At 46.8% G+C, this 112,133-nt stretch overlaps 2 protein-coding genes and 1 non-coding gene across 11 annotated transcripts; 2 read left to right on the forward strand and 1 right to left on the reverse strand.

Annotated features, from left to right (window-relative positions):
* Positions 1–6,666: 6,666 nt before the first annotated feature.
* Positions 6,667–87,493, forward strand: MPP3 (MAGUK p55 scaffold protein 3). Of its 8 annotated transcripts, none has more exons than XR_008327238.1 (20): positions 7,061–7,367; positions 16,836–16,950; positions 18,321–18,439; positions 20,595–20,672; positions 23,610–23,690; positions 30,383–30,520; positions 32,296–32,377; positions 33,701–33,786; positions 40,723–40,797; positions 41,983–42,179; positions 48,961–49,025; positions 53,984–54,004; positions 58,909–58,953; positions 59,865–60,029; positions 62,061–62,141; positions 77,727–77,820; positions 79,585–79,693; positions 81,170–81,292; positions 84,004–84,787; positions 86,624–87,493. XR_008327238.1 is itself a non-coding variant. In XM_053361153.1 (19 exons), the coding sequence occupies exons 2-19, from the start codon at positions 16,926–16,928 to the stop codon at positions 84,181–84,183; spliced, it is 1,764 nt and encodes a 587-aa protein (XP_053217128.1). In that variant the 5' UTR covers positions 6,667–6,724; positions 16,836–16,925; the 3' UTR covers positions 84,184–87,493. The 8 variants fall into 8 exon arrangements, 5 of the variants coding, with proteins under 5 accessions (XP_053217128.1, XP_053217130.1, XP_053217127.1 ...); XR_008327239.1 differs by having other exon boundaries at positions 84,004–84,768; positions 86,628–87,493; XR_008327240.1 differs by having other exon boundaries at positions 84,004–84,763.
* Positions 32,124–32,196, forward strand: TRNAQ-CUG (transfer RNA glutamine (anticodon CUG)). Its single transcript has one exon. It is a non-coding gene; the product is annotated as a tRNA-Gln (tRNA).
* Positions 87,494–88,215: 722 nt separating the features above from the next.
* Positions 88,216–109,431, reverse strand: CFAP97D1 (CFAP97 domain containing 1). 2 transcript variants are annotated; one of them, XM_053361117.1, is made up of 7 exons: positions 109,253–109,431; positions 104,427–104,497; positions 102,018–102,092; positions 96,603–96,721; positions 93,587–93,710; positions 89,344–89,396; positions 88,216–88,351 (listed from the first exon to the last, which is right to left on the reverse strand). In XM_053361117.1, the coding sequence occupies exons 1-7, from the start codon at positions 109,371–109,373 to the stop codon at positions 88,288–88,290; spliced, it is 627 nt and encodes a 208-aa protein (XP_053217092.1). In that variant the 5' UTR covers positions 109,374–109,431; the 3' UTR covers positions 88,216–88,287. The 2 variants fall into 2 exon arrangements, with proteins under 2 accessions (XP_053217092.1, XP_053217093.1); XM_053361118.1 differs by lacking the exon at positions 102,018–102,092 and having other exon boundaries at positions 109,253–109,425.
* Between the last annotated feature and the right edge of the window lie 2,702 nt (positions 109,432–112,133).

The following is a 112,133-nucleotide window of genomic DNA, read 5'->3' on the forward strand; positions in this document are numbered from 1 at the left end:
CCTCCTCCAATCAGGGAAGACATCATCTGTCAGGTTTCAGTGAATTCTGATCCTCCCTGATCTCACGGCAGACAGCCAAGGAAGCTCTTATGGAGTCTTTGTTCAATATTCACAGTGAGAGGCCTCTGTACGCTGCCTCTTAGGTTCATGGCGTTGCTCCAACTGAGCTCCTTCCCTCTCCCTTCCTAGCAACAGCACTTCCCATTACAGTGTCCACCAGGGGCTAATTGTCTCTGAGCCCTTCGCTCTTCCACTTTCAATGCACGCCAGGTTCTGGGAGAAGGGGGGTCAGAAATGCTCTCCAGTGATAACGTGTCTGCTGGCTGCTCTGTCTTTGTCTCCCCCTTCTCTTCTCCCAACACCTCCCAACTCTTCTGTTCACCTGTCTCTGAGCTATGACCTTCCTCAAATCACTGCTGTAATTCAATACTGCCTTCTTCTTCTCTGGAAGGGTCAGGAGAAGGGGGGGCGATCTCCACCATTCCTTCTCAGTCTCGTACCCCTCAGTCCAGTCCCTGACATCATCTCAAGTAAGAAACAACAATGCACAGTTAGGTTTCGACCACATTTCAGTTTCACATGTTAACGCAAATTGCTATGCTGTTTATGCAAAATAGAGCAAATAATAATTCAATACATATAAAAACATTCTACATACATATACTCCAGTTGCGGATGGGATCCATTCCGGAGCTCCGGTCGTAGCCAGAGGTGCCTGTTCTTCGCACGCACGTGTCACAATCGAGTGCTTTGGCACATGTGCGTGGTGCAATGGAGCTCTACTGCGCATGTGCACACGGTGAAACCTGGAGATATACTTCCGGATTTGCCATGTGCGTATCCTGAAGGATTCATAACAAGAGGGCCACGTAAGTAGAGGTACCACTGTAAAGCAAAATGCATATTTCCAATTATATGCTGAATGCCTGGTGAAATAAAAAAAAGGTTTCACTTGTTTCGGAATCTAAACCAAGGACAGAGATCCACCTCTCAGGAGAGTGTAATTCTGCAGCTGTGGAGCCACAACCAATCGGAGATAATTGCAGCAGTTCCCAGAACAACGGGGCCGGGAGCAGAGCATTGTTAGTCAGTGCAAGAGGGCTTATCTAGCAGAAGGCATTTCCTGAGTTAGGCAGGGCCCAGGACACGTTGGGGCCTTATACAGTGGTACCTCAGGTTACATACACTTCAGGTTACATACGCATCGGTTACAGACTCCACTAACCCAGAAATAGTACCTTGGGTTAAGAACTTTGCTTCAGGATGAGAACAGAATTCATGTGGCGGTGGTGCAGCAGCAGCGGGAGGCCCCATTAGCTAAAGTGGTGCTTCAGGTTAAGAACAGTTTCAGGTTAAGAACAGACCTCTGGAACGCATTAAGTTCTTAACCCGAGGTACCACTGTACTCCAAAACCAGCACTTTGGAAACCAACTGGTAACTGACACAGTCAGCACTGGCACAAAGCGTTCTTGCCAGCTTAGCCTTGTTCAGAAGGAGGCAATGGCATGCTGTGTCTATTTGAAGTTTCTGGATGGTTTCCAAGGTCGACCCTATGGAAGGCACTATTACTATACAGTGGTACCTCGAGTTAAGTACTTAATTCGTTCCGGAGGTCCATTCTTAACCTGAAACTGTTCTTAACCTGAAGCACCACTTTAGCTAATGGGGCCTCCCACTGCTGCCACACCGCCGGAGCACGATTTCTGTTCTTATCCTGAAGCAAAGTTCTTAACCCGAGGTACTATTTCTGGGTTAGCGCAGTCTGTAACCTGAAGCGTATGTAACCCGAGGTACCACTGTACAGTCATACCCCAGGTTACAGACGCTTCAGGTTGTGTTTTTTTGGGTTGCGGACTGCTGAAACCCGGAACAGGTTACTTCCGGGTTTCGACGGTCACGCATGAACAGAAGCACTATATCGTGCTTTGCGCATGCACAGAAGTGCCGAATCGCAACCCACATGTGCGCAGGCGCACCGTTGTGGGTTGCAAATGCTGTGGGTTGCGAACGTGCATCCCGCACGGATCACGTTCGCAACCCGAGCGTCCACTGTACATGAGAATAGCCAGGGCAGTAGTACAGTATTTACAAATGGGGCTTATAAAGAAACCTGTGGCTGAGTGAAGTGTTCCTGTCCAGGGTTCTGGTGAATCACTCCTTTCAGGCTGCTCTGTTCTCTTCCCACTCTGGGTGCTGCAGCACCACGGACAGCTCCTTGCAGAATCAACTCTAATCAGACTTTTGCTTCCACAAGTTTGCTGCTCTCGTTTTTGCTTTTTAAAAGCTGCTCCAGAGCCAGGCGACCCCTTCCCAGGGTTCTCTCCCTTTCTGAAAAGTGGGAAGTCTTAAAGGGGCCAGCCTCTCCTATGAAGCCTAGAACTGCACCTTCTCTCAGTCATCTCCTGCCTGGTACAATTAATTGTGACAAGCAAGGGAAGGGTTGAAGACCTCTCTTCCCATTCTCCTCTGCAAACTGCCCCCTCCCAGTACTCTTCTGCAGTGGAGGAGCTAAGATCAGGCTTTTGGAAGTGGCTGTAGAACAGTGCTACATTGGTTGCCCTGTGGTCTAAACCACTGAGCCTCTTGGGCTTGCCAATCAGAAGGCTGCCCGTTCGAATCCCCATGATGGGGTGAGCTCCTGTTGCTCTGTCCCAGCTCCTGCCAACCTAGCACTTCGAAAGCACACCAGTGCAAGTAGATAAATAGGTACCGCTGCGGCGGGAAGGTAAATGGCATTTCCATGCACTCTGGTTTCTGTCACGGTGTTCCGTTGTACCAGAAGCAGCTTCGTCATGCTGGTCACATGACCCGGAAAGCTGTCTGTGGACAAACGCCATCTCATCTCGGCCTGAAAGCGAGATGAGTGCCACAACCCCATAGTTGCCTTCGACTGGACTTTACCATCCAGGGATCCTTTACCTTTTACCTTACTCAAACTGGTAGCCTGTGCAGCAGTGCTGGACCGTGAGCCATCAGTTGCCACTCCTGGCTGACTCCACCATAGCCCAGGTTTTGTGGGATGCTTCAGGGACCAAGTACGATAGTGATTCCTAGCACACTGGAAGGGGTGGGAATCAATGGCCCACCGTATCAGACAGCTTGAGAAGCACTACTGAAAACGATGTGAAATTCAATCAAAAAGACAACAGGGGCATTTGCTTAAAAAAAGTCTTTCCAAATGGAAAGAGACACAAAAAGTATGCGTGCTGAGGGCAAGGGAAAAGAAATTTCTGAGCTATGGACTCAGCGAGAGCCAGGAAATTCATCTGAGTTTGCTCCTGTGCCTGAATAATAAGCCAGATTTTATTACCTGGTAGAGAGAGCTAAAAGCTCAGGCTGCATGTTTGTTCTCGAGAGAGCCGCTTACCTGTCGTTTACATGAATAGGGTACTTTGGCATTAACAACTGCAGCAGTTAGTGCAACCTGGCATAGGGTAGGAAGCTGTTGACTGATGAAAGCACAAGGCTATTATTTTCCCTTTCTAGAAATAGGGGGCAGGTAAGTGGCTGGATCCTGCTAGCTTTTGCGGAGAGGGCTTTGATTTGATCCTTGCTAGCCAAAACCGTTAGCTGCAGCTCCCTAGAACTGTATATTATAGCCTGTATAATGCATAGAAAGGAGGCAGGGAATCTCACCCCCGTCTTGCAACAGCAAGGGATCCCCCACATGCAAAGCATCCCTGAATCACAGGCATGATGCATTCTTTGCAAAAAAAAAAAAGTGAGAGCAAAGCATGCTGTTAATATTGTAATTTAATGTCTCCATTTCTTCATGGGTGCTCTGCGATCTCTGAGAAATTAACCATGCAGCCACAAATCAAGATTCTCCGAAGACAGCTAAACCACACTAAGATGTTATTCACTCATGCAATGTACACTGTCCAGTGTACCAGCAAGGTGCTCTGGCTAATTCCACATTTTTAAAATAATATTAAAAGCAACGGTAACACAAAAAGCTGCCAACTTGGAAGCAGAATGAAGTTGCACGTTATAGACAATGCACGTTATAATTTGGGTTGGTGTGTACCCTGTCGATCTACCCCCTTTGCAAAGAATAAACATAGTTATGGCAAAAAAAGAGAGAAAGAAACCTTTGTTCTCCCATCTAATCTGAAGGAGGAAGATCACATTGAAAACCCCACTTTCCTTAATGTGACTTCATTAGCATTGAAAGGGAGTTGGGGGGAGGGAGAGATGCAAGCGCTGGTTATGTAACCAGCAGGGAAAGTTTTATGCATGGAAGAAGCAGCATTGCACAAAGTATACAGGGCATTTGCTGCTGGGCAGGCTCAAGACGCGGCTATGGCCATTTTTAGCGCATTGGCCAGCTGATGAAGAGCTGCAGAGAGGGAGCAGGAGGACAGTGGTAATATACGTAAAGCATTCTTTATCCTGAAAACGCAGTCAGAAATTCAAAAACTATTAACAGCTATTATGGTTTAGTCGTGTCCGACTCTTTGTGTCCCCATGGACCAGAGCACGCCAGGCACTCCTGTCTTCCACTGCCTCCCACAGTTGGGTCAAACTCATGCTGGTAGCTTCGAGAACACTCTCCAACCATCTCGTCCTCTGCCGTCCCCTTCTCCTTGTGCCCTCCATCTTTCCCAACATCAGGGTCTTTTCTAGGGAGTCTTCTCTTCTCATGAGGTGCCCAAAGTATTGGAGCCTCAGCTTCACGATCTGTCCTTCCAGTGAGCACTCAGGGCTGATTTCCTTCAGAATGGAGAGGTTTGATCTTCTTGCAGTCCATGGGACTCTCAAGAATCTCCTCCAGCACCATAATTCAAAAGCATCAATTCTTTGGCGATCAGCCTTCTTTCTGGTCCAGCTCTCACTTCCATACATCACTACCTGGAAAACCATAGCTTTAACTATACAGATCTTAGATGACATTTAAAAAAACAAACCAACCTTTCTCCTGAGAGCTCTAATCGGCATACCCTTTTACCGTCACAACAACCCAGTGAGGTAGGATGGGCAGCAATGTCAGAGTCCTCATAGTTGGCTTGAATGTACCACCTGGTAGAAGTTGACATTTCCAGGAATTTTGGTGCATCGGGGCATTTTGGGAATGTCAAAATGCAGCTTTTAGGGCCTATTTCATACACTTGCGGGAGTCCTTGTGGGCCGAAAGGCAAGATTAAAAAGAACAAGTAGAATTCTGCATTCAAAGAACTAACGTACATCGCCAGTGTGCAAAATTTATTGCATGCCTCCCTGCTTTTTCACCAACATTGCCTTCCTTAGACTTTTCCAAGTGACAATGCTGCAGCAAGAACAGAAACTGCACCCGGCAGGACTTCCTCTTTGTGCAACTTTCATTAGGCTTCCACCCGAGTCAAGCTGACGTGCTTCCCTTTCCTCAAAGAATACGGATTGCAAACATTCTGACAGCTTGGTTGGGATCATTCTGTGGAATCGCAACAGCCGATTGGTGCCAGAGGCTTCACTGCCACAGGTGCAATACAATACAGGCAGAACAGAATGCAGAGGGGATGTAGCAATGATCCTGCTTCGACTGCACTCAGGTGCTGGTTTGTGTCTGCTTGGGAATTCTGAGAGCAGCTCCTCTCCCAGCAGCTACTCAGAGGGGCGTTTGATGCTGCTTTTTCTGATGTGGTTACCAACACAGCTTTTGAGTGCCTGCAGGCTCTCTGTGGATCTCGACTACTAATATTTGTCGAAGAAAGGAGGAAAAAAAGGGGGGAAGGGTCATTCCACAGTAAACAGCGGAAGAGAAAAGTGCCGGAGGGCAAAACAAATGAAGCAACAGAGACAAAAGGCTGTAGGGAAGCACAACTCCAACCAAACACCGAAATTAAAACCAACATAATAAAAACACAGGAACGGTAAAAGAAGAAACTCGGTAATTTAGGAATGTTGGAGGCTGCTGGGTAGCATATCTGGTTCTTGGTTCATTTAGGTCAGTATTGGTTTCCTGGAGGAGTGGGGAATGCTTTTCAGTCTGAGGGCCGCATTCTCTTGTGGGTAACCATCCGAGGGCCACAGGCAAGCAGAAGGCGGGGCCAGAAGCAAAAGTGGGCGGAGCATTGAATGTAAATATTACAGTCTGGCTAGTTTTGCACACAACCTTCTCTAGCCTCCATTCAGAAAAACAAGAGGGATTGTTAGATCTCAAGCACATACAGTGATACCTCGGGTTAAGTACTTAATTCGTTCCGGAGGTCCGTTCTTAACCTGAAACTGTTCTTAACCTGAAGCACCACTTTAGCTAATGGGGCCTCCTGCTGCCGCCGCGCCACCGATTTCTGTTCTCATCCTGAACCAAAGTTCTTAAGCCGAGGTAATATTTCTGGGTTAGCAGAGTCTGTAACCTGAAGCGTATGTAACCCGAGGTACCACCGTATTCCGGCTGGGCAAAAACACCCAGGATGTGAAGGAAGGCCTGGGATGAGTCTCAGGGACTAGGCGGAAAGGGCTACATTTGATGCACAAAAACCCCAGTCAACACTGCCAGCACCTTCTTAGGGTTTCACAGAAGGGACATTTTCAGCCCTACTTAGAGATGGCTGGACCTCGAACCTAAGACTTTCTGTATGCAAAGCCACTGAGCCACCTCCCTATGTATTTCCCTGGGCTTCCAGCCAAGGAGGGTGGAGCGATGGGTGGAACCGACCCCCCTCCCTGTTCCATCTCCGGCGCTCCAGGAACTGCGGCGAGGGAATCCCCCAACTGAGCAGAGGATTCCTCCCGGCCTTGATGGTAGTGAGAGGGCCTCTTCTTCTGGGGCGCACCAGGCACCCCTGATACGCCACCCCACCCCGATTCCCTGTCCCGGGCGAGACAGGGCACAAGGCGCCGCAGTGCAAAAGTTATTAACCCGCCACCAAACCGCGGCGAGGCCACGTTTACTCGGGAGCAAATCCCACCGTGTCCGGGGAGACTGACTCGCGAGTAAGCGTGCTCAGGAGAAAGCAGAGCAGTCCCCCTTTCCCCCTCCCCACGGCGGAATCAGGACCCTGGGCCGGCGAGAAGCAGGCGCGCCTGCGTCTGGGGAGGGGGTCTCCCTCTCTCCGCCGCTCGGAGGCGCAACTCCCGGGGCGCACGAGAGAGGAAGGAGGCCGGAGGAGAGCAGCGCCTGGCCGGCTTTCTGTTCCCGGCGCCGAACAAAAGCGGGAGGAGGGCATGTGCGAAGGCGAGGGGGGGCGTTGTTGTCTCTCCTCCCCTCCCTCCCTCCCTCCTTCCTTCCCCACGAGTCCCATCCTCGCCGCGAAGCGCATGAGCGAGGCGCGCCCTGCCGGGGAGCAGAGCAGAGCGCAGCGCGCGCGCGCAGCCGGTGGACGCCGCCGAAGGAAGGGACCAGCCAGGGCGGCCGGCGAAGCGCGGATCGCCGCTCCTCCTGCGGGTAACGTTCCAGCGGGGATCCGGGCGGGCAGGTAGGTAGGCAGGCGGGCGAGCCAGGCGGCAGCGGCGTTGGGAGGAGCGGGGGAGAAAAGGCCGGGCTGGGCCGAGCCTGGAGAGCTGCGCGCGCGCACACCTGGCCCTCCCTCTGGACTCTCCTCCTCTCTCTCTTTCCCCCTCTCCCCCCACACCCCCTATGGGTTCTTTCACCTATCCTGCCTCCTCCCCGTCCATCCAAAGGATAGTCTGTGTCTGTCTCTTCCCCGCCCCCAGGCAATGTTTAATTTGGAAAGGTGGTTGGTTACCTGGGTGTCCCCCATAGCATCTCTGCAGTTGGAAATCATTCGCTGTTGACCTGGGGAAATCCCCTGCCCTCTCTCTTGATCTGGAGGGGTTCCTTGTGGCGGGAGAGCCGTGACGCCCTGCTCAGAGATGCTTTCTCATGATGCCCTGGCATGACGCGGTACTGTCGAGGGTGAGCCTCGCTGCCACTTTAACTGCACGTCCGAGGGGCTGGACGTTGGCCAGCCTTCGTTCAGGGGAACGTCTCGTCTGGAGGCCTCACTCCGGGAGTTACTCCGGGGAGCAGAGGGCAATGATTTCCTAGAAGCGTAGAATTGTAGAGGGTCATCTAGTCGTACCCACTTCAATGCAATAATCTTTCGCCCGATGTTGGGCTCGAACCCGCAACCTTGAGATTAAGAGGTTCATGCTGTACCATCTGAGCAGGCAGGCAGCTCTCAGGCCTGACTGTGGGATGTGTTCTGTCTGTGTGGGGGATTGGTTGCGCTTACTCACCCACGAGGGAAAGGCCCTCTGCACGTGCTCAGGTGTTCTTGTGATTTCTCACATCCTAGGGGAGAGATTGGTGAGTCAGAGAGCAAAATGAGATGCGGTTTTCCTTGCTATTCCCTGCCCCTGTGCTCCTTTCACACACATATGTGCTGATGGGCTGGTGCAGGTTTTGGGGACCTGTGGCCCTCCAGATGTTGCTGAACTATAACTCCCATCTTCCCTGGCTATTGACTTTGCTTGCTGGGACTGTTGGGAGTTGTAGTTCAGCAGCATCAGAGGCGGGTAGAGATTCCCCATACTATTAATACAGTGGTACCTCGGGTCACAGACACTTCAGGTTACAGGCGCTTCAGGTTACAGACTCCACTAACCCAGAAATAGTACCTCAGGTTATGAACTTTGCTTCAGGATGAGAACAGAAATTGTGCGGCGGCAGCGGGAGGCCCATTAGCTAAAGTGGTACCTCAGGTTAAGAACAGTTTCAGGTTAAGAATGGACCTCCAGAACGAATTAAGTTCTTAATCCGAGGTACCACTGTATACCGCTTCAAACTGATGCACCCAAAGTGGTTTAACAATCAATGCCTCTTTCCAGGGAACTCTGGAAACTGTAGCTCTGTGAGGGTAATAGGAGTCTCCTAAGAACTCTCTGCACCTTCAACAAACTACAGCTCCCAGAATTTTTTGTGGGGAGCCATGGCTGTTTAAAGCGGTATCAAAATGCCTTAAATCTATGGTGTAAATGCAGTCCTAGACTAACATCCTGTTCCTCACTGTGGCCAACCAGTTGCCTCTGGGATGCTGACAAGTGGGACCTGAGCACCACCACAGCCCTCTTGCCAAGAGAGTGGCTGCTGCTGTGGATTGGCCGTGTGACCTGCCATTCTGATGCCCTGACCTATGAGATTCACCCAGGAGGCAGGAGAGGCTTTAGAATGTGCTGAGGGACAGAGACTGGCCCAAAGCAAAACCCACGATTCTGAGTCCATCAAAGAGAAGCTGCCTGTGGAAAGCACAGTGTGGGCCGAGGGCCAAGCCTTAAGCCATAGGACAAACGCTTAAGGCCAGCCAAATGCTTGTGATGGCAGAAGCTGGTTGTGCAGACTTCTAAGTAAACTTGGGAGCTGATAATGTTTGTTCGGTTTGATGGCATATTACCCCCACAAATGGATTTCTTGCTACATGCAGGGACTCTGGGTTGTCAGCACTGAGGACTGAAAACGGTGGTATATGTTTTGCTTTTTACAGTGGTACCTCGGGTTACATATGCTTCAGGTTACAGACTCCGCTAACCCAGAAATAGTACCTCGGGTTAAGAACTTTGCTTCAGGATGAGAACAGAAATTGTGCTCCAGCGGCGCGGCAGCAGCAAGAAACCCCATTAGCTAAAGTGGTGCTTCAGGTTAAGAACAGTTGCAGGTTAAGAACGGACCTCCGGACCGAATTAAGTACTTAACCTGAGGTACCACTGTAATTGGATCTTTTAAAAAATAAAATAAAATGACAGTTTTTTTTAATTAGTTTCCATAGTACTGTGTGTATTTAGCTGGCCTGTTTTAAATGTTTTGGAACTGCCCTGGGATATCTGTTGATGAAGGGCAATTTTTAAAGTGCAATACAATAAAATAACTGCATTAGAAACCACTTCTTGCTAGACTAAGGCTGCACAAACACTATACAGTGGTACCTTGGTTCTCGAACTTAATCCGTTCCGGAAGTCTGTTCGACTCCCAAACCATTCGACAACCAAGGCGTGGCTTCCGATTGGCTGCAGGAGCTTCCTGCACTCAAGCAGAAGCCGTGTCAGATGTTCGGCTTCCGAAAAACATTTGAAAACCGGAACACTTACTTCCAGGTTTTCGGCGTTGGGAGCTGATTTGTTCATTAGCTAAGCTGTTTGAGAACCAAGGTACCACTGTACCTTCAAAGTGTTGTTCAAGGGTGTGTGTGTGTGTGTGTGTGTGTGTGCAATGCTTTTTTCTAAAAAATGTTTAGGGGTACTCTCATTTTGACTGAAGAAAATCACCATTTTATAGTTCAAATTGGGAAAAATAAATACAGTCAACGGACAAAAGTACAAAGATTCACAAAATGTTTAGAGGTATGCGTACCCCTTTGTACCCCCAGAAAAAAAAGCGCTGTATATATGAATGAAAGGAGAATTCCTGGGTGCCAAGATCCAGGTTTGGGACAAGTACTCTTGGGTGAAAGAACCCCAGTAGATATTTAAAATCACAGAATATGCAGCAACATGTGGAAATATAGGCTGTTAAATTATTTATATATGTCCTTGTGAGTTCCACAATTTCCCTCTTCCCCCAGCTCAGGAAAAGACCACATGTTTGGTAGGCTAAAAAATTAAAAATACTTACAACCTCTTCAAAGGTCAGGTTCATGTGCTTTTCCATACATCAGCCAGAAAAGTTGCATAGGCAGTAAAACTTGGCTTAGTTGCAAAGTGGTCAACTTCCTAAACTGTTGGTAAAGAAACTCAAGAATGGCTTGTGAGAACCATCTGGTCTGAGCCTGGAGCAACCAACTTAGACCTCTTCACACATTGAACTTGATTACCTAGTCCCTGCTTAGGACTAGCCCTGCATGGTCTTAACCCTTTCATGCCTAGAATCATAGACTGCAATTCAGTCCCTCATCCAATTTGAAACCATACCACTCCCCCCCAAAGAATTCTGGGTATTGCAGTTTGCTACGAGTTGTTGGGAATTGTGATTGTGAGGGACAAACTACAGTGCCCAGAATTCATTGAGGGAAAGAAAGGTTGCAATGTGTACCCAGCCTGTGTGCCAGTGGCGGTCCAAGGTGGAGAAGCGTCTGTCTTCTGCACCTTTTCAGAGAAGAAAAGGTTCTGACTTTTGATTGTGTTGAGCCAGGAATTAAAAGAAGGTCCCCTAGGGTGGAAGGTGCCTGATGCAAGGATGGTCCCACAGTGGAGAATCCAAGCCCCAAATCTCAAAGGGCTGCCCTGTGTTGTGCTTTGCTTGTCAACATCCTTGCAAAGTTCAGCTAGAGACGTCTTGCACAGTGCGCCTGTTTGCCGCTGCAGTGTGGATGGCAGAACATTTCGTACTTGTATGTGGGAAGATATTAGGACCAGAGCAGATGGGCAAAAGGTCTAGGCAGTCTTTCCCAACTTGGTCCTGGAATCATAGAACTGTAGTGTTGGAAGGAAACCCAAGGGGCATCTAGTCCTGCCCCGTGCAATGCAGAAATCTCAGCTAAAGCACCCCTGCTGGTTGCCTCCAGCGTTTTTGGATTCCAACTTTCATCAGCCCTAGTCACCATGGCCAATGACAGGGGACTGTGAGGTTTGCGGTCCAAAACACTTAGAGGGTACCAGGTTAGGGAAGTCTGGGCTAGTGGTTAGTGGGCTTGGGGTATAGCCATACTGGCCTTAATGCGATGGATCACATCACTTCCTACCTACCTTCCTCTGCCTGAAGGTAGGAAGACAAAAAAGTGCTGAGCTGCCTGAGACGTGCGGCTCTATATACAATCTCTACTCAGAAGAAAGTCCCACTGAGTTGAATGGAGCTTCCTCTCAGGCAAGCAGGTTTAAGACTGAACGTGAAAACTCCCATTGAAAGATCAGCTGCTAGATAATAAGTGCTGCTGAATCCAGCTGGACTTGGCCAAACAATATTTAGGATTGTGGGGACCTATTTCTGAGCAAAGCTGCATAGTACAGCCATACATTGGAAGCTGAATGCAATGCCTTGGCTCCCGAATTAATCGGCTACTGAACGATCAAAACCTGGGTGTGTGTTTTCTGTTTTTCAATCGATTTTTGGCAGCTGAATGTCCGGCGTGGCTTTCATGGCTTCCGATTGGCTGCAGGATGATGCGCTTTGGTTTTTGAATGGTTCCGGGAGTTGGACGAACTCCTGGAATGCATTCTGTTCGAAAACCAAGATACCACTGTAGTAGTAGTAGTAGTAATAATTTATTTATACCCTGCCCATCCGGCTGGGTTTCCCCAGCCACTCTGGGCGGCTCCCAACCGAATATTAAAACACAATACAGCATCAAACATTAATATAAAATAATAATAATAATAATAATAATAATAATAATTTTGTACCCTGCCCATCCGGCTGGGTTTCCCCAGCCACTCTGGGAGGCTCCCAACTGAATATTAAAAACACAATACAGCATCAAACATTAATATAAAATAATAATAATAATAATAATAATAATAATAATAATAATAATATTATACCCTGCCCATCCGGCGGGGTTTCCCCAGCCACTCTGGGCGGCTCCCAACAGAATATTAAAAACATGATAAAACATCAAACATTAAAATTTTCCCTAAACAGGGCTGCCATCCGATGTCTTCTAAAAGTCAGATAGCTGGATAGTCAGAGCATAGAATTACTCTGATTAGGCTTGATCTGCTAAACAGGTCAGAAGAGGCCGAAAGATATGTGGACTGTCTCTGGATCAAGTGACTTTATGTTCTTTAAGTTCTCAAAGCTTTTAACCTAGCTCAAGGCTGTCACCGAATGTTCAACTGAGAATCAGCCAGCCAGCCCATCATTTGAAAAATAAGACTTTAGAGCTGTCTTGCCCCCAAATGGCAACTAGACCTTCCTTTACGGCAACTACAACCTTGGTTTAGGGAGCCATTTGGCGCCTAGCTTATACTGTGGTACCTTGGGTTAAGTACTTAATTTGTTCCGGAGGTCCGTTCTCAACCTGAAACTGTTCTTCACCTGAAGCACCACTTTAGCTAATGGGGCCTCCTGCTGCTGCCATGCTGCCGGAGCACGATTTCTGTTCTCATCCTGAAGCAAAGTTCTTAACCTGAAGCACTATTTCTGGGTTAGCGCAGTCTGTAACCTGAAGCGTATGTAACCCGAGATACCACTGCATACTGTACCTAAATTTCTAACATTGCAGTACCCTTCTGTAGTTTCCAGCAACTGGGAGTCAGAGACATATGCCTAGTATCCATTGCTTATTTATCAATCTGTCCCAGTACAGTTGTACTTTGGAAGTCAAACAGCTTAGTTCCCGAACGTTTTGGCTCCTGAACGCCTCAAACTTGGAACTGACTGTTCTGGTTTGCGGAATATTTTTGGAAGCTGAACGTCCGACGGGGCTTCCGTGGCTTCTGATTGGCTTCCTGCAGCCAATCAGAAGCCGCACTTTGGTTTCCGAATGTTTTGGAAGTCGAACGGACTTCTGGAATGGATTCCGTTCGACCACCATGTTTACAACTATATTGTCTGCTTTGACCAGCTGTGCCTCTCAGAGGCTTCAGGAAGAGAAGCCTCTTTGGCTGTCACCCTGCTATCTGCTCTCTTAAGAGGCAAGGCGCCCGCGCTGGAAGTGGCGATGCTCTTCATGCGCATCACGTGCGCAGCCGTTGAGCCGAGGTCTCTCCCCGGCAGTCCTTGCTGCTTGTGAACATATGTAAGCGTCATCTAACATGGGCCTGATGCCGCGGGGCTGCCTGACATCCGTAACAAAGCGAGGAAATGGAAGTGGACAGGATTATGTAACAGCGGCAGGCTCAAGGCCTTTTAAAATTAGGACTTTCCATCATGGCAGGGGAGGATGAGGCGAGGAAATTCCTGGGTGAATGGCTACGTTTGCCACAAGATTCAGAGCTTAGGGAGCTGGCTTATGCTGGCAGCTCCCACCACTAGCTCAGGTAAATGGTAGCGGTTCTCCCAAGGTTAGGGGAGTTTTGCGGTCTTATCTGGAGAATGAACCTGGGAGCTTCAGTTTGCTAAGCAGATAAAGGTAAAGGGACCCCTCACCATTAGGTCCAGTCACAGACGACTCTGGGGTTGCGGCTCTCATCTCGCTTTATTGGCCGAGGGAGCCGGCGTACAGCTTCCGGGTCATGTGGCCAGCATGACTAAGCCGCTTCTGGCGAACCTGAGCAGCGCAGGGAAACGCCGTTTACCTTCCCGTCGGAGCGGTACCTATTTATCTACTTGCACTTTGACGTGCTTTCGAACTGCTAGGTTGGCAGGAGCTGGGACCGAGCAACGGGAGCTCACCCCGTTGTGGGGATTCGAACCGCCGACCTTCTGATCGGCAAACCCTAGGCTCTGTGGTTTAACCCACAGTGCCACCCGCGTCCCTTGCTAAGCAGGTACTCTCCCTCAAAGCCGTGGTCTGTCATTACCTTGGTGCTTAACAATTTGCTCTTCCTGAGCACTGTGTGTTAGAAATCTTACATATTACGGCAGGCTTTGTTGATCTGTCATCTCTTGAGTTTTCCTTAGCGGTTGGTGAAGCTGCTCATGAGAACTCAGGCTTCTGATGTGGGGTGGCGATGCTGTTAGGAAGACATTCCCAGGTGACGAACCATTTCCTGGTTTGGTCAAAACAAAGTTTTGGCTGGTAGTGGGGGTGAAGACAGCTGGAAATAATGTGTATACCAAATTAAGCCTCCTAGAGCAAAATATACACCAGGAAGCTTAGTTTGGTCAAAATTGAGCATACAGTTCCAGAGTTAATGCTAAATACGTTACTTCTGGTAAATGAACCACTGTCACTGTGAAATTTTTTGTCTCGGGCCTCTTAGACTCGTCTATTCATGCACTATATGAGGGGCGCATTGGTCGCCTGATGTGAATTTTCTCCTGGCTCTCCTACTCTCTATGGCGTCCATCTGTCTTGAGAGACAATGAAAGAGTGCGCTTTCGGGGTGAAGTCAAATTGTTGGAGAGTTACAGTTACGGTGCCTGCTGTGGCTGTAGAGACCAATATGGGAGAGTCATGTTTTGTTGCAGCTGGGGCAGATGAAGGCGTCTGGTTGTACTGCTGCAGATGTCCCATGGCGTTTCTTCTCTCTGTGATCCTCCCAGCGGTCATTCCTCCTCTGGTCGCTGTTGTGGATATGTGACCTGACTGTCTGTCTACAAGCGCAAGGGATTCCCACAATGTTAATGTTGCCAATGTTAATGTTGTAGCACAGAATTGTTCTGCCAGTGGGCCTGGTGCCAGCTCCAGCCTTCTTCAGTTCTGCCTTCTTCCGTTCAGCCTTCTTCCGATCCTGCCTTCTTCCGTTCTGTGAACATGACAAAGCCAGCGTAGACGTCGCTGGGGCAGGAGTGCAAACATGCTGGGAACGATGGCTTGGGGAGAGCACATCTTTGCTTGAGACTCTGTCCTGCCATGTGATGCCTCAAAATTTCCTGACACATCATGTGAGTGAGGCATTGAGGCATTTCTCCTAGCAGGTGTAAATTGCCCACGACTCACTTCTGTAAAGCAGTGTGCTCAACATGCAAGCTTGGTAGACCTTGCCGATTGGAAGGTCGGGGGTTCAAATCCCTGTGGTGGACTGAGCTCCTGTTTCTCTTTCCCAGCTCCTGCCAACCTAGCAGTTCGAAAGTACACCAGTGTAAGTAGATAAATAGGTACCGCTTTGGTGGGAAGGTAAACGGCGTTTCCATGCGCTCTGATTTCTGTCGCGGTGTTCCATTGCGCCAGAAGCGGTTTAGTCCTGCTGGCCACATGACCCAGAAAGCTGTCTGTGGACAAACGCTGGCTTCCTCGGCCTTGAAAGCAAGATGAGCACCGCAACCCCATAGTCGCCTTTGACTGGACTTAACCGTCCAGGGGTCCTTTAGCTTTTTTTTTACCTTTTACTGAAGCTTTTTTTTTGCTGAAAGCTACTGCTCTAGAAAATGGTTCATGGATGAACCTTGCTGCAGGATGAATTTGTTGGGCTATACGTGGAATCTCCTGTCTGCAGCTATTTTACCTTTTTTAAAAAAAGAAGAAGAGGAAGAAGAAGACGAAGAGAAGAATTGTGTAACCCAAAGGGAGTGCACAGCCTAGAAACAATTTTTTTGAAATGAGAGAGAAAGGCTCAGTAAGCAGGAAGGTGGGGGGGCGGCGTTGAGCTTTGCTGGGATTTATTAGGTTTTCCCTCCAGTAAAAATGAAAAGACTGCAGAAAAGTTTTTGCTGGTGTGCTGCAGACTAGAGAGCTAAGGCACAAAGTCGAGTGGGAAATGACGTTAAGGGTGCAGTCCTGCGCATATTTACTTGGCACTCAGTAGGCACGCACAGGCTTGCGTTATAAGGCTGCAGCCCCAAGCATCAGTTCCTTCTCCTTTGTGGCTGTACCCTCCTTGAGTCCACGTCTTTAGGTTTCTGGTCTCTCGGAATGTGTTGGTTGGGCTGTGAGGCCAGCCTGACTGACTGTTCCCCGAGCAATTGTCTCTTTCCAAATACAGTCAGACCTCGGCTCCCGAACGCCGAAAACCCGGAAGTAAGTGTTCTGGTTTTTGAAGGTTTTTCGGAAGCCAAACGTCCGACATGGCTTCCGCTTGAGTGCAGGAAACTCCTCAGCCAATCGGAAGCTGTGGCTCAGTTGTTGAATGCAGTGGTACCTCTGGTTACATACACTTCAGGTTACAGACTCCGCTAACCCAGAAATAGTACCTCGGGTTAAGAACGTTGGTTCAGGATGAGAACAGAAATTGGGCTGCAGCGGCTCGGCGGCAGCAGGAGGCCCCTTTAGCTAAAGTGGTGCTTCAGGTTAAGTACAGTTTCAGGTTAAGAATGGATCTCCGGAACGAATTAAGTACTTAGCCCGAGGTACCACTGTACTAATAATAATAACGACCTTTCCAGCCTTTCCTGGTAAAATATACAAAAGCAATTCGTATCTGTTTGTTTCTGTGACTCTAGACATTCTGGGCCCATAACTCCTGAGGGTGAGTCCGTCATTCGGGCTGAAAATTCACCATCCACTCTAGGTAGCTGAGTGAGGAATAAGCCATGCCTGTCCTGTCAGAAGATTCAGGTAAGGAACCTTCTGCTGTTTTAGTACATTCTCAAACTGTTTTAATAGGGTGCTATATTAGAGCCATGTTTGATTGAAAACCTGGCTCAGAGCACTGTAAAGGCTTAACAGATTAACAGTAACATACCATTAATATATTTGTAATATTTTTATATATTTATTGCTTTTGTGCCTCTCCATTCCTCAAGGAGCTCAAGGTGGTGTACATAGTTCTTCCCCTGCATTTTATCCTCACAACAACCCTGTGAGGGAGGTTAGGCTGAGAGGCAAGAACTGGCCCAAGTTCACCCAGCTAGCTTTATGGTTGAGTGGGGATTTGAACCCTTAACCTCCCAGGTCCTAACCATCACACAACACTGGTTCTTTTTTGCTGTGCTCTAGTAGAAATCCCTACGGTGGTTTACAGGCAGCTATGAGTGAATCTGGCAATTTCTTTTCTTTTCTATTTTTTATCATACAATACAATCTCTACGGAGAAAAGAACATAGCATTGAGTTTATAGCATCATTTTACATGGTCTTAAAACATTGTTTTAACATATAGTTTCTCCACAGACAGGTTTGTGAGGCTGGTGGAAGAGCTGTCCATTTCAATTTCAATTTCAGTCTGTCAATTTCAGTTTTTCACAGTTTCTCATTTTTTCCAATCGGTTCCCCACATTTTTACCTCAGGTTTTACATCGGGGTGGTGGTGTCAGGTATATTGCCATTGTTGTTGTTGTTATTTTGACAATTCATATGCTGCTTAATTGCAGTCTTCTCAGAAACACAATAACGATGAAAATAAGACTGAGCTAAAACTATAAAGCCAGGATTCAGTGGCTGGTAGAATAGAAAACGACAACAACCAAAGGAGTTCTGTAAGGGCAACACTGAGATTCGCATCATAAATTTCTACCACATCCTGTGCACATTTAAAGCATATGTCTTCCCCCAAAGAATCCTGGGAACTGTAGTAAGTTAAGGGTGCTAGGAGTTGTAGCTCTATGAGGAGGGAACTACAGTTCCCAGGATTCTTTGGGAGTCTTGTGCTTTAGGTGTACGGCATTGATCTGCCCTTAGGAGTGCAGAGTGGCTGGGGAAACCCAGCCAAATGGGTGGGGTATAAATGAACAAATTATTATTATTATTGACAGATCCATCCTCTGGATCCATCAGCAAGTGAGGGCTGGCTGTGTTTTGTGGGGCAGAGCCCCATTTACTCTAATAGACCAGGGTCCCCTGCTCCCCACCCCAACCCTGGTTTCTCATTTTCTGCTTTCCCTGTGGCAGAAGCTGCCACGAGGACTTAGCCTACAGCTCTGGCTGTGCTTTTCAAAACCACTGGATAACCGGTACCCCCAGTGATATCCTTCTGCGTTTCTCTGACAGGTTTGCATGAGACCCTCGCCCTCCTGACGTCACAGCTGAGACCCGACTCCAACCACAAGGAGGAAATGGTGTTCCTGAGAGACATCTTCAGCGAAAGGAGTCTCAGCTATTTAATGAAGGTAAATACTCTGAGCTGCCCGGTTCCCAGTTGGCCTTTCATTCAGCCAAGGGAGCTGCTTTTCGAACCCCTGAACTCAAAAAGCTGGACATTGCAATATAACCAAGAGAGTGGTTATTGGTTGCCCTCCCAGCAGTGCCAAGGAAATAAATAACTATCTGACTTTTAGAAGACATCTGAAGGCAGCCCTGTATAGGGAAGTTTTTAATGTTTGATACTGTGTTGTGTTCTCATTTGTTGGATGCCGCCCAGTCTGATGCACAGATTACGCACGCAGTACATTTCCGAGCACAATTCAAAGTGCTGGTGTTGACCTTTAAAGCCCTAAACGGCCTCGGTCCAGTATACCTGAAGGAGCGCCTCCACCCCCATCGTTCTGCCCGGACACTGACGTCCAGCGCCGAGGGCCTTCTGGCGGTTCCCTCATTGCGAGAAGCAAAGCTACAGGGAACCAGGCAGAGGGCCTTCTCGGTAGTGGCGCCCACACTGTGGAACGCCCTCCCATTAGATGTCAAAGCGATAAATAACTACCTGACATTCAGAAGATATCTTAAGGCAGCCCTGTTCAGGGAAGTTTTTAATCTGTGATATTTTAGTGTATTTTTTGTTTCTATGGAAGCCGCCCAGAGTGGCTGGGGAAACCCAGCCAGATGGGCGGGGTACAAATAAATAATAATAATAATAATAATAATTATTATTATTATTATTATTATTATTATTATTATTATTATTATTATTATTTTCTGAGCATTTCCAAGAGCTTTCCATGCTCAGTCCCAGGCATTAGTGGACTTCCTAGCCTGGCCAGGCCTTCTTAGCTGCTGAGGCGAGACTACATCAGCCGCTACCCGGCCATTCTTGTGGCTCCTCTGCCCTGACATAGCTCTGGCTTATGCTTTCTCCACATATATGTCCCCACATAGGCCTGCCCTACATAGCAGGGAGACACTCCACTAAACATTCAGAGGAAAACTCTCTCAGAACTTCACAGCCAATCAAAGCACATGCTGCCTTACTAGAGATCACGCCGCTCTGCCTGGTTGCTAAGCAACCCCGCCTGCTGTCCCCACCCTCTTTGCCGGAAACTACAACTAATCCAGAATGCGGCAGCTAGACTGGTGACTGGGAGCGGCCGCCGAGACCATATAACACCGGTCTTGAAAGACCTACATTGGCTCCCAGTATGTTTCTGAGCACAATTCAAAGTGCTGGTGCTGACATTTAAAGCCCTAAATGGCCTTGGTCCAGTATATCTGAAGGAGCGTCTCCACCCCCATCATTCAGCCCCGACACTGAGGTCCAGCTCTGAGGGACTTCTGGCGGTTCCCACACTGCGAGAAGCCAAGTTACAGGGAACCAGACAGAGGACCTTCTTGGTAGTGGCTCCCGCCCTGTGGAACACCCTCCCACCAGATGTCAAAGAGAACAGCAACTACCAGACATTTAGAAGACATCTGAAGGCCGCCCTGTTTAGGGAAGCTTTTAATGTTTGATGGACTACTGTATTTTAATATTTTGTTGGAAGCAGCCCATAGTGGCTAGGGAAACCCAGTCAGATGTGCGGGGTATAAATAATGTTTTTTTAAAAAATATTATTATTATTATTAGCCAGCCTACCTTAATGCTAATAGAATTAACCCTTAAGTTACATACTGAATCATCCCTGCTATTGCTCTTCCAACACTCCTCCAGGTTTTTCCGCCATCTGAGATGTGGCAGGTGGCTACAGGGAAGAAGGCCTTTCCGCTTTGGATCTCCCAGTTCTCCCAGTTCCACCAGGTTTCTTCTATGGCCACTATATCTATATTTTCTCTAAGACCAAGTGCTTCCGCTTGCCTGTTTTGGCTCAGAGGCTTGTGGCTTTAGCATATCAACAGGTATCAATATGGTACCTCAGTCGGTAGAGCACGAGAATCAGGGTTGTGGGTTCAAGCCCCACATTGGGCAAAAGATTCCTGCATTGCAGGGGGTTAGACTAGATGACCCTTGTGGTCCCTTTCACCTCTACGATTCTGTGAGAAAAGTGCCTGTCTCCAAATGTCTTTGGCGTTTGTGTTTTGGCCTACAGTGCTTTGCACATCTGCCCCTGCCCCATTTAAATGACCACCGCTTGAACATTATATTTTGTATGTGTTTGTGTCTGCCTTCTGTTTCAGATTCACGAAAAGTTGTGCCATTATGAAAGGCAGAGCCCGGTCCCAGTTCTGCACAGCGCCTCGGCTCTAGCTGAAGACGTAAGTGTCTAGTTGAAAATGCAAGCGTTGCCTCCTTCTGAGCATGTGTGTTCAGGGCTGGCGTCGGAGTTTGGCGCCACTGCGCACCTGCCAAGGCCCCACCCCACTTACCGAACCCTGAAGGCTTTTGTGGTAGCCAGAAACTCTGTCAGGGCAGAGGAGCCACAAGAATGGCTGGGTCGTGGCTGATAAAGTCTCGCTTCAAACCCAGATGGCATAAGTTATCCCCCCACCCCACATGAAAAGTCTATAAGGGGTTTGCGAGGCCTCGCCGTTGTTTGCAAGAAGTGGCGGCGGCCTGCAAGTCCTCTTGGCGGTAGTGGGAGGCAGTGGCAGAAGCTGTGGCAACCGGCCTCAGTGAGGCCTTGCAGGCCACCTCTGCACCTGCCACTGTCTCTTGCCGCCACCACAAGGCCTCGCAGGCTGCCGCTACTGCCACTGCCTCTGACTGCCGTGGTGAGGATTCACAGGCTGCTGCTGCTTCTAATCCCCCCCCCCCCGCCATTGTTGATTCTGCCTCTGCAGATTGTTCTGAATACCACCATTTGGTAGCCAAGCCCCAAACCAAAAGTCCTGCTGGGATGCATTTTGACTTGCCTGCTGCTGAAAATAACCACGAGGTGATTGATAGTATCATTTATCCATTTTAGACAAGTAGTAGCAGTTGCCAGGACATTGTCCTGTTTGCCTCTGCGTAGTTCCTTCCTTATTTCAATTTTTTTGACGTATCAATATGTCGTAATGTTTAGCTGGTGATATATCACAATACAGTGGTACCTTGAGTTAAATACTTAATTTGTTCAGGAGGTACGCTTTTTTCTTTCTATAGTCTTATATCCAGGAGTAACTGAATCTCATGGATTATAGTTGTTCTACCCAGCTTCTAATATGCCCTCTTATGCTGCATATGTTGGGATGGATTTGGAAGGTAGGATAGGATATATTACTTATTTGTTATCTTTCCTCTTAGCATCTAGTTTAGCAGAGTCATAAATATACAGTCGTACCTTGGTTGACAAACGCCTTGGCTCCCAAACGCCGCAAACCCGGAAGTGAGTTTTCCGGTTTGCGAATGTTCTTTGGAACCTGAACGTCTGACGTGGCTTCTGCAGCTTCCAATTGGCTGCAGGAGCTTCCTGCAGCCAATCAGAAGCCGTGACTTGGTTGACGAACATTTTGGAAGTCGAACGGACTTTCAGAACAGATTTTGTTCGATTTCTGAGGTACGACTGTACCATGCAGCATCAATATGGAAAGCCGGGGCGAAGCTGTGTAGCTTTCTGTAATTATCCAGGGTGCTGTTTGGCAGATGGGATCGTTCCCTATATCCCTCCAAATGAAATAACAACACAGAAGTCTGCAATGTAAAAATATAAAAATATTGTTTACTTACATAAAGTTGCAGACAGAAAATAGCAGTGAAATAAGTCAGGTAGAATATCTTTTTGCATTACAAAATAAAATAAATGGTTTAGACCAGGGTTTCCCAAACTTGGGTCTTCAACTGTTTTTGGACTACAATTCCCATCACCGCTGACCCATGGTCCTGCTAGCTATGCATGGTGGGAATTGTAGTCCAAAAACTTGGAGACCCAAGTTTAGGAAACCCTGGTTTAGACCAAAGATGGAGCCTATACGTCTGCATGATGAGAAAGGAAGTGTTCCTAAGGTGGGAGAAAGTGATAAGGATTAGCTTCCTATTGTTACCCTTCCCGCCTGGGCAAGCAGAGGATATGACCTCACAGAGTGCCCTTTCTAGGAATTTTCAAGCAACTCCCCGTGTCCTAACCCTTTGCTCACCTAGCAAAGATGGGATTTTATATTTTGACTGGAGCATCATTTCCCCACAGCACACACACAGTCTCCACCCCCATCATTCAGCCCAGACACTGAGGTCCAGCTCTGAGGGCCTTCTGGCGGTTCCCTCACTGCAAGAAGTGTGGTTGTAGGGAACCAGGCAGAGGACCTTCTCGGTAGTGGCGCCTGCCCTGTGGAACGCCCTCCCACCAGACGTCAAGGAAATAAACAACCACCTGACTTTTAGAGGATATCTGAAGGCAGCCCTGTTTAGGGAAGTTTTTAATGTCTGATGTTTTATCACTTTTTATTATTATTGTCATTAATTCTGTTGGGAGCTGCCCAGAGTGGCTGGGGAAACCCAGCCAGATGGGTGGGGTATAAATAAATTATTATTATTATTATTATTATTATTATTATTATTATTATTATTACACACCATACATTTCCTTCTTCCCCTGTGTAATCCCGGGAACAAACTACAGCTCCTAGTATTATTTGGTGGGTGTGTGGGTGTGTATGTTGTGAATATTTGGTGTGTACACAACCTTAGTCTCTGTTCTCATTTAGTACCACACATGGGCCAGGTAAACACATCACGCTAAACCAAACAATTGCTTAGTGGGACAATGCAAGCGTGCAAATTCCCAGAGGGGCCTTTGCAGCCACTTTGCTCCTTGTGGTCTGATTCAGCAGGCTGCATATGTTTTTGTCTACAGGCAGGGCTAAAAAAAAAAGACTCATGCCTAAAACTGGAAAGGCATGGACAGTCAGGGGAGATGAGGGATAGCTAATCCTTTGCCCTCCAGAGGTTCCTGAACTATACCTCCCATAACCCCTGACCATTGGCTGTGCTGGGTAGGTGTAATGGGAGTTGGAGTCCCACAAAATCTGGAGAATTGCAGGTTCTCCATCCCTAGAGTATATGAGTTATTGAGGTCGATGGAACATCGGAGCTTTCTGTGCTCCTGGATTACTTCCCAGCCTTGTGTACCTTTGCAGGGAGTTTTATGTATGCCGCAGAGGTGGGTGTTGACATGTGCTTGCACTGAGATTAGCAAAACATTGACCTGAAAATGCAAGGGAAAACTAAGACGCTGCCTTGTGCATGGATGATCTCTCTCTTTCTTTCTCTTTAAGGTTATAGAGGAATTGCAGACTACGCCAATGAATAATGACGAAAAAGAGCTGCTGCAGTTGCTTTCCACTCCTCATCTCAGGGTAAAAAACGGTTCTGTAGCTTAAGAAAGGGGTGGTGTTGCAGGGGGAGCAACTGTGCTCTTGGCCATTTCCTTGTCAATTCTAGTCATTTGCCGCTGCTTAATTTACGTGTAATAAGCTAACGTTATAAGGAGATCATTTCCTGTTAGGTGTTTGCTGAGATATTGCTGTGGGCGGCTGCTCAGGGTGAATGTGTAACGTCACATCCGCACCCTACATTTAAAGCATCCTTGTGCCCCCCCCCCAATATTGGGAACTGAAGTCTGTTAAGGCTGCTGAGAGTCTTTAGGACACAGAGCTACAGTTCACAGCATTTGTAACTCGATGGGAAGCCACAATTGTCAAAGAGAGTGTTTTGAACGTAGGGTGTGGGTGTGACCTCAGCAGTAGAAATATGACCAAAGAGAGCCTCTCTGAGATCATTTTCATACCATCCATTTGCAGCACTATGATACCACTTTAAACAGTCACAGCTTCCCTCAAAGGATTCTGGGAACTGTAGTTCGTTAAGGGTACTGAGTTATTAGGTGACTCCTTTTACCCTCTCAGCCCTGTTTAGGGAAGTTTTTAATGTTTGATATTTTACTGTGTTTTTAATATTCTGCCCAGAGTGACTGGGGAAACCCAGCCACATGGGCAGGGTAACAATAATAATAAGACTTTATATAAAGTATCATCATCATCATCATCATCATCATCATCATCATCTCAGAACCACACTTCCCAGAGCTCCCTGTGAAGGATGACTGTCAAACCATTCTTGAGAATTGTAGCTCTGTGAGATTAGTGGGTTTTTTTTTTCCCCGCAACATGTCACGGTGCGTGAGTTCGCACATCATTCTGATTTATCAGTTGTTCTGCAGTGCTTCCCCATTTTACCACGTGGTTGTTATCCAGAGGAGCGATCTTGTGCTATAGCACAACACAAGTTGTGCACTCACACACACCCTGACTCCCCGCAGCAGTTTTGCTATGAAATGCTGCAGGATTTTAGCAGCGAAGCTACAGGACAGATTGGAAAGAAAGCCGTCTCCCTGCTCGGAGGCTGTTTCAGGTGCAAACAGTATGGACCCGCACATAACTTCCCCTAACACCATGAGCACAAATCATCACAAATGCACAATGAAGAGGATATTGGGAAAGAGCTCTCAGACTAGTCCCCAAAAGCATTTGGGAAGATGGTCATTTTACTGCCTGCTTCTTGCTTCCACTGCTGCATATACAGTGCTACCTCGGGTTACATACGCTTCAGGTTACAGACTCTACTAACCCAGAAATAGTACCTTGGGTTAAGAACTTTGCTTCAGAATGAGAACAGAAATCGTGCTCCAGCGGTGCGGTGGCAGCGTGAGGCCCCATTAGCTAAAGTGGTGCTTCAGGTTAAGAACAGTTTCAGGTTAAGAACAGACCTCCGGAACGAATTAAGTACTTAACCCAAGGTACCACTGTACAGTTGATTTACTCATAGTTTTAATACCATTTTGCTTGTCCTGTTTGTTTCTGTTTTTGGTTTGCTTTTAATGCTTGATTGTTTATTGCCAGTGCTACAATGTATGCAATGACACGTTTTACTGTTTGGTCTGTTACCTACCTTGGGTGTTTTCTGTGATAGAAACGTGTTGAAAAATTTATCCTTAATTCTGGATGTGCTTCTGTGCGGTGGAGAGAGTGGCTGCAGCTGCTCAGAGAACATGGAAGGGCGCTCTGCACATGTTCAGAGGATGTGCCCTGTGCATAATTACCATGTGGCGTTTGTGGCACTGAGAAACTGCCAGGCCTTGGTTTAGTCCCGTGCTGCTGAGCCGCACTTTCTCATCCCACCCTGATGTTTAACCAAACCTGCCCACCCACTGCAACCTGCTGCTCCTTGCCCCACGGCACCGAATGCATAATATCAATGGCCGCTTCCTGCTTGTCGGCACGAGATCTTTATTCTCCCACTGCAGGAGGAAGGTCTTTTGCTCTCCTTGCCCTTTAGGTATTAAAAACAGCTCTATAACGAGCAGGGTTTTTAGAGCAGGGTTTTAATCACGTTCGCCGGGGTGCCATAAGGTATGAAGAAAAATCGTTTTCAAATGATTTCCAGTTGCAGCAGTCTGTAATGGATTTAGCAATGAGAGAGGCAGTGCAGAGAAATAAGATTGCTTTTATGCACTGGTTTCCCCCTCCACACCCCCCCCGTCCCCATAAAATCACCTGTAAAAGAAATAGAAATCTGGATAGATTATACCCAGTAAAACCAACAAGGTCTTCTCCAGTTGGTGAGGAGTGGGAGGGATGGTGTGTGGGTGTGTCTAAAGTGTGGGGATCCTTTGGCCCTACAACTCCCATCAGCCCTAGCACGCAGGCCAGTGGTCAAGGATGATGGGAGTTGTAGCTCTGCCATATCCAGAAGGCCAAAGGATCTCTGCATCTGCAATATCCTACTGCATCAATTCTCCTTGTATCTTGCATTTGGGTGGAGAGAGCTGGGACTTATGTCGCTAAGATGGCGCCAACGCTGTATAAGAGGGTGGTCATGTAGCAGGCTAGGGGGGAACCTTGACTTCTGGGAACTACAGTGGTACCTTGGGCTACAGACGCTTCAGGTTACAGACGCTTCAGGTTACAGACTGCTAACCCAGAAATAGTACCTTGGGTTAAGAACTTTGCTTCAGGATGAGAACAGAAAACGCACGGCAGCAGCAGGAGGCCCCATTAGCTAAAGTGGTGCTTCAGGTTAAGAACAGTTTCAGGTTAAGAACAGACCTCCAGAACAAATTAAGTTCTTAACCCGAGGTACCACTGTATAGGTTGCTATGGCTGCTAGGATTTATGAGGAGCGGGTGGCGGTTTGAATCCCTGCAACGGGGTGAGCTCCTGTTGCCCTGTCCCAGCTCCTGCCAACCTAGCAGTTCAAAAGCATGCCAGTGCAAGTAGATAAATAGGTACTGCTATGACAGGGAGGAAAACAGCGTTAGGTAAATGACATTTCCATGCGCTCTGGTTTCCATCATGGTGTCCTGTTGCGCCAGAAGCAGTTTAGCCACATGACCCGGAAAGCTGTCTGTGGACAAACGCTGGCTCCCTCGGCCTGAAAACAAGATGAGTGACACAACTCCATAGTAACCGTCCAGGGGTCCTTTACCTTTACCTTTTACCTTTATTAGGACACCACTATTCCCCTCACACAGCTACAATTCCAAGAGTTCCCTCAGAAGGGCCGCTGGTTAAACCACCTTGAAAAACGGTAGCTCCGGGAGAGGAATAGGGGTCTCCTAGCAACCCTCATCACCCGTGACAAGCTATACTTCCCAGAATTCTTTGGGGGGAAGCCATGACTGCTTTACAGCGGTGAGAGACTACTTGAAATTTATAGTGCAGATGGGGTTTCAGTTTTCAGATTCAGTTTCTTAGGCCATGTACGCACTATATATTTAATGAATATTGCTTGCCCTTGCAAAGAAACCTGGGAACTGTAGTTTAAGGGTGGTGGGAACTGTAACTCTATGAGGGATAAACTCCAGTTCTTTGGGGATGTGTGCTTTACGTGTACTTTAAATGTATGGTGTGTAAGCAGCCTTATTGCCTTCTAATACCACCATTCAGGGTTCCTAATAACTCTGTGTATTGCTGCCGCCTAGTTGGTTGTTCCCTCCTTCCCCATCATCGGTATGCATTTAGTTGTTCGGAAGCCAACTTATCCCTTGAAGTGTGGAAAAATACTTCTTCCATAAGTCTCTGCTGCAGCTTTATGGCTGGCTGCCAGTTCAGATCCATTGTATGAAATATTTAATGATACCAGGCAAGCGCAGAAATTATGTTCTCTTTAGATTTATCTCCGATCTAATAAAACATGCGGGAAAAGCTGGGGGAAGATAATTTAAAGGGGAAATGAAGAGAGAAAGCCAAGGAAGCAGGGTGTTCTTTTTCACACTCGCTCGCACGCATGGATCTTATGCGCCAGGAAGATTATCTCTCCAAGGGTGCTGTGCAAAAGCAATTGCTCATATACCACCAACAGTATACTGTTGCGGATGCTTACAGGGGTGGGGGCGCAGTAGTGAGACTGAACTAAAGATGGCCTGGGGTTCAGCAATCCCAATTTGGAAACAGGTGTCATTGTGTGGGTGTGCTGCACTAACAGACCCTCCAAGTGTGCCTATTTTCAAGGGACGGTCCCAGATTTACAGAAGCCATCCCGTTTTCTGAGTTAAAGGTAAAGGGACCCCTGACAATTAGGTCCAGTCGTGGCCGACTCTGGGGTTGTGGCGCTCATCTCGCTTTATTGGCCGAGGGAGCCGGGGTACAGCTTCTGGGTCATGTGGCCAGCATGACTAAGCCGCTTCTGGTGAACCAGAGCAGTGCACGGAAATGGCGTTTACCTTCCCGCCGGAGTGGTACCTACTTGCACTTTGACGTGCTTTTGAAATGCTAGGTTGGCAGGAGCAGGGACAGAGCAACAGGAGCTCACCCCGTCGTGGGGATTCAAACCACCAACCTTCTGATCGGCAAGTCCTAGGCGCTGTGGTTTAACCCACAGCGCCACCCACGTCCCTTCTCTATTTTCATTGGAGAAATGTTGGAAGGTATGGAGTTGTGCGACCCCCTGAGCCAAGGAGATAAAATAACAATACAATGGTACCTTGGAAGCCTAATAGAATCCGTTCTGGAAGTCCGTTCGACTTCCAAAACATTCGACTTCCAAGGTGCGGCTTCCGATTGGCTGCAGGAGCTTCCAGAACGTTCAACTGCTAAGGCGTTCGTCAACCAAGGTACCACTGAACAGCCTTTAGAAGACATCTGAAGGCAGCCCTGTATAGGGAAGTTTTAAATGTTTTGAATTTTATTATGTTTTTATATATGTTGGAAGCCACCCAGAGTGGCTGGGGCAACCAAGTCTGATGGACATTGTACACATAATAAAATTACAGTGGTACCTCAGGTTACAGACGCTTTAGGTTACAGACCAGTAGTCCCATCATCCCTGACCACTGGTCCTGTTAGCTAGGGATGATGGGAGTTGTAGTCCCAAAACATCTGGAGGGCCGAGTTTGCCTATGCCTGATTTACTGTATTTATTTCCTCTGATTTGAACTATTAAATGGTGGTTTTCTTAAGTAAAAATGAGAGTAACCCTAAACATTTTTTTTTAAGGAAAAAAAGCACTGAGGACAGGCATGAACTGATGAACTTGCAAAGCTGAATACTGAGTAGATGGGGCAGGGGAGGAAGCAGACTCCTGTCTCTGAACTATGGCTTGGTGTGGATTCTTAGCTTTTTTTTTTTAAGCACAATCTATGGTTTTACATTATGTCTGAACTGGGTCTGTGGGTAGCTTTCTGCTACTCCTGTTATTGATAAGGGCTCAGGATTGAGAGTGGCTTGCTCTTCAAACGTTACATTTCTTAGGTGTGTATATATTGCAGGTTTCCTCATTGGGAAGCTGATACTGGCTGTATTTGATTTCTGGGCCCAGTTCAAAGTGCTAATATTAAACTTCAAAGCCCCAGCAGTGTATAGCAGGATACCCCAGGGTGCAGATTCTCCTTTAGCTCAGGTACCCCAGACTTCAAAGGCTGGTGAGAACAAGGAACAGGGACTTTCCAGTTGTGTCTCCCCCTCTACGACCTACACTACTGAGGATGCCCCACTAGGGCGGCGCTCTTGCTCATAGTTATTAGAAAGCTGGCAACAATATTCCTTTCCCTTTGATTATATCTGACCAGTGAGGGAGCTTTTTCAAAGTCATGTACTAATGGTATCAAATTCCACATAGGTATTTTTGTATCTGTTACAAAAAGATATGCAGATTGATGTTTGCAGAAGATGATCTGCTGTAAAAGCTGTTTGTTGACATGTATTCTGAACGTGAACAGTAAAACAAAGGTATTAGACTAACATCTTGAACTTAAATGTGCGAAAACAGAATTGAAAACGGGTGATCGACAGTGTTAGTCATACTCCATAGTAGATCCATTAAAATCAATGGACTTAAGTAATTTGCCCATTTATTTTAGTGGGTCTACTCTGAGTAGGACTTCATTTGCGGTCACTGTTACGCTCCTAGAATGAATGTATTGAAACAGTTTGCTTAGAACTAATTGTTAATATCCTTACAGCAGAAAAAAATGTTCTGCAGCTGCATTTTGGAGGTTATCTTCTGTAGCTCCAATTTCCAATTAGTTTTAAACTTCTGAAGATTTTTAAACAACAGTTTGTCAAAAATTGGACTCCCTTTCTGGAATGATAAGTGACACAATAAGGCCCGACCTCATGTATTCTCTCCCCCCACAAATGTCTTTTAAAGATTGCTCTCTATTTTCCCTTTCTTACATAGAAACGATTTATCTTTCAGGCTTTGCAAATAAAGAAGATTAAAAAGGAATCCAGGCTGGGATGATTGGCTGACAAGCTCGTTTGAATTGTTTTGACTTTGGTGCTGCTGCTTGGGTGTTTGAGATAGTTTGGGAATGTGCTGCTGGTATTTTTGTGGCTGAGTGATGTGGCTGACCTGTTCCAAATTGTGTCACTGGTCCTGTTAGCTAGGGATGATGGGAGTTGTAGTCCCAAAACATCTGGAGGGCGGAGTTTGCCTATGCTTGCCTTAGTTGATTGACGTGTCCTGCTTGGAAATCTGCAAGAACCCCTTCCTGTCTCCTTACGCCCTGCTGCTTCTTTCTTCTCTCTTCCCATTCCCTTGGAACCCCAAGGCCATGCTTGCTGTCCACGACACGGTTGCCCAGAAGAATTTTGACCCTGTCCTCCCTCCTTTGCCGGACAACATTGATGAAGATTTCGACGAGGAGTCTGTGAAAATAGTTCGCCTGGTGAAGAATAAAGAGCCTTTGGTGCGTATGTATTCTCACGGCCTGTGCCACAGGCAGCGAAAGGGCTTGCAAGAACAGGAGAAAAACCTTGCTGAATTGAACACGCCAGCATCTAGCTTCCCACAGTGGCCAATCAGATGTTTCCAGGAAGCCCCATTAGCAGGGCATGGATAGTGCTTAAAGGGAGGTTCCATTTCACTCTCATGGCTAAGATATGAGTTGGGCCTCTGCACAATCTCATTTTAAAGCCTTTGCCATGGGCTGGCATTGCCACATTGAGCGCATTTAGCTAGGACAGGAAAATCCTTATAATTCTTTTGGGAATTATAGGGATAAGGTAAAGGTAAAGGGACCCCTGACCATTAGGTCCAGGCGTGACCAACTCTGGGGTTGCGGTGCTCATCTCGCTTTACTGGCCGAGGGAGCTGGCATACAGCTTCCGGGTCATGTGGCCAGCATGACTAAGCCGCTTCTGGCGAACCAGAGCAGCGCATGGAAACACCATTTACCTTCCCGCCAGAGCGGTACCTATTTATCTACTTGCACTTTGACGTGCTTTCGAACTGCTAGGTTGGCAGGATCAGGGACCGAGCAACGGGAGCTCACCCCGTCGCGGGGATTCAAACCGCCGGCCTTCTGATCGGCAAGTCCTAGGCTCTGTGGTTTAACCCACAGCGCCACCCGCTTCCCCCATATTATAGGGATAGAGCTACCTAAATTGTACAGTTGTACCTTGGAAGTCGAACGGAATCCGTTCCGGAAGTCCGTTTGACTTCCAGAACCTTCGGAAACCAAAGCGCTGCTTCTGATTGGCTGCAGGAAGCTCCCCGTCAGATGTTCGGCTTCCCAAAATGGTTCGCAAACTGGAACAGTCACTTCCAGGTTTGTGTTGTTTGGGAGCCAAAACGTTTGAGAGCTAAGCTGTTCGAAAACCAAGGTATGACTGCAGAGAAATTTATTTATGTATGCAGCTATAGCAGCAAGAATGTTACTTGCCCCAAAATGGATAGAAGCAGAAGTCCCAGCAAAGAAAGAATGGATACAAAAACTTATGGAATATGCAGAAATGGCAAAACTTACCAGAAGAATAAGAAATCAAGACAACAAACTTTTTATAAAGGAATGGAAGTGGTTAATTGAATATATACAGATAAAAACACTGACAGGATTATTGTAATAACCTGCAGCTACGTAAGAGTATACGTTTAAAGAAGATAAATAAATGAGTAAGTTAAGTTAATTTGGATATGCAGAAGATATTAAAAATAAATGTAAGGAACCGCAGAAAGAGGGGGAAAGAAGTTTTAACATGTCAAAATGATTGTAAAATCAGTGAAATGTTTATATATGAAAAGTATAAATATTTTTTTTTTAAAAAAAGGACAGGTAAGTGGAAATTTCAGAGGCCAGTAGTGTAGTGGTCCTAAGTCAAAGGCCCATTATGATTTTGCAGCAGGGTCTCTGCAGAGCCACCTGTGTCCAGTATCCTAGAACCATCTAACCAGCATAAAATGGGGAGATTTTTGCCCCTGTATGCTCCAAAGCCAGGCATTAAGGAACACTGAGAGTATCCAGCAGCACTGCTCTTGTGGGCCAGCCAAAAGCTGTGCGTCAACGGTTGACAGCTGGGATAGCTCAGTTGGTCGAGCATGAGACTCTGAATCTCAAGGTCGTGGGTTCGAGTCCCACATTGGGCAAAATATTCCTGCATTGCGGGGGTTGGGCTAGATGACCCCGTGGTCCCTTCCAGTTCTGCTAATTCTGATTTTATTAGTCTGTCTCTCTTTGCATTCTAGGGTGCGACAATCAGGCGGGATGAGCACACTGGAGCTGTGATCGTGGCGCGGATCATGAGGGGAGGGGCTGCTGATCGTAGCGGTAGGTCTCTTCAGCAGCTAGATTTCCATTTCCCTGTGTTGAAATTAGAGAGTGCAAGCTGTGCTCTGATTGGCTCAGGGTTCCACCCCACTCACACCCATTCAGCCAATCTGGAAGCTTTGAACAGCTTTTCTCAACCTTGGGGCACCAGATGTTCTTGAACTACAACTCCCATCATCCCTCACCACTGGCCATGCTGCCTAGGAATGATGAGAGTTGTAGTCCAACAGTATCTAGAGACCGAAGGTTAAGAAAAAGCAAGCCTGGAAAGTTACCCTCTCCCCACAGCCCCCAAATTTGCTCTTCCCAGAAACTTGCTAACGGTGTGAATTGAATTTGAATGAAACTTTATTTGCTTCAGCCGTCAGCCATCAGCCATAGCAACGAAAGAACATTGTGATATACACAGAACAAAATAAAAGGTCGTTTATGTAAAACACAGTTTAGGGTCCTGAATCAGCAGTCAAAGAGTGGACCTTATTCTGATTGCCCCAGCTAAACACCTTGCAACCTTTGCTGTCATCTGCACTGTTGGCTAACGGTGTGATGGGTTGCAGTGGATTATGGGAGATGTTATTCTCCTGTACTTTGCACAGTCTTCTCCTTGCCTGGTGGAAATTGTTGGCTTGCATATTTGTTCTGAAAGGTCACGATACGATGCCATAATGCTAACATCTGCATTTGAGGAGGCTTTTTTGCTTCCTCTCATTGGGACAGTGGTTTATTCACATTTCCCTCCCTGCAACCATCTGGGCTGGAAGACTGTATCAACCCTATACAGCAAGCCCTCCAGATTTGTAGCGCCTTCGAAAGCTTGTTGGACTCCATCTCCCATCAGCCCCAGCCAGCGTGGCCAATGGGAGTGATGGAGGCTGAAGCCCAACATCGTGTCACAACCTGAAGGGCCTGGCAGGTATTAAATCAGAGGTTCTCCATTACGTCTGAGCTGGGGAAGGTTAACAAAGCAGAAAAAGAAGCCAGGAGATGGGGCAGGGCAGAGAGGAGTACTCTGCCCCACTGCTCATTCCTGGCTTCATAAACCAGGGTTTATTGTCCAATCTGGTCTAGGGTTTGGCCTGAAGTCACCGATTGAGTTTCATAGCTGAGCAGGAAACACATAAAGTTGTGCTTTTAATTGAATTTAATGGAACACGGAAGGTTTTGTTTTGTTTTTCTGTTCTGCTCATTCTGTGCACAGGCTTTGGAAATAAGCAGGCTTTGTCCTCTGTGTGAGCTGTTGGATATTATTGCAAGGAATGAATGGGATTTTTTCTATCCTGGAAAAGAAGCTCTTTTTAATATTTCTCCTCCTCTGCCTTTTAGGTCTTGTTCATGTTGGAGACGAGCTGCGGGAAGTCAACGGGGTTGCTGTGCTTCACAAACGACCGGAAGAAATTAGTCAGATTTTGGTTTGTTTTCCATGCTTGATTTTCTATTTTATCAGGGTTCCAGTGTTTACATCTCAATTTTATGTATGCAAGTCCCACATAGTTCAATGCAGCTTACTCCTGGGTAAGTGTGTGCGTACACATACAGGACAGCAGCCTAAGGGAGGAAGGCTGCAATCACACCGCACATTTACCTGGGAGTAAGCCCTGTTCAATTCAGTAGGGTGCTCTTCTGTGCAGATACGGTTTGGCCTGTACTGTAGGTCCTCAGTGGGACATGATTCTGAATAGACAGAAATTGGACTGTGCAATTAATCACTGAATTGGTTTAACTGACTTTGAAAGGTAGTTCTACCTCGGGTTACAGACACTTCGGGTTGCGCGTTTTCGGGTTGCACATCACGCTGAACCTGGAAGTACCGGAACAGGTTACTTCCAGGTTTCGGTGCTCACGCATGCACAGAAGCACTAAATCACACTTTGCGCATGCGCAGAAGCACCAAATCACAACCCGCGCATGCGCAGATGCAACTGTACTGATATTTGGGGCTGTGGAATTTTTACAAAGATAACAATAGTTGCTAATCAAACAGAATGATTTAATTTTAGGGCTCTCTCTCTCTATATATGCACACACACACACACACACACACACATATGTATATATACAGTGGTACCTCGGGTTACACATGCTTCAGGTTACAGACTCCGCTAACCCAGAAATAGTACCTTGGGTTAAGAACTTTGCTTCAGGATAAGAACAGAAATTGCGCGGCGGCAGTGGGAGGCCCCATTAGCTAAAGTGGTGCTTCAGGTTAAGAACAATTTCATGTTAAGAACGGACCTGCAGAACGAATTAAGTTCTTAACCCGAGGTACCGCTCTCTCTGTGTGTGTGTATGTGTATATGTATATGTGTGTGTATGTGTATATATATATAGATAGATAGATAGATAGATAGATAGATATGTATATGCATATATGTACATATGTATATATATATATATATATATATATATATGTATTTACATGATGAATCAATTATGATTTAATTATTAAAAATACTTGATCATCTAATTATTAGCAATACAAGAACTTGCTAAAACTGCAAGGGGCAAGACCCATATTAAAAGAGTTGTTTTCTCCCCCTGCCATCTCTCTCTCTCATAGGGCGGGTTGGGGAACCTCTGGGCCAAATGGCTTTCAAGACTTTTGGGGGAAAGCCACACCCCCTTGCCCTACATCTGACATTGTACGTGGCATCAGGTGTTGGGCAGGCACGGCTTCAAAGTGGCGATGGCAAACTTAAAGAGGGCTCCCAGTGTTTCATTTGCTGGAGCTCGGCACACTCCACTCTCCTCTCCAGAAGAGGAGTGTGTTAATCGGGAACGTGACTCTCCTGTCATTCTGGCGGTGCACAGAGCCACTTAATTTGCCAGCGTTGGCACAGCATTAATTATGCCGTCACAAGGCACGCTTCTTCTGTGCCAAGGAGGAGATGACGTTCCCGGCGACTCCTACGCAGGGGAACCGAAAAAGCAACCCGAATGCGATCCTTGATGCTTCTGCTGTAATTACCACCGAAATCACAAATGCCTCTTTCTGAAACCAAGCAAGAACTACAAAAGTTGGCCTTGGGAGATGGTGGAGTAGCCAAGGACACCTGAATCATCAGTGTTGTCTTTTTCTCCCTCTTCTTTAAATAAGAGAACTAGGGGGGGAAAGCAGGAAGTACTCTTTACAAAGGGGAGGAAAAGTGAGATGTTCTGGAGAACATCGTAAAGGTTTTTGATTTCTTCTGTAAGTCGTCCGCTCCCTTCAAATTGGGGCCAGGGAAGTATTGTGCAATTTGTGAAAAATAAGGGAGGACATTCAGATGGGTCATGATTTGCAGGCAGAAGTGTTTGAGGTTCAGCATCTCTGGCTATGATGACTTGAAACCTCCCATAACAGGGCTGGAAAGGAGTGCTATGTGCGAGAGATCTTCTGCTTCTATTCAGAGCAGACCAGGGAAGAGAAACCTTGGGATCCCCCCATGTCAGCACTGTAGCACTGTAGAGTTGGAAGGGACCCTGAGTATCATTTAGTCCAGCCCCCCACAATGCAGGAATACACAGCTGACAGATACAGGGAATGAACCTGCAGCCTTGGTATTATCACATTCTAACCAGCTGAACTATCCAGGATGCGATCAAAGTTATTCCACAACAGGCTTGGAAAAGCCCACCTCAAAGCTTTTATAGCAGGCATAGGCAAACTCAGCCCTCCAGATGTTTTGGGACTACAACTCCCATCATCCCTAGCTAACAGGACCAGTGGTCAGGGATGATGGAAATTGTAGTCCCAAAAACCTCTGGAGGGCCGAGTTTGCCTGTGCCTGTTTTAAAGGTAAAGGTGATCATTAGGTCCAGTCGCAGACGACTCTGGGGTTGCAGCGCTCATCTTGCTTTACTGGCCGAGGGAGCCGGCGTACAGCATGTGGCCAGCCTGACTAAGCCGCTTCTGGCGAACCAGAGCAGTGCACGGAAATGCCGTTTACCTTCCCATCGGAGCGGTACCTATTTATCTACTTGCACTTTGAGGTGCTTTTGAACTGCTAGGTTGGCAGGAGCAGGGACTGAGCAACGGGAGCTCACCCCGTTGTGGGGATTCGAACCGCTGACCTTCTGACCGGCAGGCCCTAGGCTCTGTGGTTTAGATCACAGCGCCACCCGTGTCCCTCATGCCTGTTTTAGAGCCACCCAATAAATTCTTCTCCACCTCAGTTTAGAATTTTTTCTATCTCAGACAGGCTTGGAAAATAAGCAGAATTATTTACGCATCCCTCCCTGCCCCTCCAGGAATTCTTTGATTCATTTCTAGATCAACTTGAGGTAGATTGGGGGGGGGGGAATTGCCCATCTGTAGTTTGGAATGAGAAGCTCCCAGCCCCACCCATTCGCTGTATCACACGGAGCCACTGTCCTTCGTTCCTCTTTAATCGTTCCTTCACCCAGGCGATCACCTCACCAGGAACTTAGCCTGGCTTATACAGTGGTACCTTGGGTTAAGTACTTAATTTGTTCTGGAGGTCCGTTCTTAACCTGAAACTGTTCTTAACCTGAGGTACCACTTTAGCTAATGGGGGCCTCCCACTGCCGCCGTGCCGCCGGAGCACGATTTCTGTTCTCATCCTGAGGTAAAGTTCTTAACCCAAGATACTACTTCTGGGTTAGCGGAATTTGTAACCTGAAGCGTCTGTAACCTGAAGCGTCTGTAACCCGAGGTACCACTGTATTGTAACACTTGCTGGATACAGGGGTTAGAAGGGTCTTGATGTACATCACTTTCTGATGGGAGCAAAGGACCTAAACCATTTGCTATGGTGCACGTAAAAATCATGTGTTCTACCTCTACTTTTATTACAATCTATTTATCTACCTCTTCTTGGCTCAGAGATGTTTGACAACCGAGGTACCGCTGTATTATAATTGCATTGGTACCTCTGGTTGCGAACGGGATCCGTTCTGGAGGCCTGATCGCAACATGAAAAGAGCGCAACCTGCAGCGGCGCATCTGCACACGTGCGGGTTGCAATTTGGCGCTTCTGCGTATGCACATGACGTCATTTTGCACTTCTGCGCATGCACGAGCGGCGAAACCTGGAAGTAACCCTTTCTGGTACTTCCCGGTCACCCCGGGACGTAACCTGAAAGAACGTAACATGAAGCAAATGTAACATGAGGTATGACTGTATCATTGTTTTTAAAGAAAACTATGCTGCCAAATTAATTTCAATTTGTTAACTTTAATCATTCAGTTGATTTCTCCCTGCCCCCCCAAATTGATTAGTCTAAGCGATTGATGGCCCATCAAAGCTGCAATCCTATGCTCAATAGAATTTACTTCTGCATTGACAATGATGCGGTTAGTTCCCCACCTCACATTCTGCGATGTGGCATGGCCTAAAAATGTGTGCTGTTAATAATCTAGGCGATGCTTTGCAGTGTGACATAAAGAGGTTGTCTGAACACTTGCTACTTGAAGGAGCTGGGAAATGAGCTAAGTGCCACAACGGGAAGCGGAACATCCTTTCATCTTTTACCACCTAGCATGGAAACAAGACAGCAAAGTGGAATGATATCTTTGAATGGGTCAATTAATGTTCTCAGAGTCTTGCGAGGAAAGGGAGCCAAACTGTTCAGAACTCTCTTTCACTCCAAGAGGGGAAAGTGCCTTTTTCTCTTCCTTCCCTAGGTTCCGCAACAAAGGGAACCTGTAACTTTCAGGAACCTCATTCAAGCACTTAAGAATCGTTTAAGCTCTGCTGAAGAGCTTCAGGTTACAAAGAGGCCTTCCTGCGGCTTTCTCTCTTTTCAAGGCCTCGCGGCAGTTGTCTGCTTTTAGCAGGCTCTGGGAATATGGTGCATGCAAGATGCGATTTTAATACCAAAACCCCACACATAAAAACAAAAAAAACCTGTCCGTCTCCTCCAACCCCGGGACAAAAAGAACCCAGGAAAAATACCTGTTGCTGTTCAGAATGTAACAGCCGAACCTGAAAACTCCCAACACCGTCTGTTCTAAAAATGCCACGTTCTCTGTCGAGGTGAGCTGGTTTTTGTAACCTGTGGAAATGGTGCAATTGAACATACATTGGATTGTTCAGTGCATTGGTTTCCCCCGCTGCGTTTGCTAGTTGCGAAGGGTCATAAGTACATAAGAAAAGCCCCTTCTGGATCAAGCCAAAGCCCCATGCAGAGTCCCCTCTTGTGATTCCTGGCAACTGACCATATGCCTCTGATGGTGGAAGGAGAACATTGTTATTGTGGGTAGTAGATAGGGCCGGTCCACCCGTTAGGCAAGTTGAGGCGATTGCCTCAGGTGGCAGGATCAACAGGGGCAGCAAATCCCAGTGTCTTTCTTTCTTGTTCCTGATGTAGATTTTCCCTGGCAGAGAGACGGACACCATTTTGAGGTCTGCTTCAGGTTCCTAAACGTCTTGGTCCGACTCTGGTAGTAGCCACTGATAGCTCTATCCTCCATAATGAGCTGACCACGATCATACAAAAAAATTCATCTGGTCTCTGTCCCCCTCTTCTCGGTCTTCATTGCAATTTAGGCTTCTTGAAAATAGCTTGAAGTGCCAAACAAAAACCAGAAAGAAGGAAAGAAAGAAAGAATTGAGATTGTCAAGGTGCTGTTTCCTGCAGCCGGTACTAAATTCTGAGCTTGTGCAGAATTAAGAAGCTGTTAATATCATCTGTCTATCTCAGTACTGTCCCCACTTAACTGGCAGTACAGTGGTACCTCAGGTTACAGACGCTTCAGGTTACAGACTCCACTAACCCAGAAATAGTACCTCGGGTTAAGAACTTTACTTCAGGATGAGAACAGAAATTGTGCTTCGGCGGCAGCGGGAGGCCCCATTAGCTAAAGTGGTACCTCAGGTTAAGAACAGTTTCAGGTTAAGAACAGACCTCCAGAATGAATTAAGTTCTTAACCTTAGGTACCACTGTACCTCTTCCAAGGTTTCAGGTGCCCAGTATACCTGAAGGAGCGTCTCCACCCCTGTCCTTCAGCCCAGACACTGAGGTCCAGCTCCGAGGGCCTTCTGGCGGTTCCCTCCCTGCAAGAAGTGAGGTTACAGGGAACCAGGCAGAGGGCCTTCTATGTGGTGATGCCCACCCTGTGGAACACCGTCCCATCAGATGTCAAGGAAATAAACATCTTCTGACTTTTAGAAGACATCTGAAGGCAGTCCTGTTTCAGGAAGTTTTTAGTGTTTGATGTTTTATCGTGTTTTTAATATTCTGTTGGGAGCCACCAAAAGTGGCTGGGGAAATCCAGCCAGATGGGCAGGGTATGTATCAATCAATCAATCAATCAATCAATAATTAGCTGCAGCCTTTTCCCCCAAAGGGAAAAAAGTTAGGATGCAAATCACAGAACCAAATTGCAGGTTACACGCAGGTCAGCATTTGAGTCTCACAGTAGGCAGAGGGCAGCCAAAGCAGCCCCAACCAAATGTAATCATAAACACCATATTAACAAATGTGGAGATTTGCTTTGAAAGCAGGCCAGGCAGAGAATCCATTGAAATAAAATCGGATAGTGGTCAAAGACTTGCTGGCGTGGCTTAATCCAAAGTATCGTCACTCCAAGCTGTGAAATGATAGGGAAAATGCCATCTAACCTGTCTATCACATTACTTTTCCTCCAAGAAATCCAGGATGTCATCCAAGGGCACATCCCATTTTTTTCTTCAACCCCTGAGAGGTAGGCTAGCTGGGTTAAGAGTCACTAGCCCAAGGCTTCAAGAGAAAACGTCCTGGCAAAGTAGGGAATTCGAACCCAAGACTCCCTGATACAATTCACAACCTTACCCAGTATGCCACACTGATTTCTAATTTCCCTCTTTCTCCCTCCATTAAAAATGATGGCCGTGGGTTGCATCCAGTGGTTGACTTACTCAGAGTAGACCCAATGCAGTAAATTGGCCTGGGTGACTTGGATCCACTAATTGCAGTGGGTCTTCTCTGATTAGGACCTGCGCTGGGGACAACACTATACTTTGACACCTCAGCATTCAGCTCTTGCACAAATCTTTTGCCTTTTGCTGATGAGTCATATATGCCCCTGACTCATCTACAGAGATCTAGAAATCTAGAAACGCAGGAACGCATTGCTTTCAGGGAAAGGCTGTCATGCAACAGCAGAACACACATTTTGCAGGTTGAAGGTCTCAGGTTCAGCCACTGACGTCCCCGGGAAGAATTGGGAATGGTTCGTGGCTGAAACCTTTGAGAGACGATACTGGTCCGTCGATAAGACTTCACAAGGTGGGCCAACAGCCCGCCTCTGCGTATGCCAATTTTCGATGTCCCTGAGTATCGAGCATCAAAGTGACCCAAGCAGTGTTTGCAGACGTCGTCTAGTTTTCCACAGAAATGACAACGCAGACTTATTTTCTCTTAGGCGCAGTCCCAGGGGTCGATAACGCTGAAAATAATCCCGGCTGTCAAAGAAGAAGATCGCCTGAAGGAAAGCAAGGTAAGGGAGTTTGCCAGCATACGAGGACACTGGGCCTGTTCAGACATTCTTCTGAACATAAGTGTTGGGGGACAGTGGTGTTGCTGTGGCTTGTGTGAGCCTGCCCCCTAGCAGTAGCAGATTCCTTTTTTTCCGTGGACTGTTTTAAAAATATTGCTTCAACTTCTTCCTAACAGCTCCCTGTCCACCCAGTGTCCACCCCCAGAATATTCCTAGAACGCCACTAGCATTAAATCGTCTGGTTTTTCTAGATTGCAAGGTGGGGTTTTTTAAAAAAACAATGTAAGAAAAACTGCCGCCACCATAACACATTTTTTCCCTTAAAAAATGTCACACAGGAATATGGAATCTTCCTGGTGTTGGTGGACTCCAGGTCCCATCAGCCCCCAGCCAGCATGACCAAAGGTCAGGGGATGATGGGAATTGTAGTTCAGCATGGTGAGGCCTATACACCTACCATTCTTGATGGGGAAGAGAGGTAGGGAATGAAAGTGAAGGAGCGTCTCCACCCCCATCATTCAGCCCAGACACTGAGGTCCGGCTCCGAGGGCCTTCTCGCAGTTCCCTCACTGTGAGAAGTGAGGTTACAGGGAACCAGGCAGAGGGCCTTCTCGGTGGTGGCGCCCGCCATGGGGAACGCCCTCCCATCAGATGTCAAGGAAATAAACAACTACCTGACTTTTAGAAGACATCTGAAGGCAGCCCTGTTTAGGGAAGTTTTTAATGTTTGATGATTTATCATGTTTTTAATATTTTGTTGGGAGCCGCCCAGAGTGGCTGGGGAGGCCCAGCCAGATGGGCAGGGTATAAATAAATGATAATGATAATGATGATGATGATGATTATAATACAAGTCACCATCCCTCCCCCATGGCAAGTGTTTCCTCTTGTCTAAAACCACTTTAACTGCTTTAGGCCCACCCCAAAGGCAACATTATTCATGTAAAATATTTTTAATAACTGAAATGGCCCCACAAATTCGCATGTTGTGAATGGGTGTTGTGAATTTGGGTGGGGGGGCAGCTAATATATGTTCTCTCTGTCTGGCCAGCCATTTTGAGAACCAGTGATGTTTATTTAGTTTTGTTAATAATTGGAGAGTGCTAAATCCTGTGGACGATACAAAATTTGCAGCTTTTCTCATGTAGCGCTGGATGTGATGTTCCTTCCTTCCTTCCTTCCCAGGTGTTCATGAGAGCCCTCTTCTCCTACAACCCAAAAGAGGATAAAGCAATCCCATGCCAGGAGGCCGGGCTGCCATTTCAGAAAAGGCACATCTTGGAGGTGGTGAGCCAGGACGACCCGACGTGGTGGCAGGCCAAACGTGTGGGCGACACGAATCTCCGGGCAGGGCTAATCCCCTCAAAGCAGTTCCAAGAAAGGTTGGTCAGTTGTGTGTTGCTTGTGGGCCTGGGCTAGTAACAGAAAGCATGCGCAAAACTTTGTGCAGGTGTGATGACAAACCATAGTGACCTGTTATGAGAACAAATCTGTGATGAACCTCAAGCTCTCATGTTTCTTCCTCCCCTTCCTTTGAGTGAGAGGGGAAGTGGTGGTGAGGAGCTACTGTGTCTAGTCTGTGACAAACTATAATTGGCCATTTCATCAAAATGTGACAAACTATGGTTTGTACAAACCATTGTTTCTCTTCAAGGCAGTATTAAACGGTGGTTGAGGCTTGCTGGGTTGAGGACCAACTACGCTTTGCCACACTGGGGCAAAACCACAAACTGTCTGAAGGGTATCAGGTTGGCGAAGGCAGTTCCAAGATCTTTTAACCAGGGGGTCGTCTTTAGGCGTCCCCATCAACTGATGGTTCAGTCCAGGGAAAAAAATGTTCTTAGTAGTGTCTCCCTAGGGAGACTTACCTTTATGTTGCTTTGGTACCAAGTAAAGAGCTTTTTAAGGGACGCGGGTGGCGCTGTGGGTTAAACCACTGAGCCTAGGACTTGCCAATCAGAAGGTCGGCGGTTCGAATCCCCGTGATGGGGTGAGCTCCCGTTGCTCGGTCCCTGCTCCTGCCAACCGAAAGCATGTCAAAGTGCAAGTAGATAAATAGGTACTGCTCCAGCAGGAAGGTAAATGGTGTTTCCGTGCACTGCTCTGGTTCACCAGAAGCGGCTTAGTCATGCTGGCCACATGACCCGGAAGCTGTACGCTGGCTCCCTCGGCCAGTAAAGCGAGATGAGCGCTGCAACCCCAGAGTCAGCCATGACTGAACCTAATGGTTAGGGGTCCCTTTACCTTTACTAAAGAGCTTTTTAATTTCTTGGGCTTTGAAAGTCCCCCCTACTTCGCTTTTATGCTGCTTCATTCTTGTTTCAATTCCACTGATTGTTTTATGAATTACTCCTTTTAATATTGTGGTGGTTTAATATTCTTTTTAAATATTTGTTTAGCATAATCTTAGCTGTTCGTAAGAGAGGTAACATACACAGTGCTATATCCTATGCAACAGTGATCAGGGACCCGTAGCTCTGCGGATGTTGCTGAACTACAACTCCCATCATTCCTGACCATTGGCTATGCTGGCTGGGGCTGATGGGAGTTGGAGTCCAACGACATCAGGAGGGCCACAATTTCCCCACCCGTTCTTTGCAAGGCAGCAAATTCTGCACCTGAGTCTCAGAGGCCCTGTATGAGCAAATAGGTTTAGGAGCGACGTGTTCAGCCACTTCAGATGAGCTTGATCCTCTCAGCTACCTGTGCAAAGCTTAACGCTGTTATCGCCAGCACCAAATTTCTCTTCTCTCTTAAGCCTCTCTGCAGCAGCTGCGAGGGGCTTAGAACGGAAAAAGGATCCATCTCCTCTGAAAGGCAAGATGCGACTTGCCACTATGAATTTTTCTCTTCTTAAAAATTGATTTTTAGTGCAAAGGAGGGAACAACAAATCGATGGTAATAGAAACAAACGTTCTGCGTGCGGCAGAGCAGCTGCCTTCTGCCTTAAATCACACCGTTTCCTTTTGCGTGCTAAGTCCTTGCACAGCTCTTCCTTCCCTCTGCCTGCAGCAACGTAAATGGTCAGAACTAACTCGCAAGGATCAGGAGCAAAGAGTGTTGCAGTGGCTGCAGACAACGAAAACCAAGGAAGAGGACCAATGCAGCCTGTTTCCAGAGCTGTCCTGGCTGGGGTGGGGTGGAACTGGGCATTATAGTCCTGGCCCCCGCAAAGCAAACCCTCCATCCCACCATCACTGCTGTGCATTCTGCAGATCCTTGCCATGGCCCTGCCACATGGCTCACAGCGTATTACTCATGTGTGTTATGCCTGCCGGCGTGGTTGCCTGAGAGCGAACAGGCAAGATCCCCACTGGTCTTTTCAAAGGCTTTATTATTAGTGCAAAAACATTTACAGTGCAGAACGTCTCAATTCCATGTCTTGCTCAGTCACTAGCAGAATCTGAGAGTGGGCGGTCCTTAAACTTTCCCCAGCAGAGTAGTCTCTTGACCCGCATCCGATGCCTCCCCTCTCTGCGTGTAAACCTACTGCACAGAGAGGGCGTGGCTAAAAGGGGACCTGCCTCCCCCCCACTTTGCTCATGTACGGTGTCTTGCCTCTGCGGAGGAAGTGCTGCTTCTCACGATCTTGGGAGGCTCCCTGTAACTCAGCTGCACTTCCACCTCTTGCCTCTGAGCTGATGGCAGTTCCTTGACAATGTGGTTCCTTCCATTGTGGCAGGGCTCCAACCTCACACCTGCCCCTGGCTCCACATACCCTCTGGGAGTCTCTGGACCTTCCCATCTGCCTTCTGAATCCAAATAAGAAGCCAGCTGCTTGTTGGCTTATCTTGGACTCTAGCCCCTTGAACAAACCTGCCGATGCACAGGCTGTGCACGTGACTCAAACCAAGCCAGATTGGAGTCTTGGGTCTGAATTCCTGCACCTGCCTAGAGCTTAGGCACGAAAGCAGGACCACGGACAGCTCCAAGCTATGCACTGGAAGGACAGATCGTGAAGCTGAGGCTCCAATACTTTGGCCACCTCATGAGAAGAGAAGACTCCCTGGAAAAGACCCTGATGTTGGGAAAGATGGAGGGCACAAGGAGAAGGGGACGACAGAGGACAAGATGGTTGAACAGTGTTCTCAAAGCTACCAGCATGAGTTTGACCAAACTGCGGGAGGCAGTGGAAGACAGGAGTGCCTGGCGTGCTCTGGTCCGTGGGGTCACGAAGAGCCGGACACAACTAAATGACTAAAAAACAACAACAGCTATATGCAGCTGGCCAGGATGTTGCTTCAGCATGTCAGGAGAGCCCACAGGGTCCGTCCCCCTGTTTTTAAAAATTACGTTTCCCAAAATTTCACACATACATTTCAATATACAATAAAAACCCTTTTCTCCTTTTTTTTTTTTACTTCCCACCCCTTTTCCCATGGTGTTTCTGTTCCTCTCCCTCTGCTTCACGCTGTCTTCTATCTCTTAAACCTGAACCAAACTTCTGTCATCTTTAAACCCTTCTGTTGCTCATATTTCAGATTCTGCTTGCTGTTCATCATGTAATAATCATTCTTTAAATAATTTGAAAGGGGCTCACATTCTTCCACAAAACCTTCTTCATTAAGTTCTCTTATTTTAGCTGTTAACGTTGCCAATTCTGCATCAGCTTGCTTGTCCATTCTTCATTGGGTGGGTATTTCTGTTTCTTTCCTTTTTTGTGTGCAGAGAACCCTAGCTGCAGTTGTAACCCACAGGGGGGTTAAATTAACTAACTCTTGGTCCTATGGTTCATCTCTGGGCTGCAGTTCACATCAACTCTGAACATTGGCTGTGCTAGTGTGGGCTGATGGAAGTTGGAGTCCAACAACCTCCAAGCGTTCTCCATCCCTGGTTGAAATGGCCTGCATGCAGCTTGGGGTTTCTAGCTGTGTCCCACTGTGCTTTAAATAAAAATAAAAATAAAAATTTTGGCTGGGCCTCCCCAGCCACTTTGGGCAGCTCCCAACAGAATATTAAAAACACAATAAACCATCAAACATTAAAAACTTCCCTAAGCAGGGCTGCCTTCAGATGTCTTCTAAAGGTCAGATAGTTGTTTATTTCCTTGACATCTGATGGGAGGGTGTTCCACAGGGCGGGCGCCACTACCAAGAAGGCCCTGTGCCTGGTTCCCTGCAGTGAGGGAACCTCCAGAAGGCCCTTAGAGTCGGACCTCTGTGTCTAGGCTGAACGATGGGGGTGGAGACACTCCTTCAGGTATACTGGGCCGAGGCTTTAAAGGAGCTGCGCTCTGCTCTTAGGCACCGACTCTGGCAGAGCTAGGGGGTTTCCTGCTCCACAGAGAGTGAAGAAATACGAGTCCGAAAAGAAGGACAGAGTGACTTTTTCAGGTGCTGTAGATCAGGGGTAGGCAACATAAGGCACTGGGGCCGGATGCGGCCCAATCGCCTTCTCAATCCGGCCCGCGGACGGTCTGGGAATCAGTGTGTTTTTACATGAGTAGAATGTGTCCTTTTATTTAAAATGCATTTCTGGGTTACTCTTGTGGCGTAGGAATTCGTTCGCACACCCCCAATATAGTCCGGCCCCCCACATGGTCTGAGGGATGGTGGACTGGCCCACGGCTGAAAAAGGTTGCTGACCCCTGCTGTAGATGGTGTCCCCCTTTCATGGCAGAGCAGCATCTTCTGGGGATAATTCCTGCACCCTGTGCTCTTCTTCTTCCTTATCCTCAGACCCTTCTGATTGGGGTTTCCCAGCCCCTAAATCATAATAACTTACAGAACAGATCCAGGAATGGTATCTGCATCCAACTCCAGCTGTTGGCAACCCATGTCCTTCTCAAGGAAAGCTCCCCATTCTTGTTCCTTAAGAGAGGCTGTTTTAATGTACTGGGGATGTGGGATGTGGAATCAATGGTGGGGAGTCAAGGAATGAGGGGTTTTGAGAAGCATCAAGGAGATGGTTGGAGGTGGGGCACAGTGGTGCAGGACTGGACTGTGTGCAGTCGTGGGAGTAGAGCTGTTGTCAGCTTGGACAGCGAATGGTGCATGAAACAATGAGTCATGCTTGCACCTGGAGCCCAAAACTCAAGAGACTCCATCCGGAATCAGCATCCTTCCTTGCTTTGCATCCCTGATGCACACCTCTTTTAGACAGCAAGGACCGTGGGGGCAGGGACGTGCCTTGTAAAAACCCATGCACACTACTGATGCTGGGGTTTTGGCCCAGAAACTGCTTTGGTCGCCCTGTATGATGACCTCTGTCGAGAGAGAAACAAAGGAAAAATGTCCCTGCTAATTCTTCTCGACCTCTCAGCGGCTTTCGATACCATCGACCAGGGTAGCCTTCTGGAGTGACTGTCCGAACGAGGGGTGGGGGGCAGGATTAAGACCTCATCTCATCTTATCAAGATAATTTTATTGGAACAAGATATAAAGCTATTGATTATGCAGCCAGCGTATTCCGTTTCCTACGTGACCCATCTCTTACGAAGGCACACCATGGAAAGGAACAACCAGAAGATTCAAGATTTCTGTACCAGCTTTTTCTTTTCTTTTTTTTTTAAGAGGAAAGGGAGAGATGCGTTGAAGGGTACATTACAGTTGAGAAAGGGAGTACCCTGGAGGAATGGTTCTGTGAACAGGCAGCAGAATTATTTATTACACCACGGTGGGGAACCTTTTTTTCAGCTCAAGGGCCACATTTCCCACCTGGGTAACCTTCCGAGGGCCACCTGCAAGTGTTGGACGGAGCCAGAGGCAAAAGCAGGTGGAGCAACAAATGTATAATTTTTTTTACTCTTGTGCCATAAGCTGGATCTGCCTACCTACAAGCACACATGCACACAAACACTACTCTGTCCAGGCAAGCAAGATACATTATCAGAGTTCAAGGTCACATGAGCCTGGAGAAAGTACTTGGGGTTGCATTCGGTGCAGCGCTAATGTGAATCTTCTCTCACTGCAAGGCTTTCTCCTTGCACAACAGAACATTCTCCCCCTCTCCTCCTCCTGCATGCCCCCTAAATCTGCTCTGCAGTTTCCCCCAACCTTCCAAAACAGATTTGGGAATGGTGTGGGTCACACACTAGGGCGAGGAGGGGAGGAAACCTCATTCCTCTCGTGCTAATCCTCGCACTCATGCAAAGATTTAGTTTAGTGTTTCCCAAACTTGGCTTCCCAGCTGTTTTTGGAGTACAACTCCCATTATCCCTAGCTAGCAGGACCAGTGGCCAGGGATGATGGGAACGGTAGTCCAAAAACAGCTGAGGACCCAAGTTTGGGAAACACAGATTTAGTTGAGTACTTGGGAGCCAGTGTGATGTAGTGGTTAAGAGCGGTGGACTCGTAATCTGGTGAACCGGGTTCGCGTCTCCGCTCCTCCACATGCAGCTGCTGGGTGACCTTGGGCTAGTCACACTTCTTTGAAGTCTCTCAGCCCCACTCACCTCACAGAGTGTTTGTTGTGGGGGAGGAAGGGAAGGAGAATGTAAGCCGCTTTGAGACTCCTTCGGGTAGTGATAAAGCGGGATATCAAATCCAAACTCCTCCTCCTCCTCCTCCTCCTCTTCTTCTTGGAAGTTGGAGCAAGGCTAGAGAGGGTTGCGGCCTGGGAAAGGGGGAGCCCGGAGTCAGTTCCAAGGGCCAGACAGAGGTGCTTGGACAGCTGCATTTGGCCCCCTGGGGTTCCTGTACATTGCATTGGAAGCCAGTGCAATGCTGTAGTTACAGAGCCAGACTAGGACTGTTATATCTAAAAACTAGGATAGGCTGATGGCCACACCAGCACCCAGATGCAGCTTTGAATCTCTACTTTTCCCCACTGCCATGAAATAGATGAGGGAGAACCTGGCAGTTTCTGGTCACTCAGAACTGCTTCTCGGTAGAAAGCTCAGAGACCCCTTTTTGGGGAGCAGGGGAAATGCACAATGTGTGTCTTAATTTGGGAAACGGTCTGGATCAGGAACCTGTTCTGGATCAGGACCCCCACAGTTGCTTCCCTCTCCTTTGGGAGTTTCGAGTGGTGGTGGTGATTATGATTATTAAAATCTGAACAAAGTAACGTGTGATTTGGCCCTTGATCTCGTTTGATTTCAGCAGGAACTGAGCGCAATGAGCGCATTCCGGCTCTCTGGTTTGAGGCTTTCTCCTTGAGTTCTTCTCCGCCCCCTTTCTGAATCGAAATGGTAAACTCTTGTGTTTTTCTTTTTCCATGTAGGCGTCTGATGTACAGAAGGACCATTGGAGCGCTGCACAACGCCAGAAGCGTCACAAAACCGCTCTGTGAGTCACCGCGAAACCTTTCCATTGTTTGTTTAGTGTGGCTTGTGTGTTTCCGCTACATCTGGCTTTTCCTTTCTCTTTCCCAAACCGGGCTTCTTTTGTGAGGCTTTGCAGTGCCGTCCCTTGAAAGGTGCAGAGACACCGGGAGCCTGAAGAACGGCTGTGTCTTGCCATTCAGGTACAACAGCCGCAGTGTAGCGCTGTGGGGGAGGTAAGAGGGAATATGGGGAAGGTAGCTCTTTGCGAAAGAGAGCCTATTGTGCTGTGGCCTCCACACACTTCTGTGAGTTAATGGCAACTGTTTATTCTTTGTGCACGCAGTCAGGGCCCATGCAGTCCTGGTAAGTTTTGCAGGGCAGCTCAATGATGTCAGAAGACCAAGGCACTATCTGTCTTGAGAGCCAGTGTGATGTAGTGGTTAAGAGCGGTAGACTCGTAATCTGGTGAACTGGGTTCGCTTCCCTGCTCCTCCACATGCAGCTGCTGGGTGACCTTGGGCTAGTCACACTTCTTTGAAGTCTCTCAGCCCCACTCACCTCACAGAGTGTTTGTTGTGGGGGAAGAAGGGAAAGGAGAATGTTATCCGCTTTGAGACTCCTTCTGGTAGTGATAAAGCGGGATATCAAATCCAAACTCTTCTTCTGGAGATCTGGTGGGCTGTGAGGAAGGCCCTGTTGTGCACTTGATGCCTTGCTCAGTGTCAGGACCAGGAGTCAGCAAACTTTTACAGCAGGGGACAGGTCCACTGTCCCTCAGGCCTTGTGGGGGGTGGGTGGACTATATATATTTTTTGGGGGGGGAATGAACGATTTTCGCCCACCCACAAAGAGGCCTGAAGATGCTTCGCTTTACCTGTGCCAGTTGTCGTCCCAGTAGCTGCAGTTGGGCTTCTCCAGCCAGCCAGGCACTGTGGCGGGGTAGGAGGCTGCGTTGGCTGGTGAAGGCAGAAGCAGCAGCCCTGGCGAAGGAGCTGCGGATGGAGGTAGGGGAACCGGGGCGTCGCCGGAGCTTTTACCCACCCTTCTGCTGCTGCTGCTGCTTCCTGAGAGGCAAAGAAGAAGACAGAACTGCCTGCCAACCCACAAGCGGTGACCGCGGTCACTGCAACAACCTGCCTGAACGCCATGGGAGAAATGGAGGGAGGGAGGCAGGCGGCGATGAAGGAAGCGCATGAGGAAGCAGCGTGGAGAAGGGGCGTGGAGAAGAAGGAAGGGCGGACTACGGGAGGATGAGCAGGAGGAAAACACAGCAGCCGTCAGCTGGCATCATACGCCCCCTTCACGGCACTGCCCTGCTGAGGCAGGCAGGCAGGCGGGCGAGTCGACTCACAGCGCCCGGCGTGGGACAAGATCGCTCCTTACCTGAGGAGGAAAGTGCCACCATGTTAGGGAGAGGGAAAGAACATGTGCGCTGGCGATCTGCGTGGTGATTCCCGGACCATCCACTGGGCGGATCTAGAAGGCAATTGGGCCTGATTCGGCCCGCAGGCCTTAGTTTGCTGATCCATGGTCAAAACACTGCATGTGAGGCATTTATCCTTTTCTAGGCAACCTTCTGCTTCCCTTCCAGGAGTTGCACCAATTGCCCATATTCCACGGCTGGTTCTTCCCTTTCAGCAGTTAGAATGTTTACACTGACATGCTGTGATATCACAGCAGCTCAGCCAATGGCTAAGGAAGTTCAGACACAGTTGGCCGGGGCGCCAGCTCAAGGGGGTCAAGCTTTTAATGGCCTCCCAATATCTTTGGGGAGGGGGGCTGGGCCCTCCAAATGTTGAGGGGGTGGAGGAGGCTGAGCACGGAGCCAAACATGGCGTGGCTTCAGTGACTGGCTCTTCCTTCTCCTGCCGTGGAAGGAGGATGATCATGAGAGAAGAAGGGGACCTGCTGGTATTGAAGCTCTGCCTCGCTTGGCCTCCTCACGACGATGCAATGTTGTGTGTGTGACATCAAACACACATGTGATGTGTGATGTCACACATGTGACGGTGGGCCCCCTCAATCTTTGGCGAAGTTGCCACCTCTGCACATGCCAGTTGTGTGTGCGTGCGCGTGCAAGTTATATGTGTAAGATTCTGGACCATTCAAAATTATTTTGTAGGGGAGTCTGCCCCTACACCTAGGATCCTCATAGGTTTAGAGTATCTGCTGCTTTAATCCCGCCTGTTCCTCTGGATTAAGCTAGCCACACTGTACTGTGTCTCAATAGTGATTTGGTGAAATGGCTCTGAATTAAGTAGGAGCAGTGTTTTTGGTCCTGTGTGGTGTGATGACTGCTTCTGTGAATGCTTTGAGACCCATGTGGGACTCACAAGCTTCTGGAGAACTTTTGGAGCGTGGGCTGAGATGGGACAGTCCCGAGCCCAGAGTTTGCTTTATGCCCAGATGCAGCCCTGTGTTCTCAGCCCTGCAGCTAGCATGCAACAAACATGGGAAGCGTCACTGCAAATGTATAGCTGGTCTTTCCTTGACCATCTCCACTCACCCCCTGCACATCTGGATTTCAGGCAGCCCCAAGTCCCAGCACTTCTTTGCATTTAAAAATGAAGCATTGCAGAACACCTGGAAGTGGAATCTTTTTAGCAGAAAAATTTCCCACATTTTGAAATGCATTGTTTCATACAATTAATTTTTTACACGGTGAATATAACGCAAGGCAAACTGAGAGACTTGAATGGATATAACACCAATTATAATTATAATCGACTTTTTTCACGCGGCTATAATAAGTACATATATTCATGCACACAAAAGCTCTTCAGCCATGCCAATGTAGGTATGTTAACAGCTTTCAGTGCCTTTATGCCCTCCTCACTTTAAAATCCCCATAATGAGAGGGAAGCGTTTGCTGTTGAATGTGTTTCGACAGTCCTATCTTTGTATAATAAGCCGAGGAAACCAAAGTTGGTTACCAACTTTGGAAGAAGCCGGGATCTTAAGTCGTGCTTTGAAGTTGGTTTAATATCCTAAATTGTTTTGAAGCAGGGTAACAATAGTTCCCCAGTTTTCTGGAAAACGGTGGTTAGTAAAGAGACTTCCTGGCTCGGTTGTGGCTCATAGGGTTGCATGCATGGAGAAAATACTTAATTCATATCTTGCCATCTTAAGCCACGATATGATCATCTGAACAAAACATCTAGAATTCACTTGACTTATTTGAAAGACAATTGCATTAATGTAACATTGCTTGTAGGTTTACGAGAAGTTTTGTAAGGGGAACTATATAAATTATTGTAAAATGATTTAGGAAGAAAATAATTAGGAAAAGTTTAAAAGCATTAATTATAATAATAAAATGCAAGATTAGATAGCAAATTTGAAAATCACTAGACAGGATTGATGGAAGTCTCAGGCTATAATAGCCAAAATGAGGATGATGTGAAGTTTTGTTTGGAAAACATATGCAAAAATTAATTAAAATGATTTATTTAAAAAAAGAATTCACTTGAATTGCACTTAAACAGTGCAGTCCTAGGTGTGTCTACTCAGAGGTTATACAGTCATACCTTGGAAGTCGAACAGAATCGGTTCCAGTTTGACTTATTTTATTTGTATGCCGCCTTTCCACAGTTAAAACAATGCTCAAGGCAGCTTACAATATGAAAAGATTTACATTACAAATATAGCAAAATAGTCATAAAAATAAACAAAACATATTAAAAACTACATAACCAAACTGAACAATTTCTACATAAAAATAAAGATACAAAAAGTTAATATCAGCAACAACAACAGCAACAACTCCCAGCAAAACTTTCCCCAAAATACCCCATTCCTTGATGGGCAGCAGCCACAGCAGCAGTCCTTATGAGGCCTGCAGGCCCCGCCCTAGGCCAGATGGAGAGTGGCAGGACTGGGGCCCTCAGGCGCTCAGCCTGGGAGTCCTCCTGGGCCTTCCGAAACATTCGACTTTCAAAGTGCGGCTTCTGATTGGCTGCAGGAGCTTCCTGCAGCCAATCAGAAGCCGTGGAAGTCCCGTCGGACGTTTGGCTTCCAAAAGAACGTTTGAAAACCGGAACACTCACTTCCGGTTTTTGATCGTTCGGGAGCCAAAACATACGAGTTCTGGGGCATTTGAGAACCAAGGTACAACTGTATTCCTATCTACTAACACCTTTGTTTTTATAAGATTTGCAGCATTGGAGTTTGTTGTTGATGCACCCCAATCCATCAGATATTGCAGTTAAAATAATACTGGCTTTTGCAAAAGCCTCAGGGAGATGCATGCACCATGTAAAACCCATTTCTAGTTTTGCTTCCCAACTTTAAGCCAAACGGGCACGGTAATCTCTGATCTCAGTTGATTTAGGGCAACTGAAAATACTCGTTTCCAAAACCCGCATTGCTGTGTGCAATTCATCCTGAATTGAAGCATTTGCAGGATGCGGGCGAGAATAGGGAACTCATGGTGTTCTGGCTATGTGAACAGCATGTCCAAATAATGGTGCAAATTGGCCACAAAGTGTTAACCATCCGTGAGCCTCTCAGCTGGCAGCATCTGTTGTCCAACAAAGGAAGGAGGGTTGTTAAGCAGGCCAGAGAACTTGCAATGAATGAAAATGTTACTCCAGGGATCTCCAGCATTGGTGGTTCCATGTGGACACGCAGTGTCCTCTGTTACACTTACGGCAACAATCGAGAAGCTGCTGGTATCTCCCCGTGCAACTGTCCACATGTTTGAGAGGTCTTCCTTGCACACTAGGAACATAGGAACCTGCCTTATATTGGTCAAATTATTGGGCCATCTAGCACAGCTTTGTCTACACTGACCTCGGAGATGCTGGCGATTCAGCCTGGGACCTTTGACACGCAGAGCAGTTTTTGTCTTACTGCGAAACCATGGCTCTTCCCCACTGAGAGCCAGAATTTGAGCACGTGCCCCTAATGCTTTGGAATACTCGCCCCCCCCTTGGCCTCCTTTTAACTCTGCTGCCTCTTGTCTTTTCACGCTGACCTCAGACGATCAATCTTCTGAGAAAGGTAGGTTCACTGCCTGTTCCTGGAGCGAGCAAGCTGTGACTTTCCCTGCACGTAAAGAGCTTGTAGAATAAAAGAGCCGTCTCCGACCAAAGCCAACCATGAAGCAGATCCAGATTACAGGAAGCTCAGAATAGTTTGTGTGCCATATGTACATTTATCGGTACAGCTTTCTGTCATTGGTTTTGCTTCCAATCCCCCCCCCCCCCAAATACATCAACTGGACACATTGCAACAAAGGAGGTGAAAGCATAGTTTTGAAAGGGTGGGCATGGGGAGGTTTTCAGAATTTCCTGTGCAAGCATAGGGACTAGGAACATGGTTTCATTTTTAAAATGAAAAGAAAACTGGAGGAGGGTGCTTCACACATGACTTTGCTTCCTATGGTGCATTATAGCCTCATCCCACACAAGTTTGGTCAGCGATAAGCTCTGCCTTGTGTGCTGGGCTTAGGATTGTACCCTCCCATGTCAGAGAAAGAATGTGTGCATGCGAATAACCTTGAGATTCTGCAAAGTATTTAAACGCAAGAACATTAGCAGCCTGCTGGATCCGTCAAGTGGTCCAGCGTCCTGTTCTCACAGTGGCCAACCAGATCATAGCTGTCAACGTTTCCCTTTTTTAAAGGGAAATTTCCTTATTCCGAATAGGATTTCTCGCAAGAAAAGGGAAAAGTTGACAGCTATGAACCAGATGCCTGTAGGAAACCTGCGAGCGGGTCCTCTCCCCTCCTGCGTTTTCCAGAAACTGGCATTCAGAAGTGGCGCTGCCTCCAGCCGTGGAAGCAGAGCGTGACCATCCTGCCAACTATCCACTCACAGCTTTCTCTTTCCCGAATTTGCCCCGTCCTTTTTTAAAGCCATCCAAGTTGGTGGGAGTGAGTTCCCTGGTGTAACTGTGCACAGTGTGAAGAAGGGCTTATTTGTCACCTTTATCGAAGTGCTGCCACATTACACAGTGGACAGGAACATGGATGTGTATGTCAGGAGTTCAGCCTACACTCGAGTAGGACCCTGGCAGAGACACATGCCCGACTGGCATGTTCTCTCCCTCCTGGTCTTTCGTTTGGGAGCTTCAAAAGCTTTCTTCATCCGGAACATCACAGCGACTGATACCGCAGAGTTTGCGCAGTTGCGTAACAGACCTCAGCATTTTGGCTCATTTACTTTATTTACATATAAACACACACGGAGCATTGCAACACAGCTCCCTCTCTCTCTAGCATCAGGCAGCAAAGAGAAAAAGAACAAAGGACAATAGTCCCACCTCATGGAACACAATAACACAAACATCCTGTCTCCGTCACTTCCCACTCTGTGGAGTCAAAACATAAACCGTCATGTGATAGACAAAAATCCCATGACTGCAATCATGGAGCAGGAATTCTAACAGTGTATACCTCTGAATGCTACTTTCTGTGAGTCTAAAGAGCGGGGAGAGGGCGTGGGTCGTAGCCCCAGTCCGAGTCCCGTTGCTGAGCTAGCAGGGGCTGGGAGGAACACTTGCCCGAGAGCAGAATCCACATACAGAGTCAGGCAGTCCAGAGGTCAGGGAATCCAGATGATCCCAGAGCCAAAGGTCCAATTAGATAGCCGGAAGCAACAAGGAAGGAACCCAGAACCACAGGCGTTGTTTCCAGCAACAACTTGACTGCTGCTGAGAGCTCTATTTAAGAGGACCGGAGCCAGCTGGTTATCATCAGTGCCTTTTCTGTGTCCTGATCAGCTGCAGGTGGAGTCATTCCGCCTTCTCATTCATTGATTCATTCATCATTTTATTTACACACCGCCTTTCCGTAGTTAAAAGCGCTCAAGGCGGCTTACAGCAGGACAAGATTTACATAATTACCAACATAACAAAAATCATAAACAATAAATAAAACACATAAAAATACACAGCCAAATGGAAAACAATTTCCACATAAATAATAAAATCTAAAACTAAGAATATAGCATTGATATCAATCACAATTTAAAACGACATAGATAAAAAATAAAAGGATTTAAAAACAACAAAAAACGGGGTCCTCTCTGCCCAGCAGTATGGGAATATTCAGGGATGCAGGAAGGATATATTGTCTGATAATAGCCTTTCCAACTTGTGTTAACAAGTTCACAATTTAGCAGAGTAACATTCCCCTTTTTAAACTTGCAGCGGATGTGTTTGCTCAGGCTCGCTAAGGCCTCTATAATAACTGTTCTGGTATTTTCCCCTTATTCCCTCATAAAAGATAAGACACGACACAGTCTTCTATATAAGTATAAAAAGGTTTACTCACACATCATTCTTTTCACAATAGGATCCCAGAACGGCAGACTTAGCTTAGAAAAGTAACATATACCTAGAAACTACCGTATTTTTCGCCCTATAAGACGCACTTTCCCCCCTCCAAAAATGAAGGGGAAATGTGTGTGCGTCCTATGGGGCGAATGCAGGCTTTTGCTGAAGCCTGGAGAGCGAGGGGGGTCGGTGCGCACCGACCCCTCTTGCTCTCCAGGCTTTAGGAAGCTATCCGCTAGCCGTGGGAGACCCAGCTCTCCCAGGGCTAGTGGAGACCTTGCCGGCACCCAGAAGCTTGGGGCGCTGAGCTCCGCACGCCCCAAGCTTCGGGATTAGCGCAGCGGTCCGCTAGCCGTGGGAGAGCCGCACAACGTCGCGGGGCTCTCCCACGGCTAGCGGAGACCTTGCCGGCACCCAGAAGCTTGGGGCGCGCTGAGCTCCGCACGCCCCAAGCTTCGGGATTAGCGCAGCGGTCCGCTAGCCGTGGGAGAGCCGCGCGACGTCGCGGGGCTCTCCCACGGCTAGCGGAGACCTTGCCGGCACCCAGAAGCTTGGGGCGCGCTGAGCTCCGCACGCCCCAAGCTTCGGGTTTAGCACAGCGCACCTGGGGGGGAAATAAATTTTTCCCCCTTTATTTCCCCCCAAAAAACTAGGTGCGTCCTATGGGCCGGTGCGTCCTATGGGGCGAAAAATACGGTATCTCATATGGAGACAGTCCCTTTGTCCTCTCTTGGGAAGCCAAGAGAGCATCTTTGGCTAAGCAGATGTTGCTTCTTCGATGCATGTGGTCAAAGAGAGAGGATGGCTGCCCTGCCCTGTGCTTTTGTCGTTACCTGCACAGGTGAGGCCACATCCACCTCTAGTCACATGCAGAGGAAGTCTGTCCCAGCCCAGGAGGAAACAGGAAGTTTACCTGCTGGCTGGACAAACATTCCTCCCCATGTGTAAACATGTTCAGTCTAGGAATGTTGTACCTGACTGCTCTTGTGTTTCACATCCCACAAGCAGCAGCAGCAGCAGCAGCAGCACTCCTTTATAGAGTCTGTCAGGCCCCTAAGCCAGGTGGAGAGAAGCAGGGCAGGGGCCTTCACACGCACCCCGTAGTTCAGTCAGTCTCCCCCTTCAGGCTGCTGTTCAGCAGGCGAAGCTGACTCCTGGCCCATGACACGCTTTCGGCCTTTGTCTGGTCGGCTGCTGTGAGAACAGGATGCTGGACTAGATGGGCCATTGGCCTGATCCTGCCAGACTCTTCTTATGCTCTTTGGGAGGCTGGCAAAGAGGCAATCTCTGCACAAGAGAGCAAACCTGCGAATGCTGGTCTCGCCCACAGCCCTGTCTAAGGCGGGTGGTGGGCTTGATTCAGAAAGGCTCTGCCATTGCAGTGCGAAAAGGGCCAGTTGATTTGCTCCTGAATCTAATTTCCCCCGCTTCCCACGCCAGCCCAGGTCCAGGTCCGTTTGTATCCCTGTCCAGCTTGTTAATTAGTGGATTTGAACAGGGTTTGCTGCACAAAGAGACCTTTAGCGTGACAAAGCAGAGAGGGGATAAGCCCTGCGTTTCCTCTTAATATGCCCCCGGGGACTCTAATGTCAATCTTGTTTAATTTTCCTTAGCTATTATTTGCTGAGCGTTTTTTTTTTAACTGTGTAATTTTTGTGCTAATCACATGGATTAAGCCCCTGCCGTTTCTGAAAAGTGATTGTGTTTCTCCTCGGTGCTTTTGTTAACGCAGTAGGTAATTTCCTGCTGAACGAGGGAGTGCTGCTTTCTCCCTTTCTGACTTTTTTAGACTTGCTCCCTCCAAGAAAAGAGCAACTCCTGAAGGTTTTAAGCCTGCCGGGCAGGGTGTTGGTTCTTTTCTGACTTAATGGCTGCGCAGCATCTAGTGTTCCAGGCGATTTATAAATAAATGTTGTTATTTTTAAAAAGGCTTGGGGGCTAGCTGTTCATTCCAGCGTTTCAGCTCCTGGTGCCGTTTGCTTTCAGTCTCTCTGTGGACCCTGGCATGGTTGTTCCTTAAGTGACAAAAGTCAGAAATCCAGTTGGGAAAGGAGGAGGAGGAAATAGTTTTGATTGGGGCTGCAAATGATATGATGCAGGATAGCTCAGGCAAAGGGACATGGGTGGCGCTGTGGGTTAAACCACAGAGCCTAGGACTTGCTGATCAGAAGGTCGGCGGTTCGAATCCCCGCAACAGGGTGAGCTCCGATTGCTTGGTCCCAGCTCCTGCCAACCTAGCAGTTTGAAAGCACGTCAAGTGCAAGTAGATAAATAGGTACCGCTCTGGCAGGAAGGTAAACAGCGTTTCCGTGCGCTGCTCTGTCATGCTGGCCACATGACCCGGAAGCTGTACGCCGGCTCCCTCGGCCAATAAAGCGAGATGAGCGCCGCAACCCCAGAGTCGGTTACGACTGGACCTAATGGTCAGGGGTCCTTTTACCTTTACCTTTTAGCTCAGGCAAAGCATGGGACCCACATGCAATACAGCAGTTCAGTACCCCTCCCCTCCCCTGTCCCCTGGGTTTCATGCAAAAACACCAAAGATGCAGCATACAAAATCAATCGTCTTTTGGTATATAGCACTGTCGTCTTCGTTCATCTGCTTCTCTTATCTTTTTCTTTCTAAGCAGAAGACTGTGATTGCGAAGGATACTTCAATGGGCAATATATAGGTGAGGAGCTGGTGGTTGCCACTCTGGCCTTGGTTGTGGGTATCATATGTACATTTTCTACTTACATAATAAAAATAATGTATTCCTTATACCCCTCCCATCTGACTGGGTTGCCCCAGCCACTCTTGGTAGCTGCCAGGGTAATATACAAACACAGCAAAACATCAGGTGCTAAAAGCTTCCCGATAAAAGCCTTGGCCCAGTATACCTGAAGGAGCGTCTCCACTCCCATCATTCAGCCTGGACACTGAGGTCCAGCGCTGAGGGCCTTCTGGTGGTTCCCTCCCTGCGAGGTGAGGTTACAGGGAACCAGGCAGAGGGCCTTCTTGGTAGTGGCACCCGCCCTGTGGAACGCCCTCCCATCGGATGTCAAGGAAATAAACAACTATCTGACTTTTTAGAAGACATCTGAAGGGAAGTTTTTAACGTCTGATGTTTTATCATGTTTTTAATATTCTGTTGGGAGCTGCTCAGAGTGGCTGGGGAAACCCAGCCAGATGGGCAGGGTATAAATAAATTCTTATTCTTATTATTACAAGTTGCTTTTGTTTTACATGCTTGCTTTTGTATTGCAATTTATTGTATTTGCATTAATGCATTTTACAAATGAGGCAAGCCACAAAAGGTTTCAGCGTTGAAGTGCTTCTGGACAGGATTCCGGCTTAGTCAGTCACATTTTCTCCCAGGATATGCCATCCCATTTCCCTTTCACCCGCTCCCCCAGCAACGTTCAGCCAGCATTCTATGGCCACTGAGAGTAGCTATTTGGGCTAGTTTTGGGGCTTTTCCCTTCCTTAAGAAGTGGGTTTTTTTTGTTTGTTTTTTTGTAGTTCAGAACCTTGAGCCTGTTTGGGGGTCCCCAACCCATCGGACCAAACTTGGTGACAATGATGTTCTTTTTGGCTTTGCAGCTGGCTTGAGACGGAGTTTCCGGCTGAGTCGAAAGGAAAAGCAGAATGGCCAGAGTGAAGCCAAGCAGGTCGAACAGCCTCACCCCTCGGAGCTCCTCACCTACGAGGAAGTGGTCAAATACCAGCAGCAGCCAGGAGAAAGAAAGAGACTGGTGGTTTTGATTGGTGAGTTATTCTGTGAGGAAAAGGCTATCGCTGCCTTGCCCACCGGCTTTATTTCTGAAATAAAGAGATTCTGGAGCCCAAGACCAGCCTTTCCCAAACCTCTGAGAAGTGGAGAATAAATCTTGGGGGGGTTGTGCCTGAGGTGGGGTTTGTGTGTGTGTGTGTGTGTGTGTGTGTGTGTGTGTATATATATATATATATATATATATATATATATATATATATATATATATATAATCTGTCCGTATACAGTGGAACCTCGGTTGTTGAAAGTAATCCGTTCCGGAAGACCGTTTGGCTTCCAAGACGTTTGACAACCGAGGCGCAATGGGCCGTCGACAAAATAAATTGTGAAAAATGAGAAACGCGCCTTGGAACCATTTGACTTCTGAGGCGCGTTCAAAAATGGAAGCATTTACTTCCAGGTTTTTGGCGTTCAACTTCTGAAACGTTTGGCAGCCGAGACGTTCGAAAACTGAGGTTCCACTGTATATAGAGAGATTCATTCAAAATAAGCCTGGTTTCACTATCCAAAGAGGTCTGGAATTTGGATCGACCTTAATTGGAGCCCAGGTAGTCTCAAAGAAGCAGTGCTTTTACATCAGGCTTTGCTAACCGGGAGTTTTGGACTACAATTCCCATCAGTCCCTGAGGCACCGCAGGCATGTTGGGCCAAGCAGCCTCCAGGGTTGTCAAGGCTGGCAGATTATTTTTTTTGCAGATTTCTTCAGTGATGTGTCTTAAAAATACGGGTTTTGGGTGTGAGGAATTCAAATCTGCTAGCATTTTTGTGACTGGACAACATTTAGTTTGGTAAATCTATGCTTGATTAAAGAGCACATAAATTGTTCTTGGAAAACCTTTTTTTATTAAAAAAATCACCTTCTGAAAACATCAAGTAATGTTAAATAATAGCTAATGATAATAGTAATAATACTATATAATGGCAGGTACTTGGCAATCATTTTTAATGATTTCTATGCAATTTTACGCACATTTTACTTATCAAGCAAAACTAAGTTAGATTAATTTAACCAGTGCTATTTTTCTTGAAAAGAGGTGTCAGAACTCACCATGAACACCTCCCTTGTTCTTTTATAATGGCAATGGCACCCACATGAGAGGTGCCTGAGTTCTGGTGAGTTCCTCCTGGGAAAAAAGCCCTGAATTGAACCAAAATATATTTTTTAATTCCCAAGGCATGTTACAGCTTTTTTTAGCATCCCTCATTTTGGGAATAGGAAAGTTGAAAAATTCAACACACCCCAACACGGCAGGCTGTGTGTGGTGTGCTCACATGCAGGCCTGTCCACTTAGTTCCTCACTGCCACCCTTCAATATCTGCTGCCTGAGGCGGTTATCTCACTCAGCCTAACAGTAGGGCCGTCCTGCCAGACTTGGAGCTGAATGAGTGCAGGGTTTCTGCAGCTTCTAGGACACCCTTTTCTTCAAGCTCAGGAGGAAGGGTTGTTGCGGGTGGCAAGTGAAAATGTGGAAGCCTGACAATGTCCAGAACATTGTCTTAGCCACTGATGGAGATGTACCTTAGACTAGAATTCCTCTAGTCTCCCCCTCTTTCTTTTTTCCTTTCTCCTCCTGTGATGGAACTCCTATTTGGGCTTTTTTCTGGCCCATGTAGGACCAGTCTGGATAGTTATACCTGGTGAAGACCAGATGTTTACATCCCCCCAAAAGTTTTTGATTTGAGTTTCCATTGAAACGAGGCTGCATTTTAATGTTTTAATGTTGTATTTTAATCTTGTTTTTAAGTTGTATTTCAATTAATTTGTTTTTATATCGGTTGTTAGCCGCCCTGAGCCTGGTCTTGGCTGGGGAGAGCAGGATATAAATAATTTTTTTTAAAAAAATTATTATTATTATTATTATTATTATTATTATTATTATTATTATTATTAGGGTCCAGGGTGCAGACCTGTTCCTGACCTGTTCCTTTCGGCTCCGTCTTCTGTAAGGTACCCCTGTGCTTTGTGTTCAGTTGCAGTGATACACCTTTTCACTCTGACCTCTCAGGTTCTTTGGGGTCCCGTTTGAACGAGCTCAAGCAGAAGGTGGTGGCTGAGAACCCGCAGGAGTATGGCGTTGCCGTGCCACGTGAGTAAACCCCGCTTTTCTTTTCTTTTCCATGGCAAAATGCACCTCCCGCCTCGCCCCAGCACCTCCACTGTTTATGCCAAGCCGTTCATTATAGTCTTGTCAGGTGAAATGTGTATTTGGCAGACCTGAGAGGGAAGGCTTCCATTGCAATCTATAGCTGTAGAAAGAGCCGGGAGCAGTGAGCAAGAAACTGGAATGAGTGGGGGGGGGGGTTGAGAGAGAGAAAGAGGGAGAGGGAAAGCGAGAGGGAGAGAGAGAAAGAGAAAGAGAGAGAATGAGTGAGAGAAAAGAGGGGAAAGAAAGAAAGAAAGAAAGAAAGAAAGAAAGAAAGAAAGGGAATGAGAGAAAGAGGGAGAAGGAGAGAAGGAGAGAGAAGGAGAGAGAAAAAAGAGGGAAGGAAAAGAAAGAAAGAGCGAGAAAGAAAGGGGGGAATGAGAGAAAAAGAAAGAGGGGAGAGAGAGAGAGAGGGAAGGAAGGAAGGAAGGAAAGAAAGAAAGAAAGAAAGGAAGGAAGGAAGGAAGGAAGGAAGGGAGGGAGGGAGGGAGGGAGGGGGAGAGAGAGAGAGAGAGAGAATGAGAGAGAAAGGGAGGGAGAGAGAAAGAAAGAAAGAAAGAAAGAAAGAAAGAAAGAAGGAGGGAAAAGAAAGTAAGAGAAAGAGAGAAAGAAAAAGGGAGGGAAAAGACAAAGAGAGAGAGAGAAAGAGAAGAAAGAAAGAAATAAAGAGGGAGAGAGAGAGAATCAAAGGCACCTCCCACCCACCCAGTCATTAAGGAGAGATAGGGACGCGGGTGGCGCTGTTGTCTAAACAACTGAGCCTCTTGGGCTTTCCGATTGGAAGGTCGGTGGTTCGAATTCCCGCAACGGAATGAGCTCCCATTGCTCTGGCCTGCCTCCTGCCAACCTAGCAGTTCGAAAGCACGCCAGTGCAGGTAGATAAATAGGTACCGCTGCAGCAGGAAGGTAAACGGCGTTTCTGTTCACTCTGGTTTCTGTCACGGTGTCCCGTTGCGCCAGAAGCGGTTTAGTCATGCTGGCTACATGACCTGGAAAGCTGTCTGTGGACAAACACCGGCTCCCTTGGCCTGAAAGCGAGATGAGCGCTGAACCCCATAGTCGCCTTTGACTGGACTTAACCATCCAGGGGTCCTTTACCTTTTAAGGAAAGATGTATTAAAATTGCTCCGTTTTAAGGTCTGAAAAACAGACAAACAAGTGAATGATTCTCAAATGCAATGGCGGAGGAAGGGTGTGTGTGGTTCACCTCGGGTGTTATCACTGAGCGGTGTGTGTGATAAAACGAGTTTAAAAAATAAATAAAAATTGGGCTCATGAAACTTTTTAGGAGTGACGTGGTGGCTTAGGGGCCTTCAGGTTCCGTGCTGCCTGAAACGGCAGCGTGGGACTTGCGCCTGCCTACTGCCTCTCCCTCAGCCATCCTATAGCTGAGGGGGAGGCGGCGGAGAGGCTCCAAGCACAGGGGAGGTTTGCCCGCCCCCATGGGCAAATTGCCCCGCCCCCGGCTGCAGGACACGCCCCCGCACCAGGCACCCAAGTGGCTAGCTGCACCGCTGCTCAAATGCAAACCTTAATATTTTGAAGCCTCTGTTTCCCCGTGAATTATGTTCGCACGCAACTTGCCACACTGGGAACAAGTGGCGGCGAGAGCGTGAAACTGCTCCAAAGGGCCGCTGAATTGGGATGATGGATGACTTGCTGTTAAGCCATCCATCCGTGGCAGATGACAGAAATAATTATCCCAGAATGTCTTAAATAAGTGCTGTGTATGCACGCATGCCTCATAACTCAGCAACCACCCCCCCCGGCCACTGTGGATGATTTGAAAGCTGTGCACAGATGGGTCCTTCGTCTCTTGGGATCCCAAATGCAGAAACTGCCTTCTACCTTAGAAGGGCTGTAGGCACACCTGAGCAGAGACACTGTTCGTGCCAAGCGTGTGTATGTTTTGTGTGCACGCACGTGGGGCACTTCTTGCCCCCAGAGATTCTCCTTGGCTTCTTAGCTGCGATTTTCGCTGTGCTCATCAGAATGTGCCTGGTCCCGAGAGGTTTTTTTAAACAGAGTTGGCGTGGAGGTGGCATTTCAGCTGCCAAGCATCTGTCTCGGTTGGCCTCGCTGCTCCCACGAGGATTGTAAGAGGGGAAGGGGAGCAGAGGGTCATCCTGCCTCTCCCCACAAGTACCTCACAGACCCATGTCCATGCCAGTGTTCTTCTACCTTGGGTCCCCAGATGTCATTGGACGACTTCTTCTTCCTTGGTGATCACTCGTAGCCGAGTAAGATCGCCTTCCATAAACACTGTTTTAACAGTGGGTCCGTAAGTGACTGTGGAGGTCGATTCTGGATCCACATGTCCTTCCACAGTGGGGACATAGGTTTCCAGGTGGGAGTTGATCACGGTGATGGTTTGCCAAGCATGCCTTCCTCTTAGCACTGTTTCTCCCTTTCATCCTGAATTCAAGCTTCTTCAAAACCCATGACACCTTTGGTAAAGGCTGTTCTCCAACTGGAGTGCTCGCAGGCCAGTGTTTCCCAGTTGTTGGTGTTTATACTACATTTTTTAAGATTTGCCTTGAGAGAGTCTTTAAACCTCTTTCGTTGACCACCAGCATTACGCTTTCCATTTTTAAGTTCGGAATAGAGTAGTTGCTTTGGAAGATGATAATAAGGCATCCGCACAACATGACTAGTACAACGAAGTTGATGTTGAAGAATCATTGCTTCGACATTGGTGATCTTTGCTTCTTCCAGTACATTGGCATTAGTTCGCTTGTCTTCCCAAGTGATGTGTAAAATTTTTCGGAGACACCGTTGTCAATGGTGTCCTTGGACTACAGCTCCCATCCTCTCTCACCTTTGGCAAAGCTGGTTGGGGATGATAGGGGTTGTAATCCAATTTTGGGCGCCTCAATTTAAGAAGGATGAGCTGGAACGTGCTCAGAGGAGGGTGATCAGGATTGGCAAGGGTCTGGAAACAAAGCCTTAGGAGGAACGGTTGAAGGAGCCTGGAAAAGAGGAGGCTGAGAGGAGATACATTAGCCATCTTCAAATATCTCAGAGGCTGTCACATGGAAGAGGAACAAGCTTGTTTTCTCCTGCTCTGGAGTGGAGGACTTGAACCAACGGCTCCCAGTAACAAGAAAGGAGATTCCGACTCAACTTCAGAAAGAACTTTCTGACAGTAAGAGCTGTTTGACAGTGGAATAGACTCCCATGGAGGTGGTGGACTCTCCTTCCATGGAGGTTTTTAAGCAGAGGTTGGGTGGCCATCTGCCATGGATGCTTTAGCATTGCAGGAGGGTTGGACCAGAGGTCCCTTCCAACTCTACAATTCTATGATTCTATGAATACCTGCAGACAAAAGCTTGCAGAACTCGGACCTGCAGAGCCCACGTTGCTGTGGGGCAGGCAGGGGGCAGGTGCCTACAGGGCAGAATAAGTCTGAATGGCTTGATCTGATGGAATCCAACACCATTTGGAAGTTCCACATCACTGAGTTAAACTATGCAAAGCCACCTCTTGCATTCTACCCAGGGCAAAACTCAAGCAGTGGGGTTTTTGGGGTTTTTTTTGCTGGGACTGTAAACAAAACAAAACCCCATGCCCAACATGCTGCAGTTCCCTGGTCCTAATTCCATCACTCATGCCTATAATTTAAAATATATATATATATATATATTTTAAAAAAGAACATTAAATGCACGCACTCACTTAACATCACATGCTCAGCCTATAAAAGGGTTTGGATATAAGTACAGGGGCTTCTCTTTCCAACTTTCCATTCTTTTTTTTGCCCCTTAAGATGAGCCGCTCCCCTTCTTACTACCTGCTTTCGATTTTGAAGCCTTCCTCTGTTTTGCATCAGCATTTTGTGCTTTTCATAACATCGATGGTAGAGGGCTGCTGCTGTTGTTTTATTCAACACAAAATTCTATAGTGAGCGGGGAGGCAGATTGCTTGCTTTGGTCCTAAATGCATTAGGATGGGTTGGGGTTCGAGGGTGGTGCAATAATCTAGCTTTCAACCGCTGCCAAAGAACAAGGCGATGGTGGCAGCGGCCACGGGAACTTCCTGATACGATTCTGAAACTGCTGGAATTAAATCAGAGCAGCAACGTTGGGAGAAATTTGCCGCCGCTGATGGAGGTGTTGAATAATTGAAACATTTGTAAGGCACCGAACTCGGCTATAAAATGTGAAAACCGTTTTGGGAGCCAACAAGGAGATTATATAAATGTCCGCGGTGTGAGGCCAGATGCAGAATATCATTTCTGGCATCAGTAAAGTCCATGGAGAAATAGCTCATGGCTGCTGAATTCAAGGCTGGAATATAACCAGGGGGGAGTGGGGAGGTGGTAACTTACAACCCCCCAGCCTGATTTATTCTTTTGGCCTAATTTATGGGAGTGTCAAGGAGGAGGAAAAAGGGTGCCAATCAGACCCTGACCGATTACTTTTGATACAACATGACCGCCAACTGAAAAAACGCTTCCCGTTCCTGAGGTGTGGTGTGTTCTGTGCTATGAAAAAATAAAATTTACCCACCAAGAGGAGCTAGATCAGTGGTTCCCAACCTTTTTTTGTCCATGCCCCACCTAAGCATCTCTAAAATCCTGATCTCTCTCCCCTGCTGTGACATATACAGTGGTACCTTTGGTTACAGACGCTTCAGGTTACAGACTCTGCTAACCCAGAAATAGTACCTCGGGTTAAGAACTTGCTTCAGGATGAGAACAGAAATCGCACAGTGGTGGCGTGGCGGCAGTGGGAGGTCCCATTAGCTAAAGTTGTATCTCAGGCTAAGAACAGTTTCAGGTTAAGAACAGACCTCCGGAACAAATTACGTTCTTAACCCGAGGTACCACTGTAATTCTTATTATTCAAAAGTGAACTATTCATGTTGAGGAAGCCTGAAAGGCCATTAACTTGGTCTAAACAAGCTTCCAAATTGCCCCCCTTAAAAATCACATTCCCCCCTGTGGGGTGTGTGCCCCATGTTGGGGATCACAGAGCTAGATTCTGCAACATTCCACCCAGGCCAGGACTTTTTTCAGCCGGAACTCACCGGAACTCAGTCTTCACCTCTCAGGTGTGCACCATTGCCATCGTAAGAGAACAAGGGAGGCTTTCATGGTGAGTTCCGGCACCTCTTTTTCTAGAAAAATAGCACTGCATAGAACCATAGAATTGTAGAGGTGGCAAGGACCCCGAGCGTCATCTAAGCCAAACCCCTGCAATGTGGGACTCTCAAGTCCGGCATTCATGACAGATGACCATCCAACCTCTGCTTGAACATCTCCCAGGAAGGAGAGTCCACCATCTCCCGAGGGAGACCGTTCCACTGTCAAACAGCTCTTATAATCAGAAAGTTCTTCCTCATGTTTAGTTGGAATCTCCTTTCTTGTAACTTGAAGTCAGTGGAGCAGGAGCAGGAGAAAACAAGCTTGCTCCATCTTCCATGTGACAGCCCTTGAAATAATTGAAGATGGCTATCATCTCTCTTCTCAGTCTCTTTGTTACCAGGTGTCAGGGAACTGCCATCTGAGACTAAGGAGGTGAAAGGGCTCATGGAGGGTGAGAGAGACCATTCAGCGGAGGAGGGGACCAGCAGGGGGAGAAGTGGAGTTCCAAGGGAAAGTGAGTCGGAGGGAGGGCTCAGAGACACTTCAAGCGGGAGCAGCGGGGAGATTTCAGGACCTCCTGTAGGGACACCCACTCCTCGGCGGAAACTGTCACGCCGAGAGTCCAGAAGACGCGTTTCCGTTAAGGAGCTTTTATGCTGGAAGAAGTTCCGTAAACGCCCACTGTCCGATTCAACGAGCGATTGATGGAGTCATGTTTAAGGAGCTCCATCACAGACAGAGGTTTGGGGACTTAGCCAAACTCTGAGGGATTAGGATTTTACGCACAAGCAGCTCATCATCCCATCACAGCAATCGGACAGACCCCTGAAAGCAGCTTGTGCAGAGAGGCATCATGAGTAACCCAGCCGGAGCCGGAGGAGCAGCAGGAGCTGGAGAGGGTCCAAGCCTGGAAGAAAGGTACAGAGTGTTGGAACTCCAGCTAGCAATGCAAACGGCGAGGCTAGAAGAAAGGAGGGCGCAGGATGCAGAAAAGGCAAAAGGCGCTACACTAGCAAGAAAGATGCCAGGAATGGTGCAGAAGTTTGGGGGGGACCCCAGGAACTACCAAGCCTTTAGGACAGAGATGCAGTATGCTCTTGAACTGCAGTTTAATGACTTTCCCGACGAGGCATCGAGAGTGGCGTTTGTGATTGGCCATCTCGAAGGAGGGGCGAGAGATTGGGTCAGACCCCTGATGGCAGGGAATAGTGACATGCTGAAGGACGCGAGGAAGTTTTTTCGCGCCATGGATTTGATGTTTTCCAGCGAGATTGAACAGGGGCTGGTGCGCAGACAATTGATGGCGTGCAAACAGGGGAGCCGATCGGTTCGTGAGTACTGGACTGAGTTTACAATGTTGATACATAGATTGGGGTGGGACCTTTCGGCAGAACCCATTCAAATGCTCTTTGAAGAGGGGCTTTCTTCGGCGGTGAAAGATGAACTTTCCCGGGCGCCCAGGGCGGAGTCTATGGACCAGCTGACCAAATCAGCGCTGACCATTGGAGCACGCCAGGAGGCAAGAGCCTTGGAGAAGCGGGAGGGGAAAGGAGAGCGTTGGAGGGATTTCCGCATTCCAGAGATTCCAGAACCAAGTTTCCCGCCAGGAGAGCCGATGGAAGTTGGAACAGCGCGCGCGTGCGCAGTTTCAAATCCCAGTGAAGGGAGGAAGAAGGAGGGAAAGAGCGCCAAGAAATGTTATCTCTGCCAGCAGCCAGGTCACTTTGCCAGAGTCTGCCCGCAAAGAAAGGAATGGCAAGGGATGGCGGGAGCTGTTGGGGGGAAGGAGGAGGAAGTCCAGGAGCCAGTAAAAGCCAACGCCTGTCTGCCTCTGTCAGGGCACTGCAGACAGGCCAAGGAGCAGTAAAAGTGCCCACTCCGGAACCTCCAAGACCAGCCCTAGTAATAGAGGTGTTGCTAGAGCTGGCAAACGGATACCCACTAAAGACTAAGGCGCTGCTGGACTCAGGCAGCTCCTGTAATTTTATGAGCAAGGAGTTTGCAGCTGAACACCAGATACAGACACTCCCTTTAAGCAACCCCCTGCAGGTCACCACGATCGATGGGAGGGAGCTGCTGGGAGGAGAAGTCAGCCTACAAACCGTCCCAATGGTTATGAGGGTGGCCAGGCACACTGAGAGGATAGCGTTCAATGTAGCCACCCTGGGAGGGGCTCCAGTCATTTTGGGAATGAGCTGGCTAGCGTTGCATGACCCGCTAGTGGGCTGGCATCAGAGAGTGGTCTCCTTTGGGTCAGCACATTGTCTGGAACACTGCAGAGAGGGAAAGGTGCCAGAAGGGGCAAAAGCCTCTCTAGCAGGGACGGAAGTGGCGGACAAAGGGAAGGTGCCCAAACAATACGCTGACCTGAGCAAGGTCTTCAGTGAAAGGGAAGCAGATAAATTACCACCGCACAGAGACTTTGACTGCCAAATTAATCTGGTCCCTGGGGCCCAGCTCCCCGTGGGCAAGCTGTACGCCATGTCAGACAGGGAAATGCAGGAGTTAAGGGAGTTTATTGATAAAAACCTGAAGAGGGGCTTCATCAGAGAGTCCAGAGCGGTGGGGGGGAGCCCAGTGTTTTTTGTGGACAAAAAAAACACGGATAAACCGAGATTGGTCGTGGACTACCGGGCCCTAAATGCCGTGTCAGAACCAGTGACTTTCCCCATGCCCAGGATTGATGACATTTTGACCAGGGTGAGGAAGGGAAAGATATTCACGAAACTGGACCTGAGAGGAGCATACAACCTGATACGAATAAAGAAGGGGGATGAATGGAAAACCACCATGTTCACCCCTTTGGGGGCGTTTGAATATCTCGTTATGCCATTCGGATTACAATCAGGCTCCGCCTGTTTTCAATCGCTCATGAACCACGTACTGGGACCTTTGCTCTACAAGAATTGCGTGGCCTTCCTCGATGACGTGCTGATATATTCAGAGAATGAGGAGCAGCATGTAAAGGATGTCAGGGAAGTGCTGAGCCAGCTGCAAGCAAACCAGTTGTGGGTGAAATTGGAGAAGTGTCAGTTCCACACCAAGGAGGTGGAATTCCTGGGGTACCGCTTATCAGACAAGGGATTAGCCATGGATCCAGGCAAGGTCCAGGCGGTGCTGGAATGGAAGACACCGAAAACGAAAAAAGATGTGCAAAGGTTCTTAGGGTTTGGGAACTTTTACCGTAAATTCATCAAGAACTTTGCCCACTTAACGGCTCCCATCACGGACTGTCTAAGCAGCAAGAAGAAATTCGTTTGGACGGCGGAGGCGGAACATGCTTTTGAGGAATTGAAAAGGGCATTCGCTTCGGAAGAACAGCTCCTGCATGTGGATTTGCAAAAACCCATGAGAGTGGAAACTGATGCCTCAGACCGGGCGGTGGGGGCGGTGCTGCTTCAGCCAGGGAGCAATAAGTCGGAATGGAGACCGTGTGCCTTCTTTTCGCGTAAGCTGAACAAATCCGAGAGGAACTACACGGTATATGACCGAGAACTACTCGCCATTCACGAAGCGTTCCGGAGATGGAGACACTTACTAATTGGCGCACAACATAAGGTGCAAGTGTGTACGGACCACAAGAATTTGGAGTATTGGAGAACGGCACGGGTGCTCAACCAACGACAAGTGAGATGGGCCCAGGAGTTCTCCAAATTCCATTTTGAAATTTGCTATGTGCCAGGTCCAGAAAACATCAGAGCGGACGCTCTCTCTCGCAAACCTGAATATTTGGAGGGGGAGGGAGCGCCGGAAGAGAGACATATTATCCCAGAGGACCACTGGGTGTGTGGTGCGGCCTGGGTGGGGCAAAGAGAACTGGTAGAGGGAACGGTAAATGATGAGTACGCCCAGGACAAGCTCAGAGGTCTAAGGAGAGAGGGAGAAGACCCCGGGGGTTTTGAAGAAAGAAACGGGGCATTGTATTACAGAGGGGCGCTATATATACCCGAAGGGGAATTGAGGGGGAGAGTACTCAAACAGCTGCACGACAATCCCACAGCGGGGCATTTTGGGCAACACAAGACCATGTGGTTGGTGACCAGGGAGTTTTGGTGGCCCAAGGTGAGGGAGGATGTACGGGAGTATGTGAGAAGGTGTGACCAATGCCAGAGAGCCAAAGGAGAAAGGCGGGCACCAGCGGGGTTATTAGAACCGTTACCCACACCAGAACGACCGTGGGAGGCGGTGTCGATAGATTTTATGACTGATCTGCCCAAATCCCAGGGGAAAACCGCCATACTAGTCGTAGTAGACCTGTTAACTAAGATGGGTCACTTTGTAGCTTGCTCACATGCAGTCACGGCGGAAGAAACAGCGAAATTGTTTGTAGAACATATTTTCAGGCTGCATGGCGCCCCCTTGAGGGTGGTTTCCGACAGAGGGAAACAGTTCACGTCCAGATTCTGGAGGAAACTTATGAGCTTATTGCACGTAGAGGTCAACTTTTCGACTGCCAGACACCCTGAGACCAATGGGCAGGCGGAGAGAGCAAACGGTATTCTCCAACAATACCTGAGGTGTTATGTCAATGACAGAGAGAACGATTGGGTCGAAAAGTTGGCACTAGCGGAATTTGCTTACAATAATGCTGAGAATGTGTCCACCGGGATGAGCCCCTTTTTGGCTAATTATGGGTGCCACCCCAGGGCGTTTCCAGGGGAAGGAGGGGAATGATGGAGTGTTCCGGCCGCGGAACTTTTTGTAGAAGAAATGGAAGCGATCCATCGTCAACTCCAACTCAACTTAGAAAGGGCCAAGGAAGAATATAAGAGGCAGGCAGACAAGAGCAGAAGGGAAGGTGAAACAATTAGGGTGGGGAGTCGGAAAACACCTGGGTGAAGGCAGAGGAGGTCCGTGACGAGATCTTGATCGAAACGTTCCACCAAAGGTTCCCCAGGAAACCTCAGCCAGTAGCGAGGTTTCGGAGGGAGTACTTTGGCACCACCGACGATGAGGAGGAACTGGAGGGATTCAGGGAATCGGAGTTGGAAGGAGGAACAGACTCCGATGAGGAGGAGTACTTGGAAACCGGAGACAGCAAAAGGTGGAGGGAAGTGTTCGAAACTTCGGAAGATGAGGGAGGTTCCTTCAGGGGTTTTGCTCCCTCGCCTCCCGCAGAGGAGGGGAGGGAAGGGGGTGAAGGGGGCCCTGGAGGGGAGGTGGATGTCAGGGAACTGCCATCTGAGACTAAGGAGGTGAAAGGGCTCATGGAGGGTGAGAGAGACCATTCAGCGGAGGAGGGGACCAGCAGGGGGAGAAGTGGAGTTCCAAGGGAAAGTGAGTCGGAGGGAGGGCTCAGAGACACTTCAAGCGGGAGCAGCGGGGAGATTTCAGGACCTCCTGTAGGGACACCCACTCCTCGGCGGAAACTGTCACGCCGAGAGTCCAGAAGACGCGTTTCCGTTAAGGAGCTTTTATGCTGGAAGAAGTTCCGTAAACGCCCACTGTCCGATTCAACGAGCGATTGATGGAGTCATGTTTAAGGAGCTCCATCACAGACAGAGGTTTGGGGACTTAGCCAAACTCTGAGGGATTAGGATTTTACGCACAAGCAGCTCATCATCCCATCACACCAGGCAAATCAAGGGAAACTGTACACAGACTTGACCTGTGCCTCCATGGGCAGCTGTGAGTCCAAAATGCTCCCTGAGGCAGTTGCCTCACCTTGCTTCATGTGTGGGCCGGACCTGCCAGCCCACTTAATAATAAAAGCAGAAAGAAGACCAAGCAGACATAATGAAACCTTTCCATCAATTCAGAGTACACTGGTACCTTGGGTTAAGTACTTAATTCGTTCCGGAGGTCCGTTCTTAACCTGAAACTGTTCTTAACCTGAAGCACCACTTTAGCTAAAGGGGCCTCCTGCTGCTGCTGCGCTGCTGCTGCACAATTTCTGTTCTCATCCTGAAGCAAAGTTCTTAACCCGAGGTACTATTTCTGGGTTAGTGGAGTCTGTAACCTGAAGCCTCTGTAACCTGAAGCGTAAGTAACCCGAGGTACCACTGTACAGTCTTAAATGTATGGGGCGGAGGATGGCGTTGCAAAAAGAAAGAAAAAACGTGTTCAGATACTGTCTCTTGCCAAGTTCCAAAGCTGCATCGTAAGCTCAATTTTAGTTAGTGTTGTCTTCGTTAACTTGCAAATGGGGGGGGGGAGTTGGGTTGGCCATCAAGCGGTTTCGCTTCCATCCAGCAAGCTCAACCAAATTTCTGGGGCAGTTCAGTTAATTGACAAGAACACGGTTTAGGAAACCGCGACCAAGGTGAAAGCCGCAGAATGCAGCCCAAGTTAGGAAATCAATTTCCGAAAGGGGAGGGAGGGAGCAACATTAGCCTGAAAAACTGCCTGTCTCCTGCCCATCCGTAAGAGAGATGGCAACTACGGGACTTTGACTGGAGCCCTGCCCAGAGGACGCAGAGTTAGTGAAGGGCATGCGTTTGCTTCCCCTTCAGACGTTGCATGTGGACAGAAACAAGCCTTTTAAAACAAGAACCCCAAACCCAGTGTACTTTGCAAACAGCAAACACATTCTCCAAACTTTTATGTAGCCAGAACAACACCGTTCGTGCAAAATGTATACACACACACAAACACACAAACACACACACACACACACACACACACAAACAGATGCACATCTCTTTCACTACCAGGGACCCTATCCTGTGGGAAGCACACTTGCTATGCTGTTGTCACATAACGTATTTTCTAGTCTATAAGATGCCCCCATGTATAAGACGTCTTCTATTTTGGGGGACTTAGATTCTTAGATTTAAGAAAATGGAGGGAGATTGCCCAGAGTTGTTGAGTTTTTTTTTGGAGGGGATTGCCCACAGTTTTTGAGCATTTTTTTTGGGGGGGGGTTTGTCGAAAATCGCTCACCCGCCTTACCAATCACCACCACCAACCACCATTCAACAGACTGCTCGCCACCACCAACTGCCATTCGGTTGCCCGATCGCCTACAGCAGGCATAGGCAAACTCGGCCTTCCAGATGTTTTGAGACTACAATTCCCATCATCCCTGACCACTGGTCCTGTTAGCTAGGGATGATGGGAGTTGTAGTCCCGAAACATCTGGAGGGCCGAGTCTGCCTATGCCTAGCCTACAGAAACCGCCATTCGACTGACCGCTCACCGCAGCGCCAGCCTATTTTTAAAGGAAAAAAACCTAGTCTTATACACGGAAAAAATACGGTATGTATTCATCTCTAGAGGATGAAGATCAGGAAGGAACAAATTCTACTAGTTTGGAGCAGAAGGAGCTATTCAAGGCACAAACACCCTCCCTTTTTCTCCTGAGCATTTTTTATTTTTATTTTTTGTTAGAAACAAAATGACTGAGTTTTTAAAATAGCAATTATCAGTGGGCAGGCGGTGGGTGGGGGTGGCAAGTCTTGATGATTTCAAATGCACGATTGCACAAATGGTGCTTTAAACCAGGGGTGGGGGACCTGGTGCCTGAATTCAGAACACTGCATGTCAACTCTGGGGATGGTCCAGTAGTGCTTGTTTTTAGGGTGGCACTGTGGGTTAAACCACTGAGCCTAGGGCTTGCCGATCAGAAGGTCAGCGGTTCGAATCCCCGCCATGGGGTGAGCTCCCGTTGCTCGGTCCCTGCTCCTGCCAACCTAGCAGTTCGAAAGCACGTCAAAGTGCAAGTAGATAAGTAGGTACCGCTCGTCGGGAAGGTAAACGGTGTTTCCGTGCACTGCTCTGGCTCACCAGAAGCGGCTTAGTCATGCTGGCCACATGACCCGGAAGCTGTACGCCGGCTCCCTCAGCCAACAAAGCAAGATGAGCGCCACAACCCCAGAGTTGGCCACAACTGGACCTAATGGTCAGGGGTCCCTTTACCTTTACCTTTAGGGTGGGTGGGAGCTGGGTTGAGGGCTTCAGTTTTGGGTGGAAGGATGTTGCCTGCTGTGGCCTCCATTGCCTAGGTGGCCAGTTTTGATAGAAGCTGTAGACCAAAACCTGTGGCAGGCACCACATTGGCTGCTACTGCCATAAATGGACCACACACCTACCCATTGAGGAGAAAAACAGACAAGTAGAACAAAGGTTTCTCAGAGGTCAGGTCTATGGAGGCCCCACCACTCCTTTGTCATGAGTCTCTCGGGGCCAACGTTGTTTTTTTAAAAAAATTATTATTATTATTATTATTATTAATAATAATATTTTTAAATTAATTTTCAATGACAATCCAATAATAGCCTCACTATAACAATACCAAATTATAATACAGTTACTAATACCAATCATTCAAATACCAAATTATATCATTTAGATGGCCCCCCATGTGCTAGAATCAGTGCTTTGGTGGTTTTCTTTATTTCTGCGTTCCAAAATCTTACTAATTTCAATTACATTCCAGTCAAAATAATAATCCCTTATACAACAACTGCAATATTCATAACTTCGATTCGTGTTGACACATTAAATCATGAGTAGGCAAACTAAGGCCTGGGGGCCGGATCCGGCCCAATCGCCTTCTAAATCCGGCCCGCGGACGGTCTGGGAATCAGCGTGTTTTTACATGAGTAGAATGTGTGCTTTTATTTAAAATGCATCTCTGGGTTATCTGTGGGGCATAGGAATTCGTTCATTTTTTTCCTTCAAAATATAGTCTGGCCCCCCACAAGATCTGAGGGACAGTGGACTGACCCCCTGCTGAAAAAGTTTGCTGACCCCTGCATTAAATGATCTATAGAACTAGAAGCGAGGCACTCAGGCTATATCCTTGTCCTTGCTGTGTGTCGGGGCCAAAGTTTTAACCTGTCTCTTTCAGTGGCACTTTAGCAAGCTGAACGTTGGACAGCCAAGGACAGATGAAAGATAAAAAGTACAGCTTCATGCGGCGCGAAGTAAAACTGTGGAACTCATTCCCTCAGGAGGCCGTGATGACCACGAGCTTGGATGGCTTTAAAAGAGGAATGGACAAATTCCTGGAGGAGACAGCTACTGATGGCTACAATCCATGAGGGCTCTGCTCTGCCTCCCCAGTCATGCTTCTGAATACCAGTTGCTGGAAACCCACAGAAGGCCACAGAGCTCTTGTGCTTGGGTCCTGCTCGCAGGCTTCCCACAAGCAACTGGTTGGCCACTTTAGTAACAGGAAGCTGGACTGGATAGGCCAGGCCTAGGCAAACTCAGCCCTCCAGATGTTTTCGGACTACAACTCCCATCATCCCTGACCACTGGTCCTGTTAGCTAGGGATGATGGGAGTTGTAGTCCCAAAACATCTGGAGGGCCGAGTTTGCCTAGGCCTGGGATAGGCCATTGCCTTGATCCAGGCAGGCTGTCCTTATGTTCTACATCATTATGAGGTGATGTTGGACTTTCGAAGGAAGAGAGGAGAACTAGCCCCGCTGTACATCGGAGAGGGCTGTGTGGAGAGAGTCTCTTCCTTTAAATTCCCAGGAGTTTATCTCAGTGAAGACCTTACTTGGAAAATAAATACAACCCAGGTGGTTAAGAAAGCCCAACAGAGACTCCATCTCCTCAGAGTATTGCGGAAGAACAATGTCAATCAACATTTGATGATCTCCTTCTACCGGTCAACAATAGAAAGTGTCCTTTCATACTGCATCATGGTGTGGTACGCTGGTTTGACATCATCTGATAGGAAGTGCCTACAGAGGGTGGTGAATACAGCACAAGATATTATGGGCTGTCCCGTGAATCCGCTGGATGAAATAGCGGAAGAACGTTGCCTCAGGAGAGCGAGGAAAATTCTCAGGGATGATTCACACCCTGGCTGGCACTTTCTTGATCTCTAGCCCTCAGGCAGAAGATATAGAAGCATGATTAGTTGCACCAACAGGGTAAAGAACAGCTTCTATCTGTGGGCTGTTAGGCTGCTGAATGAAAAGATAACAACAGGGCAACTGACTTTCGGGTTGGGTGGTTGTGCGTCAGTAAACGAGGGGAATTAAGACTAAGAGCTGAGTGGGGGGTGCTCGTGTAATCTCACTGTATACAAGTTGTACAAGTGACAATAAAGTATTTCAGTAATTAAGCCTTGAGGATTGGTTTGCCACCCAGAAGCAGCAGTGGAGGAAGCCTCTTGGGCACATGAGGTGGCACACCCAGGGCAGGGTAAACTGCCCATAGGGGCAGGGTGCACAGCACCCATAGGGATGGGGCACATGATGAGGCCTCAGCCGGCCTACAGCTGGGGGGGGAGGCAGCGGGCGGACAGGGTGGCGCCTACGGGCGCCTGAGATGCGTGGCTCGGGTACGCTACAGGCCCAGCGGTGAGTGCTGCCCGTCATTTTGTCAGTGGGGACACCCGGGGTGGACCGCACCTACTTCACCCCCCCCTTGCTACTTCCCTGCCCAGAACAAATTCTCCTTTGCAAATAGCAATGCCACATTTGTCATGTTGATATGGTCTGATTCTTGGCTTCCTCTCTCTCTTTCTCTCTCTCTCTCCCAGATACCACAAGGTCGAAGAAGAGCCACGAAAAGGAAGGCGTGGAGTACAATTTTGTTTCCAAGCAGTCGTTTGAGACAGATGTGCAGCATAACAAGTAGGCCTTGATGTCTTGTGCTTTTGTTGGGGGGAAATGAAAGTACAGTATATCTCTTCTGGGGAAGACTCCAGAATCCGATCTATATGCAGAGAGGCTACCATCCTCTTTGCTAATAGAAGCTTCTGGGCTCTTAAAAAAAAACCGGCCAGGGAATTTTTGTTATTGAGCTGCACACATTTTCTTAATATGGGACTGTAGTGAATGAGAAAACTACAACAGTGGGTTTTTTATTATTATATGGTCACAGACCCACAAAAACAGAACAAAATCATACAACTTTACACAGAGTTAAAATATATGGTGCTTATATAAACTATAGCCTAGAAGCAAGCTAAAAATACAGTTAAATTAAGAAAGCCCCTTCATGGCTCTTTGAAAGGAGAAACCTAGCAACTTTTTCCACTATTATTTTGTTCAAGTCAAGCAGTAAGTAGGCCACATACCATTCAAAAGTCATTCCTGACTATTTTAGTAGGATGAGAGTACGTAACCTATTTTGCTCATCTCTGCAAAAGTTGCATGCAAAAAGAGCAGGTCTTAATGCTTCTGTTGCTCCACCCCCACAGGGGCAGAGCCGTTTTATTATATAGAGTACCCCCAAAACAGCCATCTAGTACGGCAGAAGGAAAACAATTAAATCTAACCCTACAAAAGATAATCAGCTGGTATTTGAGAACAGTCAGGTTATCCATGTAATTTTTCTGTAAAAGTACAATATTTACATGCCACCCTCTTGTAGAGCATCAGGGCAGCATGCAACCACATGAAAACATGTGAAAGCAATATGAAGTAATCATTAAAATCACCGGCTGCTCAAGACACATTTGAAACAACTGCATAGGCCCATCAGCATGAACAAATCTAGGAAATGATATATAATAAAATGAAAAGGATGTTTGAAATAACCTTTGTAAAAAAAACCACACCAGAAGCTTTTTTTGGGGGGGGGAATTATAGGGACAGAACTACCTAAAATGTATAAAAAATTATTTATGTATGCTACTACAGTGGCAAGAATGTTACTTGCCCCAGAATGAAATGAAGCAGAAGTCCAAGCAAAGGAAGAATGGATACGTACGGAATATGCAGAAATGGTGAAACTTACTGGAAGAATAAGAAATTTCTGACTTTTGTCTTCTGGGTTTCTGGGGGTTTTTCTGTTGTTGTTCTGTCTCTCACTGCTACAATAAACCTACCATTAAAATTATGGACTGGTCATTTCTTCGTCAGAGGACAAACAGGCAAATTTAGCAGGGGATCAAATACTTTCCCCCCTCACTGTATGTGTTTGCCTTGTACATTTATGAACATTTTATTTATATATTTTAAACCTCATAATTCCTATAACAACACAAAAGATTGATCCTTCCTTCCCATGTCAAATAAAATACTAAATATTAAATTTCCTCTCTGACATGGTAGGATTTCTTTTTTCATGCTGATAGCCACAACTCTGAAGACTTTCCCACCCCAGAAATAAGTGTCTAGATAGGATTATCCCCGTTTTGTGAAGCTGGTTGGCTGCATTTCTCTCTGGAATGGATTCAGATTTCTAGCCTTTTATTCTCCTGGTGGTGACACCAGAACGATCAAAAGCAGTAATCCCTTTTAATCACGTTGTCTGCAGCCAACATTTCTTATTTTTTATTGGAGGAAACTGTGTTGTACTGCAATAAGCATATGACACAGTTCTGCTACTTTGAAATCTGAGCTGAATACTTTGAATTCTGCTCCACAGCTTAATTCCCTAAATGTTTTCAGGTTTGTAGAACACGGGGAGTATAAAGAGAATCTCTACGGGACAAGCCTGGAGGCAATTCAGTCGGTCATGTCCAGAAATAAAATTTGCCTTGTGGATGTCGTGCCTGAGGTAAACTGTCATGATTATTGTTTTGTTTTTTTTAAAAAGAAAAATCTTATCTTCCAGAATTGTGTTTCAGTTCCACCTTACCTATAGGAACATGGGTTTTACACCAGCTTTTTGTTCACTGCTTGGGTTTCGATGGATCAGTTTCAGTTATAGTCATTCCATTATATGAAAAAGATTTTCTGAGACCAAATACCCACTTGGTGGACTGTTTCCCTTATTGGCTAGCAAAATAAAGGTAAAGGGACCTCTGACCATTAGGTCCAGTCATGGCCGACTCTGGGGTTGCGGCTCTTATCTCGCTTTATTGGTCGAGGGAGCCGGCGTACAGCTTCCTGGTCATGTGGCCAGCATGACTAAGCTGCTTCTGGTGAACCAGAGCAGCGCACAGAAACGCCATTTATCTTCCCGCTGGAGCGGTACCTATTTATCTACTTGCACTTTGACGTGCTTTCAAACTGCTAGGTTGGCAGGAGCAGGGACCGAGCAACGGGAGCTCACCCCATCACGGGGATTTGAACCTCCGACCTTCTGATCGGCAAGCCCTAGGCTCAGTGGTTTAATTCACAGCGCCACCCGCGTCCCTGGCTAGCAAAATATGTTAGGCCAAATCGAGGCCTCTAGCTGTTGCCATAGAAGCTCCTTATTATTGGCTAGGGGCATGATCCTTTCTCATTTAAGAGAGTCTGTAACCCAGGGTGAGCCATTATGGTGCTATTCAGATGTTTTGGACTACAGCTTCCATCATCCTCGTCCATTGGCCACGCTGGCTGGGGCTGATGGGAGTTGTAGTCCCTAACATTGGGAGGGTCCCTTGTCGGCTAACCCTGCTGTAAGCTGCTCTCCTTGAGATGAGAGCAGACAAATTGATTTACTGCAGACAAGACAGAGCTGTTGGTGGAGGAGGGAAACAGTGGATTTGTCTGCCCGGATAAGATCATACTGTCTTTCCAGGACCAGATAGGCAGTGTGATGCTACACCTAAACCCCTAAAACTGCTGACGGAGCCAGTGGCTTCAAAAGAGTGTTTAACTGCACAGTGAAAAGGATAAGGTTTCCAGGGCCATTGCAAGCCCCCTCCTTAAGCATAAGGACATGGGTGGCGCTGTGGTCTAAACCACTGAGCCTCTTGGGCTTGCCGATCAGAAGGTCGCCGGTTTGAATCTGCGTGATGGGGTGAGCTCCCATTGCTCTGTCCCAGCTCCTGCCAACCTAGCAGTTCGAAAGCACACCAGTGCAAGTAGATAAATAGGTACAGGAAGGAAAACTGTGTTTCCATGCGCTCTGGTTTCCGTCACAGTGTCTTGTTGCACCAGAAGCGGTTTAGTCCTGCTGGCCACATGACCCGGAAAGCTGTCTCTGTGTGTGTGTGTTTGGGAGGGAAATACCAGCTCTAGTTTTGATTTCTTGCTTTAAGTTACTGTGCAGCATTTACAGATTGGTGAATGGGATTCTCCCTTTGTATTCCTGCCTGCCTAGGCTGTGACGCACTTGAGGACGGCGGAGTTCAAGCCGTATGTGGTGTTTGTGAAGCCTCTCATCTCAGAAAAGAAAAAGAACGCCCCAGCGTCTCTCCTGACCGATGAAATCTTCGTCCCGCTTGTAAGTATTTTGCTTGAAAAGCTAGTTCGCAGAAATGAGCCGCAACATCAAGGGGATTCCAGGTCCACCCCGCTGAAAATGATCGCAAAGCAGACTCTACGCCCACCTGCCCCAAGTGTGGTACTTTGCAATCTGTTACCAGCAGGGATCCCTTTTGCAAGACCATGTAAGAGATCACCTACACCAGGCATGCCCAACAGGTAGATCGTGATCTACCGGTAGATCACTAGACATCTGCGGTAGATCACTGGCTCCCCCCAAAGAAGCTGAACAACTGTGGCTCCCCTAAAAAAAGTTCAACATTTTACCTCTTCCTTGAAAAAACATAACAACTTTGACCCGAACCCCCAGAAAGGGGGTAGATCACTGCCAGATTTTAACTCTGTGAGTAGATCGCAGTCTCTTGGGAGCTGGCCACCCCTGAACTACACCATGAGTAGGCAAACTAAGGGCCGGATCCGGCCCAATCACCTTCTAAATCTGGCCCACAGATGGTCCGGCAATCAGTGTGTTTTTACATGAGTAGAACATGTCCTTTTATTTAAAATGCATCTCTGGGTTATTTGTGGGGCCTGCCTGGTGTTTTTACATGTGTCGAATGTGTGCTTTTATTTAAAATGAATCTCTGGTTTATTTGTGGGGCATAGGAATTTGTTCGTTTTTTTTTCCTTTTCAAAATATAGTCCGGCCCCCCACAAGGTCTGAGGGACAGTGGACCGGCCCCCTGCTGAAAAAGTTTGCTGACCCCTGAACTACATACTTCATTTCCATTTCAGTTGGGGGTTCAGGCCTGGCTTGGGCACTTGAGATGAATTTGCTTGCTCCGTGTGATGGCTTATGTCAGGAGAGGGAGCAGGGGAAGTGTGTCCCTGCTGATTTCCCTTTACATCTCAGCGCTTTTGACACCCTCAACAGGGGCATCCTTACGGGGAGGCTGTCTCAGTCAGGAGTAGTGGGGACTCTTTTTCAGCGATTATGCTGCTACATGGATGGCAATTTGCCGATGTTGTTTGGGCCCATGGATTTGCTAGCGTGCATTACAGCAGAAACTCAACATCAAAAAAACGAAGATCATGGCCACTGGTCCCATCACCTCCTGGCAAATAGAAGGGGAAGAAATGGAGGCAGTGAGCGATTTTACTTTCTTGGGCTCCATGATCACTGCAGATGGTGATAGCAGCCATGAAATTAAAAGACCCCTGCTTCTTGGGAGAAAAGCAATGACAAACCTAGACAGCATCTTAAAAAGTAGAGACATCACCTTGCCAACAAAGGTCTGTATAGTTAGAGCTATGGTTTTCCCAGTAGTGATGTATGGAAGTGAGAGCTGGACCATAAAGAAGGCTGATCGCTGAAGAATTGATGCTTTTGAATTATGGTGCTGGAGGAGACTCTTGAGAGTCCCATGGACTGCAAGAAGATCAAACCTCTCCATTCTGAAGGAAATCAGCGGAGTGCTCACTGGAAGGACAGATCCTGAAGCTGAGGCTCCAATACTTTGGCCACCTCATGAGAAGAGAAGACTCCCTGGAAAAGACCCTGATGTTAGGAAAGATGGAGGGCACAAGGAGAAGGGGATGACAGAGGACGAGATGGTTGGATAGTGTTCTTGAAGCTACGAGCATGAGTTTGACCAAACTGCGGGAGGCAGTGGAAGACAGAAGTGCCTGGCGTGCTTTGGTCCATGGGGTCACGAAGAGTCGGACACGACTAAGCGACTAAACAACAACAACAACAACAATTACAGCAGAGTTTGAATTTAGCGCCCATGCAGTTTAACATCTCCATGAAACCGCTGAATGTGGCCATCCTGAGTTTTGGAGCACAATATCATCAATATGTGATGCGGTGGATGAGGGTGGCGCTGAGCCTAGGGCTTGCCGATCAGAAGGTCTGTGGTTCAAATCCCCGTGACAGGATGAGCTCCCATTGCTCTGTCCCAGCTCCTTTCCCAAAAAAATCAGAGTCCTTTTTGTTGGCAATAATTCAGACGGAAATTCCCAAGTGTCAAAAAAGTTTATTTATGTATGCCACCACTGCGGCCCGTGTTTTGTAGCCCCAAAATGGAAAATGAGTGAGGTCACAACTAAAGAAGAATGGCAACTTAAACTGATGGAATATGCGCAGCTTGCAGGCTTAACATATAGAATAAGAGAACAAGAAGAACACGTTTAGAGAAGATTGGAAAACGTTTATTGAATACACGGGGGGAGGAATTGTGTACACTTGAAAACGTTGGCAGCATTCAGATAAATTCAACAGCGTAAGTAAGTTTTGATGGATGTAATAATGGAATACTGAATGGTTTAGTTTATTTAAAATATGCAGGGATTTATGATATGCAAAATGAACCATGGGAAGAGAAGAAGGGAAGTCATTGATATTTTGTTTAAATGAATATTATAAAATGTAAAACAGAAAATTTAATAAAAATTATATATATATATATAAAACATAAGACTGAGACACTGTTAGCGATTGGTTCCTCTGTCCAGATTAGTGGAACATATCCTCTTCTGGATGGGTTTACCCTCCACTTGAAGAAGCAGGCGCACAATTTAGCACAGTGGCTGCTTTGAGTTGGGGGTTGGGATTCTGGGCGGCAGGGGAGCTTGTGGCTTCTGGTCGTTTGGGGCACTGGGGGGGGGATGGCGGAGCTGGTGGGGGTTGCTACGTCGTCTCATGTTGTCCTTTTTGTTTTTGATTTGCAGGATGAGGAGCAGCAAGAAATGCTCAGCTCGGCTGCCTTCATCGAAGAGCAGTACGGCCACCTGATTGACACTGTCCTGGTGAAGGAAGATCTGCAGAGTGCCTGCAGCCAGCTGAAAACCATCCTGGAGAAACTGAACACAGACTCTTTCTGGGTGCCAGTCTCTTGGGTCAGGTTGTAGTCTGCTATGCTGTGCCAAAGAAAGAAAGAACGAACAAACGAAAGAGAACGAGATATACCTGTTTGATAATGCGCTGTAAATAATGTGGATGATCAAAAGGAGTAGGGGAAAATGGAACTCTGCTGGAGCAGCCAGTTTGCTTGGGATGAAAACAAAGAGAAACCTTCCTCTGTGTGGGAGCAGATTCTAATGCAATCGGAAAAAACACACGTTGCAATGGAATGGAAAAGCGCCGCAGGATACAATCCAGAGATTTTTGTTTTGTATGCCACTGGACAATAGTCATGTCAGATTCCAGGTGTCTGGACAGAAGCCTTTAGCTTTTGGGAAACTTGCAATTGTGTTTGTTTGTTTGTTTGTTTGCAGCATTTCTAGGTTGTGCTGTAACGAAGATCTTAGGGCTACTCATGACAAAAATAACAATAACAGGATGAACAAAGAAGTATAAATGCAGTGTAAAATAAAAAGGCTCCGTATGTGGTGGTTCCAGGCAAAGACTGCAAAAAATATTAGGAAGAATACACAAGCTCAGTTTTTCTGTTGATCACTGCAATCCTGGATGGATAAATTCAGTGAAAGAGTTAAGTTCATGTAACAAAATAAGGTACTTTTATTCGTTCATTTATTTACTTCTTAACCAGGCTAGAACTGGGAGAGCTCTTATTCAGATGGTAAAAGTTGGTGCTTTTTTGTGAAAGGCAATATCTCCCAGGGCAAATCAGCAAGGCTCTTAACTTCCTGCCTGAAAAACGAACCATGTTATGTAACCTAAATATAGCCCCAACTATAGCTAACTATATTTTGAGCAGTCAAAGACCATCGGGGATTGTTTCTGTCCCTCCTATTGTATTTGCAAGTTGCCCTAAATAATGGACTAAGAAGTGTGTTTGAAGCACGGGAAACTTTCCATCTTTCTAACCGGAAAAAACAACTATTTAGAAATAAAATCCCAAATAAACAAATGGCTAGGGAGGTATATATGCAGGGATGTCCCCAGAATATGGGTTTTCATGGCAGCTTTGTGGATTGTATGTGTTTGCTGGCATTGTTTGTTGGAAGAGGGAGTTGTGGGAGTCGTTTATAAGTGTGAGGAGTCAGGAGACTGCCAGTATGTTTCTTGCTTGTTTTAGTTTCTTCCCTGACCCCCACCCCCTGCACTCCAAAAAATCCATGCAGATTTTATATTCCAGTGTAATAATATTTCCATGTGCATTTATTTGTAATAATCCCATAGAGGAAGACTTTCCAGCAGATCTTCCTGGGGCTGTTAATGTGTGTCAACCAAAACCTTTATTGTGAACTTTCCATTCAAAACTCAAGTTCTCAGTATGCTTATGATTTAGACCGGTGGTCTTCAACGTTTTCAGACCCAAGGCCCACCAGATGCATTGGGGGGGGGGCGCGGCTATTTCTTTATTATTATTTTTAACTATTTTTTAAAATGGTGGTAGTGCTGCTGTCACGACCCACATTAGATCAATCTGTGACCTAGTACAGTCGTATCTTGGATCCCGAATGCCTTGAGAGTCGAATGTTTTGGCTCCCGAATGCCGCAAACCTGAAAGTGCATGTTCTGGTTTGAGAACGTTCTTTGGAACCCAAATGTCCGACGGGGCTTCTGTGGCTTCCGATTGGCTGCAGGAGCTTCCTGCAGCCAATCGGAAGCCGTGCCTTAGTTTCCAAATTTTGGAAGTTGAACGGACTTCTGGAACGGATTCTGTTCGACTTCCAAGGTACCACTGTAGTGGCTTCTGACCCACAAGTTGAAGGCCAATGATTTAGCCCATCCGTTTCAAAATTGCATTTGAAGGGTTGTTTTTTTTTTAAACTTACCAGTGGTTTGTTCTTCAACGAACCAGTTAACTGTAGCAGACATGCATCGTTGAAAGAGACTTTATCCACCATTGCTAGCCTTCAGCAGGGGATATCGTGGTGTGCTCTATGATACCCATCTCAGTTGATGTGAGCAGATGGTTTAAGGACACTGACTTGCATAAATAGAGTGTCAACCTTGGAACATAGCCCAAGGTCATGGGAAGGAAGCATGCGGGGGTTCCATGGCAGATGCTCAGGTGACCCTCAGCGGACAAAACAATGCTGAAAAGGGTTCCTTGAAGGTAGAGAGCTGGAAAAATCACACTGGTTTGATTCCTCCTGTATAAATAATTCGCTTTGTGATGTTAAAAGTGGGACAATCCATCATCTCAGCTTGAGTTGGCACACTTCGTAGATGTCATTATTTTTCTATGGCTCACTGTCTGGATGAGAGCTGTGGAGTTTTGTTTACTTGTGCTGTACTCTCGGATGTACTCCCCAATTGTTTGCCCCGAATTTCAATCCCTGTTTCTAGTCTGAAGAATGTTTGAAGTATATTCTTTTCCCCACCCCTTCTTCTTCCTTTGATTGGCGTTTGATGTAAATGCTCCTATTCCATCACTAGGTAGATATTGCTACGTAGCGGAAGTTGCCTTATCAACTTCCTCGTGCATCTCGGCTGCATTCAGCGAAAGCTATCATTTATTTTGTCCCCACGGCGGCTTATTCTGTGAGACCGGGCTGTGCATGTCCTGCGCAAGGAAGCAACTGCCAGAGAACACAAACTGCATGTGAGGAACCTCTTGCTGAGAAAGGGCTGCTCCTGTGTGTGCATGAGGCATTTTCAGCCTTGCGTGCTTAAATACAAATGATTACTACAGCTACCTGGTGACAGATGATCTAGTAATATTGGCAAACACTCCATGCTTTCAGTTCTTATCCATGGTGCAATGCGGTGGAAAGGAGAAAGATTTGGTACATTTTCTCTCAGAACTATCGGTAGAACGGGGAATAACACATTGCCTCAGTTCATTCCGACCTAAGGCAGCCTATGGACACCTAGGAACAATACTTTCCATTTGCGAACAGCTTTAATATGTGCCATTCAGCCATATGCATCTATTTTTTCTGTTCAGAAGTAAGTCTGCTGAGTTAGGTTTGGCTTACTCCCAGGTAAGTGTGCTTAGGATTGCGGCCGTGGGCAGTTTTGCTGGCTTCTGGCAAGGTTTGGATGTTTTCTTTTCATGTGTGCTACTTCTCTGAAATAAGCACAATCAGCCATATTGGCATTGAGCCATCCCTGCTTGCCTCACCTTAATGTCTTCGCCCGCCCCCAATCTGTACAGTGGGATGCAATCCCATCTCTACTCTTGTTTCATTATTTCAATAAGTTTTGTGATACTCAGTATTTGAATTAATCTTTGGCAAAGAAATACTTTCAAATGAGCACTGGTGCCCTGATGTTCTTAATTTAATAAATATATTTATCATGGGAGTGCATTATTCTGTATATTACAGGGGCTGGACTTGCCCATCTCCACAAGATCGGATGCAGTGAAGGGAAGAATTGTCAGCTCTGGCTGGTGTGTGGGGGAAAGTTCCTAAGGGAGAGCCGAGTACACGGTGCTTATCTGCTACTAAGGGACCCCTGACCATTAGGTCCAGTCGTAAACGACTCTAGGGTTGCGGAGCTCATCTCGCTTTATTGGCCGAGAGAGCCGGCATACAGCTTCCGGGTCATGTGGCCAGCATGACTAAGCCACTTCTGGAGAACCAGAGCAGCACACGGAAACACCATTTACCTTCCCGCAGGAGCGGTACCTATTTATCTACTTGCACTTGATGTGCTTTCGAACTGCTAAGTTGGCAGGAGCAGGGACCGAGCAATGGGAGCTCACCCCGTCGTGGGGATTTGAACCGCCGACCTTCTGATCGGCAAGTCCTAGGCTCTGTGGTTTAACCCACAGCGCCACCCGCGTCCCCATCTGCTACTAAACTTCAATCCAAAAGCAAAGAAGGAAGTATGGTATCTCCAAACCACAACATATGGGCAATATCTTCAGCAGCAAGTATTTTGTTGACTGGCTGGCTGCTAGGATTTGCCTTCACAGCAAATACTAACATGGCTTTAATATTCTTTTTCATGAATTTGAACAGAACCCTGAGAAGGTGTGTGCCTTGGCGCTGGCAAAGTTGGCATAAGGGAAGCAAGGAAGAGACGTTCTTTCCGCGCATCACGTTTAATTCTGAAACCCTAACAAAGAAATCAGCCAGTTGTTGGCGGTGCCATCAACTAGCTGTTGAACTTCGAACAGGCCCAAACGGTTTGTTATTCCTCACAGCGCCTAGTTTCCTGCAACAAATCAGAAGGGGGAAATATTAGACAGGGAAGCGTAGCTGTTTCATCAGAGAAAGGTGGGCCCTTTAATGCTTTGTTGGGCTTACGCGGGGCCACAAGTCACCCTGCCAGGGCTCAGCTCCAGAGCCTATTTCTTGTGCCAGGGGTTAACCCTGGATCCAACAACGAAGGAACAGAGAGAACAGAATCTAATCAAAACAAAATGAACACAACTCTATACAATGAAAGTATAATATGCACTCAATGTCCCAATGCAATTGGTTTTATGACACAAGGTATTTATGTACAGTCACAAAGAACTTGAATATATATATATATATATATATATATATATATATATATATATATTCATTCTTGCAAATTGCTATTCAGTATAACTGAGAACAAGAGTTCAGTAGTTCAACTATGGAGTAAATCTTCCAGATAAAGACTGTGTACACGAAGGACTCCTGTCGATGAGATGCCCGGGTATGGTCTTCATTTCGTATGTCTTCAGGGCAGTTGGGATATATTGCTAAATGACACATGTCATGTTGTCATTGCATTGTACGTACAAAAAGCCATGAAAGATAATTCAAAAACATCGTAAATATGACAGTGTTACACTTACATGAACGTCAAGTTCATGCTCATTATTGGGCCAGGTTTTGATCTGCATGGGCGCTGAGCTCTTAGTACAATGCTGACTCAGAGGCTAGTCTAGTAATACATGAAATAGCCTCCAGAGGGTGGAGATTTAAAGGACCATAGCCTTCAGTCATACTCTGAGCTGTTGTACTGGGTTTAACCCTGGAGCAAGTTAAGTAAGGGCCCCTCCAGTCTGGTGTCTGGTGCATTCTGCAACATGATAACACAGTAGTGCATTTGTGGTAGATTTATTCTGCTGTAGCTGTGTGTGTGTGTGTGTGTGTGTGTGTGTGTGTGTGTGTGTGTGTACATCCACCCACCCCACCAATAACATGGTCTGGACTGTGCTTCATACTTACTCGTGGTTTGAGATTAGAAAGCGAGTGCTGGTCCTCAGATATTTCCTTGAATTCTGCAGGGGTGAAGACAACCAAAGTCACAAACTAGTCAGTGATGCTATTTTGTTTGTTAGTTTTTATTTGATTGTACAAATATAAATTCTTAACAATACCAAATACGTATCCATATAAAGAGATTTCTCTGAATCTCAAGACTTCCCCCCCCTCCCTGAGTCCTATTGTCAACATTTTCAACTGCGTATTATTTCCTTATGATGCTAATTAACTAATGCTGTTGGATCTTCCTGACCTCAAGGCTAAATTGCTGTAGTGCATTCTATGCAGGGCTGGGCTGTTGACAATGATCCCAAACTGGCAGCTGGTACAAAATGCAGTTAATTTCCTAGTGTAGGTGCAGAAGAACCAGAACTACATTATATAAACATGACCCTTTCCTTCTCCGTGACCCACTGCATTTGACTGAGCAAAACTGCCCCCTAAGGTAGAGTCAGATTCTTAGTGGCTTACATGAATGAATGAATGAATGAATGAATCTTTATTTGCATTGGCCAGCAGCCATGGCAATAACACAAACAAAATGCGGTATGCAGAAGATAAAGGTAAAAAGCCAATTATATAAAAGACATTTTGGGGATTTGGATCAATAGTCAAATAGTGGATCTTCTTCTAATTGCCCAGGCTAAAAACCTTGCAACCTTTGCTGTCACTGTTCATCTTGATCTGCCAAGGGAATGGACACTGTGACAGTGGTTGGGCGTCCCAGAATGGACGGTATGATAACCTCACTCCTCATATCTTTATAAAGACTGCAAGCCAGAAGGACATGAGCCACCGATTTAGACAAGGTTTTTTGACTCAAAAATCATGTCAAAAAACTGGGCTCGTCCTATACACGGATAGTAGCATGGGGGGGGGGAAGCTGTGCACTGCCAGCCCGCTGGTTGGCGGGTGTGCAACTCCCCCCCCCCATGCTGCTGTGGGAGGTGCATGCTGGGGTGATGGCGCACAGTCAATTCCCCCTTAATAAAGCTCAACAACTTTGGGCCATCTCCCCTAATTTTCTTTAAATTTAGTCCCCCCAAATACATGGGGGCATCTTATACACAGAAAAATACAGTAACCGTTTTTCAAGTGGCTTTCCTGTAACAGTAGACTTCTTTTCTCAAATGAAGCCAAGTCTTAATTGAGCTCAGTGAGCTATCCTTTTGGGTGGGCCGAATATTATTTCTCTAGCATATATTTATAGATTGCCTTTTCTTTATGTTGTAGTATAGTCAATTCACTGGTTTTCATTGCCTTTGTATTATTATAACCTGGCCTGAGTTTTCTGGAAGCGGCAAGGGAAAAAACAGAAGGGGCTCCTCTGGAATGGGTTTGGTGGATGTATTCTGTGACATGTCATTGGTGCAGGATTCATACTGGTCCATCTACATATTATTGTTTTGTGATGCTGCCTGGAGCAGTGCTCTTACACTACAGCTCAACAAAAGCAAGATGAAAAAATAAAGCAGAGCGTTTGTGGTCTTAAGAACATAAGAGCCCTGGGTCTGGATCAGGCCAGTGGCACTTCTAATCCAGCATCCTGTTCTCCCAGTGGCCGACCAGATGTTGGTGAGGAAGCCTGCATAAGTCCACCTGCGATTCCCTACAACCGATATTCAGAGCAGAGTGCCAGGGCCTGGGCAGAGGAGGAATGGTGGAGACCACCTACCCAGCCTGACCGTTCCAGAGAAGAAAAAGACAGTTCAGAATTACAACATGGGTTTGAGGGAGATCACAGCTCAGAGGAAGATGAGGGGGAAAGCCTGGAAATAATGGGAGAGGAGGAAGAAGAAGCACCAGAGGGGTGGACAGCTGATGGACACACTGTCTTTAGAAAGCATCCCAGAGCCCCTCTCTCCCAGAACCTGGCAAGCATTGAAAGTAGGGGAGCAGAGAGCTCAAATGAGAGGGCGGTGAGAGATGATGCATGAGAGGGAGGGGTGGAGACTCACTCAGAGCAACACTCTTATTCCAAGAGGTGGCATTTCCAAGCCTCTCTCTGTGAATATTGAATAAAAAGCACTTGGTAAGAACTTTTCCTTGTCTTAGCCGTTCCTGGTGACCTGCCCCTGGGGGTTGGATCCACTTCCGCCTGACACAGAGGCACGATGCCTCTGTGACAGCTGTCAACATTTCCCTTTTTTAAAGGGAAATTCCCTTATTCCGAAGAGGATTCCTCGCAAGAAAAGGGAAAAGTTGACAGCTATGATGTGGATTTCATCAGGAAGTTGCGGGTCGTGCGCTGATTGGAAACGAATGTGTATGCCTGCCCTGAATCATCCCCAGGCACAAACAGTATGGAAAGCAGCACTGGCCACCTGTAACATGCACACCACATGCCATCATGAGTGCACAATGGGGGGGGAGTTGGGGTGTGTGCAATGAAGGAAAGCAACAAAGGAAAGTGTTTAGGGTACAGGCGAATGAGAGCAAAACTCCCTTCTCTTGATCTGTGACGGTAAAGCATCATCGCCTAGTCCCCAGTTTCAGAAGAGGAACAAAGGGGCAGAAACTTTTGTGCTAAGACAAAAGGTTGCAGCTGTGCCATCTGCCTTCTCCACTGCCTGTGGGAGGCTTGTTGACATCGAGGAGACGCCGCTCGACTTTTCGGGAGAGATTTTAATTCCACCGACAAAAGATATCGGGGAAGGCGGCTTTGCAGAATAATGAGACCAGGGAGGAGGGGGAGAACGCGAAAACGTGACGGCGAGCGACACAAACCCTGCACCCTCTCCCTTCTTGCTAATAACAAGGTTGGAACAGTCGTTTCCCACGCATGAGCTTCGGGAAATGCGCCTCGCTGCTCCCACCCTGTTCCCCCAGCTCCAAGATGATCATAACCGGTTAACATATTCTACAACTGCTGGCGGGGAGAGTTGCAAAATTGATTGAGCAATGTAGATATTAAGCAGCCACTGATAAAAGCAGGGGACGCATCGAAATTCTAGGCTCGCCCTCGAGGCCAGAGTTTCTCAACTCTGGGCCTCCAGCTGTTTTTGGACTACAACTTCCATCATCCATAGCTAGCAGGGATGATGGGAGTTGTAGTCCCCAAAACAGCTGGAGGCCCAACGTTGAGAAACACTGCTCTAGGCAGAGGGTTGACTCTTTCTTTCTATGCTTCAAAGGAGATCTCTCTCTCACACACAGAGAGAATCTGGATATAAGTCACAGTGCTGAGGCAAAGGGGATTAACCCCTTCCGCCTGCACCAGTTCTCTGACTCCTAAGCTTCCTCCTCTCTGAAGTCTTTTTCTCCCTCAGCAGCAGCTTCTTTCCGGATAAGAGCACTATGCTCTGGTCCATGGGGTCACAAAGAGTCGGACACGACTAAACAACAACAACGATAATTGTGCATGTGTAAAACATGAAATGAGGCAATGATGTACATGATTGGTGGAAATTGAAATGCTTTGTTTGAAATTTTATAAATACCACTGCCTGGACCAAAGGGCGGGGTTGCAGTTTTGTGGAACGATCCGACTGTAACCTATTGCTTTGCAATAAGCAACGTTGGACTCCTAACTCCTCGCGTTTCTGAGTTTTACTGGCGTAAACTCAGGAGATATGCTATTTTTAGCTTACAAAAGGAAGAATCCCACTAATATGCTACAGGCCTCACCCACAGGCCCAATCCTTTAAAACAGGCCCCCGCCTCCATTCCAAAAAACACAATTGGTCACCCACTGTCTAAACCAGTGGGCAGAGAGGGAACAGGGTTGTTTTGATACAGCTTAACATCTTGAAATTGGATTGGATTGAAGTTGGTTTGGGGAGAAAGGCTTCAAAACGCAGCATTTCTCAAGAAACTACAGGATAGATGGGGATTTTGGCGAATGCTGTGTGTTCCCAGCTTTGCAAAACAACTGTGGGAGACAGGAATGTGCACACAGCCTCCTGATTTCAGTAGGACTTACTTTCAAGTCCATCTGCATAGGACTGCTGCCTTAACATGGTATGTTTCATTACAATCCACACACATTTTTCTACTCTCAGTGTCCTGGTGCTGGACACAAGCTCACATCTGACTTTTTCACATGGAGCTTCACTTGTCTTGTTCACAACTATTATACCTTGCCCACCTCTTCCAAGTACGTCCAGGTTGGCCTCATATCAGCTGAACCTTAAAGGCTTGAATGTTTACAACTAAGGAAATGGAGGTTGGTTGCATTTTTGATAAACATGGGGAAGGGTGCACTTGCCTCCCAGTCAATCTCTGACTGCTTCCGGTCATAGGTTGGCTTTCGCTCTCGGATCCTTTTGAGGATACCCTGATTCTCCACGGTAATCCTCACAAGTTCTATGTTCTGCTTCTGCCGCTGTGAACTGCAAAACCGAAACAGGTTAAGGCTAGGGCGTGGAGAAAGACTCCACATTCCCGGGGGATGCCCCAGAAAAGTGGGGAAAGGGGATTGGTTTCAGCACCAAAGTGTAATTTCTGGCCTTTAAAGCCCTAAACGGCCTCAGCCCAGTATATCTGAAGGTGAGTCTCCACCTCCATTGTTCAGCCTGGACACAGAGGTCCAGCTCTGAGGGCCTTCTGGCGGTTCCCTCATTGCGAGAAGTGAGGTTGCAGGGAACCAGGCAGAAGGCCTTCTCGGTGGTGGCGCCCACCCTGTGGAACGCCCTCCCATCAGATGTCAAGAAGTAAACAACTATCTGAAGGCAGCCCTGTTTAGGGAAGTTCTTAATGTTTGATGTTTTATCGTGTTTTTAATACTCTGTTGGGAGCTGCCCAGAGTGGCTGGGGAAGCCCAGCCAGATGGAAAGGTATAAATATATTATTATTATTAGTAGTAGTAGTAGTAGAAAGAGAGAGTAGGCGACATACTGTTGGCTGCGGATTATTATTGGTGGCACCAGATGTTCCTATTCTGCTAGCACGAGACTTCTGCACAAAGAATAAAATATTCCCCTCCAATCCCCTACAGCGTCCTCACTCTGCACCCTCAAAATCAGTTTTGAAGGGTTCGAGAGACCTTCCAGAGCAGATCTGGGGGTGAATGGCGAAGGAGAGGAAGGGTCTCACTGTGTGAGTAGAGTCCTGCTGGTGGAACACTGGAAAGAGCCCATCACGTTTAAGGTCCCTTCCAACTCTACAATTCTAGGATTCTAAGATTTTAAGACGAGTAGCTCATGGAGATGCTGGTTTCTGGCTGGAGAGTTGCTGCCGCAAAATCTACTCTGCAGCATCTTTGACTCCCTGCAAATACTATTTTATTGGGTAAAGGACCCCTGGACGGTGAAGTCCAGCCAAAGGCGACTATGGGATTGTGGCGCTCATCTTACTTTCAGGCCAAGGGAGTCGACGTTTGTTCCACAGACAGCTTTCTGGGTCTTGTGGCCAGCATGACTAAACTGCTTCTGGCACAAAGGAACACCATTACGGATACCAGAGCACATATAAACACCATTTACCTTACTGCCGCAGTGGTACCTATTTATCTACTTGCACTGGTGTGCTTTCGAACTGCCAGGTTGGCAGGAGCTGGGACAGAGCAATGGGAGCTCACTCCGTCGTGGGGATTCGAACCACTGACCTTCTGATCGGCAAGCCCAAGAGGCTCAGTGGTTTAGACCACAGGGCCACCCGCGTCCTTTTTATTGGGTACTGCCCCTCCAGCTGGAACCAGAAATGACCCAGAGGTATATCTCTAGATCCCTTGTGACTACGTGGGGAATCCTGGGACAGCTGTCCCACTATGGACAGCATCTTTCTTCAGCCATCTCATATTAAAATCCACCTCATTAGGATGCGACTGTCCCCACCCAAAAATGTGTGTCTTATATTAAATGGAAAAGAGAGCAGGAAGATGCGAAGCGGATGGGCATCTGTTGAGAACATCACTCCTCTTGTCTGGTCATGAGCCAGTCAAAGAGCTCTTGTCATGTTATTGCTATAAAAATGCAATAAAAGTAGAAAGTTTATTCTTAGACGTTTTCCTTTGCCCTCCGCACCCTGGGAATAAATTAGGAGGAGGGATCCAAAATCCATAGCAGGGCAATTAAAATGTCACAGAATTGTGAGAAAGCTTCTGAGGTCTCCAGGACTCGTAAGAAGATTTAAGTTTTAAGCAAAAGGGATGACGTACCTGGGTTGGTGTTAAAGCCCTAAATACTTTCCCCCGTTTATTTGTTTGTTTTGTAACACAAGAAAATCTTTTACTACAAAAACCCTCTAATTTTTAAAAAGGGAATCTTTCTTTGCGTCAACTGGCAGCTGATTGTTGTTTGTTCTGTTATTTTTATAGTTATTATTTCTTTACCAGTGATAAAAATGACAATGCAAACTTTATCCCCTTTTTATTTCATTAGTCTCAAAATGGAGCCAGTGGGGAGAGATAGGCGACTCACTAGAGATTAAGCTTTTGTATTCTATACCGTATGAATGAACAGCTTACTGTCATGAAAAGCAGCTGGTTCTGAGACACCCCTTTTACGACTCATGTATTAAATAGATAACAATGAGGAGGCAGCCTGTGATGTGGGGAGGACTCCAACCAGGGTCTCCAGCAGGTGGCCTTTGGTGATTCACCTCCCATGGAGGGTCCTGGTCCCTCAACACAGCAGGAAAGTCAGGCTCTGTGTGCTAAATAGGCCAAAGTTCTTGCTGGAATTCAGTCAGCTGCCACCCTCTGCCCTCCTGGCCAGTATGACAGACCCTTCAACATTTCTATGGGGAAAATAGGGACATCCTATTCCATGAAGATAGGGATGCGGGTGGCGCTGTGGGTTAAACCACAGAGCCAAGACTTGCCGATCAGAAGGTTGGTGGTTTGAATCCCCGTGATGGGGTGAGCGCCCATTGCTCGGTCCCTGCTCCTGCCAACCTAGCAGTTCGAAAGCATGTCAAAGTGCAAGTAGATAAATAGGTACTGCTCCAGTGGGAAGGTAAACGGTGTTTGTGTGCGTTGCTCTGGTTTGCCAGAAGCGGCTTAGTCATGCTGGCCACATGACCCAGAAGCTGTACGCCGGCTCCCTTGGCCAGTAAAGCGAGATGAGCGCCACAACCCCAGAGTTGGCCACAACTGGACCTAATGGTCAGGGGTCCCTTTACCTTTACCTTTATTCCATGAAGGGGCCGGGCACCCACAAACTTCAGCCCCAGGGCCATGCACGCTGCATGGCACCCACAGCCCTGAGCAACCACGGCTGTGGGGCCAAGCTGGCACTCCTGGAAGAATAGCGTAGAGGCATTAAAGACTCACAACTGCCCACCTCTTTTTTTGGTACGGGTTCCAGCAGTCTACCAAGCCCGTGCCGCGATATATATGAGCTAGGCGTGTCGACAGGGTCTTGTTTTCCCGTTCAATCAGCCCAATTTTCTTTTGGGCGTCCTATGGAAAGAGAGAGTGAGAGACAGAAACTGTGAGTTTCTTGTTTTTTTAAAAAAGTTTTGTTTATCCTATAATAAACAGGAGCTCTCAACCCTCTCTCCAATTCCCCCTCCCACATTTTTTTTTAAAATAACATTTTTATACATACTCATGCCCCCAGTCCCCAAGGATGTAATTTTTTTAAAATTTTACATTTGGCAAAAAAAGCAAAAAAAAATCCCACAACCCACCTCCCTGGCCCCTTTCCCCATGCCTGTGTGCGTGACAAAAAGTAAAGCAGAATGTGACTGTTTTATAAAACGGTGAATTGCGGAAATTTTGCTGGTTATTTTCTCTCCTGTTGGGACTGTGGTGTACACTGCAGGAAGAAAATATATACGGGGTCTCTAGGTGCCTGCATATTCCTACTGCGGGGGAAATGGCAGTTTCATGGAAGGGAAGAAGGCAGTTTTAATTTGAAAAAAAAGAAAACGATCTGTAGTGTAATGTTGTTGTTGTTGTTGTTTTAATATAATGTCACTTCTACAAATTTCCACATTTACATTCATCAAAAAGAACAGACAATATATTTATTCATCAACTTCCCTCCCCTTCTTCCATGGTTCATTCTAATTATCCTCTACTGCTGCATATTCTAATTACTCCATATTAGTTTTTTCTCCCAGCTAAATTATACAGTGCTGAATTCACTCTAATCCTGCTAGCGTTTTAATTTGCTTGCAATGAATCTTCAGATATTTTGCAAACATTTCCCACTCTTCTTCCTGATCTCTTATTCTACTGGTTAAACTTGACATTTCTGCATATTCCATCAATTTTGTCTGCCACTCCTCCTTCATGGCGTCATGGTTTTGATCCCATTTCCCCAGCAACTTTTAATTTTAAAATATGTATGTACCAGACTAAATGTTGATGCGGCGACATTGACATTGCTTCCTTTTCTTAAAAAGAGAATACTAGCTGTGCCCATAAGTTTTTTGTTGCTGTTGAATTTGGTAAATGATATATTCGGGCGGGTGGTGATGCTGCAATGATAATTTATAAATGAGAAACATTCCCTTATTTGGGAGACTTGACAACCTTTTATTAAAAGTTAGGGGGTTGTATCTAACTAACTTGAGAAGAGAAGACTCCCTGGAAAAGACCCTGATGCTGGGAAAGATGGAGGGCACAAGGAGAAGGGGACGACAGAGGACGAGATGGTTGGATGGTGTTCTTGAAGCTACCAGCATGAGTTTGATCAAACTGCGGGAGGCAGTGGAGGACAGAAGTGCCTGGCGTGCTCTGGTCCATGGGGTCACGAAGAGTCGGACACGACTAAACGACTAAACAACAACAAATCTAACTAACTAACTAACTAACTAACTAACTAACTAACTCAGAGTGGACTTACTGAAATGAATGGACAAGACGAACTTAGGCCCTCAGGTGGTACGGATGCCTGATTATCGTCTTCTAAAGCAACTACTCTATTCTGAACTTAAAAATTGAAATCATAATGCTGGTGGTCAACAAAAGAGGTTTAAAGATTCTCTCAAGGCAAATCTTTAAAAATGTAGTATAAACACCGACAACTGGGAAACACTGGCCTGTGAGCGCTCCAGTTGGAGAACAGCCTTTACCAAAGGTGTCGTGGGCTTTGAAGACACTCAAACTCAGGACACAAGGGAGAAATGTGCTAAGAGGAAGGCACACTTGGCAAATCCACACCGTGATCAACTCCCACCCGGAAACCTATGTTCCCACTGTGGAAGGACGTGTGGATCCAGAACTGGCCTCCACAGCCACTTAACGAACCCACTGTTAAAATCCTGCAGCCAATCGGAAGCTGAGGAAGCCTCGTTGGACGTTCGTGTTCCAAAAACAGTTCGCAAACTGGAACACTCACTTCCAGGTTTGCGGCGTTCGGGAGCCAAAACGTTCGAGAACTAAGCTGTTCTAAAACCAAGGTACAACTGTAGATATATTAAAAATATTTGGGGGTCTACTGACAAATCCAAATCTTACGTTGCACAATGACATCTGGTATTTTGGCCAGCACTGCCAGAAATATCTTGTCACAACTAAGAAAACAAAAACTGGCTGATAAGAAGTGTTAGGAATGTTTCCTTTTCTAGATTGGGGAGAATGATGACGTTTGGTTGCCCCTAAGAATGAGAAATTTCCTCTCCCTGGTAACTTTGGTTAGTGGTTGAATTAACGTTAGGGGAAACGCTTTGTGAAACTGAAAAGGGAAAACATCTAAAGGCGGGGGGTTTATTCCTTTCTAATTTCACATTTTTAATTACAATTTCTGCTGCAATGTTCTCTGTTTAATGAGGAGCAGGTTAGAGGGCTTGAAGAAGAAGTAAAGGTAAAGCGACCCCTGACCATTAGGTCCAGTCATGACTGACTCTGGGGTTGCGGCGCTCATCTCGCTTTATTGGCCGAGGGAGCCGGCGTACAGCTTCTGGGTCATGTGGCCAGCATGACTAAGCTGCTTCTGGCGAACCAGAGCAGCGCACGGAAACATCGTTTACCTTCCCGCCAGAGCGGTACCTATTTATCTACTTAGACTCTGACGTGCTTTCGAATGGCTAGCTATGCAGGAGCAGGGACCAAGCAATGTGAGCTCACCCTATCGCGGGGATTCAAACCGCCGACCTTCTGATCAGCAAGCCCTAGGCTCTGTGGTTTAACCCACAGCGCCATCTGCGTCCCTTGAAGAAGTAGTAGTAGTTTAATTAAAGAACTACGTAAAGAGGTCTTCTCTCCTTTAGCCATTCTTTTTCTTGTCTTCTCACCCTGCCTCCGACCTAACCTCCTAAACTAGATATGGGAGGTACACCATTTATCCTTACATCTCCTTTTTTTAAAACAATGTGTCTGTGTTGTTTGTTTTTTTAATAAGTCTCTCTAGGGCCTTCTGGTTTTGAGTGTACCTTCTCAGACTCATTCTGAAGACGCTTCATTTTCCCCAACCCCCCTGAGGTATGACTACAGTGTTTTTCATCCTGCTTCCTTCCCCTGCTGAGTTACTCCTCCTTTCTTCTCTCCTTCCTCTCTTTCTGGTATCTGGAGGAGATGCCATTGGTTACGTCGCAATATTTCTCCAACAGAAGTCTGCATGTTGCATGATCTGGGGACTACTTCTTCGTTTGACAACAACCCTCTGGGTTCATGGGGTACCATCCCGCACTTGAACATTTTTGGGTTGTAGAGGGATCTCGGTGCTCAGGAATTTGTGCCATAATATTGCTTTTTTTACTGAACACTTCAAGCTGAGTTAGAGTTATGGTGTTCCAGCCATAGCAGTTTGGTTCTGAGTGTTCTAATAAACAAGAGCTCAGCAGGGAATTTTCCCATTTCCACCCCTGTAATCCAGCTATGCCAAGTAAGAATCTGTTTTTGTATCCGAGGCCTTTTTCAGCAAACGCTTCACAATTTCCACTTTGCTTTCGATGGGAGGCAGATTTAAAATCAAATGGCTATCCGTGGAAGCAATAATAAGTGTACTGAAAATTCATGAGCCCCTCTAGTCTAATGGTATTCGCCAGAATCCTGGAGAGGCATCTAAATTTGAAAAATATTTTGCCCTTGTCATGACCCTAAAACTGAACTTCTTTCAATGGATCCAGGCACAATCTGAGCGACGTCCTGTATGTTTCTTCTTTATGAGTATTGAAAAATGGACCTGTTCCATGGGCTCGTGGACATTTTCAATGATCTCCAGAAGTTTGAGTTCTCCTAGACTTTTTGTGAGGGCCGAAGGAACTTCTGCAAGGTGCATTTATCACTAGTTTCTTTGGCTCTGTTAACTGGATTTTATACAGTGGTACCTTGGTTTTTGAACGTCTCTGTAGATGAATGTTTCTGAACTTGAATGCTGTAAACCCAGAAGTAAATGCTTCAGTTTTTGAACACTTTTCAGAAGTCAAACATGTCACGCGGCTTCCATATTGAGTTTTCCTTATTGAATTTTCGGTTTTCGAACATTTCGGAACTCAAACGGTCTTCTGGAATGGATTATGTTTGAAAACCGAGATACCACTGTATACACTTTCCACCTTGCCTGTTCCTTCAAAGACATCGGGATACAATGTGAATATCTTTGGTTTGCCTTATGATGTGCAGTCTTTTAACCAGAATATGACAAGTTTTTTGTCCTAGGAAAGGTTCTGTGTTCCCACACACTATTGAACTAGAAGATCTCCATTCAAACTTGGAACCTGTTCTGCAATTCACAGACCCCTCTGTGCATCATTTCTTCCCCAGAATAAGCCAACGCAAAGACTTAAAAAGGTTTTCCTTTAATACTCGCATTCTAGCCTTGCAGCCTGGACTGCCCTTTCATGAGTCAGATCACAGTCTTGCAGGAATTTTTAAATAAAAAGTTCACAGTCTCCAACCCTCAACACTATCTGATCTCTAATTAATGAATCCGTTAGGGTCCCACAGTTGCATTTCTGAATCATCTATTAAAGTCCGTATCGATTCCCCTTCCTCTGACGGAAATCTTAAATCTTTCATAAATCTCATTGCTCTCTTGGGCATGCCATACTCATCCAATTTCTGCACACCTCTTGATAAAAAATTCCTCTTCCTCCTGCCTTGATTGCACGGCCAGGAAAATGTCTACTGCCTCATACCCTGCTATAGGCAAAAACATGGTTACCTTTTGAGGATCTTCTTTTCATCCATTCCTGTACCTTGCATGTCAATGGTGAAGTCACGTTTAAACCTTTTCCAGGAGTTCGCTGCATGGCCACTAAGTTTCAACTCCCTCCGGAGCCTCGAACCATCCATTTTTTCTCTCATTCCAGTGTGAGAGCCAGTGTGGTGGAGTGGTTAAGAGTGGTAGACTCGTAATCTGGTGAACCGGGTTCGCGTCTCCGCTCCTCCACATGCAGCTGCTGGGTGACCTTGGGCTAGTCACACTTCTCTGAAGTCTCTCAGCCCCACTCACCCCACAGAGTGTTGTGGGGGAGGAAGGGAAAGGAGAATGTTAGCCGCTTTGAAACTCCTTCGGGTCATGATAAAGTGGGATATCAAATCCAAACTCTTCTTCTCTTCTTCATTCCATCCTTAATTTTCAGTTTTTCTGCCCCTTACTTTTCTCGCTGACCTTACTCCTGGTACCACGAAATGTTCTCTTGTTCAATGATGAGCAGCTCCGAGGAGCTGAACAACAAATAGTTTTATGCAAGAGCTGAGCATAGCACATGATTTTCTCCTGCAGCTACTGTCTTGCTTTTAGCCCTACCTCCCGCTTGGGCCTGAACTAAGGGGGTGCCCTTCAAGATATGGTGACATTTACCCTCACTTCTACTGCCACAGGTGCATTTTGCGTCTCCGTATTATCTGGCTCCACAATCTTGGGGAGTGTTAGCTTCTGAAGAAAAGAGAGTATGGAGACTGGATTAGATTTGCTAATAGAAGAAAGGTCTAACTAATACGCTCTACAGCTTCTTTGTTAACTCTTTTGAAGCCATGGTACAATACAGTGGTACCTTGGCTCTCAAACTTAACCCGTTCCGGAAGTCCGTTCCAAAACCAAAGCTTTCCAAAACCAAGGTGCGCTTTCCCAGAGAAAGCAAAATGGATTAATCCCTTCCAGACTTTTGAAAACAACCCCTAAAACAGCAATTTAACATGGTTTTTACTATCTAACGAGACCATTGAGCCATAACATGAAAGCAATAAACAATGTGCCGCAGTCACACAGTCAATCAATCAGCAGCTGAACTAGGTTCCACACTGTAACACACAAAAAAGAGCCGCGAAAACAAAAACGCAAAATAAATAGCAAAAACAGACAGAGCTCGCATAACACTCAAAATGGAAGCATGGCACTCAAATCGGAAGTGTAACACTCAAAACGGAGCACGTTTGGCTTCCAAAAACAGTTCGCAAACTGGAACACTTTGCAGTGTTTGGGTTCCAAGCTGTTTGAGTACCAAAGTGTTTGAGAACCAAGGCACCACTGTACTTTTAAAAAACAAAAACAAACTGCAAAACAATTCAGATGGTATGCTAAAACACCTCACCTACTTGTCTCCTTTTTTTCAAAGGAACTTTGCTTATCAAATAGCTGAATGCAATGTGTTTCAGATGTTCCCTTTAGAACTCACATTTTTCCTGGAACCAGATCATTTGTGTTTCTATTCCACCCTTTGGATTTCTTGTTTATTATCCTGGTTCTTTTGCTTCTGTGCTTAGTCACATGTATTATGTTATGTGTTATTGATTTGTATACTGCTTCCTTGCCAAAATGAGCTTCTAAGCGGTTTACAAATGTAAAACCAATTACTGTATTTTTCCGTGTATAACACCCCCCTCCATGTATAAGATGACCCCTATTTTTGGGACCCCAAATTAAGGAAATGGGGGGAGATTGCCCAGAGTTGTAAACTTTTTTTGGGGGGGGGGTTGCCGCCAATTGCTCACACGCCTGACTGCCACTGCCTATCGTATGCCTCACCGAAGCCACCGATCGTCGCCAGAAGCTGCCAATCGCCTGTCCAATTGCAGCAGCAGCAGCCAATCACCAGAAGGCCTTGTTGCAGCCACCAATCACCAGCCCAATCGCTGCAGACAATCTCCTGCTCACGCTGCCACCAATCAGCCACCCCCCCACTGCACTATCCATGTATAACACAACCACCACTATTTAACATTTTTAATAATAATAAAAAGCGTCTTATACACAGAAAAATACAGTACATATAAAAAGCAATTACACATGATTTAAATACACAATGAAACAATTCCGCTCATACTTTTAAAAACACCCATAAACTTGGTGTAGTTTTATTACATATGCAACCGCAAAACTCCATAGATTGTTCCCAGATAAAAAGCTGGAGTCTGGAGGGGCCGTGAATATTTTTTTAAAATAAAAATAAGCACATCCCATTCTCCCTAAATGTTCTCACCTCATTTTTCAGTTAAAAAAAGGCTTCGGGGGGGGGGGGGGGAGCATGGAGAACAGAAGTTAACCTTTCCCAACCTGCTGATTCCCCACTCCAGATTGCACCTGTTTTCCTTCCTGCAGGGTTTTAGACATGTGCTTTGGGAGGCCAAAGAGATAATAATAATAATAATAATAATAATAATAATAATAATAATAATAATTTATTACGGTCAAAGACCAGTTCAAGGCCAAAGGGATGTTTGGAACCAGATGGCATGAAAAGCTGTGTAAGGTTTGATCAGAATCAGAAAAGTGATGGGCAAAGCGCAAGGTCTGTGCCCTGCCTTTTGAAAGGATCAGGTTTTTTAGTTGCATTTGCTTACACCTAAACGGTAAGAGGGACATGGGTGGCCCTGTGGGTTAAACCACAGAGCCTAGGACTTGCCGATCAGAAGGTCGGCGGTTCGAATCCCCGCGATGGGGTGAGCTCCCGTTGCTCGGTCCCTGCTCCTGCCAACCTAGCAGTTCGAAAGCACATCAAAGTGCAAGTAGATAAATAGGTACCGCTCCAGTGGGAAGGTAAACGGCATTTTCATGCACTGCTCTGGTTTGCCAGAAGCGCCTTAGTCATGCTGGCCACATGACCCGGAAGTTGTATGCCGGTTCCCTCGGCCAATAAAGCGAGATGAGCGCCGCAACCCCAGAGTCGGCCACGACTGGACCTAATGGTCAGGGGTCCCTTTACCTTTACCTTTAAACGGTCTAATTTTATGCCCAACATCAGCACCAATTGCAAAGGGAAAGCTCATGTACCTGTATCTTGGAAACCTTGAAGTAGAGGTGAGTCTTGGCCTCTGGAGGTCTACTATCCACGTGACTTCTAGCTGCCGGGAGAAGAGAAAACGATTGTTTTTGAAAGGGTAGAAATGGATCTCTGCCCCCATACATATTACCTTCAAATATCCTGATCTAGTCTACAAGGCTTTTCCGGGTAGCGAGATTCCAAAAGACCAGAAAAGAAACTGTTTATGTACGCGACAACAGCTGCACGGATGTTATTAGCCCAGAGGTGGAAAGAAGAGAGAACCCAGAGACGGATGGCAAACCAAGTTGATGGACTATGCCCAAATGGCAAAATTAACTGGGAAGCTCAGGAACAAAGAAGACAAGATCTTTAGAAAAGAATGGGAAAAGTTTATAATGCATATACAGTGGTACCTCGGGTTACATACGCTTCAGGTTACATACACTTCAGGTTATAGACCCAGAAATAGTACCTTCAGGATGAGAGCAGAAATTGCATGGCGGCAGTGCAGCGGCAGCAGGAGGTCCCATTAGCTAAAGTAGTACTTCAGGTTAAGAACAGTTTCAGGTTAAGAACAGACCTCCGGAACGTATTAAGTACGTAACCAGAGGTACCACTGTACGAGATTATTGTAAGCAGGTTAAAATACTGGCAGGATTTTAAATACCATTGTAATGTAACAGTATGTATGGATAACTTAGAAAGATCAAAAAAATTGGAGAAGTAATGATATGCAGTTGAAAATAGGATTAATAGGGCCTATGGAAAGGATGGGGGAGAAAGCCAGGAGATTCAGTTTATAATCTTGAAAATCAAATAAAAAATTATTTCAAAAAACAAAACAAAAAACCAGCCTATGCTGCTTTTTTCTAGTCTATACACTCTCTCGCTGACTTTCGCCCTGCACATAAACGCCCACCGGCTGTTAGCAAAACCAAGTAGGAAAACAGAATATTGCTAATGACAGCTGTAAATCTTGAATAGTGAACAGTTGTTGGAGCTAAGAGCCTCATGGAGCTCAATATAAATGTATGAAGGATTTCATCTTTCTTGCAACTCCTCCTGTATGTTTTGTTCTCTTCTGCAGCATCGAGGACAACTATTGGTGTTGTCTGAGGTGCCCCACGTAAGTTTGTATTTTGAGGGGGTTGCATGAAAGGCTTTCGTACGTGTATAGGAGCTGATCGATCACTGTGTTTGGAAGTCAGGAAGTAATTGCCACTGAAATTCTACTCGATCCAGAACAGATTCTGGATTCCGCCTCTCCTGGTATGTCCCACAGAGGAGCTTACAGTCTTCAAACAAAAACATCTTGGAGGTCCCAGGCCAGAGAGAGGTTAGGCTGGCCTCAACCAGAGCCAGGGCTTTTTCGGCTGTGGCTCCAATCTGGTGGAACGCTCTGTCACAAGAGACTAGGGCCCTGCGGGACTTGACATCTTTCCGCAGGGCCTGCAAGACAGAGCTGTTCCACCAGGCCTTTGGGCAGGGCATAGCCTGACTCCCTCCTTTGGTAATCCTCACAGAACTCTAGCCCAATGGTTGCCATTAATTTGATTTGAACTGATTTTATAATGAACTGATTTTAGAATGCTGTATTATTTTACTGTTGTTAGCCGCTCTGGGGCTTTGGCTTTGGCTGGGGAGGGCGGGAAATAAATAAAATTTTATTATTCATTTTATTATTCCAACGTATAGTTAGCAGAGTGAAAAAACTTAAAACACGTTGCATGATTCCCCAAAAAATAGACCAGAGGCAATTATCCAAGAGGCTGGGTTCTATAGCCTCTCTCTGTAAAGATTGAAATAAAAAAGGACGTCAAGAAACGTTTCCTTGTCTTTATACCTTCCTGGGCAACCACCCTTGTTGCTCCTCAACCTTCACTTCTGCCTTGATGGTTAGAGTCTGACAGGGCTTTCGATAAGGCAGTTCAACAGCCTTTGGATTTTGCTCTCTTTCCTCGGAACTGCAGCAGCCTATGTCTCCAGTCTCCCTCTCGTTCAAACGGAAGCAAACCTAGGCGCCCTTAAAACTAACTTATCTGTAAAGCCCATAAATATGGGGCAAAGCAGACAAAATGACAACCCATTCGCCATCAGTAAGTATAATGAAAAGTAAAGAATAGAACAGAAAATTGAATTACACCAGCTCTAAAACTCCAGACCCAATATTTTAATTGGGCTTCCTTTTGTTCCAGGGCTAAATAAATATTGAACATTGTTTCTGAAGCTGGCAAGCTGCATTGAGGTTCTCCTTCCACAGGCTTCCTATGTGTTGTTAATTTGCTCATAAGCATGGCATGCCAAGCTTTAGGCGACCATTTCTCAAGAATATGGATGTCGTTTCCGGTATTTGGCAATTAAAATCTGTTCAACAGATTTGCCATTAAGTATATATATTTCTTAAGGACGCATCCTTTGGTACAACCCAGGAGGAGTAACTGTTAAGAGGTGTAAAAGGCATATTTTGAATCTAACTAATTCTTCACTTCTACAATATCCTTCTGAAACATGTGGGCATTCTCATCGCTTGGAGAATTTGGGAGTGTGTAACAATAGACCCAACCATCTAAATAACACATAGTGCTGTTGCAGTAATTCAGTTCATGTCAGAAAGAATAAAGTATTGCAAGGGACAATAGGATATTACGGAGATCAGCGTTTCAATAACTTGTGAGAGGTAAAAAATGAGAACTAAACACCCAGATTGTTGGATAACCAGCCTCATAAAGCCAACATGCTTAATTCTAATTAATGCATGAAGGGGTTAATACCACAGAGTGAGCTGTCCTGCCAGGCTTAGCTATGTCACCTCCTGGTGTCATTTGTTTCTATTACTCTATTCTGCTTTAATTGTTTTCGACTGAGCTTTTTGAGTTTGTGTTTGACAGGGTGTTTGCACTTGCTGTGAGCTGCCCTGGAATCTTTAGGAAAGCAAGGGCAAGCATACAAATGGTTTTAAATTAATAAATATATCTACAAGTGGCCTGGCTCGCTTACTCTCCACCCCCATCGTTCTGCTCGGACGCTGAGGTCCAACGCCGAGGGCCTTCTGGAGGTTCCCTCATTGCGAGAAGCAAAGCTACAGAGAACAAGGCAGAGGGCCTTCTTGGTAGTGGCGCCCACCCTGTGGAACACCCTCCTATCAGATGTCAAAGATGTCAAAGAGATAAATAACTAGCTAACATTTAGAAGACTTCTGAAGGCAGCCCTGTTCAGGGAAGTTTTTAATGTGTGACGTTTTAATGTATTTTTCATCTTTGTTGGAAGCCGCCCAGAGTGGCTGGGGAAACCCAGCCAGATGGGCGGTGTACAAATTATTATTATTATTATTATTATTATTATTACTCGCGTCATCTGGAGCTCTTTTGTTATCAGTCGCAGTGTATGATACAACTCTCTCCCTCTTTCTCTCTGGGGCAGCTATTCAATCAGACTGGAGTTGGAGACTGGGGCAGCTATTCAATCAGTTGTAGATATAGGAAGCAGGGTTCATTTCATCCACTTTGTTGGAGGCCCAGCTCCATCAAGCACCTACTGCCCCTGAATTGTGCCGTCTGGACATTATAGGAACAACTGTTCAGAAAACTGGTGTGCCTTTTTATTTTTCTCTGCCCTCCCTTTCCCTTTTACCTTTGTTTAGATTGTAAGCCTGCAGGGAGCGACTATCTTGTTCCAATTGGATGAAGAGCAGGGTGCAAATGTTCTAAATTATATATAGCACGAGTCAGTTAATCTCAGGTTGGTGGGTTTGAGCCCAACGCTGGGCAAAAAATTCCTGCCTTGCAGGGGGTTGGACTAGATGACTCTCGTAGCCCCTTCCAACTCTGCGATTCATATAACACAGAATGAAACAAAGCAATCTGGAAAACCAAACCACCACAATAAATCAAACTTCTATCACAGCTCTGTGAGATGTAAATCTTCAGCAGGCTCCAGCCAGCAGGCTCTTTTCTGGCAAGCACATGATTGCAGCACTATGGTGTCTGGATAGTGCCCGCCGAGCTGTCAAGGGCTGGCTTTATATCGATGCTCCTGGCTTTCAGCAGGTGGGCGGATCTTTTGAATCTTGCATCTCTTCCAACTTTTAAATCTACATTCCTATGCATGCTGGAGAACCCTTGATGAACAGAGTGGGGGTGTGATCGCCTGGGATTCGGACTCGGAGGCTGAACCTGAGGAATCCCAGCCTGCACAGGATTCCCCGCCTCCAGAACCAGCTGAGCTGGGGCTGGGGCTTGAGCCTGAAGGGTCCTCACCTGTGCTGGATCCTCAGGTGCAGGCACCAGCTGAGTCTGCTCTGGCTCCTGAGGTGAGGGAAGACCCATTGCCTGCAGGTGCTCCACTCTCAGCCCCGTCAGAGGAAGCTGAGGTTGCCTCTGGGTCTGGTAACCCTCCAGCCTCTCCTGAGCTGCAGAGGCTCAGGGCAGAGAGGTGGAGGGAACTAAGTTCTCACAGGAGGAGTGCTTGCCTCCAGGCCAGGAGAGGCGAGTCACCTGTGGACTGGGGCCGCCCCATACCTTGGGGCAGATAAAAGCCAGCCAGTCCAGTCCCAGGTTGCAGGAGCAACATTGTTGGTAGCCTGTTCCTGCCTGCACCCTGTCCTGCTCTCCTGCCAGAATTCCTGACCTCACCTGACTCCCTGCCTTGGACCCAGCTTCAGCTTTGATGGACAGTCCATACTGCACCCTTGACCTCGGACTGGACTCGGACCTTGCTGCATGGTTAACCCTCGGGACCAGCACAGGGGCTTACAACTTCTAAGCAAGCATTCATAGAATCACCCAGCACAGTTATTGTACTCAGCAAGTTTAGGATTGCAAGAAGTTAAGCCTACCTAGTTCTTTTTTGCCACGAAACACATATTCACCAGTACGGGACTGATTCCTTGTACAGGCGATTCTTTGCCTAGAATTGGCAACCACCACAGGGAATGTCAAGACATCGAAGCTGCTCATCTTGGCACAAGCCCACCACTGCCAGGTCCCAAGTCAAAAAGGCAAAGCTGGGGGGATTAGCTTCTGAAGACCACCTCCCACTTGTTGTCATAGATGCCACAGCTGTGACATCATCGGCTGTGAAATGCCATAAGCGGGAAGGATGGCAACACAAACTCCCAAGAGCCTTTGGATGCTGCCAGGTGAGATTGCGCCGCCCAGGTGAGATACCTGGGGAGGGCTGGCGCGTGAGAATTGCAATGCTGGGTCAAAGAAATGGCTTGTCAGGGACCGTGCTGAGGAGGGCTGCAGTGAGGAGGAATGGTGGGAGCCTCCCCCTCCCCCTGATCCTGAATCTTCCCAGGAGCAGGAGGGACAGTATAGATTTGGAACAGTGGTTTGCAGAGGGGCATAGTTCAGAAGGCAGAAGCTGGGAAATACTGGATGGGGAACAGCTAGCAGAAGAAAGACTGGGAGAGATGGGGTTAACAGATTCACTGCCTCTGGCAGTGATTATTAAAGTTTCTAACTGGTAAGCTGATTTCCTGGAGCCTGACATGGGTCCACCTTGCTCAGCATTCTGCCCATGGAAGGAAAAGGCTTTAAAGGACAGAGAACAGACAAAGGGGGATAACTTGTCCGCCATGAACGGAATTGGAAAAGAACAATAGCCTGGATTTAAAGCAGTGCTCCAAACACCCGAGGATAAATTTCAAAATAGATTTATAAATAAATAAATAAATAAATAAATAAATAAATAAATAAATAAATACCAAGCATCCGTTTGCCCCTTTGTGTTGTTTTATATTTGGTAACAAATACAGAGCTTTATTGTTGTGCTAGCCAAATGCCATGACAAATCGAGAAGCAGAACACAAAATGGAGCTATATGCCTAGCATTTATTAGGAAAACTAACAGACTGGCTACATACAAACAAAATTTCTGCTTGGACAACAAGGGATTCAGCACTATCGACCAAATCTTATTAGCAGGAAGAACAAGTTGTTTCTGCTGCATTTATTGATTTATTTGCCACTTTTGACTCCATAAATCATAGCAGATTGTGGGAGAAACATCTGAACATCAATATTGAATCCCCACTCCTCCTGTTGATTCGAGTTTTATCTGGAGAACATCTAGCTAGCCTCCAGTAGCATTTACTAACTACCATAGACTTGGAGGTCTTTTGCCTACATTTTATGTATATATATTAGAAATGGGTTGTTTTGGCAGAAAAACTAAATAATCAACATACACTGGGGGGGGGGAATGTGTTTAGATTAGAAATACAATTATCTCTGAATACGTTCTGGAGCTGTTTATAATACTGCCTATCACAGTATTGCACGGTCTTGGGTTCCCCACGTTAATTTCTGTGCTAAGAAAATAATTTATTTTGCCTTCAGACAGCTTTAGGGACAACTGAATTATGTTTTTTTCTCCTCACTTGGTTCGTTTGTTTTATTTTTTTTCAAGTTATAGCCCATTTTTCTGCATATAACACTTGAAGCGATCAACAACAATAATAATGAAGATGCATTGTCGTAAAGTTGGAGAAACCAACTTTGAAGGAAAAGAACTTTTGACTGTGCAACCCCCCCCCCACTTTTTAAAAAAATGAAATAAATAAATAACAGCAAGAGAAAAAGAGCAGATAAAAATCAATCAAGTGTCAGAACAGTCAACAGGCAGTGTTCACTAAAAACATGTTGAAATGAGCAGTAACAAAAGAAAGTCAACTATTTGCTCCAAGCATGATTTTATTCATAATTTTCTGTAGCTGCTTTTCATATAAAATATGGCACTGGGGCTCAGTTACACATATTTGCAAGTAAGGTAAAGGTAAAATGTAAAGGACCCCTGGAGGGTTAAGTCCAGTCAAAGGTGACTATGGGGTTCTGGCACTCATCTCACTTTCAGGCCGAGGGAGCCGGCGTTTGTCCACAGACAGCTTTCCAGGTCATGTGGCCAGCATGACTAAACCACTTCTGGTGCAATGGAACACCATTTACCTTCCAGCCACAGCGGTACCTGTTTATCTACTTGGCACTGGCGTGCTTTAGAACTGCTCAGTTGGCTGGAGCTGGGACAGAGCAATGGGAGCTCACCCCGTTGTGGGGATTCGAACCACTGATCTTCTGATCGGCAAGGCTAAGAGGCTCAGTGGTTTTGACCACAGCCTTCCTCTTAGCATGTTTCTGCCTTTCGTCCTGAGTTTCAGCGTCTTCAAAGCCCATGACACCTTTGGTAAAGGCTGTTCTCCAATTGGAGCACTCGCAGGCCAGTGTTTCCCAGTTGTCAGTGTTTATATTACATATTTTAAGATTTACCTTGTCTTTAAACCTCTTTTGTTGACCACCCGCATTACGCTTTCCATTTTTAAGTCTGGAATAGAGTACAGTGGTACCTCGGGTTAAGTATTTAATTCGTTCCGGAGGTCTGTTCTTAACCTGAAACTGTTCTTATCCTGAAGCACCACTTTAGCTAATGGGGCCTCCTGCTGCTGCGCCGCCGCTGCACGATTCCTATTCTCATCCTGAAGCAAAGTTCTTAACCTGAAGCACTATTTCTGGGTTAGCGGAGTCTGTAACCTGAAGCGTATGTAACCTGAAGCGTATGTAACCTGAGGTACCACTGTAGTTGCTTTGGAAGACGATAATCAGGCATCCGCACAACACGACCAGTCCAACGAAGTTGATGGTGAAGAATCATTGCTTTGACACTGGTGGCTGGAGTAGGACCAGCTGGGAGCTCTCCAACAGAGCTACCAGGTGGTGGCA

The sequence above is a fragment of the Podarcis raffonei genome, chromosome 13 (assembly GCF_027172205.1).
Source record: "Podarcis raffonei isolate rPodRaf1 chromosome 13, rPodRaf1.pri, whole genome shotgun sequence".
NCBI classification, from domain to species: domain Eukaryota; kingdom Metazoa; phylum Chordata; class Lepidosauria; order Squamata; family Lacertidae; genus Podarcis; species Podarcis raffonei.

Excerpts from the sequence above, each read along its gene's own strand:
- MPP3 (XM_053361153.1), top strand. The coding sequence starts at position 16,926 with ATGCCTGTCCTGTCAGAAGATTCAG. Across the intron at positions 23,691-30,382 it reads TTTCCACTCCTCATCTCAGG|GCCATGCTTGCTGTCCACGA; the intron begins GTAAAAAACGGT and ends TGGAACCCCAAG. Across the intron at positions 42,180-48,960 it reads TCAAAGCAGTTCCAAGAAAG|GCGTCTGATGTACAGAAGGA; the intron begins GTTGGTCAGTTG and ends TTTTCCATGTAG.
- CFAP97D1 (XM_053361117.1), bottom strand. The coding sequence starts at position 109,373 with ATGAGCAGCTTCGATGTCTTGACATTCCCTGTGGTGGTTGCCAATTCT. Across the intron at positions 104,498-109,252 it reads TCGTGGCAAAAAAGAACTAG|CTAGAAGTCACGTGGATAGT; the intron begins GTAGGCTTAACT and ends TTCTCCCGGCAG. Across the intron at positions 88,352-89,343 it reads TTTCTAATCTCAAACCACGA|GAAACTAGGCGCTGTGAGGA; the intron begins GTAAGTATGAAG and ends GATTTGTTGCAG.